This window comes from Peromyscus leucopus, chromosome 17 (assembly GCF_004664715.2).
Source record: "Peromyscus leucopus breed LL Stock chromosome 17, UCI_PerLeu_2.1, whole genome shotgun sequence".
In the NCBI taxonomy this organism is placed as follows: Eukaryota; Metazoa; Chordata; class Mammalia; order Rodentia; family Cricetidae; genus Peromyscus; species Peromyscus leucopus.
In genome coordinates this window covers 54,785,274-54,924,615 of record NC_051077.1, presented here as the reverse complement: position 1 = coordinate 54,924,615, position 139,342 = coordinate 54,785,274, and the positions used below count along the sequence as shown (strand labels likewise).

The window sequence follows — 139,342 nt, the reverse complement described above, 5'->3', positions numbered from 1 at the left end:
AAGGGCTCAGAGTGCTTGCAGTATTAAATATTAGAATACTTTGGTACATAATTTGTGTTTCAACCAAATGCAGATTTTCTTAAAATATGCAATCTTAACCAGATAAAGCAGGACATTGCTGTGCTCCTCAGCCCCACTGAGGAGCAGACACAGATGGACTAGGGGATGGACTGCAAAGGATGCCTTTCTTAGTGACTCTTCTACTGATACGAAGGGACACCTGTGTGTGTGGGGGGGGGGGGGCTCAAAACGGCTTGACCACACAGCTGCCATGACAGGCTTACTGGCAGGCAGCATCCAGATCCAGGAAAAGCCATAAGCTGACAGCACCCGGGCACCATCCAGGGATGGTCCAGCATCTAAGGGGAAGTACCTGACATTCCAAACTTTCCAACTGTTAGGTAAGATTAGATAAGACCACCAGATGTCCCTGAGCCTAGCACACACCTATTGATCTTTTATCAAGATACCCCTAGACAAATGTCAGCTATTCAGAGTCCTGAACCCTGGGAATCCCCTCACCCCAACCTCTGCTATGATTAAAAAACAAAACAAAACAAAAACCCTACCCTGCCTGGGCTCGGGGCTCTCTGCTCTCACCATTGCATTCAACAGCTTGGAATAAAGGTCTTTTGCTTTTGCATATCGATTCAGTGTCTCTGTGGTGGTCTTGATGGGTCCCTGAGGCCTGGGCATGACAACACCGTGATGAAAGTGTTTAAATGGGAACTCCCTTACTGTTTTACACACCCCTGTGTGTTGGTTTTAATAAGTGTTGCTGTTACCATTCGAGAAAGGTCACGAGGCACAACAAAGCCCAGCATCGGAGCTTTATTAGGAGGAAGGCGGGGGACAGAAGAGAGCATGGCTAGGCCTGTTGGAAAAACACATGAGAAGGGAGCAGGGGTGAGGAGGAGAGAGCAGGAGAGAGGGGAGGAGTCTGTGACCGGTTTTTTGAGGATTCCCCTGCACATGCGCATGTGGCTTAAGGAGCTACGCCACACAAGAGCAGATTGTAATGCACAATCACGCAGCGCACGGATTATGTAGGACGTAAGGCCACTTGCTTGGCTACTGAACTGCACATGTGCGGTCATGTAGCTGGAGGAGTGGCCAGAATTCTAACACCATGACCATCGTGATAGGGAGACCCAGGGCAGACATGGTGCTGGAGAAACAGTTGAGAGCTCCATCCTGATCCCTAGGCTGAGAGAGAGAACTGTTCCAGGCAGGGACATTTGAAACTAGAACGCCCACAACCAGTGACACAGTTCCTCCGACGATGCGACGATGCCATACCATCTAATCCACCTGCAACGGTGCCGTGTGCCTCCCGGACCCCCACCTACCTGTCCATACAACCTCTGTCTTTGGTTCAGTGATTCAGTCCAACCGATACAGCACATACAGCTAGAAGGACAAGAGCCAAGTGCAGGGCTGAACAGATGTCTCATAGGATAAGAGCATTTGTTGTTCCCTCAGACCCACACGGCACCTAACAACCATCTATAACCCTAGTTACAGACAATCTGGTGCCCTCTTCTGGCCTCCGTGGAAACTGCATGCATGTGTGACCTACAACAGACAAAACACCCATACAACTAAAATAAAGATAAATACATCTAAAAACCCCACCAAATGCATGGTCGAGGCCAACAGTGTAAAAAAAGCTATTTCCCAACATGTTTGGAAGGTCATTATCTCTGTTGTGAGGTTATCACTGAAACTGTACTCAGCACCAACAGAGGAAGACTGCTCTGAGTTTCTGGGTTTTTTATGCGCTTTAATGAATGCTTTTATTTCCCAGGAGTCTAAAGAGTAACATAGGTGTGTTTCTCCTGTGGGGGGCCCCATAAAAACTTGACCACACAGCTGCCATGACAGGTTTGGAGGCCCAGACACAGCTTCTGACAGGCAACACCTGGACCCAGGAGAAGTCATGAGCTGACTCCACCCAGTGGGGCCTGCATCTAAGAGGAAACACCTGACATTCCAAACATCCTCTATACCCCAAGACAAATGTCAGCCAACCAGGGTCCTGAACTCCCCCCCTCATCCCAACCTCTGCTATGATTAAAAACTCCACCCTGCCTGAGCTCTGGGCTGATCGCTGCTCTCACTGATGACAGGCAGAGAAACCAAGCCTTGGAGCTTGAAACTAAAGGCTCTTTGCTTTTACGTATGGAATTCGGTCTCTGTTGTTGTCTATTGGGGGTCCTCATGATCTGGGCATAACATTTGGGAGCTCATCCAGGATCCCCCAAGCCCACCAGGACCACTGCCCATAGAGCCTGAAGCTGGCCAGTAAGTGTCTGTCTGTCCTGTTTGTCTGTGTTCAGTTTCGTTTCTGAGGCTTGCCTAAGTTGGTCAGGAATGGTCCTAGTGGATACAACCCAGGACTGAGATCACAAGGGGCTGAAAGAAATTTTAGACTCAGTTAGTGAGGGCAGAGAACCCCATGTCTGTAGTGGACCCCACATCTGTTTGTCTGTACTGGGGCAGAGACCCACCCAAATCTGTTTGACTGAGGATCTGTAGTGGGGTGGGGAACCCCACATCTGTGTGTGGTCAGCTGACACTGTTTCCCCAGGAAAATTGTTTGTCGTTTAGTTGGAATGTCCTGCCTACGTGAATGTGTGAGAAGTGGGGGCACAGTGTGTGTGTTTTACGCCTGGGTTTATGTGTGCCTTGTGACTCCTGGGACAGATGGCCAGGGGAAGGGATGGGGGGTCCCTTTGGCTGAACTGGGGCAGACTAACAGTGCTCCCCATTGCTTCCTGGCTGTCTGACTAGAGTGTGGACAGCCAGCAGGGGAATGCACTGCAAGGACCACTGTGGGGACCCAAGGCACCTCTGAGCGGCTGGGCACTAGGTGAGCTGTGAGCACCATGGCCCGTAGCAGGTTCAGGGCCAGGTTCCACTTGCTCAGGGAACCATGGAGTGGAGACTTTGTAACCTGACATGAGTGGTGGCCCGGGGTTGGGGGTGGGAGGGTGTCCAGAGACTGCCATGGGGACTAGGCATGGCTGAGCACCAGGGCAAGCCATGGCACCTCAGCCCGAGGCAGGTTTGGGGCCAGGCCCCCAAGCACAGGGAGCCTCCGGGTGGAGCAGCACAGAGCAGGTGGGACCTCATGCAGCTCGGTGCCTGACACTGCCCCCTGGGGTCACAGTCTGGGAAGGGTCCAGCCATGACATGGAGCCCCTTCCATGGCCTCTCTTGTGCACCTGAGGATCTGGGGTTGGCAGACATCTTCTGCCCCCATGCTGCCCTTAGGCTCCCATGCTGATGGGTGGGGCACCCAAGACCTTCCCTGGGACTAAACCTGACCAAGGTTTAGCTCCAAGAATGGAATGGAATGTCACTGCCTATGATTGATAAACTATGGAGGCTATGATATAATGCTATAGACAGAGCTGCCTCGATCACTCCAATACAACAATTTTTTATGTTCGTACAGTGCTCATGAAAATTTAGAGTTATTCTTGTTATGGTATATGCATGTATTTCTCTTCTTATTTAAAATATTGTAGCTTTACAATATACTCTAGACTACTGAGGGAAATCACAAGAAAGACTTCGGTAAGAGTTTCTGTGTTTAAAAAAATGAGAGACTAAGTGGGAGTCTAAAATAATAAAGAGAAGGAAAAAACGGAATTTGTCTGAAGTAAATGTCTGAGGAATCAAGGGTAAATAGAAGGTAATAGAAAGTCAGAGGGGATATAATGTGACTACATTGTGGTTTCTTACACCTGAAAATACTGAAGCTGAAAGTTAATTCTGGTTGGTTTTCATTTTAAAATTAGCTGATGATTCTTCATTGTGACAAGTCACAAGAATATATTATAAAGATTCAGCTGTGTATTAAAGCTATACCTTGACCAGACCAAGGGTTAGTCAAGAGGCAAGCCATCTAGCATGGACTATTTGGTGTTACACAGCTTAATATTCAGCTGTGCCTTGTTATGAACTTCTTGTGCTCACAATTCCCATAGAATGTGTATGTGAACTGCACTGTTCAAACCAGTACCTGGTTAAGGTCACGTAGGCAAAGACAAGCTGGCAGAGATGCATAGCTTTGTTTCTTGTGCAACTGAAGCTCAGACCATCCCCTTGCCTTGAGGCCTAGTGGCTCTCCAGAGCAACTGACGAGAACAAGGGAGGTTTTTACATATCAAGGTGGAAGGTAGGGTGGAGCAACATTCCTGAGGAGGTAGAGAACCACATGGCCAGGGGAAGAACAAACAGGCATTTTCTGGAGAGGCAGAACAGCATGACCAGGGAGAGGGGAAGAACACAGAAGTAATGTAGATGGTAAGGCAGAACTCTTATAGAGTTCATCAGAGCCAGGAGTAGAGAGCAAGTAGAGATGGAGAGAGAAGAAACAGAGGACGAAGATGAGGCTGGAAACATAAGAGCTTAGGCATTAGCAGGACTATGAGAGGCAGTAAAAGAGAGGACAAAGAGGAACTGAGTGTCAGGACGGAACTGAAGCTATGGAGACAGGATTTCATCCCAGAGAAATAAAGTAGACAGACAAAGAGCTTGGTGTATCTACATTTATTCCTGCCCTGAATGCCTGACGGAGCTGTAGCTGTATAGATAGACTTTTGTCTTAGAGGAATAAAGTTAACAGACACATAAGAGCATAGTGTGCGTAGATTTTTTCCTCTCAGATATCCCATGCTGGAGGTAGCATCTGACCCAGACCCTGGGTAATCCATACTTCACTGCAAACTGTTTATGTTAAAAATGGAGATATATATGTGTGTGTGTATGTGGAAACATATGTGACTTGGATTTAACTCTATGTGTAAATGTAAGCAAGCTTTAACTGTACATGTGTGTATGTAACTTGGATCAAACTGCATATGTGTGCAAGTAATTATTGTTTAGAAAAACATGTTTTAAACAGCAACCACGTGGCTTTCCTCCATCTTGGCTGGTGACCTCATAGGCAGTCACGTGACTGGCAGCCATCTTTTACTAAGGTTATAAAAATCCATTCAGGTTAACAAAAACTAACTTAGAGATTTAACCTAAGTACATATGTCTTTGCCAAGTGTTCAGCAGCAAGCTTCTAGAGAATTTAAATAGATGGCTACATGTGTTTAATAAAGTATTTGATAAATATTAAAGCCGCACCTCTATGCTTTTATACACAAGAATATACCTTTCTCTGGCAGCTAACCTTTATAATTTAAGAGTCACCCAGGTGATAGTCACCAGAAGCACCAGCCACATTAAAATGGAGCAGCCTGAGATCTAGAAGGCAGGCTATGTATATGCTGCCAAGGGTAGGGCCAGAGAAATCACCCAAGCCTCTAAATAAAAGAACTAAAAGGGCATCTTAGCAATCTCCTCTGTGCTGGCAAATGAAGATCTTCACACTCAAAATTCTTTTAAGAAAGAGATTTATTTGGGAAGAGGAGTCCAGGAGAGTGGCTACTTTTACCTGGGTGGAGAGAACAGCCCATAACTGACCAGGCAGGGTAGATTATTGCTGGGATCCATTCCCGGCAGTGGGTGGGTCCTGAGGAGGGTGTAAGGAGTTGGTGGGAGAAGGAAGTGAGCCAGGCCATGGAGGTCGGGAGAATCTTGCAGCCTGACTGACTAGCAGCCAGAGTGTTTCTTATTTATACAGAATTTAGTCAGCAGGGATACATTCATGATGTTCCAAAACATAGATCATATTATTTTTGGTTTTGGACATGTGTTAGTTTCACTTCCTCTTGCTCATCCTTTAGTCTTCCTTAATAAACTATGACATAACAGTCATCATTTCCAATCATTTCCCCTCAAGTTTTGACATCATTAATAAACAGAGTTATCATTCTTACTCATTAACCCCATAACCCAGTTTTTGAGAATCTAGAGGCATATGACAGTCTGTTCTCAGGCTGGTTGTTTTGGTTGCTTCAAGGACACTAGACCAAAACAAAATTTTCAACCACCCTGGGCATTTTGCCATGTCCCAAGCAGTGTATTATTAACTCTTAGTGGTCAGAGTGCCCAGGAAATATCCTCAGGCTAAAGCTGCTGCAGTTATTACTCAAATTCTGGCATAATACAATCAATGTCCACATTTATATCTTTATGGAATTTGTCTATGTGTCTAATCCTGGCATTCTGTTGTTCCTTGGTCATGTGACATCACAGTGGCTCCACATGAGCTGTCTTCTAAGAGAGGGAGGTCCTAACACCTCACACTTTTGTCATCTTTCCACTCCATACTTTGCTCACCAATATGTCTCTGTAGGGCAGAGTTGTATGGCATGTAATTGTCTGAGTACGGTGGGAAGAAGCTTGTAAGATGAACTGTGGACAATCCCTCTAGTCCACCAAATCTCGTTGATCTTTTTGAATTTTACTTTGTTTTGAATATCTTGTTCCAGTGTAAGTACAGGGACAGATGTTTCAAGAATGTCTCACAGCCTCATAAAGAGACCTCTGGCTTCTTTATGTGTCACAACCTCCAAGGCGTAAGGAAGACCTTCAAGTAGATAAGGATATCTCCCTAAAAGTGGGAGGGGGAATAGTATGTTCAGAACTGTCCTGGGTAAGCTTAGAAGCAGCATTCCTGGGAGAAGGCATAAACGATTCATAAGGAATTTTCCATCAATCCAACATCCCCAAATTGTACAAATATTAAAAGTGCCCCAAGTATGTAACAGGTGGAGATGAAAACTAAAGGTGACATGGCAGCCCTCATGGGGCTCAGCTTTGCTGGGTCTTTGTCAAACAGCTGTGCTGGCTTTATGACTTCTGCCATTCCATTCAGATATGGCTGTGCCAGATTGTATAGGATCTCTTGGGGGCAGTGTTAACCAGGGATTGGTTAGGTTTTTTTCTGCTTAGGGATTGGTTACTTTTGTGGGTTAGCGGCAGAGATGGCCCTGATTTCAGAGCCAAGCTGTGTTTCTTTCACTGGCCTTTCTTGGCTTTTTTACTCCAATTCTAAGGCCAGGCATATTTCATTCACTGGCTCTGATTCTAGGTACCAAAAGTGTTTCTTTGGTACTGGTCTAAGAGTCAGGGCATGTTTCTTTGGTTCTGGGTTTGGAGACAAAGTGTTTCCCTGGCTTAGGTCCCAGATCCAGACTGTGTTTCTTTCCTTGGTTGTGTGCTCCAGGGTCAGGGTGGATATTTTTAGCCAGCCCCCTTTCCATACAGTTATGCCATGTTTTATTGCTCTTAAAGTAGAAGAAGGTACTTTACTGTTGATATTGCAGAAAGACATTTGAGAGATCTTAACTTTTTTCAGAACAATTTTTTAAACATTTAAATTTATAAGGCTATGGAACATTTTAACTTTATAAAATCTTCTTTATTGTTAACATTTGTACTTAAAATAAAAGGCTAAAAATTAGGGTCACAGCCATAAGCACCAAATACTAACCAGGAACTGGGATGTTCATTTCTTGTGATGCAGCAAGACACTGACCTAGGCAAAGGGCTTGGACCAGCTTCTGACTCCATGAGTCTCGACCCTTTGGGGTTGAAAAACCTTTCTACAGGGTTAGCCTAGGACCACCTGTATGTCAGATATTTGCATTGAGATCTATAACAATGGCAAAACTGCAGTTATGAAGTAGCATTGAGAAAGTTGAGAACCAATGCGGCTTAAGAATATATGCCTAGTCTTCTTGTCTTTGCTAAATTTGTTAAGCTTAAGGCTATTTGGATAAACTGAGTCATATAAATATTTTATATCGATATTTTGGTTTGGTTTCTTTACTGAACCTGTATTCGATGCTAGAAGAGATTCAATTTAAAATTGCTGTTTTTAAGGCTACTTATTGTAGACTATTAGAGAATATAAGTAAATAGTCAGTCATAAATAATCAAGTTCTTTAACTGTAGTCATGCTAAGTACTGATGTAATTAATTACAGGGATAAGTGTTACTCAGTCCCTTGCATATGTTTTCAGGGTTGAGCTTAAAAGAAGTGACTAGAAACAAAGTTCGTCTACTCAGATATACCTGGACAGCCCTCATACTTCAGAGATCTGCAGAAAATGACATTTAAAATGTTGATCTAAAAGCTTATTATATCAGACAGACTCCCAGATCCTAACAAGGTCTCCAAAGAAGATTACCTATGGGGCACCACAATGTCTCTGTCTGGATTATGGAAATGCTGGACACAGGGCAAGATGCCCCCAATGCAACACCTGCTGCCAGGACCCGGCCCAGACTGTGGACAAACAGCAGGACACTGGACTTGACTGCACCCCTTTTGCCTAGAGAAAGTAAGGTGAGTCTTCCCGTGTCCCTCTTCTACAGGAAAAACTCTGCCTTATGGGTCTGATGGCCAAAGAAGATGCTGTTCTGATGCTTGTGCCTCCAGTGCTATGGAGACCTGGGTATGGACTGGTCCCTGCCATTTATGGAATCAGAAGCTGCTTGGCCTGCACTCAGATATAATTTATCCTTCTCAGATCTCCGATAGTACTAATGGCTAGGCTGGCTCTGTGTCAGCTTGACAGCATCAGACAACCAGATCCTTCAACAAGGCTATAGCCAGCTTGTTAGCTTATTTTTAAGAAAATATTCTAAGATATAAAAATTTAAATAAGTCATATAGATCTAAATATGGGTCTAAGGAAGGTCAGAGGATATGGAACCTTGTAAGCTTTGAGGATCTCAGAAAACAATTTAAGATATAAATGCCCCTACCCCTCTCACCAAACCAACCATCCCTTGAGACACCAGTGACCACTGGAGCCATAAGCCCACCCTGCACAACTGGGAACAGGTGAGGCACCCATCTCTGGACTGGGCAGACCAGGTCTCTAGCCCCTAGGCCCAGGGGCACATTCTGCGCCCATCCCCCATCCATTGGAACCCCAGGGACCAGGCAGCTGCCCCTTCCCCCAGCCCCTCACCAAGCCAACAATCCCCTGCAGCATCAGTGACTACCAGAGCCATATGCCCACCCTGCACTGATTGGAGCGGTGACCACCAGAGACACAAGGCCATTCCTGGACCAATTGGGAAGAAGAAGAACCACAGGAGCCAGAGGCCCTGCCTGAGCAATTGGAGGAAGAGTGACCTGGAGCCCCACCTGCTCAAATTAAAGGAGAAATCTTTAATACATAAAGAGCAACACGGCACCACCAGAACCTGGTGATCCTACAACAGCAAGACCTGAACATCCCAAAGCAGATGACCCAGAAGAAAATGACCTTAAAAACAACTTTATGAAGATGATAGAAGCCGTAAAAGAGGAAATGAAAAATTCCCTTGAAATGGAGGAAAAGACAAACAAAAATTTGGAGGAAATCAAGAAATCTCTTAAAGAAAGTCAAGAAATCCAAGGGAAAAAAAAAACAATCAAACAGGTGAAGGAAACAGTTCAAGACTTGAAAATTGAAATATAGGCAATAAAGAAAACACAAACTGAGAGAATTCAGGAAAAGGAAAATCTGAGTAAACAGAAACTACAGAGGCAAGCATAACCATCAGAATACAAGAGATAGAAGAGAGAATCTCAGGGGTTGAGGATACAATAGAGGAAATAGATTCATCAGTCAGAGAAAATGATAAATTCAGCAAATTTTAAACACAAAAAATCTTGGAAACTTAAGAATAATAGGGATAGAAAACGGTGAAGAATTCCAGGTCAAAGGCATAGAAAATATATTAAACAAAATTATAGAAAACTTTCCCAACCCAAAGAAAGACATGCGTATGGAGGTACAAGAAGCTTACAGAATGCCAAATAGTCTGGATTACAAAAAAATCCTCTCATCAAATAGTCAAAACACTAAACATACAGAATAAAGAAAGAATATTAAGAGCAGCAAAGGAAAAAGGTCAAGTGACCTATAAAGGCAGACCTATCAGAATTATACCCGACTTCTCAATGGAAACTCTGAAAGCCAGGAGGTCCTGAACAGATGTTCTGCAGATACTAAGAAACTATGGATGCCAGCCCAGACTACTATACCCAGCAAAGCTTTCAATCATTGTAGGTGGAGAAAACAAGATATCTCATGACAAAACTGTTGGGTCTGGAGTCACGCAATAATGGGGGACAGACCACCAAAGTTTGTTAAACCAGAAGCAAACTTTATTCCAGAAAAATAAAAAATAAAAATTTTTTAAAAATAAAAACACCATGGGGTACAAAAGCTTATCAGCTAGCTGAGACCACAGCCGATGTTGGAATTCTGGGGCTGTGGCAATGGAGGCGGGTACTGGCCCCCTTTCATAGTGTCAGGCATGGGGTGCATGCTAGGAGTTGAGTATAACAACTATTAAAAGTTAACTTTGGCCCAGGCATTTGCTGACTATAAGGGGCAAGGGGGTTAAAAGTTAACCCCTGGCTGTTGACAGAGGAGCTGGCTGTGAAGCAGACAGCCATGGTTAGCAGTTAACCTTTAGAGCTGATGACTGTCAGTTTTTATCTCTTAAGCTTATAATTTTATATTTCTATATTCCTGGACCCTTCAAAACCAGATTTAAACACTACATATCCACCAATCCAGCCCTGCCAAAAGTACTAGAAGGAAAACTCCAACCCAAGGGAGCTAGCTGCAACCACTGAAACACAGGTAACAGATAACTCACATCAACAAATCCCAAAGAAGGGAAACACACACACACACTACCACCAAAAATTAACAGGTATTAACAAACACTGGTCATTAATATCCCTTAATATCAATGGACTCAAAAAGACAGCTATGCCGGGCGTTGGTGGCGCACGCCTTTAATCCCAGCACTCGGGAGGCAGAGCCAGGCGGATCTCTGTGAGTTCGAGGCCAGCCTGGCTACCAAGTGAGCTCCAGGAAAGGCGCAAAGCTACACAGAGAAACCCTGTCTCGAAAAACCAAAACAAAAAACAAAACAAACAAACAAAAATGACAGCTATGCTCAGCCAGAACCCCAGTTCAAGCCTCCCTGTAATTATCATCATTGGCAGCATCCGGCCAGGTCCATCCCCAGATGGAGGAAAGTATCTTATTAGAGATACCTCTGTACTCTCTAAGAACAGACTTAAGCATCCAGGCTACCTGTTTGAGAAGGCCTGGCAGATGTGCCAATTAAGCTTTACTTCCTCCTTTCCCAAATCTTACCTCCAGTTCCAGATCTCCCTTTAACTATCACCAGAGGCATCTAGCTGTACAGGTTGCCTAGCGACTGAGCACACTTTCCCCCACCCTGCATAAAAAACGGCAGATAGCTTGGACAGATAGGAGCCACAGGAAAAAAGAAGGCAGTTTTATTTTCTCCCATTTGTTGTGGAATGGTCTGTATGTCAAATTGCTCTGATTGGTCAATAAATAAAACACTGATTGGCCAGTGGCTAGGCAGGAAGTATAGGCAGGACTAACAGAGGAGAAGAGAAAGAACAGGAAGGCAGAAGGAGTCACTGCCAGCCACCGCCATGACAAGCAGCATGTGAAGATGCCGGTAAGCCACGACCATGTGGCAAGGTATAGATTTATGGAAATGGATTAATTTAAGATATAAGAACAGTTAGCAAGAAGCCTGCCATGACCATACAGTTTGTAACCAATATAAGTCTCTGTGTTTACTTGGTTGGGTCTGAGCGGCTGTGGGACTGGCGGGTGACAAAGATTTGTCCTGACTGTGGGCAAGGCAGGAAAACTCTAGCTACACCCATTGACCTAGCAACTTATAGAGCCTTAACATTTTCTAACAATCACGTTTAAGACTATAGTGGAGCACATAAGATCCCTCTTCTTAGATATTACCCGAATTTAGCCTTTAGTTAATTCATTTTCCCCATTAGTCACTTCCCTTTGGGGTTGCAAATGATAATTAACAGTTATTGCCTCTCTATGTGATTCTTATCACCCATCCATTTGACCCTGGAAGCCTGGCTTTACACTCCTAAGGGAATGTACTGCTTGTAAGTGTATATATACCAGGACTTCCAGGGCACAGGAGAATGGAGAACAGAAAAGAGAATGGAAGAACTAGGTGGGTAAGAACTTGAGAGGAACAAACTGAGATGGGGAAGAACTAAATTGAAGGACTAGAAGAGAGGACTAGAGGAATGAGATGGAAGATGAGGAAGAGTCAGATGGGGAAGTACTAGCTGGGTAAGAACAAGCTGAAAAGGACCTAGATGAGGCAGAGTTAAGACGAGAGCATTAAGATAGAACTTAGATAAGTGTAGAGAGAAATCAGGCAAGAAAGGAGCTAGACACAAGAACAGAACTGAAGCTGTGTATAAAGGATGTTATGCCAGAGGAATTAAAGCAGGTGGACTATAGAGCTCGGTGTGCTGAGATTCTATTTCCCAAAAACAGTCCTCACCATTTGTAGTCTCTCTCCTGAGCCCCTGGGAAGTGTAATATTAAGGCTGGTTCCGCTAATATTATACAAGAAAAAGTCATAAGCTGACCCTACCCAGTGGGGGCCTGCATCTAAGGGGAAATACCTGAGGCCCAGATACAGCTTCTGGCAGGCAACACCTGGACCCAGGAGAAGCCATGAGCTGACTCCACCCAGTGGGACCTGCATCTAAGAGGAAATAACTGACATTCCAAACATCCTCTATACCCCGAGACAAATGTCAGCCAACTAGGGTCCTGAACCCTGGAAAGCTCCTCACACCAACCTCTGCTATGATAAAAAAAAAAAAATACCACCCTGCCTGGGCTCTGGGCTCTTGGCTCTCACTGCGCATTGACAGACAGAAAGTCCAAGCCTTGAAGCTTGAAAATAAAGGCTCTTGGCTTTTACATATGGGATTTGGTCTCCATGGCTGTCTTTTGGGGGTCCCTGAAATCTGGGCATGACACTCCATAATTTGGTCTGCACAATCACTTCATGAAAGTGTATATAGAGAGTTCCATATTCTAGGGGTAGCTAAATATGTGACTGCATGAATACAGTGTGGATACTGATTCCATCATAAAGTGTGTATCTATGGAATAAGCTATGCTATCCACACTCAAGGCACCATCCCTACGTGTAGCCCTGGCTAGCTGGGAACTCACTAGGTAGCCCAGGTTGCCTGGAACATGCAAAGATCCATCTTTGCCTATGAGATCTGAGGTTACAGGAGTGTGATACTTCACATTACCAAAGAAGCTGGTCTGAAAAGAGAAGAGATTGAAATAGCTTTTTTTATTCTATCACTTTTCTCAAAAAGGGCTTGAAAAGTATAGTCAATATAGACAGTGAATAATAGCCTTAGCAAAATGTCAAAAATAATAACAAAGATACAATAACAACAAAATAGTGAAACTAAACCCAAAACAATCAAAAGCAAAAACACAAAACAAAAAATAAAACAAAAAATGTGTCATGTGTTGGGTTCATGGGGGTCCATGGAAGAAATAGGGTCACTCTAGGATGAATTTTAGCCTTTGAAGCAGAGTCAGCCTCTGGTGAACTGACTGACTACCCTTGCAAAAAGCTTTTTTTATTGTTATAAAATTACATCTTTAATTAGTCAATTTCCACATACCAAAACTTCTTATCTGAAGCACCCTGAAGAGACAAATGCCAAAGCAATTGCCAATCCTGGGACATCTCAGAAAATGAGTTCTCTGGAGACCAAGTTTTGCATAGGCTTTGAAACTCTCAGATGGGATTTACATACTTGAAACAGAAGGTAGTGGACACAAAAGGCATCAGTCACAAAAGGCAGATCAAAGCCAGGTGCTAACATCCTAGAGTCACACCAGCTGCAGAGCTCTGCAGGATCTCCCATAACATCTCCTCTTTTTTGTTTATGCGACAATTAACTATATTGAAGATTATGCAGCTTTACAGCAAATGCAGCCTTTTCTCTATCTTTCTGTTTTACAATCTTATGTAAGTAAGCCAAAATACATTTTAAAGCAAATAAAGGTTACTATTGTGTTGGGTCCCATAAGGCCCAGGTGTGAGGCACAGTGTAACTTCCTGAGCCTAACTCGAGTTTGATGACCTGTCCTCCCATGGGGAGTCAGCAGAGCCTGGTACATTCAGTAGAGGCAGGTCCAGGCCCCTCCCCCTGCCTCAAGGCTGTGAGAGGTGCCCCATCATAGGTAGTGCTCCAAAAAGCCAGCTAGCCAGTGTGTTGGATGCAGACCAAGCCCGGGCTTGCTTGTTTTAAACCCCTGTGTGTTTTGCATCAGATATTGGCTCTGTGATGGTCTTGCTTGGGGGTCTTGTAAAGTGGGCACAACAAAGCATACATTTGACCCAACCTTAACTCTTTCCCTGGAATCCATTTGATGTTAACATCTTGATAATATACTGGCTGACCCAATTCAGCAGTTTTTTTCCACAATGCAATGTCTTTCATCAGCTGTTGTCCCTATTTTATTAGAGTTAAAAAAATTAAAGTATTATGCAGTCTAACTCTGGGGATTCTCATATCCCCCTTTTGTTTTATAAGCATCTTTTTTTAATCATGTGGTTAGGTCTTTTGACAACTACTTGTCCTATAGGATTATATGGTATTTTTGTAATATGTTTTATGTTGTAACATGTAAAAAAAATGTTTCATTTTACTGGAAACATAAGCTGTGGCATTATCAGTTTTCATTTGTATCAGTATGCCCATTACAGCCATTGTTTCTAATAAATGTGTGGTTATAGAATCAGCTCTTTCAGAACTTAAGGCAGATACCTATTAAAATCCAGGGTATGTGCCAGGCGATGATGGTGCACACCTTTAATCTCAGCACTCAGGAGGCAGAGCCAGGCAGATCTCTGTGAGTTTGAGGCCAGCCTGGTCTACAGAGCGAGATCAGGACAGGCACCAAAACTACACAGAGAAACCCTGTCTTGAAAAAAAAAAAATCCAGAGTATGTATCAATGGTATGGTGAATAAATTTTTTCTTTCCAAATTTTGTTAGGAAACACATCTATTAGTCAAATTTTATTTTTCTGTGTACCTTTAGGATTAGTTCCTGCAGATAAAGGAACTTTGTTATACAAAGAACAATTAGGACAGTTTTGGGGTTGTTTTATTTTTATAATTTTCTTAGCTTGTTGCCAGGTAATGGTGAAAGGTTTAAATTCCTATATACTGGGATCCCTGGTGTTTATTAAACTTGATATTCTGGCCACAGTCCAGCAGAGACAGGGATTCCAGAAGGGGGCAGAGATGCATAAGCTCCCTCAATAGGCCTGGAGAGGCAGGAGTTCCCAGGAGTCTATGCCACAGGTCTGTGCCCATCAGAAATATGTGGTGATGTTTCTCCTGTCTTCAGAATAGGGATTCTTGATCTTGGGTGCCTATTAGTTCACGGTTAGACAGAACACACAATCTGCATTTCTGCAGATGAGACTCAGTGTCAGGGAAGCTTTATAAACTACCCAGGAGGTTTCAGTGTTCCTCCAAGGTGAGCACATAGGTCTAGAGCACTGGCATCACCTGGAAAGTGTGAGGTCTCCCCAAGTGCATGCTGGGAACCCATGCACTGCTGCCTCAGTCCCTGGGTTCTGTGACTCAGGCCACAGGTTCTGGACTTCAAATGGAGGAAGCAGAATGGTGTGAGTCCCCATCTCTCTCCTGCCCAGGCATCAGGCTTTGCCCCTGGGGAGCACTGAGAGACATGCCATTGGAAACAGGGACAACCTGTAGGTACAGTCTCCTAGATGCCAAGATCTTAGAGGGACGAAGCTGTGGGTGGCATTATGGACCCAAGACAGTCATCATGGAGTTTGAAACAATGAATACCTGCTGTCCCAGGCTCCTCCTTCAGTGGTGAAGATCAGGTGATCCCACAGCTCATTTCACTGGTCATCAACTGCAGCTGCGTGCCCAGCTTCTCCACTTTCTTCTTCACCTGCTTCTTGCTGACTGGGGTGGATGGTGGCTTCCCAGAAGTCCCTGTAGGAAAATGAACACAGATGAACTTGCATAGTGACAAGGCATAGAGCATGGACAGAGCACCCTTAGTCCTAAACAGATGTTTGAGAAACCATCCATACCTGTGACCAGTGACATCCCAAAGGATTTATCCTGTTGTGTGATATTTTGTTTGTGTTCTGACAAACAAAGCTTCCTTGGAGTCAGAGGGTGGAGTTGGCCACTATTAACCATAGAAGTCTGGAGGACTGTGCAGAGAGGTGACAGGAAGTGATAAGGCAGGGTGGAGACAGTATCTCAGACCTTTAGGTCAGAGAAACCAGAGAGGTAGGGGCAACTGTCGCTGCTCCCCTGCTTCTCTGAGCTTCCAGGCTTTTCCCCAATCTCTGACTCCTGTTTTTATTGATAAGATTAATTAGATCCATGCTTCGTCTGGTGTCCAGCTTTGGGGCAGGAATCCACAAAAAGGCCACTTGGCAATAGCTTTGCAGCCACCGGTACATGCCAGAGATGCACACGGGAACTGCACCTGATGGAGAGCACACCGGGCCACCAGCTGGCTTTTCCTTTACTTCCCCAAGCCCCCTGAACAAGTCTGGGATTTTCCTGCTGCAGCCTCTCTACAGCAAACTCCACAGGTGCTTGGGCTCCAAATGCTGCCGGAGTTGACCCCTCAGCCCTGGCCAGCTCTGCCTCTGGTCAGCACCGACCAGCTCTGCCTCTAGCAGTTCTGTGCTTTCACTCCCCACTGGTCACGCACGCTGCTTTAGCACATTCCCCCGTGCAGACGGCTGGCTCTTTGGCTCCTCTTCCCACATGGGTTATGGGCTTTCCCTGGACCCCTCCTCAGGCTGCTGATATGCAATCAATGGCAGTGTCCTCAGCCAGGCTGTGACTGCCTGTGTCATCCACTCAGATGTGCCACACAGCAGCAGTCAGCCTCAGCTTCACCATCATTGTCAGTAGATTTGGTGAGACAACTGGGAATTCTTAAAGGGTGGAATTAATTTTTTTAAAAAAAGAGAGAGGGAGTTTTTTCCCCACATTAAAAAAAAAAATTGGGCCAGGAGGCAGTGGCACACGCCTTTAGTCCCAGAACTGGGAGGCAGAGTCAGGTGGATCTCTGTGAGTTCAAGGCCAGCCTGGTCTACAGAGCGAGATCCAGGACAGGCACTAAAAATTACATAGAGAAACCCTGTCTCAAAAAACAAAACAAAAAGAAAGAAAGAAAGAAGAAAGGAAGGAAGGAAGGAAGGAAGGAAGGAAGGAAAGAAAGAAAGAAAGAAAGAAAGAAAGAAAGAAAGAAAGAAAGAAAGAAAGAAAGAAAGAAAGAAAGAAAGAAAGAAAGAAAGAAAGAAAGAAAAAGAGAGAGAAAGGGGCTGGAGAGATGACTCAGGGGTTAAGAGCACTGACTGCTCTTCCAGAGGACCTGAGTTCAATTCCCAGCAACCACATAGTGACTCACAATCATCTGTAATGAGATCTGGTGCCCTCGTGTGGCCTGCAGGGGTACATGCAGTCAGAACACTGTATATGAAATAAATGTTTTTTAAAAATGGAAACACTATTACAATGGAGGGAGTTAGGTCTCTGAATGATTATACAATGGATGGTTTAAAAATAGAACAATTAAATGAGGGGGATAATCAACTTATCTGGGATTGACATGTTAATTATCATCTTGATAATTCTTGTTTTATCCCTAAAGAAGTTGATTGATATGAATGCCATGATATAGGCCTTAGAAAAAGTTGCTAGAGAGAATATTGCCATTTTTGACTGATAAGTTATAAGCCTTAGAAAAATGTACTAACACAGATAATAGATATATTCAGATAAAGACAGAGGAATTTGAAGGAGAACCAACTTCACCATTACATTATAAAATAAGATAGGAACAGCCCAAGGTTATCAAACAACTAACCTTAATTTATCCAGTCATCTTACAGGAACAACTGCCAAATGACAGGCGTCCCCAAGGCTGGGTAAGAGCTGACTGGATTCCTGTGGAAATGTTAGATTTGAGGAGATCTAAGGAAGCAATAGTCTCATATGGCATGCATTCATCTTTTGTGAAGCAGATGTTAAATTCATGTTCAACTAGTAAAAGAATTGTTCCACAAGACTGGAAAGACTTGTTTACAGCAGTATTGGAACCTAGTCAATTACAGTGGAGGACCTAGTAGAACGATGAAGCTAGGACCATTGAACCATGAAGTAGAGCCAGAGGTATTGAAATTTCCCAAGACCAACTTCTTGGAGAGGGCAATTACGCTGATATACGAAGACAGTCTCTATATGATGACCACACCCTGGCCTTATGCTGTGTAGTAGCTTTCAATGCATGGGACAGAATTAAAGAAGTCACAAAAAGAACTGGATCTTTAACTAAAGTTATACAGGGCCCAAAAGAAATCTTCAATGATTTTTCTCACAAAGATTGACTTCAGCTGTAAATAGGATGGTACCAAATTTAGAAGCTATACAAATAATAATTGAATCTCTGGCTTTTGAAAACACTAATTCACAATGCAAAAGGGTATTTTGGCCTTTAAAGGGTATTTCAGCACCCATAGAGGAATGGATCTGAGATACAGGCAATATTGAATCTCATAACTATGATGATGCTTGGATGGAAGAGGTGATTTCCAGAGGCTTGAGGAAAAATCAAAATGTCAAGTGTTTTAATTGTGGCAAGCAAGGTCACCTAAAAAGGAATTGTAGACAGAGCATTCCTAAAAACAATGTTTTTTTTTTCTAGGCATAATATAAACAGAAGCCCCTGCCTTCTGGAGTAGGCAGAAGGTGCTGCAAAGGACACCACTGGACCAATGAATACAGATCAGCAGGGGATGGACAGGGTGGCCCTTTGCCATCTGGAAATGCCTTGTGGGGGTTCTTACAAGCCTCCATGTCAAATTTGGTTCACAGATTCCCTATCACCATGGGGGAAACTCCTCTCCAGAGCAATTAAAGTACCTAATGCCTATTGTAAAAAGCCATGCTGCTCTGGATGATATATTATTTGAAAAAAATAAACCAAAAATTTCAGAAGAAACCACAAAGCAAATATTTTGGTAAACTTCTATAAACTATCAAAAACCAAAGCTAAAAATATGAATAAATGACATTGTAATCGAAGGTTTTGTAGACACAGGGGCAGATATAACAATAATTGCATCAGAATCTTGGCATCCAAATTGGCCTCTTCAGGAGATAAATATTCAGCTTTTAGGGATTGGAAATTTATCTCAGGTCAAACAAAGCATGTGTTGGGTCCAATGCATAGGGCCAGAAGTACAGAGAGGACATTTAAAGCCATATATGGCTAATATAGCAATGAATTTATGGGGACATAATTTGTTACAGCAATGGAATACCCAGTTTAACATTCCTCCAATCTCAGAAACAAACCATGAACTAATGTATGTTTCTGCAAAAAATATTTAAAAGTATTATAAAGAACAGTCACCAACCATTCAGATTGTATAAAAACAGGACACAATAGCTGTTAATCTTTAGAAGATACTGACAGCTCTACCATTAAAATGGTTAAATGACAAACCAGTCTGGGCAGAAAAATGGCCTTGGACATCAGAAAAATTACAGTCACTAGAACAGCTGGTACAGGAGCAGATAAATGCTCAACATATTGAGGAATTTACCAGTCCTTGAAATTCTCCTATATTTGTTATTAAAAAGAAAACTGGAAAACTGAGAATGGAAACAGACCTAAGGGCAATTAATAAGGTGATTCAGCCAATAGGGTCTTTACAGCCTGGAATTCCCCTGCCTTCTCTGATACCTAAAGGATGATCTATTATAGTTATTGATTTAAAAGTTTGTTTCTTCATTATACCTTTACAAGAAAAGGATAGAGAAAAATTTACCTTCACAGTGCCTACTTATAATAATTCTCAGCCTGTTAAGAGTTATCAATGGAAGGTTCTCCCACATGGGATGTTAAAAAACTCTACCCTATCCTATAATATTTTGTACAACAGCCATTGAAAATTATTTGTGTACAGTTAGCTTGATCTATAATTTACCATTATATGGATAATATATTATTAACTGATTCAAATGTAGATACTTTAGATAAATTGTTTGAAGAAGTAAAGAAATTTTTGCCTTGTTAGGGATTACAAATTGCTCCTGAAATAATACGAAGTGGAGATTCTATTAATTTCCTAGAGTATTAAATATGTTTACAAAAAATCAGGAGAAATCAATTGCAGATTCTAAATGACTTTCAAAATTTGTTGGGTGACATTAACTGGCAATGGCCCACAATTGGATTAACAATTCAAGAACTGAATAATTTATTTCAAAACTTACAAGGTTTGAAAGACTTAAATAGTCCAAAAAAATTATCAGCTGAAGCTGAGAGAGAATTGGCTTTGGTAGAAAAGAAATTACAGGATGCACATGTAGATCATTTGAATTCAGAGCCTGATTGCTTTCTGGTTATTGTACATTCTGTGTATTCCCCTACAGGGTTTTTTTTTTTTTTTTTTTTTATTTTTTTATTTTTTTTTATTTTAAGTAAATTTATTTTACAACATTATTTAGTTCAACATAATAGCCACAGATTCCCCTGTTCTCCTACTCTCGCCCCCCTCCCCCTCCCCCCATCCCACCCCCATTCCCACCTCCTCCAGATCAAGGTCTCCCCTGAGGACCGGGATCGACCTGGTAGACTCAGTCCAGCCAGGACCAGTCCCCCCTCCCAGACCGAGCCAAGTGTCCCTGCATATGTCCCAGGATTCAAACAGCCAACTCATGCAACAAGCCCAGGACCCGGCACCAACACACGGCTGCCTCCCAAACAGATCAAGCCAAATGACTGTCTCACCCGTTCAGGGGCCTGATGCAGTTGGGGCCCCTCAGCCTTTGGTTCATAGATCCTGTGCTTCCATTCGTTTGGCTATTTGTCCCTGTGCTTTATCCAACCCTGGCTTCAACAATTCTCGCTCATATAAGATCAAGAAAAGAGAGGGAGAACAACGAATAGGAGACCATGGTAAATGAAGACCACATGAGAAGGGGAGGAAGCAGAGAGCTAGGGAGGCCCACGGAGATCCACAAAGATACCGCCAGAAAAGACTGCTGGCAATGGACGAGAGACGGCAGGAACTGACCTACCCCGGTGATGGGATGGCCAGACACCCTGTTAGTTGTGCCATAAACCCCATCCAAGGAAGGTCTGAGGAATCTGGATGCAGACATCCATGGCTGGGCCCCTGGTGGAGCACTGGGAGTCTAATTAGTGAGAAAGAAGAGGGTTTATATGAGCGAGAATTGTTGAACCCCTACAGGGTTTTTAATGCATAGAGAAGATAATATCTTAAAATGGATATTATTACCCCATAAAGAGAGTAAAAATTAAAGATCTATGTAGAAATGTTTTCTGAAAATTGAGACTTCATCAATTAGCAGGAATAGACCCAGCAGAAATTGTAGGGTCTTTTACTAATTCTTAAATTTCCTCTTTAAGGTCAGAAAATGAACATTAGCAAAGAGCTAGCAATAATTTCTTGGAGAGATTAACAACAAATATTTCAAAAGCAAGAGATTTCAGAATATAAAGAGAAATAACTGGATCCTTCTTCACATTATATCGGGAACACTAACTTCTGAAGCACCTATATTGTATACTGATGCAAATAAATCAGGAAAGGCAAGTTACAAATCAGGAAATTTTAATAAAGTGGATCAAAGCCCTTATGATTCTGTTCAAAAGTCAGAATTACATGATATTTTATATTTTCCAGAACCTCTTTTTTTTTAAAGATTTATTTATTTATTATGTATACAGAAGAGTGTAGCTGGAGGGCTTCTCTCCAGGTTCCCCAAGCCCCGCAGTCCCACAATCCACTTATAAAATAATCACTCAGACGCTTATATCACTTATAAACTGTATGGCCGTGGCAGGCTTCTTGCTAACTGTTCTTTTATCTTAAATTAACCCATTTCTATAAATCTATACCTTGCCACGTGGCTGGTGGCTTACCAGAGTCTCTACATGCTGCTTCTCCTGGCGGTGGCTGCAGTGTCTCTCCCCCAGCCTTCTGCTTCCCAGAATTCTCCTCTCTCCTTGTCCCACCTACCTCCTGCCTGGTCATTGGCCATCAGTGTTTTATTTATATAGAGTGATATCCACAGCACTTCCCCTTTCTTCTTTTTTTTAAAAAGGAAGGTTTTAACTTTAACATGGTAAAATTACATATAACAAAACAATTACCGAGCAAGAATTATAGTTACAATATTAAAGAAGATGTCTTATCTATCTTATATTTGTGAGTTTAAGGTTTTATAGCTAACTTATCTTTTATCATAACTGAGGAAATTACGACTATCTAGTCTTCAACCACATCAAAGACCTGAGAAGGAACATAATGGTACCTGAGAAATGGTAGATGGATGCAAGCAACTTTCGGGAATCTTGCAAGAGTAGACCAAGACAGCTGGCAGCCTGGACAGTCACCTAATGTTTCTCAGCATTGTTGGTGCATTCAAATTGGCTACAGGCCTAGAGTATCTGACAGACCATTTTTAGAAGCAGGAATTTTAAGAGACCATCTTACCCTGTCTTGGCAGAGTACAGTAGTCGCTTTCCTTGTGTCCCGCTTGTCCAGAAAGGAGAGCATTGCATTTGTACTGTCAGCCATCAAGGCAAGGGCAGTTCTTTGCCCAGTAGGCCATTTTGTGCCAAAAGACAAACTTCCAAATGGAAATGTCTTAGAAGCCCAACATTCTCTCAGGATCAATTGGTGCAGCCAGGAGCAATTGTGTCTCACGTCAACAGAATTCTAAGTTATTTAAATGCCATATTCTCCAGGTCTATGAAGTGTTTGAAGATTACCTGCCCATCTAACCTATGTATCTGTAAATCTGGATAACCTAACTAACGTAACTATAGAGATGACATAGGCGACTATAAATCTATAAATCTTATCTATCAAAATAACCTAAGGACTAAGGCTTCACGTAAATAAGGTAAACAGTCTATAAGCAAATGTATGGTGAAGAACGATGACTTCAAAATTGTGACAATACACAAGATATTTATAACAGAGGTAGGAATATATAGTGCGATATGCAATATGACAATAATATTAAATATATATCAATATACCGAATATCCTAAACAGAAGTAGAACATATATAAAGTATGACAGATATAAATTTACATTTAGCAGTTATAGTTACAACTTAGTATATATAATATCTTAGATAGAACTTATTAAGTATTAGGTTCAGGTTCTTTAGGATAGGACACCTTTGAATGATCTTTATAATATGCTGTTTACCTATGCTCTATACTTCTCTGGATTTTAGTATGTGTTTCTTGCTTGATATTGTTTGCATTGGTTGTAGTTACATCTTATCTAGGTCATTATCTCTCATTATTTCTGGACAATATTTGATAACCATTCCTTTGTATATAGTCTTGTATTAGTTTAGAACCTTCTTATTTAGACAAAAAGGGGGAGATGTAGTGGGTAGCCATTCCAACTTGGTTCTGGAAGTTCCAACCCCCATTGAGACTCTGGCAACTGTCACGCCTACGAGGCGGGGCGAGGGGAGGCGCCTGGGTACCCGAGAGCTGGATGGGCCAGCGCTCGCTCTGGGCGCTCTCTCGTGCCGGGACGCTGACCAGTGCAGATTGACTGTGTAGAGCTCCGGAGAACACCGTTGGACTGCATTACACCTTCCCCAGACCCTGCGACCTACCCATTACTTAATTTGTGAGTTTCGCCATTAAATAAATATCCTTTTAACTACGTGGAGTGGCCAAAATAATTTCTCCAATAGAAGAGGGTGCCTGATCTCATTACAGGTAGTTGTGAGCCACCATGTGGGTGCTGGGAATTGAACTCAGGACCTCTGGAAGAGCAGTTGGTGCTCTTAACTTCTGAGCCATCTCTCCAGCCCCCAGAACCTCTTAATATAGTTATGGACTCTCAATACGTGGAAAGAGTCTATATGACCATTAATATCATGACAAAAGTTTAAATATATATATATTTAAATTTTATAAATTTTGAAATAAAATTCATACCGTAAGAAGAATTTTTAAAGATTCAAAATAAAACCACCATATTATGAGATTAGTGGCAATAGAATAGTCCCTTAATTTTGGTTTTCTTCTGTCCCATATCAGAAGATGGCTCTTTCTTCTGACATGATACAGAGATTTTGCATTTTCCTTTTAACAAACATACTTAGGTTTAGAGAAGGAGAGAGCCAATCTCCAACTCCAAAGCCAGCTTTAATTTTTAATAGAACTGGGACTACATAAAGACCATTTGTGTTATGTGTCTGTAGAGAAGAGCAGAACAAACATTAGGTTGGGACATTTTTTTCTGGATGATTTGTCCCATTTCTTCAGATGTCTCATTTGTCTGGCCTTCTTCAGATTCCTTAGCCTTCATTCTCCTGAAAGACAGAAAAACACTTCCCCATGCCTAACTTTGGGGAGGTTCCCTTTTGGCAAGTTATATCTGATTAAATGAAAAGCATTTGTTAGTGGTATACGTTAGTTTAAATTGAATGGTCATGCTGGTTGATGAACCTCTTCTAATTAAGAAGTCTCTCTTGTTCAAATCAAACCTTTATCCATTTTGATGGTATCCATAGCTTATCTTCTCCTGTAGAAAAAAAAACAAAATCTCACCCCCAATGTAACACATATTCTGGTTTCCATTCTGAGGTCAGCACATCTTTAATGTATATAGGCTGATTTAATTCTGTAGGTTTTTTTTTCTCTATTATCCAATGTCTCTCTGCAGCTGTTGTTCCTTTTTCATTAGCACTGAGAAAATTCAAAGTTAATAGAGCATTATGCAGTCTATTTCTGGGGGTTTTTGTTACCCCTTTCTGTTTATTTAGCATATCATTTAGAGTTCAAGTTGATCTTTCTATGACTGCTTGACCTGTAGGATTATGTGGTATACCTGTAATATGCTTCATATTGTAATAAGCAAAAACTGCTTCATTTTACCAGAGACATATGCTGGAGCATTGTCAGTTTTAATTTGTGCCGGTATACCCATGATGGCCATAACTTCTAGCAAATATGTGATTACAGAATCACCTTTTTCAGAACCCAAAACAGTTGCCCATTGAAATCCTGAATAAGTATCAATGGTGTGGTGTACATATTTCAGTTTTCCAAATTCTGCAAAGTGAAATACATCCATCTGCCAGATTTCATTCCTCTGAGTACCTTTTGGGTTACATCCTGCTAGTAATAAATTCTGATTGTAAAAAGAACAAGTAGGACATTTTCTTACAATTTCCTTGGCTTGTTGCCAGATTATGGAAAAATCCCTTTTTAAATCTTTACTATTGGCATGATGTTTTTTCTGAAATTCTGAGGTCTCCAGCATATTTCCTATCAATAATTTATCAATCTCAACATTACCTTGTGCTAGAGGGCCTGGAAGACCCATATGGGATCAGATGTCAGTTATATATAAGTGATGCTTCCTATTCCTGATTATATCTTGTGAAGTTATAAATAGTGAAGTTAATTCTGACTCATCAGGTATAAACTTTGCAGTCTCAATGTGTAAGATCACTCAGCATACTGAGAGTCAGTAACTATGTTGAAAGGTTCAAAAAAAATCCATTAATACCAACAGAATAGCATACAATTCCGATTTTTGAACTGAATCATAAGGAATTTGAACCACCTTACTTAAATTTTCTGACTTGTAACCTGCCTTTCCTTATTTGTTTGCATATGTATAAAATGTATGAGCTCCAGATATTGGTGTTTTCTATACAATATGAGGCAAAATCCAATCAGCTCTCTTTATAAGTTCAATTCTATTGCTTTTGGGATATTTGCTCTTAATCTCTCCCAAAAAAAATTACTGCAAGCTCTTTGCCATGGTTCACTTTCTGCCCATAATTTGTCAATGTCCTCCTTTGTTAAAGGTAGGACAATTTCTGCTGGGTCTATTCCTGCTAATTAACGAAGTCTCAATTTTCCTTTTAAAATAAACTCAGGGATCTTTTCCACAAAAGTTTTTAATTTTTACCCAGGCAGTGGTAGTGTATGCCTTTAATCCCAGCACTTGGGAGGCAGAGGCAGGTGGATCTCTGTGAGTTTGAGGCCAGCCTGGACTACAGAGTGAGTTCTAGGAAAGGCACAAAGCTACACAGAGAAATCCTGTCTCGAAAAAAAAGGTTTTTAATTTTTTACTTTGTTTATTTGGTAGAAATATCCATTCCAATATAATATCTTCCCTCTGCATTAAAATTCCTGTAGGAGAATGCTTAGAGGATAAAATAACCAAAATGCAACAAGCTTTGGATCCACACGATCCACATGTCGTTCCTGTACATTCTTTTCCACCAAGGCCAATTCTCTCTCAGGTTCACCTGAAAATTCTCTTGGACTATTTAAGTCCTTGTCACTCTCTAAGGTTTTAAACAAATCACTCCATTCATCATTTCTTACCCCAACAACAGTTGATAGATAAGAAATGGCTGAATTTCTTTGTTAATTGTTCTTAGGTCTGTTACCATTCTCCACTTACCAGATTTCTTTTTAATAACAAATACAAGAGAATTCCAAGGGCTGATTGATTCTTCAATATGCTGAGCATTTAACTGCTCTTGTACCAGCTGTTCCAAGGCCTGCAGTTTCTCTGTTGTTAAAGCCATTGCTGAACCCATACAGGCTTTTCTGTTAACTATTTTAAAGATAAAGCTGCTGGTGTCTTTGAAAGATCAGCAGTTATTATGTGCTGTTCTTGTACAATCTGGATGGTTGGTGACTGCTCTTTATAATACTACCCCCTAATAGTTCTCTCAAAAACATGTGTTAGTTTATGATTTGTTTCTGAGGTTGGAGGGATGTTAATCTGAGTATTTCATTGTTGTAATAGATCATGGCCCCATAAATTCATAGCTATATTAGCCACATATGGCTTTAATTTTCCTCTCTGTCCTTCTGGACCTATACATTTGAGCAATCTTGCACTCTGTTTCACTTGAGATAATGTTCCAGTCCCTAACAGCTGACCATTTACCTCCTAAAGAGACCAATTTAGATGCCACTAACTAAACAAGTGAAGGACTTTTTTGATAAGAATTTTAAATCTCTAAAAAAAGAAATTGAAGAAGATATCAGAAAATGGAAAGATCTCCCATGCTCATGGATAGGTAGGATTAACATAGTAAAAATGGCAATCTTACCAAAAGCAGTCTACAGATTCAGTGCAATCCCCATCAAAATCCCAACACAATTCTTCACAGACTTGGAAAGAACAATACTCAACTTCATATGGAAAAACAAAAGACCCAGGATAGCTAAAAAAAAATCCTATATGATAAAGCAACTTTTGGAGGCATCACCATCTCTGACCTCAAGCTCTACTATAGAGCTATAGTAATAAAAACAGCTTGGTACTGGTATAAAAACCGACATACGGACCAATGGAATCGAAGGGGGCACTGGGGGGAAGAGGAGGGGGACAGGAGGGGGGAGAACAAGGGAATCCGTGGCTGATATGTAGAACTGAATGCTATTGTAAAACAAAATAAAAGGGAAAAAACACCAATGACAGTCTATGTTGGAGAGGATGTGGAGCAAAGGGAACACTCCTCCACTGTTGGTGGGAATGCAAACTTGTACAACCACTGTGGAAATCAGTATGGTGGTTTCTCAGAAAATTAGGAATCGAACTACCTCAAGACCCAGCCATCCCACTCTTGGGCATATACCCAAGGAATGCTGATTCATGCCACAAAGATACATGCTCAGCTATGTTCATAGCAGCACTATTTGTAATAGCCAGAACCTGGAAACAACCTAGATGCCCGTAAACTGAAGAATGGATTAAGAAAATGTGGTACGTATACACAATGGAATACTACTCAGCAGAGAAAAACAATGAAAGCATGAAATTTGCAGGCAAATGGATGGAACTAGAAAAAATCATCCTGAGTGAGGTAACCCAAACCCAGAAGGACAAACATGGTATGTACTCACTCATAAGTGGATTCTAGATATAAAATAAAGAACAATCAGACTATAACCCACAGAACCATGGAGGCTATATATATAGCATGGGGGACCCTAGGATGACTGTGGCTTATAATAAATTTTGGTTTTACTCAATTACTGAGCAAGCCTCAATGAAACATTTCACTATTAAGATAAGAATACATACTGTATCAAGCTGATAAAAGAAAAATAAATAAATTAATTAATTTTTAAAAAGAAAAAGAAAAAATATGAACTATTAAACAAAGAAACAAATATTTTACTAAAGTAAAAAAAAGGGGGAACTAGGGACTCATCATTCCTCTCCACATTCTATTTTTTCTCTTGTTTTAATTTTTTTATCTGTTGATTCTGTTGGAGTATCTGCTGCAGATAAGCACTGGAGGGCTCTTGTAGCAAATCACCCTCTGGAGCGATGGAAGGATCTTTCTATTAGCACTTGAAGGAGACCCAATCTAGTGTTGGTGTGGGCCCCGGGGGTTTGTTTATATCTTTCCTCAGGACAATGAGGTTCCTCTTTGGATTCCTGAGCACTGAATGCGCCCTGTGGCTGCTGCTGAAGCCCAACATGACAGAGACCTAATGGGTCTTCATGAAAAACTCTACCCTTTTGATGCCAATGGGGATTGAGAGCCCAATATGGCCAGCTTTGACAAGCATTAATGTAAGCCTAGGAACTGTAGCCATGAGATTGGATTCTCCAGAAGAGCTGCCAGCTAAAGTCGTGCTGGGATCATGAAAAATGGGCCTTGGTGATTCGTGTTACTGGAGTTGTATCCATGCCAGGGGATGTCCATACACTTCAGAAGAGAATTTGACATTGCTGCTGCCATTGTTGCTGTTATAGCAATGGAGGCCACTGCTGCTACTGTTTCTGGGATTACCATTTCATAATTGCTTACTACAGCTAGCACAGTGGAGACCCTGGCAGCAAAAGTAGCTACCACAGTTAGTTAATCTTTCATTCTATTGTGCATGATAAATTTAATTCAGTAGTTATATACATCTTGATTGGCTTTGAAAATTATAAATTTATAAACTCAAGTTCCAGTTGCTTTTGGGATACCATCTTACAAGGACTCCAATGTACAGTAAGGCTCGTTAAGGAAGGGAATGGCTCAGTTGCCTTTAGCCTACTGGCTATGGGTGAGATAGGACCTCTGTTGGTTTTTTCTGTGTCGAACACACAGATTGCAAGCCCAGTGCCACTTTGAGATCTTTGGCAGCAGTTAACTCTGCAGCTCACACACGATTGAGCCTGTATGATAATGAGTATTCAGAGACAGGTAATTCCTGGGGGGAAACTCACCAACCTAAGACAGAGTGCCTGTGTGGTCTGGGCAGGCGTCTCCATGATGGGTAAGGTGACCTGCTGACGTCCCACGCAACCTAAGTCAGAAGCTCATTTTTTAGTAAAAGGGGGACCTATAGGGCCCTGGTCCCGTTTTGGGTAACTGTTGCTTTCTTGCTGACCTTGACCTTGATATCCTCCCTATGCTAATTCCCTGCCAGGTTCCACCCTCCTGAATGCTTAAGGGAAGTTCCTTGTCTGTGTATCCTGCATAATGGGCATTAACAGCTTAGATGCAAGATTGTAAAACATCAGTAGCGAACTTCTGCCCTCCAGGGTTCTCCCATTGTGCTGTAAGCCTGTATTTAAGACCTCTTCCCTCCTTCAATAAACAGCATTTGGCATTTTAAAAAAAATCTTATTTTCTCCATCTAATGAAATTCTTGCTAAGAATATTTGTCTGGGCTGGCATCTTTTGTCTCTTAAGATCTGCAGGACATCTGTCCAGGCCCTTTTGGCTTTTAGAGACTCCATTGAGAATTCAGGTACAATTCTAATAAGTCTTCCCTTATATAGTACTTGGTTTCTTCCCTTGTAACTTGTAATATTCTTTGTTTGGTATATTTAGAGTTTTGATTATTGTATAGCAATCTATATGGTGTTCTATATGCTGTTTGTACCCTTATAAGCATCTCCTTCTTTACATTAGGAAATTTTTCTTCTATGATTTTTTAAAAAAAAAAAATATTTTCTAGGCCTTTGACCTGGGATTCTTCTCTATCCTCTATTCCTATTGTTCTTTGGTTTGGTCTTTTCATAGTGTTCCATATTTCCTGGGTGTTTTGTGTCAGGAATATGTTAGGTTTAACATTTTCTTTGACTGGTCTATTTATTTCTTATATTGTATCTTCAATGCTTGAGATACCCTCTTCCATCTCTTGTATTCTGTTGGTAGTTCCTGTTAAAATTCCTAAAAATTTCATTTCTAGAATTCTCTCAGTTTGTGTTTTCTTTATTGCTTCTATTTTCATTTTCAGGTCTTGAACAGTTTTATTTTTTTTTCCTTTAACTGATTTTTTTGTATTTTTCCCCTGGTTTTCTTTAGGGGATTTATTCTTGTCTTCTAATTGTTTGCATTTTCCTAGATTTCTTTAAAGGCTTCATTCATTTACTCTTTCAGGACCTCTGTCATCTTCATATGGTTGCTTGCAAGGTCTTTATCTTGTGCTTCAGTTACGTTGGAATATTCAGTGCCCACTGTGGTGGGACAGCTGAGCTCTAGTGGGGATATTGCCCTGACTGTTATTGAACATGTTCTAATGCTAACATCCAGGCATCTGGGTTTGGGATGATTAGAGGTCTAGGTGTTGATTTCTGGGTTTGTCAATCGGGTAGGTGTTATGTTGTTTGGTTTTGTTTGTTTGTTTGTTTCTTTTCTGGATTTTCAGAGTGTGATAGCTGTGTATTTCCCGTTATACTGGCCTGCTCAGCTGGTGTGTTCACAGGGAATGGCTGCTGGTGCTGGAGGCTGGAGTGCAATGATGAGTTGTGGGGAGTGAGGTTGGGAGGAGATTGTCTGTGGTTCTACAGGAGAGGTGGGCTGGGAGGAAAGGAGGCGAGAGAGAGAGAGAGAGAGAGAGAGAGAGAGAGAGAGAGAGAGAGCTGAGAAGGCCTGTGGGCAGCCTATCTAGTTTTCTGGCAGGTGTGGCCTGTATCTGAACAGGAGGTACCTGCTTAAGTTGAGGGCTGGGGTACAATGAATGGGGGAGGGACGTTAGGAGTGGATAGTCTATGGGACCCACAGAAGATGTAGATGGGTGGGGTGGGAGGATGAGAGACTGGAGCTGTTTCTCTTGTATCAATCACTAAATATGAGACTAAAGGATTTGGTCTGGGGGAACAAAGAGAGCAGAAAAGGTCTGCAGGTAGCCTACCCTGTCATTATAAAATGTAGTTTTCTTTTATATTTAAAAGTGGATAGGGATAACAATATTGAACAGAAGTCTTTATCCAGGTAAGACTATATAAATTAGAAATACATGGAGTACTTGGTGAGTCCAAAGATACGGAAGTATTATTTTTGAGTGTACCTTGAGATAGACACAATACTATGTGTTCAATGCTTGCTGTGTCTTATAGTAACCACAGGCAGTTTGCAAAGTATCTATGTTACTAAAATCTCTTTAGAACTACTTAGACATCTGCTGCCCTGATTATTTGGCCTATGGTCCTGGCTCTGCAATGCATCTCTTGCCCTTCTGTACAGATCAAAGTGCAGAACTACCTCATATCAATTCAGAAAGTTAAGTTGTATGACGTGGCTGTGGTCTATCCTCAGAAGCTGGGTTATATAGGCTGACAGCCTGTGTGAATAATTTTGACAACTGAGTTGGATCTCACACCTCATGATTTATCACTGAAGTTTTAAAGGCAGATCTCAGATGTGGCAGACATCCATAGCTTTTACATGGGAAGAATCAGGTGACCTTTATTGCTGCAAACCACAGGAAAACAATGGAATTCAGCTACTATCACAAAAACTACTACTTGGAAAAGTCAAGGACTTTTCCGAAGGTCAAGCCATGGCTCAAAGAGTCTCAGTGATATTTTAGCTTTTGTATGTATATTAGCTGGTTCCTGCAGTGATTTTCTTGTAATGATATGTGTGCTTCCAAGAACTCCTAACTGTATTTATCTAAAATACCTATAAGCATCCAAGACCAAACAAAACAACACCTGTCTCCTAGGTCAGGCAGATAGCTTTATTTCTTGTGCAATTTAGGGTGAGACCCACCTTTCTTATACAACCTTACTAATAGACCCCTAACTCCTTACCTAACCACTTCTAGGAATGTAGACTGAGCACATAAATTACCTTCTTGATATACTAAAGATCATTGGCTCTCTGTTGACCTCCTCCTTTACCACTCCCCTTTTGGGTTGTAAAAGAAAGCCTGGTGGTCGCTGCTTAAGGAAAATTCTTACCTGCCTTTATGACCCCATAAGAATTCAAGCCTGGTGACCTTGCTCTGCCAGAGGATTAGACCCAAAGTTTAGGGTCTCAAGTGGGCGCCCCAAGAACCTAGACTCCAGTCCAGTTGATGCAACAGCACGAGGTTTTTATTGAAGCAGCTGTACAGACGGACAAATTCTGCTCCTAAGAGCAAGAGTCGCGTCTTACTGCAGCCGCATGGGGTTTTTAAAGGAAAAACCCACAAAAGCCATAAGATTACAATTCCCATACAATTTCATTTCACAAGATCATGGTCTGGTCACAGAGTGGGTACAGTCACATCCACATGTACATCCTTCCTGAAACCTCAAGGGGGGTGTCAGGGTGGGAGTGGAGTTTATACAAAGGTCACAGTGGTCCTTCCTGGAACATTTGCAACTATCCCAGTCACAGTTGAGCACATCTCTTAACAGAAATCTCTTTACATTGTTACATTGTGGCAGGGGTGGTTGAACAATGGCTGAGTCAGGTTGCCCTTGGAACTAGTTTTCTTTTTAGTTCCTTATTTCCTGGGGCTTGGGGGGTGTAAGCCTGAAGGGTTAGGGCTTTCATATACTACTGGCTTCACAGGAATTGGGAAGAGTTTCTTCTGTTTCTGTTTTTTTTATTAATAATTTAAGAAGGGTTGACTGTAAATCTTTGAAAGTGTGGTGGGATTCTGATGTGAATCCATCTGGGCCTGGGTTTTTTGTTTTTTTTTTTTTTTTTTTTTAGTCAGAAGGATTTGTATTCCTTCTTTTAATTTTCTCATTTTTTATGGGTCTGTTTAGGTTGTTGGTCTCACTTTGAATTAATATTTTTGGTGGTTTGGATGAACCTGAAAATTGGTGCATTTTTTATAGAATTTCCATTTTTATAGAGGACAGGTTTTTAAAATAATTTTTACCACCTCATTTCTTAGTGTTTTTATGTGCATGGGTCTTTTGCCTGTATGTCTGTGCACTATGTCCTTACAGTACCCATGGAGGCCAGAAGAGGGCACTAAAGCCCCTGGGACTGGAGTCATGGACTGCTGTGAGCCACCATGCAGGTGCTAGGAATTGAACTCCAGAACTTCTGGAATAGCAACAGGTGCTCTTAACTTCTGCGCCACCCCTCTATTCTCAGAACAAAGGCTGTGAAAGTATTCCTTTATTACGTTCTGAATTTCTTGGTGTCTGTTGTAATGACTCCCTGCTCACCTCTTTCCTTCTTTCAGTTTGTTGGGCAAAGGTCTGTTGATTTCTCTTCTTAAAGAACCAGCTCTTAGATTCATTGCTTCTTTCTATGGTTTTATTTGCTTCTATTCTATTAATCTATGGCCAGATAGACTTCCTTCTTTGGTTGTGTGTCTGATGTCAGATTTTAGCCTGCCTTAGATAAGGCCAATGCCAGAGCTGTGTGGCCAGAGTTAGGCCAGACAAAGCTGGTGCATGAGCTACTTGACTGGACCTTCATCAGGCAAAGCTAATGTGAGCCATGGTCTGGAGCTATGCCTATGAGTGTGGATATGGTAGAGGTGGGAGGTGGGAGTAAGGGAGGTACTCACCAGCTAAAGTCAGAGTCTGAGAGTCCAGAGTAGGTATTTGGGTACTGAGATGGTAGCTGTGGGTGTGCCTATGGCAGAGGAGGAGGTGGATTTACCAAATTAAATCAGAGCCTGAGGGTCCAGGGTAGGTCTTTGGGTGCTGAGATGGCAGCTGTGTGGGTGGATGTGACTATTTTCACTTCTTAATGATAGGCCAGTAATTGTGAGTAGCTAAGCATTTATAAGGACATACAATTATTAAATGATTAGTAGTGTCTATTTTTTCTGTGTCAATATCTGATGACTACTAAGAGAAAAAGAGTTGTTTGAAGACATACATCTCAAAACAAAAAATATGAGCAAATGTATATTCCATCTTTCCTATATGCAGAAAGTAACTCAAGACCAAGAAAAAAACTAAATGTGACAGTGAATATAAAAGTGTCCATCTTCAGCCTCCCTCTGAGGACCGAAATGAAGAAAAATGGGTGTGGCTAGTTGCAACACAGTATTCATTTCTTAACTAGTACCTCAGGGAAAGATTAAAGGAGAAGATGAAAGAAGGTATTGAAAACTCTGAATCTGTAATCTCTTTCTTTGTTGCATCTTTGTGTGGTTTGGGTATCAGGGTAATTGTAGCCTCATAAAAGGAATTTGGTAATGTTCCTTCTGTTCTATTATGTGGAACAATTTGAAGAGTATTGGTATTAGCTCTACTTTGAAAATCTGGTAGAATTCTGCACTAAAATCATCTGGTCCTGGGCTTTTTTTTTTTTTTTTTTTTTTTTTTTTTTGGTTGGGAGACTTTTAATGACCTTTTCTATTTCCTTGGGGGTTATTGGTCTATTTAAACATTTTATCTGGTCTTGATATAACTTTGGTATGTGGTATCCATCCAGAAAATCGTCCATTTCTTTCAGATTTTCCAATTTTGTGGAGTTCAGGTTTTTGAAGTATGACCTGATGATTCTCTGGATTTCCTCATTGCTTGTTGTTATGTCTCCCTTTTCATTTCTGATTTTGTTAATTTGGATGCTCTCTATGACCTTTGTTATTCTGGATAAGGGCTTGTCTATCTTGTTGATTTTCTCAAAGAACCAACTCTTTGTTTCATTGATTCTTTGTATTGTTTTCTTTGTTTCTATTTTATTGATTTCAATCCTCAATTTGATTATTTCCTGGCATCTGTTTCTCCTGGGTGAGTTTGCTTCTTCTTGTTCTAGAGCTTTCAGTTGTGCTGTTAAGTCACTAGTATGAGATTTCTCCATCTTCTTTATGTGTGCATTTAGTGCTATGAATTTTCCTCTTAGCACTGCTTTCATAGTGTCCCATAAGTTTGGGTATGTGGTGTCTTCATTTTCATTAAATTCTAGGAATCTTTAATTTCTTTCTTTAATTCTTCCTTGACCCATTGATGTTTCAGGTGGGCATTATTCAGTTTCCATGAGATTGTAGACTTTCTGTAATTTTTGTTGTTGTTGAAATCTAACTTTAAGCCATGGTGGTCCAATAAGATACAGGAGGTTATTTCACTTTTTTTTTTTTTATCTGTTGAGATTTGCTTTGTGGCCAAGCATGTGGTCAATTTTGGAGAAGGTTCCATAGGGTGCTGAAAAGAAGGTATATTCTTTTGTGTTAGGGTGGAATATTCTGTAGATATCTATTAAGTCCATTTGAGTCATAATGTCTGTTAGTTCCCGTATTTCTCTGTTAAGTTTCTGTCTGGCAGACCTGTCCATTGGTGAGAGTAGGATGTTGAAGTCTCCCACTACTAGTGTGTGAGGTTTGGTGTGCAATTTAAGCTTTAGTAATGTTTCTTTTATGAATGTGGGTGCCCTTGTATTTTGGGGAATGAATATCCAGAGCTAAAACTTCTTCTTGTCAGATTTTCCCTGTGATAAATATGTAGTGTCCTTCCCGATCTCTTTCAGTTGATTTTAGTTTGAAGTCTACTTTGTTGGATATTAGGATAGCTACACCAGCTTGCTTCTTAAATCCATTTGCTTGGAAAGCCTTTTCTCAGCCTTTTACTCTGAGGTAGTGTCTGTCTTTGAAGTTGAGGTGTGTTTCTTATATGCAGCAAATGGATGGATCTTGTTTTTGTATCCATTCTGTTAGCCTGTGTCTTTTTATAGGTGAATTGAGACCGTTGATATCAATGGATATTAATGACCAGTGATTGTTAATTCCTGTTATTTTTTGGTGGTAGTGTTGTATGTTTCCCTTCTTTGGTATTTCTTGGTGTGGGACTATCTCTTGCCTGTGTTTTCATGGGTGTATCTAACTTCCTTAGGCTGGATTTTTCCTTCAAGTGCTTTCTGTAGGGCTGGATTTGTGGAGAGATATTGTTTAAATCTGGTTTTATCATGGAATGTTTTGCTTACTCCATCTATGTTGATTGAGAGTTTTGCTAGGTATAATAATCTGAGTTGGCATCCATGGTCTCTTAGTGTCTGCATAAGATCTGACCAGGACCTTCTGGCTTTTAGATTCTCCATTGAGAAGTCAGGTGTTATTCTTATGGGTCTGCCTTTATATGTAACTTGGCCTTTTTCTTTGCAGCTCTTAATATTTTTTCTTTATTCTGTATATTTAGTGGTTTGATTATTATGTGGTGAGGGGTGGTGTTTTTTTGGGGGGGATCCAGTCTATTTGGTGTTCTGTAATCTTCTTGTATAGGCATTTCCTATAAAGTCAAACTTTCACTATTTGCAGACAATATGATAGTATATATTAGTGACCCCAAAAATTCTACCAGAGAACTCCTACAGCTGATAAACTCCTTCAGTAATGTGGCAGGATACAAGATTAACTCAAAAAAATCAGTAGTCCTCCTATATACAAATGATAAATGGGCTGAGAAAGAAATCAGAGAAACACCCTTTATAATAGCCACAAATAATATAAAATACTTTGGGGTAACTCTAACTAAGCAAGTAAAAGACCTGTATGATAAGAACTTTAAGTCTCTGAAGAAAGAAATTGAAGAAGATATCACAAAATGGAAAGATCTCCCATGCTCATGGATAGGTAGAATTAACATAGTAAAAATGGCAATCTTACCAAAAGCAATCTACAGATTCAATGCAATCCCCATCAAAATCCCAACACAAATCTTCACAGACTTGGAAAGAACAATACTTAATTATATATGGAAAAACAAAAAACCCAGGATAGCTAAAAGAATCCTGTATAATAAAGCAACCTCTGGAGGCATCACCATCTCTGACCTGAAGCTCTACTATAGAGCTATAGTAATAAAAACAGCTTGGTACTGGCCTAAAAACTGACATGTGGATCAATGGAATCAAATTGAAGACCCTGACATTAATCCACACACCTATGATCATGTGATTTTTGACAAAACCAAAACTGTACCATGGAAAAAAAGAAAGCATCTTCAACAAATGGTGCTGGCATAACTGGATGTCAACATGTAGAAGATTGCAAATAGATCCATATCTATCACCATGCACTAAACTTAAGTCCAAGTGGATCAAAGACCTCAATATAAATCCAGTTACACTGAACTTGATAGAAGAGAAAGTAGGAAGTAGTCTTGAACACATTAGCACAGGAGATCACTTCCTAAACACAACACCAGTAGCACAGACACTGAGAACAACAATTAATAAATGGGCCCTCCTGAAACTGAGAAGCTTTTGTAGGTCAAAGGACAGGTCAACAAGACAAAATGACAGCCTACAGAATGGGAAAAGATCTTCACCAACCCCACATCTGACAGAGGGCTGATCTCCAAAATATATAAAGAACTCAAAAAGCTAAACATCAAAACACTGAACAATCCAATTTAAAAATGGGCTACAGAGCTAAACAGAGAATTCTCAACAGAAGAATCTCAAATGGCTGAAAGACATTTAAGGAATTGCTCAACATCCTTAGTGTCAGGGAGATGCAAATCAAAACAACTCTGAGATACAATCTTACACCTGTCAGAATGGCTAAGATCAAAAACACTGAAGACAGCTTATGTTGGAGAGGATGTGGAGCAACAGGAACACTCCTCCACTGTTGGTAGGAATGCAAACTTGTACAGCCAATCTGGAAATCAGTATGGAGGTTTCTCAGAAAATTGGGATCAATCTACCTCAGGACCTAGCTTTATCACTCTTGGGCATATACCCAAGGAATGCTCAATCTTACCACAAGGACACTTGCTCAAGTATGTTCACAGCAGCATTATTTGTAATAGCCAGAGCATGGAAACAACCTAGATGCCCCTCAACTGAAGAATGGATAAAGAAAGTGTGGTACATATACACAATGGTACTACTCAGCAGTAAAAACAATGACAGCATGAAATTTGCAGGCAAATGGATGGAACTAGAAAATATCCTGAGTGAGGTAACCCAGACTCAGGACAAACATGGAATGTACTCACTTATAAGTAGATACTAGATATAAGGCAAAGGATAACCAGACTACAACTCACAGCTCCAGAGAAGCTAGCTAACAAGAAGGACCCTAAGAGGGACACATAGATAGCCCAGCGAAAGAAAAATAGATGAGATCTAGATGAGCAAACTGGGAGTGGAAGGGTAATGGAGGGCAAAGAATGGGGGATGAGAACATGAGGAAATGGGAGGTTCGAACTGGAACAGGGACAGAGTGGGAGAGCAAGGAAAGACATACCATGATAAATGAAGACATCATAGGAATAGGAAGAGGCAGGGTGCCAGGGAAGTTCCCAGGAATCCACAAGGAAGACCCCACCTTGGACTACTGGCAATGGTCGAGAAGGTGCCTGAACTGGTCTACTCTGGTGACCAGGCTAGTGAATACTCTAACTGTCATTATAGAGCCTTCATCCAGTGACTGATGGAAGTGGATGCAGAGATCCATGGCTGGGCATCCGTCCGAGCTCTCGGAATCCAATCAATGAGAGGAAGGAGGGATCATAACGGGAAATGTGCAGAGGTGACCGGCCACACTAGTGGAAACCCATGAACTGTGGACTAATAGCTGTGGAGCCCCCATAGGACTAGACTTGGCCCTCTGGATAAGGGAGACAGGTGTTTAGCTTAAACTGTTTGGGGGTCCCCAGACAAGGGGATTGGGATCTGTCCCTGGGGCATGTGCAGGCTTTTTGGAGCCAGTGTCTAGGGTGTGACACCTTGCACAGCCTTGGTGCAGTGGGGAGGGGCTTGGACCTGCCTCACCTGAGTGTGCCAGGCTCTGCTGACTCCCTATGGGAGACTTGGACTTGGAAAATGTGGGGATGGGGGGGCTTGGTTGGGGGGAAGCTGGGGGGTGGGAAGAAGGAAGAAGTGGGGATCTGTGGTTGGTATGTAAAGTGAATAGAAAATTTCTTTTTTTTTTTTTAAAGTAATTCTTTTTTTTTCTTTTTTCTTTTTTTTTTTTTTTTTTTTTTTTTTTTTTTTTTTTTTTTTTTTGGTTTTTCGAGACAGGGTTTCTCTGTGTAGCTTTGCGCCTTTCCTGGAGCTCACTTGGTAGCCCAGGCTGGCCTCGAACTCACAGAGATCCGCCTGCCTCTGCCTCCCGAGTGCTGGGATTAAAGGCGTGCGCCACCAACGCCCGGCTCTTTTTTTTTTCTAAGATTTATTTATTTATTATGTATACAGTGTTCTGCTTGCATGTATGCCTACAGACCAGAAGAGGGCACCAGATCTCGTTACAGATGGTTGTGAGCCACCATGTGGTTGCTGGGAATTGAACTCAGGACCTCTGGAAGAGCAGTCAGTGTTCTTAACCTCTGAGCCATCTCTCCAGCCCCAGAAAATTTCTTAATAATTAAAAGATATAAAGAAATCCATCACCAGTCAGTCAGCAGAGCAGAACACTGAGCTAACTCCTGATATCTGAGTTCCCACTGGAAATAATTTATCCTAAGTGAATTAATAGGCCCCTGTGGTGGAGAAGACTCATGTGAGCCTCCCTCACACAGAATGTCACCAGGAACAGCCTTTTTTTTTATCTATAGACGTCTATCTTCTTTCACTGTGGTAAGTCAAGCCTGAGAGCAAAGGGCACAAAGCCAAGCTCACTGCAGGTCTCAGAGTAGAAGATTAACACAGGAGGTCCAATGATACATCAGCTAGATAAAACTAAAAAGGATGACACAACCAGGTTAGTCTGTATGTCTAGCTGCTTGCTTTTTCACATGGTAGTTGCAGTATTCATTCACATAAAGTGTGCTGCAGCCTAGCCCACTGCCTGTAAGACAAATTGTTAAACAGTCTTATTAACAAAAAACAAAACAAAACCTGGAGCCAGATATTGGGGTAAAAAACTGAGAGATCAGGGAAGCAGAAAGAAGCCAGCCATGTTCTTACCACTAGAAATCATCAGCCAAAAAGAGAGAAAAGAAAGAAAGGACTGCCAAACCTTGCCAAGACAAGTAGGACAGCCTTTTAGAAAATCCTGCTTCACAGCTGAGTCTGTCAGATATGCTAAGCCTCTAGGTTGAAGAATGGATGCCCCAATTTTGTAGAGAAACCTTGGGTGACTGTCCAGGAAGCTGGCTGTTTCTGTCATAACTCACATTTGTTGGAAGTCGCTTGTTTGCACTTCCTGTTTTACTAGGTAATATTATTTCTTTCTCAGGTCTCTGAGGGAGTTGAAGATTAGATATAGTTTTCCTTGGTAACAATTTCAGAAAAGAAACTCACTAAATAGGTGCAAAGTGTTTAAGTTTGAAAGACATCAAAAGGTAGTTTTCAGTTGGTAATACAAGTTAGGCTAGAAAGTGAATTAGGTACATTTTGTACTTACTAAAATAGGGTAGATAATGGAATGTTTTTGCTGAATTTGTCAAATGAAAATGAACTAGACATTGTTGATGTATTTATTGCCTGTATATATTGTATATAGTTATTGTACTTATTGTATATAGTTTTTCTTATAACTTTTTTATTTTAGACAAAAAGGGGGAAATGTGGTGCACCACATTTTATTTGTGCACCACAATAAAGTTTAGCTAAAGATCAAAGGGAAAAGCCAGCCACTGTATAAACACAGAAGTCATGCAATGGTAGCATACACCTTTTTTTTTTTTTTTTTTTTTTTTTTTTTTGGTTTTTTCGAGACAGGGTTTCTCTGTGTAGCTTTGCGCCTTTCCTGGAGCTCACTTGGTAGCCCAGGCTGGCCTCGAACTCACAGAGATCCGCCTGGCTCTGCCTCCAGAGTGCTGGGATTAAAGGCGTGCGCCACCAACGCCCGGCGGTAGCATACACCTTTAATCCTAGCATTTGGGAGGTAGATATCCATCCGGATCTCTGTGAATTCAAGGCCACACTGGGAACAGAGGCAGGTATGGTGGCACATGCCTTTAATCCCAGCACTAACCATGGAAGTCTGGATGTCTGTACAGACAGACAGAAGTGATGTAGCTGGGTGGAGAGAGGAAGTAAAGGGCAGGGACAGAAAGGCATACAGGCACGAGTGCAGGAAAATTGAAAGCTCTAGCCCTTCAGGCTTACACCGCCCCAAGCCCCAGGAGAATAAGGAACTAAAAAGAAAACTAGTTCCAAGGGCAACCTGACTCAGCCATTATTCAACCACCCCTGCCACAATGTATCAATGTAAAGAGATCTCTGGGATAATTGCAAGTGTTCCAGGAAGGACCACTGTGACCTTTGTGTAAACTTTACTCCCGCCCTGATACCCCCCTTGAGGTTTCAGGAAGAATGTGCATGCGGACATGACTGTACCCACCCTGTGATCAGGCCATGATCTTATAAAATTAGCCTCTAGACATAAGTCAATCGAAACGAAATTGTATGGGAATTGTAGTCTTATGGCTTTTGTGGGTTTTTCCTTTAAAAGCACCCATGTGAATGCAATAGGCGCAACTCTTGCTCTTTGGAGCTGAGTTTGCCCGACTGTACAGCCGCATTAATAAACACCTCTTGCTGTTGCAGCAACTGGGTCGGAGTCTGGGTTCTTGGGGCGCCCACTCGAGACCCTAAACTTTGGGGGTCTAACATTGGAGGTTCCACTGAGATTTTTTTGGGGTGCCCCCGGACCCCCACCTTGCCAGTTGGAGGTAAAAACAAGCTGGATCTATGTTTTATGTTATTGTGTCCTTGTCCTTTGGTTGATTTGGCATCTGTATTCTGTGCCTGTGCAGGAGGTGCGTGCACGACCTGTATGTGAGACCTGTGAGGGGAGCAGATGTGCTCAGACGTCCCCGGGTACCCCCTCTAGAGGTTTCCTCCGGAGTGGTCTGGAGGAAGGAGGCAGACACAGTATCTCTCCTTCCTGGAGGGAGTGAGGCTGCAGGCTGTTCCTGGCCACTCCCACATGAATCTGTACTTTCGGTTTTGTAGCCGAATCAACCACCACGCAGACTGTGTCTGTCCATTTTATGTTTTATCTGTCTTTGTCTGTCTCTACCTCTTAATTCCCTCTCCATGGGGCCCCGACCCTACTTCCCCTTTATCCGCACACTCCCCCTCCCCACCTTGCTGGCCACGTCCCCCAGCAGCTGTTGCCACCTGAGTGCCGCGCTCCTGGAGCTGCTGTTCCTCTGTGCACCACCGCTGCCACCATCCTGGCCGCATGGCGCCAGCTGTGACAGGATTCACACTCCCACTGGTGGGCGGGATTTGCGCTCCCACTGGCGCTTCTCAGGGTGCCCTTGACCCGCCCTGTCAGATTCTCCTGGCTGGTCTCAAGGGGGCAGGTAGACGCCCCACCAATTTGGCTAAGGTAAAAAGATTTTCACATCACAGGTCTTTCCCCTCCGCTCGGGGGGCGGCCACTAACCGAACTCCCCCATTGCTTCCTTGCTCCCTCTCTGACCAGAGCGCAGGCAGCAGGCAACAGAAAGCTCTGCAATGGGTCCTGCAGGCAGCTGCTGCACAGCTGCTGCTTCGGGGACCCAGGGCGCCGCTGAGAGGGCTGGGCGGCCTGTGAGCATCAGGGCAGAGCTGGCAGGACCCAGCTGGAGCCTAGAGGAGCTCAGAATGTGGGGGCTGGTGGAGAACTAACTGCCCCTCCAGGATCACAGCTGAGGAGTGGCCTACAGGTCTGTGGGCCCAGCCAGGGTGTGGAGTCACGTTCAGTCTGCCGCTCTCGTGTACTTGAAAATCTGAGGTTAACAGCAATCTTTTGTCTCCATGGTGCATGCCTTACCCTCCTCTTCAGCTCCCATGCTGTTGGGTGGGGCTCCCTAGACCTGTCCTGGAGCTAAAACCTGATCAGGGTCTGGCTCCCAGAATGGAATGTCACTGCCTATGTGAGGCTAACCAACAGTTTCTTGTCTGTGGTACAGCGCTGATGCAAATTTAGATTTATTCTTGTTATGGTATATGCATGTATTTCCGTTCTTGTTTAAAATATTGTAACTTTACAGTATATTCTAGATTACTGAGGGGAATCACAAGAAAGACTTTGGTATGAAAGGTTGTAAAAGGTCAGTAAACTGTTTGTTATGGTTTCTTATACCTGCAAATACTGAATTTGAAAGTTAATTCTGGTTGGTTTTCATCTTAAAAATGGCTAATGATTCTGCAAACTACTTATGTGTGTATGTGTACAGGTATGTGACTTGGAAGTGTAAGCAAGCTTTAACTTTATGTATGTATGTAACTTGGATCCAACTGTGTGTATGTGTGTAAGTAATTATTGTTTTTAAATATATATATATGTAACACCTAAGTACTTAAAATTTAAATAGATAACAACATATGTTTAATAAATAAGATATTTGATAAATATTAAAGCTATACATCAATGCTTTTATACACAGGAATATACCTTGCTCTGGCAGCTAAACTTTGTAATTTAAGATTTACCCATGTAAAATGATACATATGTGCTGCCAAAGGTAGGGTCAAAGAAATCATCCAAGCCTCTAAATAAAAAAACCAGAAAGATTATAAATGAATCCCAGATATTGAACTTTGGGATTGTTTATACTCTGGAGCTTGGTTTTACTTTATACAGATTATGATGATGCCATGTTTTTCCCCCTTAAAAATAAAAAAGGGCACTTTATTGTTATTACAGAAGACATTTGAGAGATCTTAATCCCTTAAGAATAGTTTTTATAGTTAAAAACCAATGACTTAAAAAATGTTTCTCCTTACCTGAGGTACACTCAGGCTTAAGAATGTTGTCTAGCCTCCTGGTGTTCCCTAAGTTTGTTAAACTTAAGTTATTTGGATAAACTGATACATATATATGTCTTATATTGATATTTTGTTTTGGCTTCTTTACTGAACCTGTATTTGATGCTAGAAGAGCTTCAACTTAAAACATTGTTTTTAATAGTCAGTCTAGAGTAATCAAGTTGCTTTTTAATTGTAGTCAGCGTAAATAAGTACTGATATAATGTTACAAGGATAAGTTTACTCATTTACTCAGTTCCTTGCATATGTTTTCAGGGTTGAGCTTGAAACAAGTAGTTAGAAACAAAGTTTGTCTATTCAGACACCTGGACACCTTTCATACTTCAGAGATCTGCAGAATAATTATAGCATTTAAATGTTGATCTAAAAGTTTATTATATCAGACAGGCTTCCAGATCCTAGCAGTGACCCAAGGTCTCCGAAGAAGATTCTGTACGAGACACCACAACATCTATGCTGGGATTATGACAACACTGACCACAGGGCAAGATGCCCCAGTGCCAGGACCCGGCCCAGACTATGAACAAGCAGTAGGACACTGAAATTGATTGCACCCTTTTGCCTGGTCAAGGTCAGTCTTCCGTGTCCCTATTCCACAGGAAAAATACTCTGCCTTATGGGCCTGATGGCGGAAGAAGATTAATGCTGTTCTGACTGGTGCCTCCAACGCTATTGAGACCTGGGTAGGGATAAATCCCTGTAATTTATAGGATTGGATGCTTCTTGGTCTGCACTCAGATATAATTTATCCTTCTCAGATCTCTGACAGTACTGATGGCTAGGCTAGCTCTAACTTTGTCAGCATGGCAGCATCAGACAACCAGATCCTTCTGCAAGGCCATAGCTAGTATGTTAGCTTTTTAGCTTGATAGCTCGCTTTAAAAAAAAAAATGTTCTAAGATATAAAAGTTTAAAGAAGTCATAAAGGTTCAGATATGAGTCTAAAATGAGATATGTTTCAGATTACTCTCCTGTTCTATGGTTCAGAGCTTAACATTTAGGAGCCCTGATGAGCTGGTAGAGCAATGACTACTTACTGTTCAGTCACAAGCTCAATATTTTAGATTTGTTTTAGATGTCATCTAAATACGTCTATATATAAACCTAAAAGTGCTTTTCACCAGGCCAAAAATCTCTGTCCAACTTGTACCTGGCTTTCTGGACAGAAAAAAACGTGCCCAAATCTGTAGTTCTTGTTGGGACTCAAAGGTATGAGTCCACTTCTGCTGTTTTACCTGTTTTGTCTACAATATGGATTTCAATACAGATTGGTAATACTAATGTATCTAAAACTTTTATGTCATTTTGTAAGTAGGCCTCAAAGGATCAAAAGAGTCATAAAAACCTAGACCCACTTCACAGAGGTCGAAGGACCCCAGATAAGTATTCCTAAAGATGGTGTTTTTCCTGTCTGCTAGTCTTGGGACCACTGCTTTTCCCATTACTAAGAGTATGGACCTTAGTAAGGGTTCCAAATAAGTTCATAAATTTTAACTTCTGTTCCTAGTTTTAATTTGTCTCAACAGATTTCTACTTGGCTGGCAGACACCTTTAAGTTTCAGATGCTGACTCCACTGCTGCAGATGACTGCGGGCTCTGGACTTGCTAAAGGCTAACATGGACCAGCCCAGCTAACATGATTCTTCTCTGTCCCTAGGGGGTCAGGCAGCTACATGCTACTGACAAATGCCCCCTGCACAGTCTTTGACCAGCTTTTCAGCCTTCTGGGGGGGAGGGGCCCTGACAACGGCGCCCCAATGCCAGCTCTAAGAGGTTCCAGAAGAGAATACGTTGTCCCATGTTCCCTATTCAGAAAAGGCTGAAATGCTGGGTCAAAAAAAAAGAAAACTCCCTGGCATAGAGACAAGATGGCTAACTATACATGGACTATGCATGGCCATTACAGGCCATGAGTTACTAGAATAGGCCATGAGTTACTAAATTCCAGAAACAAGAAAATGTAATACCATAATTTTAAGATTAAAATTTGCAAAAAGAAAATGGGGGAATGAAAGACCCTAACCCTTCAGGCTTACACCCCCAAGCCCCAGGAGAATAAGGAACTAAAAAGAAAACTAGTTCCAAGGGCAACCTGACTCAGTCATTACTCAATCACCCCTGCAACAATGTAACAATGTAAAAAGATTTCTGTTAAGAGATGTGCTCAACTGTGACTGGGATAGTTGCAAGTGTTCCAGGAAGGACCACTGTGACCTTTGTGTAAACTCCACTCCCGCCCTGACACCCCCCTTGAGGTTTCAGGAAGAATGTACATGTGGACGTGACTGTACCCACTCTGTGATCAGACCATGATCTTGTGAAATGAAATTGTATGGGAATTGTAACCTTATGGCTTTTTGTGGGTTTTTCCTTTAAAAGCACCCATGTAAATGCAATAGGCACAACTCTTGCTCTCTGGAACAGAGTTTGCCCTTCTGTACAGAGGCTTAAATAATAAATAATAATAATAATAATTAAATAATAAACCTCGTGCTGTTGCATCAACTGGACTGGAGTCTGGGTTCTTGGGGCACCCACTCGAGACCCTAAACTTTGGGGTCTAACACCCACCACCTTCTCTGAAGTAGATTGGTGCTGCCAGGAGTAGACATGTCTCATAGTCATAAAAAAAAGAATCTATGTTATTAAAACATCTTAAATGTCATATTCTACAGATCTCTGAAGTGTTTGAAGATGATCTATCTAAAATATATCTGTTTGACCTTAGAAACATACCTAATATGACTACAAGTTCAATTGTAATGACTACTTTCATTTCTTTATATTCTAATTAGTTGGTAATAATAACTTTCAAGGGCTGACAAATTGCATTACATTGTTAAATGAACTGTATAGGTACAATACCTTGAACAAGATTAGAAATATATGTACAGTATTTTCAAATAAAACCAATCTCAAATTTGTATTAATATGCAAAATTTGTATACAATATACAAAAATCCAATCCAATGTAAGACATTTAAAACTAGTAGTTGCCTTCTAAAAGTAAATTCAATAATCTAGCTTTATATCTTATCATATCCATATTCTTTTTTCTTTTCAGAATAGATTCAATAATCTACCCTTTATTCTATCATTTCTATGTCTTTTTTTTTCAGAGTAAGATTCAATAATCTACCTCTTATCTATATCCTCCTCTTTTTTCAAACAAGAACCCTAAATCTAATTTCTTTTGTTTAAATTTTTCCTGACCATTAACAATTAACAACTTAAACCATCTTAAACAATGACAATTATCTGAAACCCAGTGAAAGACCAAGAACCACCCACCCCACCTCTTGGGAATATGGGCATTGTGTTCTTAAAATTACTTCCTGCTGTCTGGGGGTGAAGACATCTTTAAGGGATCCTGAAAAGAAAACTTTTTTGATTAATTGTCAAGTTCTGGGAGAGGTAGCTGTATCATTTGTCCAGTCTCTGCATAATATGAAAGTGCAGAGCTTGTCTCAAGTTCTTGCCGGAGTAGTCTGTGAGGCTGGGTCATCTCAGCTATCCATCTCTAAATTGTCCTGAGCAGTTTGTAGTCCAAAGCCAGTCTTTGGGTGGTGTTTGTCAGCTCAGTGGTTTTATCATTGTCCTGATGGAATCGTCCTTGTGGGGCCCCCTCATCTTTCTGGAGACTTCATTTGCTGTTAGGCGTAGTCATGATTCCCTGCAGAAAAGTGATAGAGACTCAAACACAAAAACATGTAGAGGCAGCTAGATGAAGCCTTTTTTCTAGAATAAGTTAGTACTCTATATGACCATTAATATTATGACAAAAGTTTAAAAATATATACATACAAATCTTATAAATTTTGATATAAAATTCATACCTTAAAAGTTTTAAAGAATCAAAATAGAACCAAAGAATTGAGGTTAATGGCAATAGAATGGTCTCTTAATTTTTTGGTTTTCTTTTGTCCCATATCAGAAGATGGCTCTTTTTTCTGACATGATACAGAGATTTTGCATTTTCCTTTTAACAAACATGCTTGCGTTTAGAGAAGGAGAGAGCCATTCTCCAACTCCAAAGCCAGCTTTAATTTTTAATACATAAAGACCATTTGTGTTGTGTCTGTAGAGAACAGCAGAAGCAAACATTTAGGAAAACTTATGAAATTTTATATGTGATATACCAATAGGCCAATTTACTCTTTTTCTTGGGACAAATATTTCTGTATGATTTGTCCTTTTTCTTCAGATGTCTCATTTGTCCAGTATTCTTCAGATTCCTTAGCTGGATGCCTTCATTTTCCTGAAAGACAAAAACAAAAACCCTTCCCCAACCCTAACTTTGGGGAGGTTCCCTTTTGGTAAGTTATATCTGATTAAATGAAAAGCATTTGTTAGTGGTATAAGTTAGTTTAAATTGGATGTCATGCCAGGCAATGAACTCTCACCTCTTCTAATTAAGAAGTCTCTCAGAGGCAGGTGGATCTCTGTGAGTTCGAGGCCAGCCTGGGCTACAAAGTGAGTTCCAGGAAAAGCGCAAAGCTACACAGACAAACCCTGTCTTGAAAAAACAACAACAACAAAAAAAGTCTCTCTTGTTCAAATCGAACCTTTATCCATTTTGATGGTATCCACAGCTTTTCTTCTCCTGTAGAAACAAAAGCAAAACCTTGTCCCCAACATAACACATATCCTGGTTTCCATTCTGAGGTCAGCACATCTTTACAGTATACAGGCTGATTTAATTTGGTAGTTTTATCTATTATCCAATGTCTCTCTGCAGCTGTTGTCCCTTTCTCATTAGCACTAAGAAAATTCAAATTTAATAGAACATTATGTAACCTATTTCGGGGGCGGGGAGTGGGGGGGTGGGGGGTTGGGGGGGTTACCCTTTTCTGTTTTTTTAGCATATCCTTTAGAGTTCTGTTTCATCCTTCTATAACTGCTTGACCTGTAGGATTATGTGGTATACCTGTAATATGCTTTATTTTGTAATAAGCAAAAAACTGTTTCATTTTAACAGAGACATATGCTGGAGCATTGTCAGTTTTAATTTGTGCAGGTATACCCATGATGGCCATAACTTCTAGCAAATGAGTGATTACAGAATCAGCCTTTTCCAAACTCAGGACAGTTGCCCACTGAAATCCTGAATAGTTATCAATGGTGTAGTGTACATATTTTAATTTTCCAAATTCTGCACAATGAAACACATCCATCTGCCAGATTTCATTCCTCTGAGTACCTTTTGGGTTACATCCTGCTGGTAGTGGGGCTTGGTTATAAAAGGGACCAGCAGGACATTTCCTTACAATTTCCTTGGCTTGTTGTCAGGTTATAGAAAATCCTTTTTTATATAATAGAAAAACCGTTTTATATTTTTCTCATATATTACATACAGACCACAGTTTCACCTCCCTTCTCCCAAACACTTCTCCCACCTCTCCAAACTGAGAGATCAGGGAAGCAAAAAGAAGGCAGCCATGTTCTTACTGCTAGAAATTCTCAGGCAAAAAGTGATGGGTGAGTGAGTGATGTGTGAGTGAGTGATGGTGAGTGAGTGATGGTGAGTGAGTGATGGTGAGTGAGTGATGGTGAGTGAGTGATGGGTGAGTGAGTGAATGAACGATGGGCTGGCAGAAGCCAGGACCTCCATATCCTCATCTGTTGACTCATGTGGACACTTCCCGTTCTGGAAAACTCCAGATGCTTTGAGAACCCACAGTCCAAAGCCCTGACTGGCTGGAATCAGAGCCAAACAGACAGCCCAGGCCTGTGGATGCGAGGCTATAGTGAGGGGATAAGGACACTGGCTGTTGAAGGATGAATAGGAGTTGGTTGGATTCAGAGAACAGAAGCTGAAAGCAGGGGAACCATTAGGCAGTCAGGGACCACAGAGGCCCTCCCTCGGGCCCTCCCTCGGGCCCCCCCTCGGGCCCTCCCCGGGCCCTCCCCAGGCCCTCCCCCGGCCCCCCCCCCGGCCCTCCCCCGGGCCCTCCCCCGGCCCTCCCCCGGCCCTCCCCCGGCCCTCCCCCGGCCCCCCCCCCCGGGCCCCCCCCCGGCCCTCCCCCGGGCCCTCCCTTGGGCCCTCCCCCCGGCCCCCCTCGGGCCCTCCCCGGGCCCTCCCTCAGGCCCCCCCGCCCCCCCCAGCCCTCCCCGGGCCCTCCCCCGGGCCCCCCCCGGGCCCTCCCCCGGGCCCCCCCCCGGGCCCTCCCCGGGCCCCCCCTCAGGCCCCCCTCGGGCCCTCCCCCGGGCCCCCCCGGGCCCTCCCTCGGGCCCCCCCCTCAGGCCCCCTCGGGCCCTCCCCGGGCCCTCCCCCGGCCCCCCCCGGGCCTCCCCCAGGCCCTCCCCCAGGCCCTCCCCAGGCCCTCCCCCAGGCTCAGACACACTCAGCTCCATCCAGCGCCCGAGGCAGAGCTCCCACTTCAGGAGGGTTCTGAATGGGGTTTGCAGCTTCTGCTAGAGGCTCTTGCTTCAGGGGTAGGACCCAACATCCATCTTCACCCAGTGTTTCCCAGGGCAGAACGGCCCAGATGGCTTCATTCAGTTTCTCGGAGTGGGTGAGCCTAACCAGGGTCCCCAGCACAAGAGCTTTGGAGGTAGATTGTGAGCCGTGTGGACTTGCTCCCAAGGTAAAAGGCTCCTTGGTCTTGTTGGAGGAGGTGTGGTCTTGTTGGAGGAGGTGTGGTCTTGTTGGAGGAGGTGTGGTCTTGTTGGAGGAGGTGTGGTCTTGGAGGAGGTGTGGTCTTGTTGTTGGAGGAGGTGTGGTCTTGTTGGGGAGGTGTGGTCTTGTTGGAGGAGGTGTGGTCTTGTTGGAGGAGGTGTGGTCTTGTTGGAGGAGGTGTGGTCTTGGAGGAGGTGTGGTCTTGTTGGAGGAGGTGTGGTCTTGTTGGAGGAGGTGTGGTCTTGTTGGAGGAGGTGTGGTCTTGTTGGAGGAGGTTTGGTCTTGTTGGAGGAGGTGTGGTCTTGTTGGAGGAGATGTCCCTGTGGGCTTTAAGGTCCCATTTATGCTCAAGCCATGCCCAGTGACACAGACCACTTCCAGTTGCCTTTGGGATCAAGATGAAGGACACTCAGCTACTTCTCCAACACCGTATCTGCCTCCAGGCCACCATGTCCTTCCATGATGATAATGGACTGAACCTCTGAAACTATAAGTCACCCAATGAAATGTTTTCCTTTATAAAAGTTTCTGTTGGGCAATGGTGGCACATGCTATAATCCCAGCACTCGGGAGGCAAAGGCAAGCAGATCTCTGTGAGTTCGAGGCCAGCCTGGTCTACAGAATGAGTTCCAGGACAGGCTCCAAAGCTACACAAGAGAAACCCTGTCTCATAGTTAGTTGGAGGCCAGCCTGGGCTACATGAAACCCTGACCAAAAAAGGAAATGATAATATTCTGATACCCCAGCCATGTCGGGGATGGACCCTGGATGGATACCATCCTTTCTGCACCTTGGCTGTACCTCCTCACCCAGGTTTTCAGTGTTTGATTTGAAACACAAAAACCAGGGCTGGCCCGGCTGGCAGAGCGCTGTGCTCGCACACTAGGCCCTGGGTTCCATCTCACCTGGAGCAAACCTCCTCAGCGTGACCCAGGGAGCATTTCCCAGGGATATCTCAGTGGGTCTGGGTGTGTACAGGGAGAGGTAAGGACCCAGTCCAAGGTCACTGGGTCCCAGGTGGTGCCCAGTTGATCTGGAACACAGTCCTCCCCCCTCCTATATCACACAGCCAATATTTGTTAACACAAAAATACAACTCTCACTTCAAAGGGGATAAGGAAGTTTGTTCTGGAGCCAAATGTGTGACCATGACCCAGGAACACAGATACGGGCCACCTTGAATTCCATGTCCAACGTGAGGACAGCAGCGAGGTTTTTATAGTAACAGGACAGAGACAATCATTAATCAAGACACTTTTCAAACACACCGGTGGAAGCACCCGGCAGGTGGGTCACAGCGGTGAGCGATCTGAGATGCAGGTCTGATGCTCTCACCGCATGGGTGGGAATTGGTGGTCTGCTGAGTTAGTTCACTCCAAAGGGTTCGTCTGATACTTAACGGCTCAAACTGGGCTGCGATTAGGCGCTAACAGTTCCAGTCAGGTCCGCAGTCTTGCAGAAGGTTCACTGGCAGGCGGAGCCTCTTTCCAGAACCTTCCTCCACAGATGCCAGCCCACGTCTTCCCGACTCAGCCCACGTGGTCAGGACTCCGCTGGCCTCCACGGGTCCTCAGTACCCTCAAGGCTGGCTGAGGGACTTTGCTTAGTCAGCAAAACTGAGCTGGCTGCCCCTCCTTCCTGCAGCTCTGACCCAGCCTTCAGGGCCACCTTGGCACTGTGACAGGGGCACAAGCACCTTGCCCAGCTGGAACGTACCGGAGAGAGGAGTCAGCTGGGCTGTGGAGTACGGCCAAGTTCCCAGGCTAACTGCTCCCACCCCCAAATCTCCCAGATCAGTGCTCAGAAAATCCAGGTCTCCCTAAACTCCTCCCTCAGCCTCTAGAACATTCTTCCACTTGACCAGCCTCCCATGCCCGCCGCCCCATGAGCCAGCTCACCCTTGGCACCCCTGACAGCACCCACTATGGTACCTGTGGCAGGTGCGAGGAACATTCCAGAATTTTCAAGCCTGTCTGACTTAGTTACTGTTCTATCGCTGTGAAGAGACACCATGACCAAAGCAACTCTTATAAAAGATGTCGTCGTCGTGAGCCGGCTTACGGTCCTGGTGAGGTAGCAGGCACCGGCTGGAGCGGCAGCCGAGAGCTCACACCCAATTCTCTTACAAGTTGGAGGCAGGGGTTGGGGACACCTCAAAGCCCACCCCAGTGACACACTTCCTCCAACACGGTCACACCTCCTGATTCTTCCCAAACAGAGAACAAGCATCAAGCATGAACCTGTGAGGCAGTTCTCATTCACACCGCCACACCCTCCAAACTCATCCGTGGCTTCCAGAATAGAGCTGGCAGTCTCCTTCAGGCAGCAACCCCAGGACCCTCATCTGGGCTCCAACTCCATCTCCTCAATATTCTTGAGCACACAAAGCGACTTCCTGCATCAGGACCTTTGCACATGCCCTGACCTCCACCTGGAGAGTGCTTGGTTGCTGTGTACCTGGCTTTTCGTCTGCCAGCTCTCAGCTCAAATGTCACTCCAGTGCCCGTGCCCATGCCAGACACAGTAGCTCCGCACCGGAGCTCTTCCGGCCAGCTACACTCACTTCCTGTTTGAATTCCTTCTCTAACAGACCATGCGAACTCTCCTATTTTATTTTAATTCACATGGGTGTGCAAGTGTGTAGGTGTGTGCAGAGGTCAGAAGCACATCAGCTGTCTTCATCAATCAATCACTTTCCACCTTGTTTTTGTTTATTTTTTCCCTTTATTTTTATTTTATGTCTGTAGATGTTTTTACCTGCATGTGTATCTGTACAGCACATGCATGCAGTGCCCACAGCAGCCAGAAGAGGGCGTCAGGTCTCCCTGCGACTGGAGTTCTGATGGTTGGAAGCTGCTGCGTGGCTGAGAACGGAGCTTGGCGTCTCTGCAGGGGCAGCCAGTGCTCCTAACCACTGACCTGTCTCTCTAGCCCTGAAATCTTAATTTCTGGAGTCTTCAGGGGATGACAGGAAGCCTGAGTTTTAACAGCTTCCATCCCAACTCTACCCTCTATCAGTCCACGACCTGGAGATTCCCATCAGTCCCTCTGCTGTGGGCAGACCTATACCTCATAGCCAGCCTCAGTTTCCCCAGCTGTAAGAGGCATCCCATCTCATGACAGGATTTTGAACTTACTCTTAGTTTTTCTTTCTTTCTTTTTTCTTTTTGGAGCTGAGGACTCTGAACCCAGGGCCTTGCGCTTACTAGGCAATCGCTCTACCACTGAGCTAAATCCCCAACTCTTAGTTTTTAGTATTTGGATGGCAATTTACTCTGTCTTGGTTTCGTTTCGTTTGGGTTTTGTTTTGTTTTGGGTTGATTTTTGGGTTTTGTTTGTTTGTTTGTTTTGTTTTTGAGACGGGGTTTCTCTGTGTAGCCCTGGCTGTCCTGAAGAGGTAACCTGTGAGCAGTGGCTTCCAGGCACGCTCTCTCAGTTCAGTTATGTCTAACCCAACCACTGGGCCAGAGCAAAACTGTCTCTTCTGGGGGTTCAGTCCGGCCTCCAGCACATTTCATGTGTGCCTTGGTCACCGTTCCCTCTTACCAGGCTTGTCCCAGCACCTAGAACAAGCCCAACCAGGCACAGATCCCTTCCCAGAAAACAGGTCTCCTGACCCCAGGCTTGCTCTGTAGACCAGGCTGGCCTCGAACTCAGAGACCCACCTACCTCTGCTTCCTAAGTGCTGGGATTATAGGCATCACCATCCAGCTGGCAATTTACCCTTTTCTGTTTGGTGTTGGGAGGGAACCTAGGCCCACACATGCTCAGCAAGTGCTACGACTCTGAGTCACACCTCGGGTCAATATTCATTCATTCATTTATTGAGACAGGGTCTCATTATGTAGCTCTGGAGGGCCTGAAATTCACTGTACCTCAAACTAGTACAGACCTGTTGTTCGAATCCAGATGGTCTTATAATAAAAACCCAGAGCCAGATATCAGGTGAAAGCTGAAAGATCCGAGAAGTAGAACAGCCAGCCACTAGTTCAACCTTTACGAAATCCTCAGCCTGAGGAGAGAGAGTTCCTGTTTCCTCACGCCTTATGGACCTTTCTCTGCCCTGCCACATTACTTCCTGGGATTAAAGGTGTGTGTGCTTCCCAAGCAAAGACATGAGATCTCAAGTGCTGGGATTAAAGGTGTGTGCCACCTCTGCCTGCCCTCTGTGTCTAATCTAGAGGCTGGCTCTGCCTCTGATCCTCAGGCAAGTTTATTAGGGTACACAGTGTATCACCACATAGACCCGCCCTCCACTGTGTCCCAAGTGCTGGGATTAAAGGGCCTAGTTATTTAATTTAAGACAAAGTTTCATGTACTCCAGGCTGACCTCAAACTTGGTAAGTACCCAAGGCTGGCCCTTGAACTCCCGACCCTCGTGCACAGTCTCCTGGGTGCTAGAATGGCAGATGTGTGCCTCTGCACCCGCACCCTGCTTCTAAAGCAGCCATTTGAGTGTCTACCTGTCACCAAACCCAAGGCCCCTGGAGCCCCCTCCCAGGAAGCTCTCAGGCTGGGAGGACATACGCTCCCCAGCCCCCACCCCACCAAGCACCTCGCCAGATCGCAGAGAATGAGTCAAACCCAGGCCCCTGGCGATGATGGTGTCTCCTTGTGCAAACAGTAGGCACCTAATGTGGGAATCCCTTCAGTAGCCCCGCTGCCGCCATGCAGGAACTGGCACCCTCAGGCTGGCGTGCCCTTCTGCTCCCGGAAACAGGTGTTCTTCCTGCTACCGTGGCTGGGACTGAGTGATAAGACCCAAGGGTCTCGCGGAGAGAGAAGACAGGGGACAGGAAGAGGGCTCCGGGATGGGCTTCCTTCCCCGGGTGGGAGGGAAGTGAGCTCAGGGCTCGTCCCTGAAGGAGAAGGCACAGAGGGTCAGCCCTCGTCTTCTGCCTCTGGCCGTGGGCTGCTCCATCCCCAGCTGTGGGAAAAAAAAAGAAAGGAAGCAGGGTGTGGTGGGCGCTGTCACCCCACTCAGGGACGGTGGAGGCCGGAGGACCAGTCCTCAGCCAGCCTGGGCTACATGAGACACTGTCTCCAAACAATCTCCAAAGAAAGGGGCTTGAAGCATCTTCCTTGGGCATGTGCTGTGCCTGAGGATTCTGGGCTGAACATGGAAAGGTAGATAGATGGGCCTCCTCTTCTTCAGGGGCCTTCAAGGGCTCCCCCAGGGCCTCCTAGACCATATGGTTCTTACTCTGGTGTGGCCGAACAATGTCCTCAGCCCCTGTATCTGAGCACTTCCCACCTCAGGACTGTGGCCCTTGCACTGGCCTGCACACACACACACACACACACACACACACACACACACACACACACCATACAGACACACACATAATACAGACACCTACACACACACACTATACAGATGTACACACACACACACACACACACACACACACACACATACACATACCATACAGTCTTCCCACACACACTCCACACACATGCTCCTCCGCCTTCTTTCTTTTCCTCCTCTCCATTTTCCTTCTTCCTCCTTCTGCCTTGGTGGCCAACTTCAGCCATGCCGGGTGGCACACACTGTCATCCCGTGTGCCTGAGACAGGAGGCTGAGACAGGAGGATCACAAGTTGCAGGCGGCCTGGGCTGCAGACTGAGACTTCACAAACACCAACCAGGGGAGCCGGGGGTGTCCAGCGGTAAAGGTGCTTGCTGCCCAGCCCGACAACCTAAGACCCTTGAGAGACCTGCCCCGCGCCCATTGTCCTTTGCCCTCCACAGACCCTGTGCCTATCAACAGTGCACACCCCACCCTCAAATCCAATTAATATTTTTAAATCTTTTTAAAAAGCAAACAACGAAAACCAACCACAACAACAAATGGTCAGGAGAGGTGGCTGAGGGCCGCTCTGGGGAGCTGGGGACGCCCCGTGGGGGACGTGGCTTAGGGCGGCCTTCTAGTCTTGCTTGGACCACAAACATCTTAGTCACCTCTTTGAGGCCCGGGAAGCCTTGGAAAGTTCTGGAGGAGGAGAACTGGAAGAGGGGTCCCCTTGGACGGGCTGGCCTGAGGAAGCCTGTGCAGACTGCCGGGTCACCAGCCCTGCTTGGGGGCAAGGAGGAGCTGCCCCCCCCGCCCCCCCCCCGGCAGACTGGAGCAGGAGGCTGCCGCTGAGTCACCAGGCTGCGGGGGAACATTCCGCGCCCAGAGGCCCCGCGTGGGCTGCCACGCAAAGGAACGCAGCCCGGAGCCCCTCCAAGCTGCCTCCCCCACTCGCCGTTCCCACAGCTGCTCTGCAGAAGGATCGTGGGAGGTGGGGGGCAGGCGAGAGCAGAGGCAAGGCCAGCAGCCCCGGGTTTCCAGCAAGGTGCAGCCTCTGTATCTGCGGACTCTGTCCAGAATGGAGAAACTGAGGCTCTGGGAAAAGCAGGGTCTGTTCTCATTCTCCACATCCAGAGGTGAAATCCTGCCTCCCTCCTTCTCTGCTCTAAAGTCTCCCATGGCTCCCCAGCACCCTCAGAACAAACCCACACACCTCCCCCTCCCCGTGTTCCCCAAGACCCTGCTCAGCTCCTGCAACTTCACATGAGGGTTCACCCCCACCTCGTGGTTCTCTGGCTTATTCACCTCGGGCCACCCCAGCTTCCACGTTGGTCTTTTAGTAAAACCAGTCCGCCCCTTCCCCAGGACCTTTGCACGTGCTGCGTTCCCTCTGCTCCTGGTCCACCTCTCCAAGTGACAATTTTAGAAATCACAGATGGTCGTGCAGAGAACTACCTGGGAGTCAGGGTTTGAACGGAGGTCCATCTGAGACTCCTACCTTTCCAAAGTACCCTGCAAGGTGATGTCATAGTTTGGGTTTGGTTTAATTATTTTATTTTTATTTTTTTATTTTTGGGGTGGGTTTCAAGACAGGGTTTCTCTGTGTAGCTTTGGAGCCTGTGCTGGATCTCACTCTGTAGCCCAGGCTGGCCTGGAACTCAGAGATCTGCTGCCTCTGCCTCCTGAGTCCTGGGATTAAAGACGTGTGCCTCCACTGCCCGGCTATTTATTTTCAGGGTATCTCTATGAAGCTCAGGCTGGCCCTGAATTCACAGAAATCCCCCTGCCTCAGCCTCATGAGTGCTAGGAAGAGGGTTGTGAACAAAGCCACGTTTGACGTTCTCTTTCAGGTCCACTGCTCAATGAAGCTGGCTGACCCCCAAACTCTGAAGTTGCCTTGCCTTAGGTGCCAAAGACCCTTGGGGTGCCTCCTTCCCAAGCTCCTCCTCCCATTCCTGCTCCCTAGAGTCCCTCCCAACGTGGCCACGATTCCTCGGCCCACTTTCTGCCCTTCACAGGCCTGGATACTGAAGCCTACAAGGAGTATTAGCCAAAAATAATCCTTCGACCTACCTCCTGAAAATGGGCCGGCCCCACCCGGCCACCTGGCACCCAGGAGGCAACTAGCGCACGTGGTAAATGAGGGTAATTAGATCTGTGGGAACTCACTGCCGTCCAGCCCCCAGCCCCAGCTCGGCTCCGCGGCACAGCAGGGCAGCCCCCTGTGCCAGCACGTGAGTGAGCGAGCGAGCGACCTGAGCTCCACTGCTTCCAGGATTCTCTCACCAACCAAAATTTTCCTGGGAGAGAAACCCAGGTCTGCAAAGTCACCAACACGCTCCACCTTCCCCGTGCCCCACGGCCCCACCCTGTGCTACTGGGCACCCTCAGACCGAGGGAGTCAAGAACTGGACACAGACGCGTTCAGTCTCCTGGGGTCAGACCCGAGACAGATGAGAAAGGACTCCTGGGAAAAGAGGGTGTTGGAGGTAGGCTTCTGAGGGATGGATGGGGGCCCCTGAGGACGGCTAGAGGTATGGGGCTGCCCGAGGGGAGGGGAGCTTGTGAGGATCACACCACGTTGGACCCTTTTTTTTTTAAATGTGATACAGAGTCTCACTATGCAGTTTTGACTATTCTGGAACCATGTAGTCCAGGCTGGCCTCAAACTCACAGAGATCCCCCTGCCTCTGCCTCCCGAGTGCTGAGATTAAAGGTATACGCCACTGCCACCCAGCTAAGAAATTATTTTTATTTAAAAAATTAATTAAGACCAGGCAGTGGTGCCTTTAATCTCAGCACTAGGGAGCAGAGGCAGGTGGCCAGCTCGAGGCCAGCCTGGTCTACAGAGCAAGCCTGGGGTCAGGAGACCTGTTTTCTGGGAAGGGATCTGTGCCTGGTTGGGCTTGTTCTAGGTGCTGGGACAAGCCTGGTAAGAGGGAACGGTGACCAAGGCACACATTAAATGTGCTGGAGACCGGACAGGAGCTGGGGAAAGGGACTGAACCCCCAGAAGAGACAGTTTTGCTCTGGCCCAGTGGTTGGGTTAGACATAACTGAACTGAGAGAGCGTGCCTGGAAGCCACTGCTCACAGGTTACCTCAGTGCCCAGTGAGCTGACCTGGCGCCTGCTTGGTTTCTGCTGTGGACAGGAGGCTCATTCCTTCACTGTTCCTCAGCCACAAGGACAGGAGCCACACTCAGGCAAGTAAGGACATCTGAGATCCTTCAAAGAGAGTCCTTAGGGGTCCCTGCAGCCACTCACCTGTCACTCAGGGGACAGAAGGCTGTGGGTGCTGCCTGGGTTCTCCATCCCCTCGCCTTGCCTCAGTCCATTGTCCAGGTGAAAAAGAAAACCCTGCCACATGGAGGAAGCCACACCCCTGGGCTTGCTCCAGGCTAGCCCTGTTCTAGCTCCAGCAAAGAGGCCAATACCAGATTCAGGTGAGGAACCCTTGTTTGTTTTTGAGACAGGGTCTCTTTGCAGACCTGGAACTTGCTGTGTAGACCACGCTGGCCTTGAACAAACAGAGATCCACCTGCCTCTGCTTCCTGATTGTCCATCTCTGTTTTTGAGAAATATCTTATGTAGCCCAGGCTGGCTTTGAACTCACATTGTAGCTGAGGATGATCTTGATCTCCTCCCATCTCCACATTCCTCTGGGGAAGACAGACACCTACCATGCCTGGTTTCGGGAGAACTCTCAACTCTCAAATTCTTTCTTGTACCCACACATAGTACAAAGCCTGCCTGGGCCCTCAGCCACTGCACCCCACCCCCTCTGCTGAATAACCACATGTCTCGGTTCTGCAACCAGTCAGCCAGTGCCTGACAGACCAGAAGGGACTTGCAGCCTGTTGCCCCAAACTCAGATCCTTAAAAAAAAAAAAAAAAAGGCGTTGGTAATAAGGAAAAAGTCACTCTGAACACAGCAGACGGTATTTTCTTTGTTCCCAGTGTTCACACGTTCTGTGGCTCCAGGCCTGAGAATGGAGCCAAATCCTTTGCCTATACATACGCCTCTCGATGTGAGCAGTCGGAGGGCCCTGTTTCCTCCAGCTGGGAGTAAGAGTTGTGTGTCAAGGAGTCTGGGGGCTCAGGGAGGGGTCACCACATCTGCCTGTGACTCAGAAAAAATGGAAATATATCCACATATACTAAATATATCCAGAGCATCAGTGGCCAGCAGGCCAGGGAGAGGCCAGAAGCCCCATACGCTCCCAGTTTGGGCTGTTGAGGCTTTGGGGAGGGCCAAGAATGACAGAGACCCCTGAAGAGGGCATTCCTGGGAGGACAGAGAAGGAAACTCACCTGCTGGCCAGAGAATGTCTCCACTGAGAGTTAGCAACTTGCTCAGATGCCCGTAGCAGGGAGCAGACACAGAGGGCTTGAGACAAGGAAGAATGTGTGACAGGAATCTCAAAGCTGAGAGCCCCAGGGAAGCACAAGCTGTCTGTCCGCTGTCTGTCCACTTGTCCCCAGAGCACTGAAGCCCTTGCAGAACTCTCTAGAAAAGGGCAGAAGGTGATTTGCAAGGGGGACCTTCACAGGGCTGGGGACCTACAGGCAAATAGGGTTCCCTAAAGGATCCTTGGCTGGCCGCTGTGGGCAGCCAGGCTCCCAGGACCAAGTGGCAGGACACTGCAGGGGGCTGGCCCATTCCACGGGAAGAGGACATTAACATCCCCAACACTTGGATACTGAGACCCTAAAACGATTAAAAACGATTAAATTTTTTTTTTTTTTTTTTTTTTTTTTTTTTTTTTTTTTTTTTTTTTGGGGAAAGTCAAGGTCTCACTATGCAGCCCTGGGTGGCCTAGAACTCACTATATAGACCAGGTGAGCCTGGAATTCTCAGAGATCTGCCTGCCTGTCCCTCTCAAATGCTGGGATCAAAGGTGTGCGCCACTCTGACCAACCGGTGGTGCTGGGATGGAGGCCAGGGCTCCATGCAAGCTTGGCAAGGGATCTGCTCCCTGAATCGCAGCCCCACCACCCACCTGCACTTGGGGAGCTGGGTGCAGGTTGTTTTCCTGCCTCAGCTGCTAAGGGTCCGGGAAATTTTTATCTTTCCGTTTTGAGGGACAAGGTCTCACTGTGTGACGCAGCCTGGTCTCAGTAAGGCAGTCCTGCCCCAGGCCCCGGGTGCTGGAATGTCACAAGGAGACATCCAGCTGTGCCTAGACCCTGCTTCCAGACTCTGGCAATTGAGCCCCTACTGTATGCAGCCCACGAGCATCCACACGCTCTCCTCCTCAGCCTCACCTCCCAGCCCCACAGCGGCAGTGGCCAGACTCTAGTCAGCCAGGAAGCCACCTGAAGGCTCAGGGCCACCCTTGGCACGAGGCAGGGAGGCGAGGGGTCACTGTCCACCCATTTTCTGTGTCTCTGGCTCATCCAGGATGTCTGCTTCTGTCCCCGCCCCCTGGCCCACTACCTGGGCTCGGGTCCACGGCCCTTCCGGACAGACTCTCCGGTGCCCCTGCCTCCACCCCTTCCCCACCCTGCGGTCTTGACCCCTGATACCATCCCAGAAGCTCCGCCTTATCTTCGGCCCCTGCCTCTAATCCCTTCGGTTCCAACCCCCTGACTCCACGGGTCCCTCCCCCTCGTTCAAAGGCCCAGCCCTCCCACAGGGCTTCCCCGCTTCTGTCCACCCTTCCCCGGCTCCTTCCCAACCCCGCCCTCCCTCCCCTGACCATCTCACCCGCCTACTTCTTCCTTCTTTCCTCCCTCTGCGCCCCCAGGAGTCCCTCCTCCTGACCTCCTGGTGCCCTCCCCTTCCTCTGCCCCTTCACCCCGCCCCACTCCCCCTCTTTCCCCAGCTGTCCTCGTCCCCTCCCCAGCCCCTCCGCAGACTCCCGCTGGAGCTCCCCCTCCCCCAAGTCTGCCCTCCCCTTCTTCCTTCTCCGGGTCGCCTCCCTCCTCCCCGCCCTCACTCGCTAGCCGGCAGGGGGCGCTGGGCAGAGGCGGGGCGGCGCGGGGACTGGCCGCGATGGGACCGGAGGCGGCGCAGACAAAGGCGCGGGCGGCGCGGGGCGCGCGGAGGGCGCGGGCCGAAGGCGGCGGCGGCGGCGGCGGCGGCGACGCGGGGTGAGCCGGGCGGGGGGGACCCCAGCTCCCGAGACGCGATCGGGGCGCTGGGGGCTTAGGAGGGCACAGACGGTTTCCAAAGTTGCAGACTGTGCGGCCGGGGCGGGGTGCTGTGGGTTGCAGGCTGAGGGGCTGGGGTCCTGGGGTGAGGGCTGGGGTCCTGGGGCGCAGAGCGCAGCCGCACTGGGTCCCCCAGCCCCGGGTCCGGGTGTTGGAGGTGCCGAATCGCGAGGCTCCGCTGCTTGGAAAGTTGCTGATCGGCGGCTCCCGGAGTTGGGGCGCACGGACTGTCCCGGCGCGGGTGGGGACCTGTCCCAAGTGGGATTCGGGTGCGGGGCTTCTGGAAGGAGCCCCGCCGCGCGCGATCGTGAGCCCCTGCCCTGCGCCGCCGCTCCGAGGCGCGTGACTACTTGGTGAGTAACTTTTCCCGATCTCAGCAAGTCCGGGCAGGAGAGGCCGGACCGGAAGGGCCTGGGTTAGGGGACCCCTTTTCCCCAATCTCCGCCAGTCCTAATCGCGTCCCCGACTCGAGTGGAGTCGCCCCTCCCCCGCGTGGGGGCTCCGGTTTCAGACCCGATGACCGCGACAGCAGCTGCCCAGGACAGCATGGGGGGGGCTGACCTCAGGAGCCTGGTCCTGTTCTCCCGCATCCGCAGTTCCTTCCTCCAGTCCCTCCGGATGCAGATGTGGGGATTCAGGAGGGTACCCAAAACTCCCGGGTGATGGGTACAGGCACCCACAGGAGGCTGGGGAGTCCCCTTCTCCAAGTCTTGTTCTCTGCTCACATGGTGGGAACTGGGAACTGGGATGAGCCGCTTGTCAACTGTGGGGGTGCGCGTGCGTGTGCGTGCTTGTGTGTGTGTGTGTGTGTGTGTGTGTGTGTGCGCGCGCGTGCACACTCGTGTGCGTGTTAAGGTCCCATTCTGTAGCCCAGGTTGGCCTCAAAGTCTCAACAATCTGGCCTCACCCTCCCCAGTGCTGGGATGACAGGCATGTGCCACCATGCCATACTTTCGTTTTGTCCTTTTTATAAAACATAGTTTATTTAACATATATGAGTGACCTGTCTTCAGGGACACCAGAAGAGGGAATCAGGTCCCATTATAGATGGTTGTGAGCATGTAGTTGCTGGGAATTGAACTCAGGTCCTCTGGAAGAACAGCCAGTGCTCTTAACCGCTGAGCCTTCTCTCCAGCTCCTGGTTTTGTCCTTTTAAATAGGCGAGGGCTCCCTGGAGACTCGACTTGGACTCCAAGGTGTAGCCTTGCCCTCGGGGTGTGTGCTCAGCTGTCCTTTTGTGGGAGCAGAGAGGTCCTGAGTTCCCTGCCCTCGGGGTGTGTGCTCAGCGGTCCTTTCCCAGGAGCAGAGTCCTGAGTTCCCTGTTAGGCCCAGGAAGCATTCCACTTTTATTCTCTGACATGGGGATCTGGCGAAGACACCCCAGGTGGCCTTGAACTCCTGGGATGCACGATCTCCTGGGATGCACGATCTAACGGCCTTGGCCTTCTGAGTAGATGGGGCCCCCGGCTCTCACCACTGACCCAGCTTTGTCCCACTTTTTGATGCATGGCCTTCTGCGGGGCTGCTGGGTGGGAGGGTGAATGAGGTGTCCCACTCCCGTGATGTTGGCCTCTTGCCCAGTTCGTGTGGGAGGACACTTTCCCGGTGGCTGGTAACCTGGAGTGTGAGTGTGACTTTGGCATGCCAAGGACCACTTGGCTGTTGTGGAGCTGTCTCCTACCCAGGCAGTTTGTTAGCGCTCTGTCACCTCTCTGATGACACTAGAGTCCTAGAGACCCCAGGTGTGGGGGCTTCTCCTCAAATGGAGAAGAGCAGAGTCTGTGGGCTGGGGTCCAGCTCCGTTGGTAGAGGGCTCGCCTGGCACACAGGGCTCTCCTGGCACACAGGGAGCTCTGAGCTCCACCCCAGCACCATGTGAACTGAGTGTGATGGTGCCAGCCTGTCACCCCAGCACTTGGGAAGCAGCGGCCAGAGGATCAGGAGTTCAAGTTCATTCTTGGCTACGTAGTGATTTCAAGGCCAGCCTGGGCGGGGACGGGTGTGGCTGCAGGACCTGCTGTCCCTTCCCTCCTTGCTGCTCTTGTGGAGGAAGTCGCCTGGATGACCCACTTGGCTTCAGCACCCCTGGATCCTTGCTCTCAAGCCCTTTCTCTCCCCAGAGACCAAACAAGTGGTTCCTGTCACCTCTCTGGGTACCCCTTAGACACCACCCCGCCCAGCCTGACCAATGTCCACAGCCAGGTGAGCGAGCGCCCGCCCACTCCGGTCAGGTCTAGCCCTCTGGGTGGCCGGCCCCCTGTAGAGCTTCTGTCCGCCCTGCAGGGAACAGCCCATCTTCAGCACCCGCGCGCACGTGTTCCAGATAGACCCCACCACCAAGAGGAACTGGATCCCAGCCGGCAAGCACGCGCTCACTGTGTCCTACTTCTACGATGCCACCCGAAATGTGTACCGCATCATCAGCATCGGGGGTGCCAAGGTCTGGGCGGGGACCTGGGGGCAGAGGTTGGCACCAGGATGTGAAGCCACAGGCCATGCTGGGTGACTTGTGAAATGGGGGGGTCTCTCTGGGACCTAGCTTCTTCCAGAAATAGCTTAGGCTGGGATCTCAGAGAGGAGCTAATCTGTTCAAACTTTCATCATTATTGTCAAGATGGGGGTACGGGACCTCAGTGGGCCAAGAATGCTACACTAGCCTCTCACTGGGATACCCTAGGCAGGGGCTCCACTCGTAAGCCGTGCCTCGGGGGGTTCTGGGTAGGGGTCCACTACTAGACAGGTGCCTAGGATTATTTTTTAATCCACTGTGTAGTTTAAGGCTGGCCCTAAACTTTAATACTCCTCCTCAGGCTGGCACGCTGGCACCCTGGCGGGCTGCTGGGCTCATGATGATCATTGTCATTCCTACCGATCTTAAATCTTGCTCTCCCCACCCCCAGGCTATCATCAACAGCACAGTCACCCCCAACATGACCTTCACCAAGACCTCTCAGAAGTTTGGTCAGTGGGCAGACAGTCGCGCCAACACTGTGTATGGCCTCGGCTTTGCCTCGGAACAGCAGCTGACCCAGGTGGGCAGGGGCACGGGCAGTGATTGGCATCTGCGGTCCTTGGGGTGGGTTCACAGACAGTAAGACCCCTTGAGTGCCCTGGGTAGTGTGGTCCTTTGCCACCTCACTCCAACTTTGCACACTCCTTGTGCCCCTTAGGGGCAATCAAATGGAAGCCTGGACTGGGCACACCCCCGCCCAGCAGCGCCTCTCTCCAGTTCTGCCATGGGTTCATTGTTTTTTCCAGACTTATTTTTGTTTATGTGTCTGTGTGTATTTGTGTGTGCCGGTGCCTGCAAGAGGTAAGAAGATGGCATTAGATTCCCTGGAGCTGGAGTTACAGGAAGTTGTTGAGGCGCCCGATACCGGTGATGGGGACTGAACTCATCTTTTGGAAGCACTCTTAATTGCTGAGCCATCTTTAACCCCCTCAATTTTTGTTTGGTTTTTTGTTGTTGTTCTCTTGGTTTTTTTGTTTTGTTTTCCGAGACAGGGTTTCTCTGTGTAGTTTTGGTACCTGTCCTGGAACTCACTCTGTAGACCAGGCTGGCCTCGAACTCACAGAGATCGGCCTGGCTCTGCCTCCCGAGTGCTGGGATTAAAGGCGAGTGCCACCACCACCCAGCCCCACCTCAATTTTTTTAAGAAAAAAAAATTATTTCTTTCTTTTTTTTTTTTTTTTTTAAGATTTATTTATTATGTATACCGTGTTCTGCCTGCAGGCCAGAAGAGGGCATCAGATCTCATTACAGATGGTTGGGAGCCACCATGTGGGTGCTGGGAATTGAACTCAGGACCTTTGGAAGAGCAGCCAGTGCTCTTAACCGTTGAGCCATCTCTCCAGCCCAAATTATTGCTTTTTTACTTGCTTTGAGTGTGAATGTGTGGGCACACCTACAGTTGGGTGTGAATGTGTGTGGGCACACCTACAGTTGGGTGTGAATGTGTGTGGGCACACCTACAGTTGGGTGTGAATGTGTGGGCACACCTACAGTTGGGTGTGAATGTGTGTGGGCACACCTACAGTTGGGTGTGAATGTGTGTGGGCACACCTACAATTGGGTGTGAATGTGTGTGGGCACACCTACAGTTGGGTGTGAATGTGTGGGCACACCTACAGAGGGCAGAGGGAAATTACCAGGTATCAGTTCCCTTTGTCCACTGTGCGGGTTCTGGAACCATCTTCAGACTTGGCAGCAAGCACCTTTGCAGTCATTGAACCATATTGATTTTTTTGTTTGTGCTTTGGTTTTTTTTTTTTTTTTTTTTTGAGACACAACAGCCCTGGCTGTCCTGGAACTCGCTCTGTAGCCCAGGCTGGCCTTGAACTCAGAGATCCACCTGCCTCTGCCTCGCGAGCTGAGATTAAAGGCGTGCGCCACCACTGCCTAGACTTTTTTTTTTTTTTTTTAAGTTTTAAGCCAAGGTCTCACGTTGTAGCCCAAGCTGTCTTTAAACTCTCAGCCATCTTTCTGCCTCTAGAGTGCTGGGATCTTGGGTGTGTACCACCACACCGGGCTGTGTACCACCACACCGGGCTTGTTTGTTTAGCGGCTCTCTGGTCTCCAGCAATCCTTCCTCAGCCTTCCTAGTGGTGAGGATTAGTCCTGGAGCCTGGTTTAAAACAAAAAAAATTCTGGGCATGGAGAGATGGCTTTGTGTTTCAAACCACTGGCTGCCCTTGCAGAGGACCCTGGTTCAGTTTGCAGCAGCCACATGGCAGCCCACAGCCATCTGTAGCTCCAGTTCCAGAGAATCTGATAGTTGGCCTTCGGGGCACCAGGCACACATGTGGTGCCCAGATATACATGCAGGAAAAACACTGATACACGTAAAATAAAATAAATATGTTTTTAAAAACTTATTTTCTTTCTTTATTTTTATTTTTTGTGGGTAGTAGGGTCTCACTATATGTATGTAACCCTGGCTGGTCTGGAACTTGCTAAGTAGACAAAGCTGGTCTCAAACTCACATTATCGCTAAGGCTAACCTTGAACTCCTAATCTGCCTGCTGGCACCTCTCACATGCTTAGACGACAGAAATGCACCACAGAGTGCAGTTTAAACATTATTGGGGGTGGGAGATGCCTCAGTGGTTAAGAGCATGAGCTGCTCTTGCTCAGCACCCATATGGCCGCTCACAACCTTCTGTAACTCCATGAAAGGTAATTTGAGGCCTCTAGTTTTGGGGGGCCTTTACACATATGTACATATAATTAAAAGTAATAAAAATAAATTAAAAACAAAGTTTTCTTTTAAAGGTTTTTTTTTATTACATGTATTTATTATTTCTGTGTTGTGTGACTGTATGTGTGTGCATGTGTGCTGTGGAAATCAAGGGCAGCCGGTGGGGGTCAGTTCCCTCCTGCTGTGCATGGCCCTCAGACCAAACTTAGGTCATCAGGCTTGACAACAAGCTTAGGGAGCCAGATCACTAGCCTCGAATTTTTTATAATTGCCAGGTGGTGGTGGCAGTGCATGTCTTTAATCCCAGTACTCAGGAGGCAGAGTCAGGCAGCGCTCTGTGAGTTCAAAGTCAGCCTGGTCTATAGAGTGAGATCCAGGACAGCCAGAACTACACAGAGAAACTCTGTCTCAAAAAAAAAAAACCAAACTTTTTATAATTAATTAATTAATTAATTATCTTTTCTTTTTGAGACAGATTTCTCGGTCTCTGTGTAGCCCTGGCTGTCCTAGAACTTACTCTGTAGACCAGGCTGGCCTGGAGCTCACAGAGATCCGCCTGCTTCTGCCTCTGAGTGCTGGGACTAAAGGCGTGCGCCACCACAGCCTGGCTTTTTATTTTTTAAGAAATGTATGTGTATTTGTGTTTATGCATGTGTGTGGATGCCCCCAAGAGGCCAGCAGGGGGCACTGGGTCCCCTGGAGTTAGCAGTTGTGAGTTCCTTGCCTGAGGCAGTGTGGAGCCTGTAGCGGTTTCTCTGTGACAGGCGCCTTCCCTCCTAGACACCGAGTCATTGCTCAGGTCTGCACAGATTATTTCTGATACATGAAAATTAATTTAATTTTATGTGCATTGGTGTTTTATTTGCATTCATGTCTGTGTGAGGGTGTCAGATCTCCTGCAACTGGAGTCACAGACACTTGTGAGCTGCCATGTGTTTGCTGGGAATTGAACCCTGTGTCCTCTTGAAGAATAGCCAGTGATCTTAACCATTGAGCCATCTCTCCAGCCCCTATGGAAAGTATTTTAAAGTGAAGAGAAAATGCATCATCACAGCCACAGAACCAGTGTCAGTTGTCAGGTGACCCACTTAGGAGGAGTGACAGGAGGCCCCCCCTCTCCCTGAGCTGTCGATACTGGCAAGTGTGAAGGACAGATGGGCGCCAGCCTCCGGCTGTCCATTCCAAGCCAGCCTGACAGGAACAGGGAGTCCCTTTCCATGTGGCTCACAACCTTAATGTCACCTCTGTGGTACACCACACCCCCTCCATGTGTGGTCACAGGGTTAACCTTTTACCACCTCCCCGAGGGCTCCAGGCTGACAGGACAGGTGATGAGGGAATGCCTCCTGACTGTCCCCCTGCCTCACCCCCAGTTTGCTGAGAAGTTTCAGGAGGTGAAGGAAGCTGCCAGGCTGGCTCGGGAGAAATCTCAAGATGGTGGAGAATTCACTAGTTCTGCCCTGGCCCTTGCCTCCCACCAGGTAAGACTGCACTCCCTGGCTACTGGACCCCATGCCTGCCACACTCCCGAGGCAGCTGTAATAAGCTTCTCATGTCAGGGGTCATGGCATTGTGCTGGTGTCTAAGGCTAGCTGATGGCTTTACTACATTTATGCATGTGTGTGCACACATGTGCATGTGCCTGGATGCACATGTGGGGGTCCAAGGACAATTTGTGGGAGTCAGTGGTGTCCTTTCAGCAGGGCATCAGGCTTGGTGACCAGCTCCTTCACCTACTGAGCCATCTCCACAGCCCATGCCTGTTTTGAGTGTGATGTTTTACGCCTCTGTACCCAGGGGAAAGCCGTTAGTGGAGAACAGTTGAAGTGTTCAGATCCGTTTCTGTAGGTTGTCCGGGTCTTGAGGGTTTAGTGAAGACTGGGGGGAGGGGGGCTTCCCATCCAGGAGCCTGGGGAACTATGGAGGGTGAGGAGGGAGCCCACACTGGGCTTCACGGGTCAGTTCAGACTCCCTGATCTAACACCCAGTGACCCCAGCCCTCCACTCAGTCAACCTTAGCTCCCACTGCGCCCTTGACTGAGGCAGGCGCCCACCGTGACCCAGTCCTGGCTCCCACACACAGGTCCCCCCGAGCCCCTTGGTCAGCACCAACGGCCCGGGCGAGGAGAAGCTGTTCCGAAGCCAGAGTGCAGACGCCCCCGGCCCCACCGAGCGGGAGCGGCTGAAGAAGATGCTGTCGGAAGGGTGAGGGTGGGGCTTCCGCGGAGGGGTGATGGGCGTGGCCGGGGCCTAAGGGGTGCATTGTAACCGACTGAGCCTTAGGGTGGCAGGCTCGGTGTTGCGGGGGCAGGGCCTTGACTGGCACTGAGGGGCACGGCTGGCAGCAGGGGTGTGCCAGGGAACCCCAGGACGGACCTTTGGGATGCAGGGGTCAGGGTCGTGGCTGGGGTCAGGGTCGTGACTGGGGTTAAGGGCTCGGGTGGTGGGATGAGGCCTGGGATGGCAATCTGGGGGAGGCAGGAATGGGTTTCCAAACATTTTGGGAAGTAGGCTCTTGCTGTGTATCCCATTCTGGCCTGGAACTCATTATGTAGCCTAGACGGACATCGAACTTAAGGGGATCCTCCTGTCTCAGCTCATGAGCCACACCTCCCTACTCCACGTACCATGGGCTCCCCTCCCCAGCTTAGTGTTGTTTTGACCCTGCTCCTAGCCCAGGAGGCCCCGCACCAAATGCCACCCGCTCTGACCACCACACCCCTGGCCCCGCGTCTTCCCCGCAGCTCCGTGGGTGAGGTCCAGTGGGAGGCCGAGTTCTTCGCACTCCAGGACAGCAACCAGAGGCTGGCGGGGGCCCTTCGCGAGGCCAACGCGGCCGCCGCGCAGTGGAGGCAGCAGCTGGAGGCCCAGCGTGCAGAGGCTGAGCGCCTGCGGCAGCGGGTGAGGACCCCCACACCCCGTCTGCCCCGTGTCGGTCTCCAGAGAGTCGTCTCTTACTGTAAAAACGTGAGACCATAAGAGCCTCCCAGGGGTCATCAGGCCCTCCATGTCCCAGGACCGCTGAGCTGTGTGTGTGCAGGTGGCGGAGCTGGAGGCCCAGGCGGCTGCAGAGCCGGTCCCGGCGGCCCCCGCGGCGGCGGCGGCGGCGGCGGGCGAGAAGGAGGCAACCGGCCAGTCCGTGGAGCAACTTGAGGCTCAGGTGCAGACCAAGGACCAGGTGAGCCAGGGGCAAGCTCCAGGGTCTTGCCCTTGCCCATGCCTTCCTGGGACTCCAGGGCCCTCTGAGCAGACCCAGGTCCCTCTCTCTAGGAGATCCAGACTTTGAAGAATCAGAACTTGGGGACACGAGAAGCTCCTGACACCACTGAGCGGGAGGAGACACAGCAGAAGGTTCAGGTTGGCTGTGGGATGTGACCGGGCCCCTGAGGTCCAATGGGTTCCATCTGCCTGTGAGCAGGATGGTAATGCCTACCCAAAGTTGTAAGGCCTTAGCACATACTAGCCTCATACCTAGTCCCCCCGCACCTGAGCAGTCTGAGGCCCAAGGGAGCTCTCAGAGACCTCACCCAAGAAAGTACCTGGAGTGAGTGTCCCCAAGATTCCTGAGGAGGAAGTTGGGGAAATGACTGCTGTCCTTGGGGATGGGTGCAGCTTGTGCAAAGGTCTAGAGGTCAGGACCCCCCAGAATTGGTGTCCTGCCCGGGGGACAGTGAGAGGATCTGCAGGAAGGTGGTTCTGTGTCCACCGTGGGTTTATGGTGTGTGCGCACACAGGTGCTCCCATGTGGATGCGGGCTCATGTACGTGAGGCAGCCAGAGGCTGGGGCGTCTTCCATTTTGCCCCACCCCATCCTGAGACAATCCGTCACTGAGGGTGAAGCTCAGATCGTCTAGGCTGGGTGCCGAGGCTGAGCAGCAGGGATTTGCTCTCCCACCCTTGAGGTTACAGCAGCTAGCAGTATGTGGGACACCGGGTCTTACATGGGTGGAGGGATTGGAATTCAGGCCCCTCAGGTTAGCGCCAGGCGCTTTACAATCCCTTTAGCTATGGACTACTCACCTGTTAAAAACGTTTCTATGTCTTTGGTGGTTTTCCTGAGTTGGCAACTTTAGGAGTCAGGTCTCTTTTACCATGTGGGCACTGGTGATTAAACTTTCACCTGGGTATGTTTGTGATGCTGTGTCTTTAGCTGCAGCTGGTCAGTAACTCACAGAGATCCACCTGCCTCTACCTCCCAGTGCTGGGATCAAAGCTGTGCGCCACCACACTCGGCCTAGGTTTTAACATTTAATTGTGTGTGAGTTAGCTACACTCGTGCAGATTCCCTCCGAGGTGTTGGATCCCCAAGGAGTCACATATGGTTGAGTCGCCCCTTGTGGGTGCTTGGAAGCGAACCCAGGTCCTCTGGAGAAGTTCATGCTCTTAAGCACTGAATCATCTCCCCAGCCCTTCATCTTGCTCTTAGAAACAGCTGGGAAAGGCTTCGGCGGGCCAGTGTGCTCCAGGGAATCCTGTCTCCCAAGCACTGGGATGCTTAGCTGCTGCTTCTGTGGCTGCTGGGCTCTGAACTCACACTGGGCACCTCAGACTTTTAGGACACTTTACTGCTGTTGTGTCCCAGCCTGTGGGAGCCATGGACCACACCCAGCAGGAAGGGCAACCAGAAGCCTCCTAGTTTGCCCCACCCCACGCTCCTTCCTCCCCTGTAGGATCTGGAAACACGGAACGCCGAACTGGAGCAGCAGCTGCGGGCAATGGAGTGCAGCCTGGAGGAGGCGCGGGCGGAACGCGAGCGCGCGCGGGCAGAGGTGGGCCGGGCCGCACAACTGCTGGACGTGCGGCTGTTCGAGCTGAGCGAGCTGCGCGAGGGCCTGGCGCGCCTGGCAGAGGCGGCACCCTAGTTGGCCCCGTGGGTCTGTGACCCCAAGGTGCCCTGGCAGGGGCCCAGGGCTGCCGCTGAGCTTTGCACTGTGTAGAGTTTTCTAGAATCCATGGGTGGCGCTGATACCCAGATTGCATTTCTACGTGGCTGTACAAGTGCGTGGCGCTGCGGGCACCTGCTGCCGCTGGCTGCTGCCACCCTCGTCCCAGGGATGTGGAGGAGGGCCTCAGTGGTCATCCCCGTGGGGCAACAGAGGCTTTGGGGACCAGAGACCCGCAGCCTGCACCCATCCCGCCTCATTCTCAAGTCAGACTGCCAGGTTCGGAGTGTTTACTGAGGTCCTCTGGGGCCCGCCCCGCGGCGGGCGCTCCCTGCTTTCTGTCGCTGCCGAAGCGTCTGCCCCACCTTCTCCTTGAAGCGGCGGTTCTGCTGCTTGATCTTGGCCAGCTCCGCCTTGCGCTTAGCCTCCAGGTCCGGGTCCTGAGGAAGGGAGCGGCTGAGAAAGGCAGGCGCAGGGAAGCTTCCCAGGGTAGCTCTCCCCAAGCCCAGCCCACCCTTACTGGCCACACCCCCACGCCTGGCCCTGCCCACCGGGCCCTCCCCACCCCGGTCCACCTTCCCCTCCAGAATCAGCTGCTTCCGCTTGTTGATCTCCTTCTTTTCATCGAAATGCGAGGCCTCCAGTTTCTAGCAGGAGAGAGCACAGGTCAGGACAGGCCCGCGGGGAGCCCCGCCCCACACCCCGACAGCCGAGGCCACTCACGATCTCACATTCTCTGCGCACCACGTTGACCTGCGTGAGGATGTTCAGGACCTCGGCCTCCTCCACCGCCAGCTCCTCCAGCTGCTTCTCTGCGGAGCGGGAGGGAGACCCAGACAGCAGCACTGAGTGGGGCTGAGTGCCATTGGCCCTCTGCACCCCCACTTCTGGATGTCTGCATCCAGCCATATGTGGACTGATGACATTCAAAAAATGCAAAATTGTGCCTGTTATCACAACACTGGGAAGGCAGAGGCAGGGGGATCACTGTGAGTTCCAGGCAAGCTCTGTAGAGCAAGGATCTCTCTCAAATAAATGAATGAATAAATGAAGGAGTGAATGAGGTGAGATCCAGGACTTTTGGACCACTGTGGCTAGGCTGAGAAAGCTCAGGAAAGAGCTGCAGGGTCCAGATGTGTGTCAGGGGCTGTTTAAGATGGGGCGGGCTACAAGCCATGCCGCAGCTCAAGTCCTGCCCCCCCCCCCAGACGCCCCTCCGGGCTGGCGGCCCTGTGCACGGCAGGCTTCTCTGTAGTGGTGGCTGGGCACCAGGGACGCAGCACTCTGCAGTCCTAGGATGACCCAGGCAGGGAAAGCGACCTCCCAGCCTTGGGCAGGTCCCACCCATGGACCCTACCCACTTACTGATCTGCTCCTCGATGGCATGCAGCAGGTGGATGTCATACTGCGTCACCAGTGTGATGGCCCGTCCCTGCCGCCCTGTGGGGACACAACTGTTAGAGGACCCGGGCCCACCAAGTGGCTCATCTCAGCTGGTCAGCTCAGAGGAGCAGGCTCTACCCAGGGTAGGGCTGGATGTGGGAGCTGGAGGGTAATGGGGGGCAGCTCTGCTAAGCCGGCCTTCTGTGAGGGCGGGCAGCACGCTGCTTTCCCTCTTCAGCTGGGCTGCCAGGAAGCCAGGGCTCAGCCCTGCTCTGCTGCCCTTGACAGTGAGTGAACAAGCTGAAGCACCATGGGCTGACGGGGCCTATGACCCACGGGACCCACGGCGGCTGCAGACAGGCTTCTCGCTCGGTGCTTATTATTTAGGGCAGGGCCCCTCAGAATTCCCTAAAGCCACAGGATCGGACTGCCAGCCCCGTCCATCCCAGCAACCCTGTCTCTCCTGCTTATAGGCATGAGGGAGCATCAAAGCACATGTCCCCCTGGTTCCTGGGTCAGCATCCCAGGCCAAGAGTGCACTGGGAAGGTGTCTCCACTGAATCTTTGATTCTGAAGACCTGAGCTCCCCAGGGTCTCTCACTGCAGCTGGAACCTCCTACACCTGGCTCGGCTCACCTGCACGGGCTGTTCGACCAACTCGGTGGATGTAGATCTTGGGGAGCCCAGGGGTGTTGTGGTTGATGACCACCTGCACAGTAGGGATGTCCAGGCCCCTGGAGGAACAGAGCACTCAACTGGGGAGTCCATGCTGGGAGACCAAAGCTGACACTCAGCCATCCGCATGCCCAAGTCCAGCTTCCTGGTCTCATGGTGGCTCAGGCCACCGCAGGAAAAGCATGCTGCCCTGGGCCTACTCACCTCGAGGCCACATCAGTGGCAATAAGAATCCGGTAGACGCTGGACTTGAACTTGGCCAGGGCTGCAAAGCGCTCTTTCTGTACCACAGGTGGGGAAAAGTTGGTGAGCAGACGGAGGGGGATGGGGATGGGGACGGGGCAGAGACCAGGGAGGAGGCAGTTGCAGAACCAGGAGGATCTCTGAGAGTTCGAGGCCAGCCTAGTCTAAACAGAGTTCCAAGACAGGGCTACATAGAGAGACCCTGTCTCAAAATACCAAAAAAAAAAAAGACAGAGTAGGCTGGCTTTGACCTCCAGATCTTCCTGCCCCACCTCTCGATTGCTGTGTCTAGGGGTGTATACACACACACAACACACACACACACACACACACACACACAGAACAGGCATATAAACTATGCATCCAGGTAGACATATACAGAACAGGCATACAAACTACCCAGTTTATATGGCTGAGGATGGAACCCAGGGCCCCATACATGCCGGGCAAGCACTCTACCAAGTGCGCCCCGTGCCCAGCCTGAGTGGCGGCATGTGAGGTTGGAGGCTGTGGCCACGGCCCATCACCTGCTTCATCATGGAGTGCAGCGACACTGTGGGGAAGTTGAACTTCCGAAGCATCATGCAAAGGATTTGGCAGGTCCTGGTGGGAAAAGGGTGGTTGTGGGTGTCCTGCCCAAGCCACCAGGATGTCACACAAGTGACCTAGAGCCGTAGAAAGGCTGATGCTGCTGTGTGCTTCTCAAAGCCTGAACCAACAAGGACCGGCCCTGACCTGGTACTGACTTCCAGATTAGTCTCTCCAGTCCTGGGCACTGCCATGCCTGATGGCCATGCCTCTCCACAGCCAACACCTCCTCTTCTGCGGACAGACCCCCACCCTCCTGTCTCTGCCCTCGGACACAGTCAACAGCTATTATGAGACTCTGGTTTGGTTTGAGTCAGGGTCTCACTATGTAGCTCTGGCTGGCCTGGAGCTTCCTATATAGACCAGGCTAGCCTCAAATTCACAGATCTGCCTGCCTCCTGGGTGCACCAGCAGGCCAGGCCTGGCAGCTCACCTTCCCATGGGTGGGGGAAGCTGGCCTGTGGGAATTCTAGCCCAGGTGGCGGGGCCTCTCACTCACCTGCAGGTGCTGGTGAAGATGATAATGGAGCAGTCCTCCAGCTGGTCTTGGAAGGTCTGGACCAAGTGCACCAGGTAGGCGTCCTTCACCTTCTCCGGCACCAGCAGGTAGTGCTGGTCAAGCTGCTCCACCGTGCGCACCCTGGCGGTGGAGGGCAGAGCGGCACAGCCTCAGTTTCTCATTCTGCCTGAACCCTCTGGTCCGACCCTCACCCACAGCTTTGGAACTCACGGGGCCTGCGCCTCCCAGAAGAAGGGCTGGTTGGTGGCCAGGCCCTGCAGCTCCTTGAGGGTGTCGGTCAGCGTGGCACTGAACAGCAACGTTTGCCTGCGTGCCGGAACGGAGGCCAGGATTGTCTCCAGGTCTGCGGTGAAGTCGGTGCACCCCTGCTCCAGTAGCCGGTCCGCCTCGTCCATCACCTGCATCAGAGGGGTGGGACGGGGGGCTGGGCCAGCGCAAGAACAGAAAACACAACGCAGGGCCAGCCCGAGCTCCGCACACCCGCTTTTCAGGGACGATGCAATGGGCTCCCCAACACCGTCCCCAGCCTCAGCAGTGTCACCTGCTCTGCAGGCCCTCTAGGGAGCCCCCTCTATTTGCTGTGTCTCTACTGGGCTTTTTGTTTGTATGAGGCAGGGTCCTGACTGTCCCAGAACTCACAATGTAGACCAGGCTAGCCTCAAACTCAGAGACCCTTCTGACTCCACCTCCCAAGTGCTGGGATGGAAGGTGAGTGCCACCACGCCCAGGTGGCACTTGTCTTTATCTCTAGCCCTTTGCCCAGGGATCTATGAGACCAATGTCAAGAATGGATGTCAGGCCGGGCGGTGGCTCACATCAACACAGAGTTCCAGAACAGCAGGGCTGCATGGAAAGACCCTGCCTCAGACAGGACAGGAAAGAAGGAAAGGAAAGGGGAAAGAGGGGAAAGAGGAAAGAGGGGAAAGAGGAGGAAGAGGGGAAAGAGGGAAAGGGGAAAGGGGGAAAGGGGAAAAGGGGAAAGAGGAGGAAGAGGGGAAAGAGGGAAAGGGGAAGGGAAGGAAAGGAAAGGGATCCTGGTGTCTGGCTCCAGGCCCTAGGGAGAGCACAGGCGGCTGGCTTACCAGGAATCGGATCTTCTTCATGTTGAAAGTGTTGGAGCTGCGCAGGTGGTCGGCCAGACGCCCAGGGGTGGCAATCACCACATGCGGCTTCCGAGAGAGCTCTAGCGCCTGCGCCACCATGTCTGGAGTGGAGGGAGAGGTGAGGCCGGGTGGGTGGGATCGGCAGGGACCCCATGGCCCACCTCAGCCTCTCAGCCCTCATACCCATGCCGCCAACGATAATGCAGTCCTTCAGGCCCAGGGGCTTTCCCAGCACCCGGAACTGCTCAGCAATCTGGTAGGCCAGCTCCCTGTGGGTGAGAAGGGCCAGCTGGGTCAGTGAGCACCTGTGCCTGTCTCCTGTCCTTTCTCCTTCCCCGGGCTCCTTGTGGCCTCCACCTCCCTAATGTTGATGGCCTCCTCAAAATCAATTCTAACAGGACTGGCAACGTGGCTCAGGAGGGAAGGTACAAGCTGCCACCCTGAGTTCCACCCTCAGGACCCGCATGGTGGAAGGAAGAGCTGACTCGTGCAGGTGGTCCTCTGACCTCCACATGAGGTCATGGCAGGCACACACAAACAGTAAATCAACACATAAGGAGAACTGATTCCTGCAGGTGGTCCTCTGACCTCCACATGTGCACATGCCATGCACATACAAACAGTAAATCAACACATAAGGAGAACTGATTCCCGCAGGTGGACCTCTGACCTCCACATGAGGTCATGGTATGCACACACAAACAGTAAATCAACATAAGAGCAAAGTGTTCACTGCTCAAGTGTGAGGACCTAAGTTCAGATCTGCAGCCTCCTTGCAAAGGCTCCGTGCCGCTGTTATCTCTCACCTCAGTGGGGGGTGAGGGAGGGCAATGAGGCAGCAGGGTGGCGGGGCTCACTGGCCACCCAACCTCACCAATTAATGCGCCCTCGTTTCAGTGAGGAACCCTGTCTGGATTTTGATGCCCTCTTCTAGTGTGCAGACAAGGCACATGAAACAATAAATCTAGCCAGGAGGTGGCGGCGCATGCCTTTAGTCCTAGCACTCGGGAGGCAGAGACAGTGGATCTCTGTGAGTTCAAGGCCAGCCTGGTCTACAGAGTGAGTTCCAGGAAAGGTTCCAAAGCTATACAGAGAAATGCTGTCTCAAAAAACCAACAAACAAACGAACAAAAAAAAAAAAAAAAAAAAAAAAACCTGGCCTATACAGTGAGTTCCAGGACAGCCAGGGCTACAAAGTGAGACCCTGTGGTGTGGGGGTGGAAAGGAGTTCAGAAGAGGACCCAATGGGTCAGAGACCTGAGTTCAGTTCCCAGTACCCACAGTAGACAGCATGTAATTCCAGGAGACCTGACACCCTCTCCTGGCCACTGTGGGTACTGCACTCACATGCATATAACCACACACAAACATATGTATCATTAACATAAATCTTTTTTTAAAAAAGCAAATAAGATGGAGGGCAATTAAGGAACATGCCTGACATTACCCTCTGGCCTCTATACAATCTAACCTTCAGTGTGACACTTGAGACCCACATTCAAGGTACACTAATAGTGCTCCAGCATCCCTTCTGTTTTCGGTCCTCTCAACCTCTGTACACAGGAAGCTATAGGCCTACAATATCCTTGAGCAGTGTGTATGTGTAAGCCATGGCACTTCTGTGGTGGTCAGAGGCCAATTCGCCGGAGTCAGTTCTCTCCTACCATGTGTGTCCCTGGGGTTGAACTCAGGTCATCAGGATTGTAGACACCCTTTCCCTGCTAGGCAATCTTGCTGACCCAAGAATATCTTTTTGTTTCCCTAGCTGTGAGATCGCTTGTAGCTCCCTCCTGGCCAGCCTTTCCTGAGTCCTAGGAACTTATCACACATACCATGAGTCCTGCTTGATTCTGCATTCCTACAAAAAGGAGTGATTCTTATCCTATTTTATACAAGAGGAAATGTTGTGGGAGACTGTACACTGTGTGAAGATATATCACTGTAATAAAAAGCAGAACGGACAATAGCTGGGCAGGGGGTATAGGTGGGATTTCAGGGAGAGAAAGGAAGAGGAGGAGAATCTAGGCATGCAAGAGATGCCAGGAGACACAGAGAAGAAACAGGAGGCGAGGCGCAAGACAGAGAAGAGAGGTAATGTCACATGATAAAACAGATTAATATAAATCAGTTAATTTAAGTTATAAGAGCTAGTTGGGAACAAGCCTAAGCTATAGGCTGGGCTTTCATAAATGAGTAATAAGTCTCCATGTCATTATTTGGGAGCAGGCTGGTGGGAGAGAGAAAGACTTGGGGTCAAGGCGCTCGCTTCGAAAGCACAGCCTGATTAGTCACATGCAAGGGGTGTGTGGAGGCTCACCTGGTGGGTGTCAGGACCAGGCAGAAGATGCCGTAAGGGTCCTCACACAGCTTCTGCAAGACGGGAAGCACAAAGGCGGCTGTCTTGCCACTTCCTGTCTTTGCACAGCCCAAGCAATCTCGACCTGGGTAGATGGCAAAGCAGTACATGAAGCAGGGGCCACAGCCGCTCCGTTGGGCATTCACTCATTATTGTAAGAAACAGATGTTTATAAAAGTCTGTTTTCAGTATGAAGTGCACTTAGAGTTCATCAAGGTTACAGATGAGCTGGGCCCCTTTCCCCTAGTTGGTGGCTACTTGTCTTAGAATTCTAAGGCTTGGCTGGGCAGTGGTGGCGCACGCCTTTAGTCCCAGCACTCGGGAGGCAGAGACAAGTGGATCTCTGTGAGTTCGAGGCCAGCCTGGTCTACAGAGTGAGTTCCAGGACAGGCTCCAAAAGCTACACAGAGAAATCCTGTCTCAAAAAACAGAACAAACAAAACAAAAAAGAATTCCAAGGGTTGGAGAATTACAGGTGTCTGCTATGTGACTGAGCCCATGATCAGAAAAGGAGGGCAGCCTCAAGCTCCAAATTATTCATTAGATAAGGCTTGGGGGTCCTAAACCAATGGGATGGGGAGTCTGGGAAGGGGACAAGCCCTGCTGGTCTACGGAAGAAAAGGTTATGAACTTTTCTAGATTTGGGAAAAGGCTTCCAAGCTTGCTGGAAATCGGCACACCAGACATTTTTGCCTTTTCTCTGTGCTGGCACCTTTTCCACAGAACGGAATATTAAAAACTGTTTCATTTTTCACTAGTTCCTTGAGTTTGTTATTACTATCTAATCTCCCCAATCATTATGATTGCTTCTTTGAAACAAAGTTTCAAGTAGCCCAGGCTGGTCTGGAACTTGCTACATAGCTGAGGACTATCCTGAACCCTTGACTCTCCTGCTTCCACCTGCTGTATATTGGGATGACTGAGAGTCACCACGCCTGGCTCCGAGGATGTCTCTTTTTTGTTTTGTTTTTTTTCGAGACAGGTTTTTCTGTGTAGCTTTGGAGCCTGTCCTGGAACTCGCCTCTGCCTCCCGAGTGCTGGGATTAAAGGCGTGTGCCGCCACCGCCGCGACCGCCCGGCCCAGGGACGGCAAAGGTGAACTGGAACGAAGAGCACTGGCACAAACCCGGAGCCCTGATTTTCACCTGTAGTTTGACGGCTCCTGTTTCTGTTTGCTAAGTCAAAATGACCGCCAGCTCTACCCTATTTTTGCTGTGCCACGGATTCATTCACCAAACTCTCCCTATGCTCGGCACTACGAAAATTTCGGAGGTGCCGTTGCCTATGTGACGACGCACACGAGTCCGTCGCGGCCCGAAAGTCAACACTGCGGGTCAGGGTCCCGGAAGCAGCCAAAGCCGACCCTGACGCGTGGGACCCAAGTTAGACTCACGATGAGGGGACAAAGAACGGCACGGGAAGAGCGGAGAGGACTCACCCTCCAGGATTGCCGGGATGCAGCCGAGTTGCACCGGCGTGGGCTGCTTCAACCCCAGCTGCCGACATTGTTCCACGAGCCACGAGGACAGCCCGAGCTCAGCGAACCCCGCCATGCTCCGGAGTGGCGCGGAGAGCAACTGATGGACACGTCCGGCGCGCTAATATTGCGTCACGTGCACCTATCCTGGTTCCTCAGCCAATCCCAGCCTCGACAGCTTTTCTGGCGTTTTCTGCCTGAAACCGTCGTGTTCGTTGACTAGATACGAACTACAATTCCCAGGAGGCTTTGCATCACGCGGCTTCAGTTTCAATGCCGCCGATTGGTCCGGTAGGACTATGTTTCCCACAGTTCCTGGCGGCGGAGTCCTGCTTCCGGCCTACGTGTCTCCCCGGAAGCGGGCTGGGTGTAGGTGCGGCGACATGGCTCCCCCGGCGCCCGGCGCGGCTTCTGGCGGCTCCGGAGAGGTAGACGAGCTGTTCGACGTGAAGAACGCTTTCTACATCGGCAGCTACCAGCAGTGCATCAACGAGGCGCAGCGAGTGAAGGTGGGCGGCGGACAAGGCTGCTTCCGGCGCCGCTGCGCTCGTCTGGGCGGCGCTGCGCTCTGGGCGGACGCGGTTTCTCTAGTAGCAAAGGCTTGTTTTGAACATTCTGTGTAGCGGAGGCTGACCTTGAAGTCCTGCTCCTTCAGCCTCACCTCTCCAGTGCTGGGACGACAGGCGTGCACCCCTGCTTCCAGTTCCCAAAACTGTATCGGTTGCTTGACAGGGGCTCACTCCGTAGCCTAGGCCGACCTAAGTCAGGTGGCCGTGCGCACCACTGCTTCCATCTGAAAACTTGTACTGTTTCGTTCCCCCTTTTTTTTTCCGAGACAGGGTTTCTTTTTGTTTATGTCTGGCTGTCCTGGAACTCACTGTAGACCAGGCTGGCCTCGAACACAGAGATCCGCCTCCCTCTGCTTCCCGAGTGCTGGGATTAAAGGCGTGCGCCACCACTGCCCCGCTTTTTTATGTCTAAAGCCAGGCACATCTTCTCTCCCAGCACTTGTGAGTCCAGGGCCAGCCTGATCTACATAGGGAGTTCTAGGCCAGTCATGGGTACTATTGCAACCCTATCTTAAGCAATAATAGGCCAGGTGTGGTGGCACACACCTTTAATCCCAACCCTTAGGACACAGAGGCAGGCTGATCTCTACATAGTGAGTTCCAGGACAGCCTGGGGTACACAGAGAAACCTGTCTTGAAGTGCCCCTCCCCACCCCCACCCCCGTCGTCAAAAAGAAAAAAAAAGCCATGGAGTTATAAAAGGAAGACAGGATCTCCTTTAGCCCAGGGCTGTCCTCAAACTCCCCATGTTGCTGAAGAACACTGAATTCCTGATGCTCCTGCCTCCACTCCAGAGCGCTGGTATCAGAGTTGTACCCAGCTGTGCCCAGTTACGCGGTACTGGGCGTGGAAACCACAGCACTGAGGCAAGTGCTCTATCAGCTGAGTCCCAGCCCTGATTGTATTTGTAAAACAGCAGTCTTGCTTCGGCCGCCCAGATGCAGGGATGACCGGCCTTTTTCACCGTGCCCGGCTTGTCTTTTGTTCATGAAAGAGGAGCACAGCTGGGCTGTTCTTGACACGGCCACTCTGTCACTCATTCCTTCACAGCCCGCTCCACTGGGCTCTGGGAGGCGGAGTTGACAGAATGCCTTGGTGACGGGCAGAGCAGGCAGTCAGGAAATGACAGGAGGGTGTGTTATGGACAGTGGTGGTCTTAGGCTTGGCTGTTCTGAGTGTGAAAACAGCCTGGCATTCCAGGTTCGGGGCATTGAGGGCTGGGGCCTGGCTCCGGTAGAGTGCTTGCAGCATTATTCTTACCAGGCTAACGTCTCAGACTTGGTGGGCTCCGCCGTGTTCGGTTCTCTGCTTCCTAGCTTTCCCAGTGATTATGCATTGGCTGACTTCCTAAGCTTCTAGAACGTTCTCTCCAGTCCCTGGCTTTCTTCCATCTCAGAACAGCAGATGTGGGGTCCTCTCATCCTTAGAACCCCTTTGTTTCCTCTCCTGTCACTTCCCTCTTTGTTGCTGCCCTTGAGGACTTGTGTGGTTACGTTCCTGATTCTGGACTCTGAACTCTAGGAATTTGGGACAATAAATGTTTAGTGTGTTAAGTCACCAGTCACTGGCCAGCAAGCTACCTCAGTGACACTCTGAATACTGAACTCCTTCCTTCCTGTCCTTATCTCTTTGGGTTTTTGGATGACACCCAGCTCTCATGGACCTGTCCGATGCTCTTTTCTTCTGTGTGTGTCCTTGTCCCATACTGCTGTAGCTCATGTTAACCACTGTCACCTCTTCCTTCTTCATACCTACCACCGTCCTCTCCACAGCCCTGCCTTAGACACCAGCCATCCCAGGTCCCACCTGGGACCTCAGGGTGTCTCGTGGTTCAGCCACATCCTTTACTAAGTTCTCAGGACACCTTCAGCAGCCCTTCCAGAACCTCAGACCACAGGCGGCCCGTCACACATCTGCTCCTTCCCAGCAGGAGGCACTAGGATCGGAGGTGGCTCGAGGCAGGCCCTCCCTGCGTCAGCTTTAGGCCCCATGAGAGCTGCTAGTTGCTCGAGTGCTGGGCACTGTGGTGATCAGGACCGCTCAGGGTATGTGGACCCAGCTACTCCAGAGGCTGAGGCAGGAGGATCAGTAGAAGCCATCCTGGGCTTTGTCTAAAATAAATGTATGTATCCACTCACCATGGAATGGCCTGGCCTGTGTGCCAAAATCGTAGGTGGGTCTAGTCTCCCTGCCTGTGTCTTTGTTTCTGTCTGTCTTCCTCCATCTCTTGAAGTGCTGGGGATAGAATCCAAGGTCTGCACACACTCAACATCTCTGTCATTTCGAGGCTCCTCATTCCTCTGGGGTTCATTCAGCCACCCCCTTGCTGTAGAACACACAGGCCTTGAGCTTCAGATGAGCAGCAGCTCTCAGCTGCCTCACCCCTTCAAAGCCTCTGTCTCCTTCACAGTCGGCTCTACAGGCTTTGAGGGATGCTGGGAAGGCCTGAACTCTTTTTAAAAAAAAAAAAAATTTACTCTTATTTCATTTGAATTGGTATGTCTGTGTTAGGGTGTTAGATCTTGGAGTTAGAGACAGTTGTTAACTGCCAAGTGGGTGCTGGGAGTTGAACCCCAGTCCTCTGGAAGAGCGGCCAGTGCTCTTAACTGCTGAGCCATCTCCAGCCCAGGCCTGAACTCTATTCCCAGCAACGTTTCACTGTGTTCAGAGTCCAGGCTGATCTTGAGATAATGGAAATCCTCCCGCTTGGCATCTCCTCCCAGCCAGGTCTGCAGGCCATCCTGTCCTCACACTTCCTGCTTCAGGGTCCTGGGGCCTTGTCCCTGAAAGGCAGTGAAGCTGCTTCTCGTAAGGCCTGGGCAGCAGACACGGGAGGGTGGCCACAGGTCCCCCACCTTGAAGACACCAAGAGCCAGCATTGGTGTCTTACCTCGGATGACTCAGGGCCCCAGGCTGGCCATCTTTGACGGTGCCCTTCTCTGAGGGTCCTTTGAGAGTCGTTCATTTAACAGGCATGGTGACGTACACCTGTCGTCCCGGCATGCAGGAGGCAGAAGCAGGAAGAGCCAACATTCAAGGTTGTTCTCAGCTACATTTGATACCAAAAACCTCCCCCCAATGGTAAAATCAAAGCCCGTCTGAGCTGTGAGCAGGGCTTGTCAGTACCCAGAGGGGCTGGAGCACACAGTGCTGATGCCGCTGTGGGGTACTGCGCTCCGTGACACTTGGTATGGTGGTCCAGCCTCCAGCTCACAGTTTTTGAGACAGCGGGTTTTTCATACTGTGAGCCCTCTGGAGGCTTCCAGCTGAGGCCCAGAGCTATTGAGACTAGGTGCACCCTGAAGCTGCCCAGCAGCCCATCCACCTCACTCTGCCCATCTCCCCACAGCTGTCCAGTCCCGAGAGAGAAGTCGAGAGGGATGTCTTCCTGTACAGAGCGTACATTGCACAGGTCAGTGTGGGCCCAGCCTGGGGAGGGGCACAAAGCACTCTGCAGGAAAGCTGCTGTGGGCAGCCAGGCCAGGGGCCTGTGTCAGGGTTCTCAGTCATGGGGAGGGATGGTGTGTGTGTGGTTGCGGACGGTCTGATGCACTCCATTCTCTCCTTCCATTGTGTGGGTCCCAAGAATTGAACTCAGGTCACAGGCTTGGCGGTCATCTCACATAGCCCAGGCTGTCCTTGAACTCACTCTGTAGCCCAGGATGACCTTGCTCCTCCTCCCTCCACCTCCCATGTGCCACTATGCTTGGCTTCATCATTACCCCATAAAACAGTGAGGTGTAGGCCAGGCGGTGGTGGCGCACATCTTTAATCCCAGTACTCGGGAGGCAGAGGCAGGAGGATCTCTGTGAGTTCGAGGCCAGCCTGGTCTACAGAGCGAGATCCAGGAAAGGCACCAAAACTACATAGAGAAACCCTGTCTTGGAAAAAAAAACAAACAAACAAACAAAAAACCCAGTGAGGTATGTTTTCACATTCTAAAAGCAACCCCGAGCTATGTAGGGTGACACAGACCTATCACCCCAGCACTTTGGAGGCAGAGGCAGGAGCTCAGGTTTGGGGGTAGCCTGGGCTACACAGCAAGACCCTGCTCAAAATACATATTTCTACTCATCTCTGAAAAGCTCTTCTTCACTCTGGCCCAGGGCGGGGCTCAGGTGCCCAAGAGTGGAACTTGGCAGACAGAAATCCCCCTGCCTCAGCACATGATCTGTGCCACCAGCCCCATCCTATCTCACACTCCTGTGTGTGTCAAGGAAAAGCTGGGTGTGACTCTCCAGCAGGGTGTGACTGTGACATATCCCTAGTACTTGGAAGGCTGAGGCAGGGGGATTTCTGCAAGTCTGAGAGCAGCCTGGGTGAGAAATACCACAGCAAGGGGCAGGGTGGCTCCAGAAGGCCTAGGCGTCAGGAGGAATCCAGGAGGTGAGGGAGACAGGGCACTGCTGTCCCCACACTGCCAGCATCATCACCCAGCTGCAGCAGTGGACGTGGTGTGACAGGGAAAGCACACCTGGCAACCTTGCTGCCTGCTGTTGGAGCAGGTGACCGTGTCCCGGTGTGGGCAGTGGGTTGGCAGTGCTGGGGGCGGGTGACTGATGTGCACTTGTGACCGTGTCCCGGTGTGGGCAGTGGGTTGGCCATGCTGGGGGCGGGTGACTGATGTGCACTTGTGACCGTGTCCCGGTGTGGGCAGTGGGTTGGCAGTGCTGGGGGCGGGTGACTGATGTGCACTTGTGACCGTGTCCTGGTGTGGGCAGTGGGTTGGCCATGCTGGGGGCGGGTGGGAGGGACTGATGTGCACATGTGACTGTGTCCCGGTGTGGGCAGTGGGTTGGCCGTGCTGGGGGCGGGTGGAAGGGACTGATGTGCACTTGTGACCGTGTCCTGGTGTGGGCAGTGGGTTGGCCATGCTGGGGGCGGGTGGGAGGGACTGATGTGCACTTGTGACCGTGTCCTGGTGTGGGCAGTGGGTTGGCCGTGCTGGGGGCGGTGGGAGGGACTGATGTGCACTTGTGACCGTGTCCTGGTGTGGGCAGTGGGTTGGCCGTGCTGGGGGCGGGTGGGAGGGACTGATGTGCACTTGTGACCGTGTCCTGGTGTGGGCAGTGGGTTGGCCATGCTGGGGGCGGGTGGGAGGGACTGATGTGCACTTGTGACCGTGTCCTGGTGTGGGCAGTGGGTTGGCCATGCTGGGGGCGGGTGGGAGGGACTGATGTGCACTTGTGACCGTGTCCTGGTGTGGGCAGTGGGTTGGCAGTGCTGGGGGCGGGTGGGAGGGACTGATGTGCACTTGTGACTGTAGAGGAAGTATGGCGTGGTCCTGGACGAGATCAAGCCCTCCTCGGCCCCAGAGCTCCAGGCTGTGCGCATGTTTGCTGACTACCTTGCCACTGAGAACCGGAGGTGAGCCTGGCTGGGGCAGGTGCAGGGTCTGCTCCAGCCACAGAGGGAGGACCCCTTCTCCCCACCCTTCACTTCCTGGCGTCTCCACTCCCCTCACCTGCTGTAGAGCCCTTTGCAGGGCGGGGGCCTGGCTGCACGTGGAGTGCTGAGCTGCCCGGGCCTTGGCTTGCATTCCTAGCGTGGAGAAGGGCATGGGGACCTGAGAACAGTTCACTAAGCCCTGTCAGGGCCTCAGATGCCCCACGAACACTGTCCCTTCCTAGCAGCCATGCTGACCACACCCAAGGCAGAGTCTGTCCTGCCTGCTTCACCAGCACCCAGGCCTACCCATGTGGGCAAGTTCCTGGCACAGAGGCCTTTGGGATTCCTAGTCCCCAGAGGTTGACAACAGTGATTCAGTTTCTCAGCTGTCCTACGCAGCCTCCCCAGCGGGCCTGGAGTGCCCACGCCCACTTCTCTTAACCAGTTTTGCCATCTACATGAGAATGCATGACTCAGACATCAAAAGCTAGACACCGGTGTGGCAGGCTAGGGTGGCCTGGCACTCTGCTGCTCGTTGGCATGCACCCCTGGGCTGACACACCTCCTCTGTGCTCCTGAAGAATGGGATCCCTCACAGTCACAGGGCTAAGGCCGACTCCTGCCTTAGCCTCACTGAGCAGCCACATCTCACAGGGATGCCATCGTGGTGGAGCTGGACCGTGAGATGAGCAGGAGTGTGGATGTGACTAATACCACCTTCCTGCTAATGGCTGCCTCTGTCTACTTCCATGACCAGAACCCGGATGCAGCCCTGCGCACCCTGCACCAGGGTGACAGCCTCGAGTGGTGAGTGCCTGGATCCTGCTCCCTTCTAGCTTTTCTGAGCAGGGTCTCACTGGAGCCCAGGCTAGCCTTGACTCCATGAGTTGTTTTCTGATCTCTACATGCGCGCGCGCGCGCTCACACGCACGCGCGCGCACACACACACACACACACACACACACACACAGATAAAATACAGAGAAAAGAGTGAGGCAGGGCTGAGCTGAAGGAGCCCACAGGGAGGGTAGGGAGAACAGTCAAAACATGTTATATACAGGTATGATTGTGAAAACAAAAACAAGAAATAAAGACAAGCAGGCCAGGTATAGACCTAAAATCCCAGCTCCTAGAAAGCTGAGGGAGCTGGATCAAGGCTTTTTGTCTCTACATATATTTATTTGGGGACAAGTTACATGTACCACAGTGCATGTGTGTTGTAGACCAGTGGACAGTTTGTGGGAGTTGGTTTTTTCACCGTATGGGTCCTGGGGACCAAACTCAGGTCACTGGGCTCAGTAACAAGTGCTTAGCCTCTGAACCATCTCTCGGATGCATCAAGGTTTTGAGGCTAGCCTGGGCAACAGTGAGAGAGCTTGTCCCTAGCGGGGTGGGGAGGCGAGGGCGTTTGCCTGTCCTCCCCACACTGGGAGGTAGAAGGAGGAGGATCTGAAGTTCAAGGGCATCCCCAGCTCTTCTCAAATTCGAGTCTAGCTTAGGCTCCATGGAGTCCTGTCGGAAAGACAAGGGCAAAGACGAAGGGTCCATCCTGGAAAGGGAGGAAAAGGAAACAGGAGAAAAGGACGGAGCTGGCAACTGCTGGGCCTGGAGCTGACTCCTGGCTAGAGGGAAAACAAGGGGCCAAGTGGCCACAGGTCACCTGTCTCCCCGGGGACTGGGAGGGAGGCTGATGAGGGGCTGGGGAAGGTGTCCTAGGGCTGGCGTCAGCGGTGCCGCATGCAGTCACCCCACACAGACGCAGGGGCAGGTCCAGACCCTCTGCTCACCCTGGAAGTGCAGCTAGCAGGTTTTCTACCCACAAGTCTGGCCCCTACAGAGCCCCAGGGAGACCCCAGGTCCCTGCGAGCTCACTGGCAAAGTGGGGGTGTTTCTTTTGGCAAGCCCAGACGCCAGCTGACCACTCTGTCTCTGCCCTGTCCGCAGCACGGCCATGACAATTCAGATCCTCCTCAAGCTGGACAGGCTGGACCTAGCCCGGTGAGTCACAGCTGGGACCACAGTGCCCGGACCTCAGCCTCGGCTTCCCTGAGGCGGCTCCTTATTTCTGTTCCATACAAGTGACACACTGCCCTTTACCTAGCCTCTCCTGAGTCCTGTGCTGGGGACGAGGGAATGGGTGCTCTGCCTGTTCCTCCGTAAAGCTGAGCTGTGGGTGGAGGCTGCCCTGTCACAGCTCTTGATGGTGTCTGGGCGTGGGGAGGGATTTGTGGCTGGGGGTGGAGGAACAGCTCTCCAGCATGCAGGAAATGTGGAGCTTACCCTGGCGCTGCACAGCTGAGCATCTCTCTAGATTCCTCACCATGTGGGCAGCAGGTGGGCCAGCCAGGTCTACTCCATGTCAGCTGGATACAGAGGAGGAGTGTGGAGAGTCTGTCCCCAGGCCACTCAGCACCTTGTCTCCTGTGCCCTAGGAAGGAGCTGAAGAGAATGCAGGACCAAGATGAGGATGCCACCCTCACCCAGCTAGCCACGGCCTGGGTCAACCTGGCTCTGGTAAGCTCCACAGGTGTTGGGGGCTGGGGACTGAAGTGTCACTCGTGGGGCTGCGTCTCTGTCTGCCCTGCCTCACCCGCAGCCTGATGGCCGAGCCTGTGGACACTGGAGGAAGTGGTCCAGGCTGGGCAGCTGGCCTGCCCTCCAGGCCTCCTGAGTTTGGGGCAGCCTTGCTCTGCTCTCAGGGCTCCTTTAACTGAACGGTGACAGGCTGGGCATCCTCAGCCCACACTGCCCACCTCCTGGCAACTGCCCTGTTCCGGTTCCTGGGTTTGACCTCCTTTCCTGAGCTCTTTTGTCCATAAGCCTTTACAAGGAGACCCAGGCCTCTGGCCCCACACAGCCCTCCTCCAGGGTGGAGAAGACCCCAGTCTAGCTTTCTGGAAGTTGGCTTATTTATTTTCAGTTTGGAGGTTTTGTTTTGTTGGTTTGTTTGTTTGTTTGTCTTTTTCTTTTTTTCTGGAACTGGCATGAAACCCGGGGCCTTACTCAGGCTTGGCGAGTACTCTGCCACTGGGCTCCACCCCAGCTGTATTTTATTTATTTTTAATTAAATTTAGCTTTGAGGGATTTTGTGTTTTTGCTGTGTTTTAAACACAAGTTTCACATAGCCCAGCCCAGGCTAGCATCAAATTGGCTTTGTGGTTGGGGGTGGTTTTGAACTGAGATACAGGCGCACTTCCCATGCCTGATCCATCTCATTCATTTATTTATTTGTTTGTTTGTTTGTTTGTTTAGGTTTTTCAAGGCAGGGTTTTGTTGTATAGCTTTAGAGCCTGTCCTGGAACTTGTTCTCTAGATTAGGCTGGCTGGCCTCAAACTCACAGAGATCCGGAGTGGCTGGGATTAAAGGCGTGCACCTGGCCAAAAATTTATTTATTTGTATACAATGTTCTGTCTGCATGTATGCTTGCAGGCCAGAAGAGGGCACCATGTGATTGCTGGGAATTGAACTCAGGACCTCTGGAAGAGCAGCCAGTACTTTTAACCTCTGAGCCACCTCTCCAGCCTCCCTGTCCCTTTTAAAAAGTGGATTTGTTCTTAGCTATGTCCATGTGTGTACATACATTTGCAGTGCCCGAAGAGGCCACATGAGGGTGTCAGCTCCCTCACAGTTAAGAGTTACAGGTAGTAGTAGTAAGGCACCCAGTGGGTGCTGGGTTGGGTCCTTTTAAAGAGTAGCAAGGCTAGGAGGTGGTGACGCACGCCTTTAATCCCAGCACTTGGGAGGCAGAGGCAGGTGGATCTCTGTGAGTTCCAGGCCAGCCTGGGCTACAGAGTGAGATCTAGGACAGGCACCAAAACCACACAGACAAACCGTGTCTCAAAAAAACTTAAAAAAAAAAAGAGTAGCAAGCACCTCTGTGAGTTCGAGGCCACCCTGGTCTACAAAGCGAGTTCCAGGACAGCCAGAGCTACACAGAGAAACCCTGTCTTGAGAAAACAACAAACAAACAAAGAGCGGCAAGTGCTGGTAGCTGCTCACCCATCTTCAGCCCCTGACCTTTTTCAAAATTAATTTTCGAGGCCAGCCTGGTCTACAGAGTGAGTTCAGGACAGCTAGAACCACAGAGAGAAACCCTGTCTTGAAAAAAGAACAAAAATTTGCACTTTTGCTTTAAGACACGGCTTCATAAGGGTGGGTTGCTCATGATGGCCCTGAGTTTACCCTGTAGGCAGGCAGGGCTTGGGCTGTGTTCACTTACGTGTGTTTGGGGTGGCGCATGTGCACAGGGAGATGAAATCCTGGTCTTTAGGTGTGGCAGCAGCACCTTCACCTGCTGAACCGTCTCACCCGCCCCGGGCTGGAAGTCTGGCCTGCGACTGGCCTCGGGAGCTGGAGTGACAGACCGGCAGTGACAGGCCCGTGTCCCTGCATCCTCGGTCACCCTTGAACCCTCACTTCAGCTTCCTGAGGATCTGTCTGCACACCCGGCCGAGTTCCATTTTCACAGCCCCCTCCCCTACTGTTAGACTGTGACGAGCAGGGACAGCTCTGGCCTGATAGTCACAGGTCTTGTGTCCCTGTGGTCCCAGCACGTACACCACACCCCTGGAAACCCTTGGCACAGCCTCCAGCACTGGTTGGAGCTGGGCAGCGTGTAAGCGTGTTCACTCCCCTCTCTACAGGGAGGGAGCATGCGGGGGAAGCAGGTGACCAGCAGTGACACAGTTGTCCCCACAGGGTGGTGAGAAGCTGCAGGAAGCGTACTACATCTTCCAGGAGCTGGCCGACAAGTGCTCGCCCACGCTGCTGCTGCTCAACGGCCAGGCCGCCTGCCACTCGGCCCAGGGCCGCTGGGAGACCGCGGAGGGGGTGCTGCAGGAGGCCCTGGACAAGGTGGGTGGGGCGTGCCAGGACTGCCCTGGTCATCCCACACCGTCACTCCTGCACCCAGACAGTCACAGCTGCTCATGAGACTCAATCAGCCCTGGGTTCCACAACGCGCTCTCCAGACCCACTGCCCTCTGCTGCCCGCTGGGGGCCTCCAGGGTGATCCTTCACCTAGCTCACTTGAGAGCTTTTCAAACCCTGGCAATCCTTGTTCCTTGGCGTCCAGGTGCTGGGGTGACTCGCCTTACTTGAAATTAAAGAGGCATAGCTGGGCGGTGGTGGTGCACGCCTTTAATTCTAGCACTCAGAAAGTAGAGGCAGGCACATCTCTGAGTTTGAGGCTAGTGTGGTCTACAAAGTGAGTTCCAGGACAGCCAGGACTGCACACAGAAACCCGTCTTGGAAAACAAACAAAACAAAATTAAAAGAGACCTCACAGTAGATTGAGGGCCCAGGGGTTTGGGCTCAGGCACCGCTGGGCCGTCCTCGGTAGGACACGGCTGTCAGAGCCTCTTAGGCACGAGGTTCTGAAATGGGAGAGGAAGGGCTGGGTGTGGAGGACGTCCTGTCAGCACCGCACTCAGCAGTCTGCAACAGGAGGATTGCCAGTTGGAGGCCAGCCTGGGCTACTTACTAAGATTCTGTTTCACATGGCTAGAAACTAAAACCAAGAAGGTCCTGTGTGGAGTGAGCACCCACAGGGGGTCTGCTCACAGCCTGGCTGTACCAGATCCAGATCTCCCGTTAGGACAGTGTGGGTGCTGGGCTCCTGCCTCCCTGAGGTCAGCAGGTGCCTTTGTGGCCACAGGCTTTGGGGAGCTTTTTTTTTTTGTGTGTGTGTGGGGGGGGGTGGTTTCAAGACAGGGTTTCTCTGTAGCTTTGGAGCCTGTCCTGGATCTTGCTCTGTAGACCAGGCTGGGTTTGGTTGGTTTGGTTTGGTTGAGACAAGATTTCACTGAGCAGTCCTGGCTGTCCGGGACCTCACTAACGGCAGCTGTTAGAAGTGGTCAATCAGGACACAGCGTTTTTATTCTCGGGCTGCTTTCTCTCCTGTCACAGAGTTGGGGGGCTGGCCCATGCTCAGACGAGAGTTCTCAGAGGACACATCACAAACATCTGTGGGTCTAAAGTGGAGGTAAAGGACAGCCCCACTCCTGGAGCCAGCTTCTCAGTGAGCCCAGACAGTGTGTGACTGTTACTGTAACACTCCTTACAGTGTCTCCATAGTCAGTGAGTCCAGACAGTGTGTGACTGTTACTATAACACTCCTTACAGTGTCTCCATAGTCAGTGACCCAGACAGTGTGTGACTCTGTTACTATAACACTCCTTACACGGCAGTGTCTCCATAGTCAGTGAGTCCAGACAGTGTGACTGTTACTGTAACACTCCTTACACGGCAGTGTCTCCATAGTCAGTGAGTCCAGACAGTGTGACTGTTACTGTAACACTCCTTACACGGCAGTGTCTCCATAGTCAGCCCTCGGGGCACTCCATCTCCTGCCTAGAGTACAGAACAGTAGCGCGTCTGCTTTTGTCCTGTTTTGTGGTCCTGGCCCACGCTAGGGAAGCCTCTGCCACTGTGTCCAGAGCAGTAGTGTTCCTAGTTCTCCTCTAGCTGATTGCATTTTGCAAACTCAGCTTCTTGGGGACCCAGACTCGTGTGCCCCTGGCTCTGGAGACAGAACTGGGTTTCTAGCCATGGGTGTGTGTCCTGAGGGATTGTTTGTCTTTGGTTTTTTCCACACATTGTTTAAGTTGGACTCCAGGGCCTTGTGCACACAAGGATGGCTGGTCTCAAGCTCACAGAGATCCACCTGCCTCTGCCTTCCGAGTGCTGGGATTGAAGACATGTGCCACAGGTGCACTGTTGTAGAACTTGGCAGCTGGTTAGATCCTGTCTGTTTCCCCCCACCCCAGCCCCTCCCCTGAGCTGGCCTCCCATCCCTGCCCAGATGGAGAAGGCTGGTGATGTAACTGTTGGGGGAGGGGCCATGACAATTAACCAGCAGCTTCATGGGGTGCAAGTAGACTTGGCGCCCCCAAAGCTGGGAGAGTAGACTCAGGCTAGGCTGAGCCGGAGTGCGTGGGAAGGACTCTGGGACAGCTTGGCCCCACCCCGTCTTCCCCATAGTGGCTTGGGCTGACTGCTCTCTGGCGCCAGACAGATGTTGGTCTATGGATTCAGGGCTGGGTTTGCTGACTGCCTGTCCCCCATCTGTTTACAGGACAGCGGCCACCCCGAGACCCTCATCAACCTCATTGCACTGTCCCAGCACCTAGGCAAGCCTCCTGAGGTAGGCTGTAGCACGACAGGCCTCAGCCCCTTCAGGGTGGCGGTGGGGACAGCAGCAGGACAGGAGAGACCAGGGAGGCACCGTCCAGCGGCCTCCTCTGAGGGGAAAGAGGAAGTTGCGGCAGCTTTCTGCATGAAGCCATCTGCATCTGTTTGCTGTCCCAGCTGAGGATAGACAGCTGTCCTGTCTCAGGACTGAGTGGTCAGGGCTGGACTGGAGCCATCTTGGGTCTATAGCCTAGAGTGTTGGTTCTCGCCCTATGGGTCGTGACCCCTTAGTGGCTAAACAACCCTTTTTTTCTTTAAAAAAATTATTATTCATGTATGCATGCTCTATCTGCACGTACAACTTTATGCCTGAAGAGGGCATCAGAGCCCACTAGAGATGGTTGGGAGCCACCATGTGGTTGCTGGGAGTTGAACTCAGGGCCTCTGGAAGAGCAGGCGGTGCTCTCAACCTCTGAGCCATCTACCCAGCCCCCTGAACAACCCTTTCACAGGTCACATAGCAGATATTTTCATTACGATTTATAACAGTAACAAGATTACAGTTACGAAGTAGCAGTGGAATGGGGTCTCCATAGCAGGAGGAACACAGTAAGGGGTGGCGGCATTAGGAGGGTTGAGAACCACTGCTCTAGAATGTAGGACACGTTAGCTCAGTGCCTCGTGAGCCCGTCTCCTCGGTGGGGCCCACCCCATCGAGGTCACCCCCTCCCTGGGCTCTGCTCCACTCCTGAGGCTAGCCCAGCTCTAGGCTGGGGTGGTGGGGGTCAGAGCCCTCCCTTGCCCCTACCCTGCTCTACAGGGCAGAGTGGCTTTGGGCTCTGCGTGTCTGGCTAACTCCTCCCACTCGACCCTGCTCAGGTGACAAACCGATACCTGTCGCAGCTGAAGGATGCGCACAGGACCCACCCCTTCATCAAGGAGTACCAGGCCAAGGTGAGCAGAGCGGCTCTCCTGGGGTGGGGAGCGTCCCGACGGGAGAAGGCTGTGCCGTCTCATGAGGCATCTGATCTCCCACTGCAGGAGAACGACTTCGATCGCCTTGCACGGCAGTATGCGCCCAGCGCCTGAGGTGGAGGTGCCCCTGTGACCCCAGCTGTTCTGATGTCATCCTCACCTCCTTGTCTGCCAGTAAAGTCTGTCCATCTTCTCTCTGCCTGATACCTACCCAGCACTCACTCCGGCCACTCTTGATAGGGGTGTGGGACCAGGACTTTGGAGGGAGGGGTCCCAGGGTCCCACTTCCCTCCAGGCTGCAGTTACCCCACCATGGTCCCTAGCCTTCCCCTGGCCCATCAGGCACCCATCATGACAGATGTTGAGGATCAAACTGAGGCTCTTAGGGCCTATCGGGGCTGCCACTGTGCACAGCATGACGGGCACAGGGTCACTGGTAGGGTTGTCACCAAGATTGAGACCAACCATGCTGGGCCCTGCTTACCAGAGTCTTACCTATAGTGAGGAGCCCCTGGACAGGTAGGATCCAGCTGGACAAGAAGGAGGAGGGCTAATTAGGGCTGGGGGTCAGGCAGGTCTCTTGGGCTGTGTGCCATCATACTAGACTCTAGAGGATACACATTCCAGTGGCAAAAAACGACCCCTGAGCTGGCCCTGGGCTCCTTGTGACCTCAGCTTACCTGCTGGAGAGGAGGTAAGATACTTGGTTTTCAGTCTGGTGTCTCATCTGCCTTGGTGGTAGGTAGCCACCTGACACACCACCTCAGATGCCACTGAAAAGCATCCACAGATACCTGGCCTTTGACAGGAGGGGACCGGGCATCATTATTGACTCAGCATGGGCTCCATTAGGGTCCAGCCGCCTTAGCACTGAGCCTGGGTACACTTGTCTGTGCCCAGGAACCCTGGTCCCAGGCCAAGAAGAAACTTAGTCTGAGCAGGCTTCTTCCCTTACAGATGGGCGCCGGGTGTGCCATATGGCCCAGAGGTTGCCAGGAGGGACTGGGAAGGCCCAGCCCTCGCCTGTCACCTGACAACTCCGTGACAAGTGAAGGAACCCCTGTCCCACATGGGTCTGGTCAAGAACAGAGTGGTGTGGTCCCCTGTCATTTGGGCGCTCCTAGGGGGACGGGGAGCAGGAGTTCAGGGCCAGCCTCAGCTGTATCACGACACTGTCTCAACCGGCTGTGAGATGGCTCAGTCAAGTGCCTTCCCCAAAGCATGGGAGCCTGAGTTTGGATCCCAGCACCCTGTGTAGCAGAGGTGTCTGTAGTGGGAGAAGGCTCCCTCCTTAGGGCTCGTTGGCCACCTGGTCTAGCTAGATCAATGAGCCCTACGTCAGTGAGAGACCCTGCTTCCAAAAACAGCAGGGCTGGAAAGGTGGGTCAGTGGTTAAGAGCACCGGCTGCTCTTGCTGAGGACCCAGGTTCAGTTCCCAACATGTTCCAGGGGATCTGATGCCCTCTTCTGGCCTCTGGGCACCAGGCAGGCAGAACACACAAAAGGACTAGATCTTGCTCTGTAGACCAGGCTGGCCTTGAACTCACAGAGATCTGCCTCCCAAGTGCTGGGATTAAGGGCATGCATCACCACTGCCCAGCCCTAGGACCAAATCTTTTGAAACAATAATAGTGGGGGCTGGAGAAATGGGTTGGTGGTTAAGAGCACGCATTGCTCTTGCAGAGGACTGGAGTTCGGATCCCAACAACTATGTCCATCCAGCCCACAACAGCCGGGAACTTCACCCCCAGGGTACTCCACACCTTCTAGACCCCGTGGGCACCTAGACGCGTGACAGATGCGCGCACACACATACCCATCCACGTTTCTAAGTAGAGGTGGAGGAGATAGTGGACATCTACCTCTGGCCTCCATACTCAGGCACTTGGCACGCATGCCAAGTGCACACACATGGTATGCACATGTATGAGGCTGGGGTTCCGACTCCTTTGGAGGAGTAAGGCTTACCTGGCATGCACAGAGCCCGAGCTCAGACACCACCAGTGGATGGACTATACATGGTGGTGCATAACTGCCTTCCCGGTACTCAGTAGGCAGAAGCAGGAGTTCGAGACCATCGTCAGCTGCACAGAGACCCTGTCTCAAAAACCAAAAAGGGCCTGACGCCGTGGCCAGACTGAATATCAGTGCAGGAGGCTTTGTGGCTGGAGGAATCAGTAGAGTAGAGGAAACCGACCAGGCTAGGCTTGGTGGCTTTCCCTCCAGGCTGTGTCCAGCCCTCCTCCAGGTAACTCCCTCCCTAACGGCTGCACCCTCCCAGTCCATCAGTGATCCTCCAAGTGGCACACACAGGCTCCGGAGCTGGCTGGAACCACAGGAGCAGGCGCTGTGTATCCCCGGAGCCCAGTGGACAGAGGGTGTGGGTCCAGACCCAAGCATGGGCAGAATCTCTTTTTTTGGGCTCATTGCATTTATTTATTTGAATGGGGCCATAGGTAGTTGTGAGAGGATAATTTCCTAGGGTCAGTCTGTCCTCACCTTCAGGACGTTAATTTGATGTCAAGGCCCCTCACACCTGCTGAGCTATCGACTGCAGAAGAGCCCCAGGGTAGTCGCAGACTGAGCAAAGGACCACCCAGAGCTCAGGGACCACTTAGTCTCACAGCAGCACCAGAGGAGGCCTGGAAGGGTGGAGCCCGGCATTCTGGGGGCGGGGCCTGGGCCGACCACGCCTCCGGTTTTGCTCTGGCGGGGGCCTGCGCGCCCCCGGCCTGGCTGCAGCGCGTGACGCGGGGGCGCGCAGCGGCTCGGAAGCGTGCGGGCAGCAGCGGGACAGCGGGCGAGCGGGTGGCATGGCGGCTGCGGCGACGACCACTGAGCTCGAGGCGCCAGAGCCCATGCCGAGCTATGCGCAGATGTTGCAGCGAAGCTGGGCCTCGGCGCTGGCGGCGGCGCGGGGCTGCGGGGACTGCGGCTGGGGATTGGCACGCCGCGGCCTGGCGGAGCACGCGCACCTGGCTGCGCCCGAGCTGCTGCTGGCCGCGCTGTGCGCTCTGGGCTGGACCGCGCTGCGCTCGGCGGCCACCGCGCGCCTCTTTCGGGTCAGTGCGACCTGGGGGCCCCTATGAACTGCATGCGGGAGAGTGAGTAGGGTCACTGCTCACGTATCGCTATGTCCGTGGTGGCCGATGGAAAGGGGGGAGGGGGGCCGGGGCTGGAGATGCCCAGGATGTTGGGACCTCAGAGACTATCCCGAGTCTTTGCAACAAGACCAGGGTGGGTGCGGGGGTGTGGCTGAAGTGGGGTGACGCTATGACAGATTGGGGGTCCCATGTGGCGTGGGGTGTTGTAGGTGCAAGAAAACTAGATCCACACCCTATCCTGGGTAGTTTCAATAGAATCTAGGGCGATCCGCTCGGTACGGCCTCTAGGCTGTTGCGGACCAGAGGGCCGACCGGGGCACCCTTCTGGGGACCAGGGAGTCCAGGTCCTGCACCAGGAGGCCTCGAGGTGCACAGAGGTCATCTGCGCCATGCGTCACCAGGAGCTGCTGTGTCTACACCAAGTCTGTGCAGTCGAGGTCCTGTCCCTCGTCTGGGGTCCCCACCACCCCTGAACCAGGGATGGCACAGACCTGCGTGTCAAGGGCCACACCGAGGGGCTCAACCTTGGGAATGACCCTATCTGTGTCTTCAGGGTTGGATTCTGCCGCCCCCAAGGGGCGATGGTCAAAATGCTCTGCTTCTGGAGACTGAGGAGGCCACCGCCCAGGTCTGAAGAGTGACCCTGGTAGTGATGACATTGGCACCTGACCCTATTCTTCACCTCTCCTGGGGGGACGGGTCTAGTACCATGGTGGATACTCCCTAGGGGACTAGCTAGGGACATCCCGCCCCCATCTGACTGGAAGTAGCAGAGGGTGTGGGGACAGAGAGCCTTGTGCCAACAAAGGGGCCTTTCTCTGCTGATGGGAAGAGGCTGCTCCTTGTTAGGTCAAGATAGGGTGTTGTCCAGCTCCAGAGCCCACCCAGTCTGCTGTCACCCACGGGAGGGAGCGACAGCCCCCAACTGCTGGAGAGAGGGGGAGGCAAGAGTGAGGAGGGCAGCCCTGGTCCCCATCTGCCTTGGCCAGCACGCCCTCCCGGTGCCCAGCTGGGATGCTGGAGGCCCTTGAGGCAGCCTGACGCCACCCCACTTCCACCCCTCCCCTCCCCTGGAAACAGGCGGAGGGGCTGCCCCATTCTTCAAGCTCAACTTGGCAGCAGCCTGGTTGCTAGGGGTTACGGGAGCTGGGCTCTGGCTGTCTCCATGACAACTGCTGGGGTGCTCTGGGCTCCTCTGGCCCCCTCAGCCTTGGTAGGAAGGGGGCTGGGCTTGGCCCACAGCTCTGGAGCTCCGCCCCAGGGTGCTGGAGCCTTCCCGGACTCTAGTCTGCCCATTCCAACCCATTTTTTGTAATTTTTGAGATAGTGTCTCACTCTGAAGCCCAGGCTGGTCAAATTTATGGCAATCCACCTGCCTCCGCTTCCCAAGCGCTGGGATGATAGGCACACACTGATCTAACTCAGGGCACACTATACTGTGATGTCACCAGATCGGCTTGCCTCCGCCATCACATGACTCCCTTCCACGTTTGCCCCCCTTCTCCCTCTAACACCCCCTTCTCTCAGTAGCCTCCATCATCACAGCCTTTGGTCCCAGCTCTCCCTCCCAGTGTGGGGGAGTCACTGTTTTCGAGTTCCCTCCCCCCAAGGTGTTTTCCTTCAGTAGTCATCCCCCTTCCTCCCTTCCCGAGACACCCTCACTTCCTGCTGGAACCTGAGCCGCCCCCCCACCCGGCTTCCCTGGGCTCCGTTGCTCTAAACCTGCATGTGTCATGACACTCCCCCCCCATTCCCTTCCCCAGGCCACACAGGACAGCTGGGTGCTAAGTTTAGCCCTTCATGGCCACACACATGGGCTCTGGTTACCCCAGATGATGCCACCCAGCCTGGCCAGTCCCTGGGCCTTGCTTTCCCCCCAGAGGAGCACTGGGCTCCCCAATGATAACCATTCCCCACTGTATCCCCACAGCCCCTGGCCAAGCGGTGTCGTCTGCAGCCCAGGGATGCTGCCAGGTTACCCGAGAGCGCCTGGAAGCTTCTCTTCTACCTGGGCTGTTGGAGCTATTGTGCCTACCTGCTCCTGGGTACCCGCTACCCCTTCTTCCACGACCCGCCCTCCGTCTTCCATGGTAGGAATCCTGCGGGGCCAGCATAAAGAACTCTGCTAAAAGTAACGGGAAGGGGGCCGGGAAGGGGGCTCAGCAGGTAAAGGAGCTTGCAGCCAAGCCTGACCACCTGAGTTCTGTCCTTGGGGCCCACATGATGGAAAGCGAGAACTGACTCTTAAAAGTTGTCCTTTAAGCCGGGCGGTGGTGGCGCATGCCTTTAATCCCAGCACTCGGGAGGCAGAGCCAGGCGGATTTCTGTGAGTTTGAGGCCAACCTGGGCTACCAAGTGAGCTCCAGGAAAGGCGCAAAGCTACACAGAGAAACCCTGTCTCGAAAAACCAAAAAAAAAGTTGTCCTTTGTCCGGGCGGTGGTGGTGCACACTTTTAATCCCAGCACTCGGGAGGCTGAGGCAGGTGGATCTCTGTGAGTTTGAGGCCAGCCTGGGCTACAGAGGGAGATCCAGGACAGGCACCAAAACTACACAGAGAAACCCTGTCTCAAAAAACAAACAAAAAAGTTGTACACTGTGGCATGTACAATGTTGTGTGCGCGCGCACACACACTCACGCACGAGTTCTGGAATGAGCCTAATGAGATGCTGCTATGGAAGTCTTGATATCAAGCCAGCCCCAACAAAGGGTAGCCATGGAACCCTGGGAGTGGGGTGGTCAGAAGAGGGTTCCTACTAGACGTGGTGCTGCAGGGACATGCGCAAAGGACCTGGGGCATCACAAGATAGTGCCATGAAGACTCAACTCTTTCATAGGAGATGGATCGGATGAGGATTCATGGGGGCAGAAATGTGCAGAGTGGGGAGATCATCAGAGCCCTGGGAGCTGCAGAGATGTATGCTTCCCTAGGGGACAGGGAAAGGGAGAGAGGACCCGGGAGGGACACAGCTGAGAGCTTTCTTTCCTCACGTGGAAAGCACCACACATGTTTTCCAATGTAGCCCAGGCTGGCCTAAAATTGGGGATGCCACTGCTCAGCTTCCCGAGTGCTAGGACCCAGGTGTGTATCACCACTCCCATGAGCCACACCGGTTTTGAATTTCAAAAGGAGTGATGTCAGCTGTCGTTCATGTAGATAACTCAATGGTTTCCTTTTGTTTGTTTGTTTTGTTTTGTTTTTTGAGACAAGATTTCTGGGATCAAAGGCGTGCACTGCCATGCGCAGCTGACAGCCCAGGACTGAATTAGATTCAGGTTTGGGCCAGAGCGCTGCGCATTATTGAGCACCCACAGGGTTTCTTGTGTTTTTTTTCCTGGAGACGGAAGCAAAGCAGTTCCTGGGTGTGAGACAGTGTGCAGCAGATGAGCACACCCTCCACTCACCAGGGGGCTCTAGGCTGGCGATATATGTTTTTTGAGGGGGAGGGGTTCGAGACAGGGTTTCTCTGTGTAGCTTTGGAACCTCTCCTGGAACTCACTCTGTACACCAGGCTGGCCTCAAACTCACAGAGATCTGCCTGCCTCTGCCTCCCCAGTGCTGGGATTAAAGGTGTGTGCCACTACTGCCCCATTTTGGCACTATACTCTTTACTCCTGAGCCACGCCCACCGCCATTCATTGGGCGGTTCTCGGCAGGGGCTCCATCCCTGGTTCACGCCCACCGCCATTCATTGGGCGTTTCTAGGCAGGGGCTCCACCCGAGCTACGCCCACCGCCATTCATTGGGCGGTTCTAGGCAGGGGCTCCACCCCTGAGCCACGCCCACCGCCATTCATTGGGCGGTTCTCGGCAGGGGCTCCACCCCTGGGTCACGCCCACCGCCATTCATTGGGCGGTTCTCGGCAGGGGCTCCTGCCTAGGACAAGGACCTTCCTGGAGGTGACTGGCTGACGTGTGCCCAAGTGGGGCAGTGCAGATAGGCACACTGTTAGGATTAGGAGCTTGCTAGAGGATGAGGAGAAATGTGTGAATGGGGAGGGGTTCTTCTGTCTGTTTTCTCTCCTTGTGGGAGGGGACACCCGCGTGCCACAGTTTGCACATCTGTGGAGGTCAGAGAACAACTTCTGGGAGTCAGTCCTCTCCTCCTCACGTGGGGCCTGGGGATCAAACTCAGGTCGTCAGGCTTGGTGGCAAGGCCCTCTACCCACCAAGCCTTCCTGCTGGGTCTTTGGGATTTTGTACGGGGTCTCATGTAGCCTGGAGTGGTCTCAAACTAAGATCCCCCTGCCTCAGCCTCCAGAATGCTGGGTGGAGGTCGGGGGACAACACTGGGGTTACTTCTGCCCACCTTTATGTGGGTTCTGGGGGTGGAGATCGGGTGGCCAGGCATTCGTGGCCAGCATCCATCTCACCGGCCCACAAGTTCCTCGACAGCTTTCCGTTGAGTGGCTGCTTCTAAGCTGGGGCTGATGCAGCTGGGAAAACGGCGTCACTGAGGCTTAGACAGAGTCAGACTTGGGAGAAAGAGCATCGAGGAGCCTTGAACTCAGCATAGGGAGGCAGGGGAGTGTAAGAAGCACAAGTGAGGGGCAGTGGGGGCTCACCTGGGGGGACAGACAGCTGTCTGAGTGAGGACAGACATGCCTGGAGGCATGGGAAGGCTGGAGGGCGAACACAGGCGTCGGGCAGAGTCCTCCACGGGAGACCCACCTGTGCAAATGTCCGGGGCCATCTCCGTCTGGAGGGTGGGCCCAGGCATGATGGTACATACTTGTTATTTCAGCACTGAGGAGGTGAGGCAGGAGCATTGCTGTGAGTTCTCAGGCAGGCCAGCCTGGGTAACATAAGAAAGAGACTCTCAAAAACAAAACAAGCAAACAAAAACCAAGCAAGCAGAATGGGGCTGGGGAGTTGGTGGAGAGCTTGCCCAGAAGCAGGCGACCCTCAGTTCCGTCCGTTTTAACCAGGCATGGCATCTCCATGCTGGGCCTCCCAGCACTCAGGGAGTGGGATGGGGGCAGATGGTGAGTTCAAGGTCGTCATTTGCTACAGAGAGATTTTGAGGTGAGCCTGGCCTACACGAGACCCTGACTCAATAAAGGTGCTTGCGGCCAAGCCTGGTGACCTGGGTTGATCCTTGAGACCACAGAGTGGGAGGAGCAGACTGACTTCTAGAAGTTGTCCTCTGACCTCCGCAGGGACCCGAGACGGGCAGGTGCCCACATCCATTCACACATAAATAAACAAATAATCTTAAAAACCAAGACAGACTTATGGCCACCCCACATTCGGAGGACACATGCTGTGAGGCTGTGTTGGGAGGTGTCGGGGGACAGGCCCTGACCGTGACCGTGACCGTGGTTCTTCCCAGACTGGAGGTCGGGCATGGCGGTGCCCTGGGACATAGCCACCGCCTACCTGCTGCAGGGCAGCTTCTACTGCCACGCCATCTACGCCACCGTGTACATGGACACCTGGCGCAAGGACTCTGTGGTCATGCTGGTGCACCACGTGGTCACTCTGCTCCTCATCGCCTCTTCCTACGCCTTCCGGTGAGGTCCTCGGGAGAGTGGGCAGGCGATATGTGCAAAGGCCTGGGGCTGGGTGGGGCCAGAGCAAGGACGGGTCACGGAGCAGGGGTGTGTGAGGCCTGGAGAAGGACCCAGAGACCCTCCCCTCACCCACTGTCCCCTGCCTTGGGCCTATGGCTGCATGACACCCCTCCCCCCCTTTTTTTAACCTTTATTGATTTCAAAGGCTGGCATGGGTGTCCCACCTTGTGTGGGGTCGGAGGACAACTTCCAGGAATTGGTTCTCCTCCTACCATGTGGGTTCTGGGAGGTGGACTCAGGTTATTGGGCTTGATGACAGGTGCCTCTACCCACTGAGCCATCCTGCTGACCCTGTTTGACACCCTTGACCCAGACACAGCAGGAGACGCAGAAACAGAGATCTGGTGTTCGAAAGCCCACATGTGTTCCCACCTTCTCAGGGGGCTGAGACAGGGGGATCGTTTGAGCCAGAGTTCCAGGCCTGGGCTACAGCAGGACCCTATCTCTAACAGAATAGAAACTAAGCTAGGCTCCAGAGGCTGAGGCAGGAGGATTCCTGTGAGCTGCAGGCCAGCAAGAGCTATAAGCATGAGACCCGACTCAATGAAATAAAGGGGAGCAGAGAAAGGGTGCGCAGCTGCCCTCCTCCCCCAGGACACAAGTCTCCCTCAGGGCACCCGGTCACCGACCTCCACCGCGTAGAGACAGGTCACACGGTAACCAGCAGCCGAAGCCACGGCTCAGGGTTAACAGCATGTGAACTGTTCTTGTCGGGTTTCGAGGTTTTTACGTGTATGGGCACTTTGCACAGAATGGCATGCTCTGGAGCTGGAGTGACAGGTGGTTGTGAGCCACCATGCGGGCGCTGAGACCCGAACTCGAGTCTCCTTGCAAGAGCAGCCAGGGCTCTCGCAGCCGACCCGGGTTCAGTTCCTGGCCCTGCGTCAGGCTGCCATGCTTCCAGGGGATCCGACGCCCCCGCCTGGGGTCCGCAGGCTCTGCACACAGGCACACACTCACACACAGTTCAACAGGCTCCGCGGTCCCGTGTGATTGTCCCCACCCCACAGGTACCACAACGTAGGCCTCCTCGTGTTCTTCCTGCACGATGTTAGCGATGTGCAGCTGGAGTTCACCAAGCTCAACATCTACTTCAAGGCCAGGGGCGGCGCCTACCACCGTTTGCACGGGCTGGTGGCCAACCTGGGCTGCCTCAGCTTCTGCTTCTGCTGGTGAGAGGGGTGGGTGGGGCAGCTGTGGTGGGTGGGGCCGGACAGGGGTGTGGCTCAGCGGGTGGGTGGGGCCGGACAGAGGGGTGTGGCTCAGCGGGTGGGTGGGGCCGGACAGAGGGGTGTGGCTCAGCGGGTGGGTGGGGCCAGGCAGGAGGGGGTGTGGCTCAGCGGGTGGGTGGGGCCAGGCAGGAGGAGGGTGTGGCTCGGCGGGTGGGTGGGGCCAGGCAGGAGGAGGGGCGTAGGTTGTTGGGTTGTGGGCAGGGCCAGGAAGGGGTGTGGCTGACTGGGGTGGAGACATGCATGGGTGAGGCCTGTGGTTGGGCCCGGTTAGCAGGATGGTAGATTGGGGCCTCGAGTTGCGTCCAGCCCAGGGCCAGGCCAGGCTGGAGAGGGGCTGATGCTTGGTGGGGTGGGTGGGACCAGGAGGGTGTGGCCTAGTCCAGGATTGCGGGGCCTGGGAAGAAATGGAAGGGTGCCAGCAGGGAAGGGGCGGGGCTGTCAGACCGAGTGGATCCTGGAGGATGAGTGACAGGTAGATAAACCAGGGAGCGAGGGAGGGGTTGGCGGACGGGGAAGGAGAGCGCAGGAGGGAGCCTGACCTTCCTTCCCGGGTCTCCTCCAGGTTCTGGTTCCGCCTCTACTGGTTCCCGCTGAAGGTTCTGTACGCCACCTGCCACACCAGCCTGCGGTCGGTGCCCGACATTCCGTACTACTTCTTCTTCAACATACTCCTGCTGCTCCTCGCTGTCATGAACATCTACTGGTTCCTGGTGAGTCAGCCCCACGGGTCCTGCCGCGTGCAGGCAGGAAGGGACCGGCAGCCTCGGGGTCTCACCGGGGCCTTCTCCTCCCACAGTACATCGTGGCTTTCGCTGCCAAGGTGCTAACTGGCCAGATGCGTGAACTGGAGGACCTGAGGGAATACGACACTTTGGAAGCTCAGACCACCAAGCCCTGCAAAGCTGAGTGAGTGAGGCTGGGTCTCGGGCCCCAGCTCCTTCCTTTAGGAACAGATGTGGGCCCAGAGAAGGCAGGGACCCACAGAGAAACTGCCTGAGGCAGAGGCTGGATATGTAGCTGGTGATGCAACATCTGGGGGTCAAAGTGGTAATAGGGTGGTAATAGGCCTTTCAGGCCTGGGAGCTGCTAGCTGGGCGGCAGGAATGACCAAGAGCTTGCGTTGGGCCGGACTGTGACCCGCAGCCCTGGGGGAGCTAGGCCTCCTCCACCTGCCCTGTTGGCCTGGGAGACCAGGGTCGGCTCAGCAGCCAGGCAGAGGCTGGAATGATGCTGGAGTCTCGGTGGTCCTCTGGGGCCCTCACCAGCCCCTCGGCTGGGTAGACAAGCAGGGTTCAGAACATGTGGCACCCCTGAGACAATGTGGAGGACATTGAGCGAGAGCGGGAGGCTGTAGAAGGTTCCAGAAGGGGTAAACCAGCCAGGCCCTGGGATATGGTGGAGGTGTCAGCTCAGACCCCATGAGGCAGGAGGTGAGTGAGGAAGAAATATGATTTAATAATTTTTGTTTTTTAAGGAATGGAGGAGGAGGACATCTTTTTTTAATAATTTATTCTTATGGTGGGGTCGGGGCATGTGCCACAGTGGGAGTGTGGAGGTCAGAGGACAACTTTGTGATGTCGAGTCTATCTTTCCACATGTGGGTCCCAGGGATCGACCTCAGGTCATCAGGATTGGCTACAAGCGCCTTTCCCCACCAAGCCATGTGTTGGCCCTAAGTTCTTTTGGTTTTTTTTTTAACTTTTTAAATTATTGTTATTTTACATGTGTGGGTGTTTTGCCTGCATATATATATGTGTGCACCATGTGTGTGCAGTGCCCAAGAAGGCCAGAAGAGGGTGCTAGATCCCCTGGAAGGCGGTAAAGATAGATGTGACCCTTAATGTGGTTGTTGGGAACTGAACCCAGGTCCTTTGAAAGGGCAATCAATGCTCTTAACTAATCACTAAGCTATCCCTCTCCAGTGGTTCTCAACCTTCCTAATGCTGTGAATCTTTAATACAGTTCCTCATGTTGTGGTGACCCCCCCCCCAACCATAAAATTATTTTCTTTCTTTTTTTTTTTCTAAGAGACAAGGTTTCTTTATATAACAGTCTTGGCTGTCCTGGATCTTGCTCTGTAGACCATGCTGACCTCGAACTCACAAATATCTGCCTGCCTCTGCCTCCTGAGTGCTGGGATCAAAAGGCGTGTGTCACCACTGCCCGGCTCACAAAATTATTTTCGTTGCTACTTCATAACTGTAATTTTGCTACTGTTATGAATCATAAAGTAAATATCTGATATATGGCCCCTGTTAAAGGGTCTTTTAACCCAAAGGAGTCATGACCCACAGATTGAGAACTGCTTCTCTAGACCCTGGCCCTAAGTTGTTCTTTTTAAAAATTATCTGTGCATTTATTTTGTTTGGATGGATAGTTCTCTGCCTGTGTATCGGTTCACTACCTGCGCACCTGACTCCCACAGAGGTGCGAAGAGGGGGCCCAATCCCCTGGAGTTGGAGTTACAGACAGTTGTGAGCTGCCATGTGGGTGCTGGGACTCAAACCGGGGTCCTCTGGAAGAGCAGCCAGTGCTCTTAACCATGGCGTGAACCTAAATTCTTGGAGTTGGGCCAGTTGCTACTGATGCTAGCACTCAGGAGGCTGAGGCAGGAGGATCCCCTTGAGTCCCAGGACAGCTTCAACTACAGAGACTGGGTGTCTCTTCTGTCACCGTGATGACCGCTCCCCCTGAGCACAGAGAGGTCAGGCAGGAAGTGCGGCAGGTCTCCGAGCTGGCCTGCTCCCCATTGCTCACTCAGGCTGCTTTCCTACAGCACCAGGACCGCTCGTTAGGGGTGGAACCACTCACAGTGGGCCGAGAGCTCTCCCATCAATCATTAATCAAGAAAATGCCCACAGACTGGCCCTCAGGTTAATCCACTGGAGGCCTGTTCTCAGTTGAAGCTCTCTCTCTTCCCAATGACCCTAGTTTGTGTTAACGATAAAAAACTAGTACAATTGACCCCTTGTCAACCTGACGCACAAACACATTAGTATTAAACCATAACCTCTCCTTTATTTTTCTTCTCAAGATCCCATGTTAATGTTACACTATAAAACACAGTCCAACTTTTAGAAGTCCCACAGTCTTTAGAAATCCCGTCACTTGCTAAGCATGGTGGCACACGCTTTAATCCTAGCACTTGAGAGGCAGAGGCAGGCAGATCTTTGTGAGTCTGAATCCAGCCTGACCTACACATTGAGTTCCAGGTCTGATAAGTCTATATAGTGAGACCCTGTCTCAGAAGACAAACAAAAATTCCATCACTTAAAAGTTCAACCACTCTGGGGTTGGAGACTTCCAGAAGACTCGGGTTCAATTCCCAGCACCCACATATCAGCTCACAACTGTCTGTGACTCCAGTTCCAGGGGATCTGGTGCCTTCACACCAATGCACATAAAATAAAATTAAATAAATTATCCAAAGTTTCTTAATCGTGACTCCTGTAAAACTAAAAATAAATTAAACATTCCCTACTCTAGACATGATCAGAGTGTCAATTAAATCTGTACCTCAGTGTCTCAAATCTGGGGTTCACTCAAGATCTTCTGGGATTGGCTCAGCTCACGATGGCTGCTCTCCGCTGCTGCGCTCCCATGGCCCTCTATCTCAAACATGACGGCCTCTCCGCCTTCATGTGTGGCCTCTCACAGTGCCAAGCCTCAGCTGCTCTCCATGACCCCTTCATGCCTTGAAACTGGTCCCACACAGGAGTCTTACACCTCCCAAGGAAGGTGGCTCCTCTGGCCCACAGCTTGTGTCTGCCCTGAGGAAACACTTGCAGGAAGACTTCACAGCATGATGCCGGGCTCAGTCACAGCTGGCCAAACACCGCTAATCCCACTGAGCAAGAATAAGACCACTATCACAACTTTGGGGCCAAATTTTAAGCAAATTTTATTCAGTACTGGCCAAGATGATGGACACTGGCCAGGTCCATACTGGTGGTTCCCAGAGAATGGCCACAAATTACTTTAATCAGATGCTTATGAAGGCGAAACCCACAAGGCTACATATTTGTACTTCCTGCCCTTGTCCAATGGGAGCAAGATTACATCCTGACGTACTTCCTGCCCCTGTATGATCAAGCACATCCTGTGCAGTTGGGGCAACCAGTCTTGTTTGCTGAGGTGAAAACACATGGCTTGTTGTCTTCCATGAGCAGCCCCAGCATTCCAGGAAGTTACCTGTCCTTGGACAAGTGGGGCTCACAGACTAGAGGCGTTTGTTTTATTTATCTCTTGAGCACAGTAATTACAACTTAAGACATAACTTCAGCCCTCACAGAGCCACATAGCCATAGTTCAAAAGATTTCATTTACAGCCCTGACAGACTCGTTGCTTCCTACGTGTCCGTCATGGCGGGAGTGATGTCAGCAAGCGCCACGGCAGCCAGAGCAGAAAGCTGGGGGTTCACATCCTAACCCGCAAGCAGTATGCAGAGAGAACATACTTCACATCGGATGAGGCCTAAAGACCCCAAAGACCACTCCCAGGAACATACTTCCTCCTAAAGTGCGTGTTCAAATGAGCCTATGGGGCACACTCTCATTCCAAGCACCACATGGAGGGGCCTGGGACTGGTGTGTGAAGCCTCTCCCAGGGCTATGAGCTCAGACAGAGGAGGAGGTCTGACTGAGCCCACAGGACGACAGCAGTCTGTCTTGTTCTGATGTAGGCAAAACTTCTAAAATCAAAGTTGGAACATCCACTTTGTGTTAGACCGAGAACCAATCAACTTCAGGCTTATGGCTGAAACTGCCGATTGTGTAGTTGGGGTTCAGGGTAGGGTTGCATGTGCTGAGACATCGGGGCCCAGTGGGAGTCTCATTTGGGATGTGTTGGATTGAAGTGGTACCTTTAATGTGGGCCGTGAGATCTATGAAGACATGGAGGGCATATTGAGGAAGCTTCTAGAACATTCCAGAGGCTTCTACAAGGCTTAAGAGGACAGGGTAGGGAGACTCAGACAAATCTGAAACCAAGAAGGGCCCCCTTGCTGCAGAACTCCATATAGAGAAATGTTTGGAGATGCCGCACCAGGGCTCCAAAAGCTGGATCCCTGAGGACCTGCTCCGCCTCGTTTGAGGAAGTCCGTGGTATGCCCCAAGAACACCAACTGCAGAGAGGGGACACTAGCAACACCCCGCCAGCCACAACTCGCGTGCCCTCCCTCAGGGGCTGACTGCTGAAGGCCGGAGGGGAGGGGCAGAAACCGCTGGGCTGTCCCTTCTTGAGGAAACCTCAGTGTGCCATCAGGGGGTCAGAGTCAGAGAGAATGAAATTTACCGTATGAATTAGAAACTCTAGCGCCTGGCTTGGTGGGCCGCCTTCAATCACCCCAGCACGGGGTGGGGGGAGGGGGGCAGAGGCAGAGGCAGGTGGATCTCTGTGAGTCTGCGGCCAACCTGCTCTACAAAGGGAGTTCCAGGCTAGGGGACCACAGAGAGGGACCCTATGTCAAAAGAGAAAGTCTAAAACTCCCTCTAAGTGGGGAGTTTTGGGGTACAGCTCGGCTGTAGAGCACTGCCCAGCGTCGCCGAAGTCTGCCTTCCATTCCCAGCACTGGTGGACCCGCCAAACTTCCCCAGAGACTCTGAATGTTCTGGAGGGAGCTTGGGGGGAGGGCAGGCCCAGGAGCCACAGCAGGCGTGGTCTGGGTGGGAGTCAGGGAGGGAGCCTGACAAATTCTACCTGCCTGGTCCCTGCCAAGGTGGAAGTAGGGAAGGGAGAGATTCAGCAGGGAGAGGGGAGCGTGTGGTTCCCAAACTGATCTGCCCCGACTTCTGGTCCCCAGGAAGCCGCTGAGGAATGGCCTGGTGAAGGACAAGCTCTTCTGAGTCCCTGTCCTCAGCTCGGCCCTCCAGGACTCCCCCTATCCTACCTGGGAGACTGGCCCCGCCCCCGGAGACTCGACCCAGTTCCTGGAGGTCGGCTCCCACCCCTGGGGACCTGGCCCCGCCTTTGGAGGCATGGCCTCGCCCCCAGGACGCCGGGGCCGCCACTCTTCTCCAGGGACCCCGGCTGCCAGCAGCTCCGCCTTCCAGGTCAACTCGAGACCACCCACCTTGGGACCGCCGCCCAGTCCTGCCCTCCAGATCAGTGGGGCCCGGACACGCCCCCTCTAGGACCTCAAAGCCCCCCGGACCTGTGGCCTCCAGCCTACTGGTCCCGGACACAGTGGATCCCGCTGACTCTTGGACACCGCCCGGGAGGAAAATGCTCCCTGTCCGCCACCATTCTGGTGGCCACCTCCTCTTTCTGCTCCTGCTCCTGCTCCCCTCAACGCCCCCCGCCCGCGCACCAGCACCCTCGGACCCCGCCTCCGCCCTGCTCCAGGCTCTAGGGCTGCACGAAGCGCCCCGGGGCGTCCCTACGCTCCGGCCTGTGCCTCCTGTCATGTGGCGCCTGTTCCGTCGCCGCGACCCCCAAGAGGCCAGAGCGGGGTACCCTCTGCGACCGTGCCACGTGGAGGAACTTGGGGTCGCCGGAAACATCGTGCGCCACATCCCGGACAGCGGTGAGTAGGGGTTTGTGGTGGGACCAGGGCCCATGAGGCCGAGGGTCCTCCGCGCGCCTAGTCCAGCCGGCTAGCAAGTTGGGACACTGTGTTTAGTCCTCGGAACTCAAGAACACATTCCGGGGCTCCCCAAGACCAGACCCAACCTCAGCCCTGCCTCCAACCCCGCCACCTCACACCCACCCTTTGATGCCTTCCGTCGGTCATTTTCCGGGGCCCCAGGTGCCGGCTGGCCCATCTCCGTCTGCCCAGGTCTCCCGGGGTAGCACGGCGCCCCACGGTGTCTCTTCCTTGCCTCTCGCGCCCTGCCCCCACCCGGCCGGCCGCAGCGCCCCGCAGATGCGCTCCTGCCTCTGCACCCCCTCCTCCGTGTGCCGGGACGCCGCGCCATGTCCGCTCTCTCCTCACCCTTCCAGGTGTGTTGTCCAGGCCCCCAGAGCCCGCCAGGACCTCGGGATCGTGCCCCAAGTGGACCGTCGCCTTCGACCTGTCTGGCGTGGAGCCTGCGGAGCGCCCGACACGCGCGCGTCTGGAGCTGCGGCTGGAGGCTGCGAACGAGGACACGCGCGGGTGGGAGCTAAGCGTGGCACTGTCGGCAGAGGCCGGGCATCCCGGGCCTGAGCTGCTGCGAGTGCCCGTGCCACCCGGGCTGCCACTGCGCGCCGACCTCCTGGGGGCCGCGGTGGCCGCCAACGCGTCGGTGCCGCGCACGCTGCGCCTGGCGCTGGCGCTGCACGGTGGAGCCGCCCCCGCCTGCCCGCGTCTGGCCGAGGCCTCGCTGCTGCTGGTGACGCTGGACCCGCGCCTGTGTCCCCCGCCTCGGTCGCGGCGCCACACCGAGCCCGGGGTGGGCGGTGGTCCGGGGGGCACGTGTCGCACGCGACGGCTGCACGTGAGCTTCCGCGAGGTGGGCTGGCATCGCTGGGTGATCGCTCCGCGTGGCTTCCTGGCCAACTTCTGCCAGGGCGCGTGCACGCTGCCCGAGGCGCTGCCCGGACCCGGCGGGCCCCCTGCCCTCAACCACGCCGTCCTGCGGGCGCTCATGCACGCGGCCGCCCCGACGGCGGGCGCAGGGCCGCCCTGCTGCGTGCCCGCGCGCCTGTCCCCCATCTCCGTGCTCTTCTTCGACAACAGTGACAATGTGGTGCTGCGACACTACGAGGACATGGTGGTGGATGAGTGTGGCTGCCGCTGACCACCCGGGACACCCTTGCAGGGACAGCCCCACGCGAAAGCAAGGACCATTTGTTCATGTTTTATTGGTGACAAAAAGCTTAAAACAAATTTGACCAAAAATTAAGTTCCATTGCGTTGGCGCAGGTGTGCCTGGGTAGGGGTCGGGTGGCCGCCGCGGGGTAGAGGTTGGGGGGCCGGGGCAGGGCGCCCAGCAATGAGGCCTCCACCCACGCTGGGGAAGAACCTGTGGGCTGTCACGCATTGGTCAGGCTCAGGAGGCTCAGGATTGGCCTGGGGCCTCTGAAGCTCAAATTCAAACAAATCCTCTGGCCGCGCGCGGTGCAGGCGATGATCCCAGGCTGCGGGGCTCAGGCTTCTCAGCGTTGCCTCTCTGGAAGCTTCTCGCATCTCCCAGGTCCACCGCTAAGGTCTTAGAGACAAACTGATCAAAGTACTTGCCATACTCCTTTGAAAGAATCTTTGAAAAAAAAAAACAAAAACAAAAAACAAAAAGCAACAACAAAAAAAAACCAAAACCCTAAACACCGTATTTTCTTTAACTGAAACCCCTTAGCGCTGGGACCGCGCGATGACGCTCCTGGCCGCCCGCTCGGGCACAGAAACGCGAAGTTCGTCCTGCTAAAACGTAGCCCCTCAATCACGAGAAACAAAGAAAAACAGCAGCGGGCCGGTGCTGGCGAGGCCTCTCCCTCTGGCGGGCGCGGCGCCGGGCCGGCCTTGCAGCGCTGCGGGCCTCTCTCCTCTCGCCGCCCGCAGGGGGCGCCCGCTCCTCGGCGCTCCGTTCCGTCGTCCTCCCTGGCCGCTTCCGCTCGCTCTCGCTCCTCTCTCCTCTCCTCGGCTGCTCACACAGTGGTGCTTCAGTTTTAGCAGTGGAAAACAGGTATCCATTTATTTTTATTTTTTATTACCCAGAATAAGATGCTGATAGACTAAGCCACATAGCTTAGCGCTTCCGCCGCCACCTGTGACAGGGACAGGGTGAGGGTCAGGGCCGAGCGCAAGCAGAGCCTCCCCGCACCCCGCCTCCAGCTGCCCCCGGGTGGGCGGTGCGGAGCCCACTGGGCACTTGCCTTCTAGTACTGGGACAGCCCGGTGACCCCGCCCACTGGGCACTTGCCTTCTAGTACTGGGACAGCCCGGTGACCCCGCCGTGCTGGTACGCCCGCTCCCCCTGGTACGTGGAGTCTTGCGAGAGGGCCACGTCGATCTGTGACTTAAACTCATCACCGAGGTAGCTGTCCTGGAGGGCAGAGGCAGAGTAAGCGAGCCGGGACACCACCCAGTCCCCGATCCGCAAGGACCGGACGAAACCCACACTGGACACAGCCTTGGTGGCAGAGTGACAGTCCAGACAGGGTCCCTCACCCGCAATGGCCTCCTGTGCCCCCCACCCCCTCTGCCAGGGTGAGGGCCCACCTGGGACAGTTCCGGCTGGGAGAGGCCGGGCTGGCTCATCTGGGAGGGCTGGCTCATGGACACGTAGCCCTGCGTGAGGGCCCCCTGCGAGAAGGGCTGTGAGGCCACGTCCTGGCTGGCCTGGCTGTTGGGAAGGGTGGTCTGGCTGGGCCCAGGAAGCCCGAAGCGGTTCTTCTGGCGGCCTCCACGGCCAGTCTTGCTTTTTGGGGTGCCCCGGCCTGGAAGACAGCAGTGACAGACTGCAGGCTCCGCTCCGCCTGGAGCTCAGATGAGGGCCAGGACGGTGAAGACAAAGCCACTCACCAGCAGCCGGCCCGTTGGCCTGTCCAAAGTAGCCAGGTGGCGGCATGGGAGGCATGACCAGGTTGAAGGGAATGGGGATGTTCATGGCGGCCACGTGGCTGGGACCTGCGCTGATCATGCCAATCTGGTCGTGGGTCTGGAAGTACATGTTTGAGGGCCGGCCTGCAAGACACCTGGAGTCAGAGGCAGGGCCCCAGCGGACAGTGTTGCAGGGAACTAGCTGCTGGGCCAGCCAGGCCGACCAACAGGAGGAGGCCGAGTGTGTCTGCCATGCAGGATGTGTTTAGAGGGTAAGGATTGACAGAGGAGGAGGGTAGGGGAGGCTCTGGCCATGATGGAGCTTTCTGGGCAACTCAGAAGCTTCCAGAAAGCAGAGGCCAGCCCGGCTGAGGTGGACACTGGCCTGCCTCAGGGTACACAGGGGCAGCAGTCGACAGGAGCCCATGGCAGACCGGAGGGACCATGGTACAAACCACTAGCAAAGGCCACAGCAGCCCTGGATGCCTAGAAGGGGGCCCAGGGCCTGGCTGGGGAAGCCACCAAGACCCACTGGGCAAGCTCCAGATGGAGGCCAAGAACTGAGCCTGGGAGGCCACCCATGGGGTGACAGGACCAGACTGAGACGTGGGAAGGTCAACACACTGGTGGTTGCCAGGAAGACTCACCCTGGCTGCTGCGGTCATAGACAGATCCAGGGATGATGGCCTCACGGGCATCATACATGGCCGTAGTCATGAAGCGGGCCCCCTGCAGGGTGGCACAAGAGCGAGGAATGTGTCAGTCAACAGCAGGAGGGGTCTGGGGCTCCCAGCTTCCCCAGCCCCCGGCCCGCCCGCCGCTGCCCACCGGGTTGACGGTGTTGACGAGCTTGCGGGGCTTGCTGAACTGCATCAGGCTCTCCCGCAGGTTGTTCAGGGGCCCCTCCACCAGCGCCTTCTGCTCCTTGTAGTAGCTCAGCAGGTGGTTCCAGAGCGGCTGCTTCGACAGCGCCTTCGGGTTTCCCACGATGATCACGCCGTATCTGCGGGGCGACAGACAGATATGCTGAGCTCAGGGCCACACCCAAGGCTCCAGTGTCCAGGATCAGCGCCCTGAATGTCGCCAAGAACCAGACAACACTGGTCAACAAGTGAGGTGGCACCTTAAAAAGCCGAGCCACCGAAACCAATTAGAGGAGGCGGCCAGTCTCCAAATGTCTGCAGTTGTGTCCGTACTCCTGACCCAGCAAGGCAGGCCGTAGTGACCAGCTCTTGGACAGGGGCAGACACAGGGACATGTCAGGTCTGAGTGCACTTCTAGGACAGACATGGGGAGCTTCTAGTCACTGACTGGAGGGTGGAAGGTGGGAATGGGCAGATGCCTACCTCGCTCTGGTGAGGGCCACGTTGAGACGCCGAGGGTCATTCAGGAACCCGATGCCCTGGTGCTCGTTGGCACGCACACAGGACAGGATAATGAAGTCCTTCTCCCGGCCCTGGAAGGCGTCCACACTGGCAATCTCCACTTCCTGAAGGAGACAGTGTCCCATAAGCCACAGCCCCTCCTTCATCTGCATCCCTGGGGCCAGCACAGCCAGATGCTACAAGTGCCCAGTGCCGGGGACACCACACGTGTGCCCATCACAGGGAAGCTCAGACTGTGTGGGCCGCATGATGCCAACTCTTGGCGCTGGTACACCCCAACACAAAACCACCAGAGCTCCACATCTGCCACATGCCCAGGACACTGTGCTGAGCTTCCATTAGGGGGCAAGTACCATGTCCCCCAGGTGGCACCGTCCTGCCCGTTTGATCCTGGACCGCTCTGTGTGGCCCTGGCTGTCCTGACACCGCTCGTGCCTCCAGAGTGCTGACACTCAAGGCACGACTCCCCACCACATGCTTTCCACTTTTGCCTTCAGCCTAGTCCAGAAGCTCCTCGGATGCACTTCCTGTGGCTCAGGGAGCTAACCTGCAGCCAGCCTATCAGGCGGCCTTGAACACGATGCTGGCTAGCAATGTGTGGTCAGGTACTCTCTCCTCACTGCGCAACACTTCAAGGCACATTTAAAATGCATTATTTGTGTGTGCCCTTGCACATACCCCACAGCATGCACGTGGCACCCGAGGCCTTACAGCAGTCCTCTTCTCCCACTGTGTGGGTCCCGAGGAGTGAACTCTGGTCACCAGGGAGGCTGCCCTCAGCCCTGGCCCTGGGGCACTTCTGACAGGCTCAAGTCAGGAGCAGGGCCTGGGGAGTACCTGGTAGAGCTTGGTGTGCAGGGAGCCGCTGAACTGCATGTACTGCACCAGGTAAGAGCGCTGGCCCTCGTAGGGTGTGATGATGCCAATCTGGTCAGGCTTGGCGCCCGCCTTCAGCAGCTTTGTAGTTATCTTCTCCACGTTGGCTGCCTCCGTCCTGACAACATCTGGCTGTCAGTGACAGGACCCGCACAGCCTGTCCCCAGCCCGATACATCTCCAGCGACCCAGGCGGCACTGGAGGCCGCCTGACAGTCCCCCACCCTGCCCTTTCCCGAGGCCCCTCACACGCTGCGACATGCACCGCAGCCCAGGGATGAGATGGATGCCGTGGCGGCTCCACTCATGGGCCGCTGCCGCGCACCTGTTGAGGTAGGACGTGCCCGAGCTGGCAATCTCCTCCTGGCCCTGTGTCACGTAGAAGAACATGGGCTTGTCAGGCTGTGGCCACTGGAAGTCAAAGCCCTTCTTGACACGATCCGCTGTGTCAGGGAAGACAGAAGCGTCGCTGCTGAGAAGCCCCAGCTGCTCCAAGTGCACACACACAGTGCAGTGAGGTCACTGAGCCAGCGACAGTCTCAGGGCTCCTGAGCCGACAGGCCCGGGACAGAGCAGGGCCGCCAAGGGGCCGGGCCAGCACTGCTGAAGGCATGCCCAGAGGACATGAGACGACACTCTCAGTCCCCCTAGAGGCTGCCCACGGCACCTCAGTGGACCCAGAGCCCCAGGACTGTGGGGCAGGGAGCTGCATTGTCACAATCGAGTGTCTGTGGACAGGAACCTCTGCTCATCCGCAGACCGGGGCCTGTCGGTACCCGCCGCTGGCCGAGTACCAACCACACTGCACCCCTCCTGCGTGGCTGCCACCATTCTAGTTTTTTCCAGGCTGCTCACTGTGCGAATCCTCACACCCTAGATGCTAAATCCACTCACACCAGCTTATCCCATTCTGGGAAGCTTCCTCCCGAGGGTCACACGTGTCACAGCCTATCACTAGTGAAGGAAGCTGGCCCTGGAGGGCCCCTTGCCCTAGGCCTCCAGTGTGGTCAGTGGGGTTTGGGGCGAACAGCCACCCATGGGGGCACACGTAGCCTAGTGGGGGCAGGCCACGGGACCCCAGGAGCTCTGGTGTGGATCCACCAGGCAGGGTCTGTCCTGGCACAGCTTAGCGAGGGATGTGCAGGCCTGTCCCGGCATTTCACCTGTGGTCCCCGAGTGGTTAAGAGCAGCAGGCAACAGCAAACACCCGGGACCCTCCCACACTGGGCAGCCACACAGGCCAGACAGAGCAGGTCCAGCCTGGCCAGCAGAGCAGGGGCATCCATCCCCGCCTCTGGCTGCTGGAATCCACATGCCAGGCCACACAGCACAGCTCTGAGCAGCTCCTTCCCTGTCCAGAGTTCATCAAACACAGGCATTCAAATCCACACTGCCTCACTGAGAAATAAACCCACTGCTGAAGGGGTGTGTGTGTGTGTGTGTGTGTGTGTGTGTGTGTGTGTGTGTGTGTGTGTTTGAGATGGGATCTCACTATGTAGCCCTGGCTGGCCTTGACCTCACAGAGGTCCTGTCTTTGTCTGCTTCCTGAGTGCTGGGATTAAAGCTGTGAACCACCATGCCAAGATGTTAGAATGTGTTTGTTTGTTTTCGAGACAGGGTTTCTCTGTGTAGCTTTGCGCCTTTCCTGGATCTCGCTCTGTAGACCAGGCTGGCCTCGAACTCACAGAGATCCGCCTGCCTCTGCCTCCTGAGTGATGGGATTAAAGGTGTGCGCCACCACCACCGGCTGATGTTACAAATTTTTATGAAAAATAACTTTTATGCTGCAAAAAATGAGAGAGCGGCCTTTTCTTCCTTGTGGCCAAACTGCTCCACTTTACTGTCTGTCAGACTTAGTGGAGGAGGGCTGGGTCCAGGGTGCTCTCTGCACCAGCCTCCTGTAACAGGTTCCAGTCATGAGGGAAGTCAGCTTGGGGGTGGGCAGGACAGGGCAGACACAGTGGCCAAGCCTTTCTGGGTCACTACAGCTCATCTGCTACCCAGCACCCCGGGCCCGTCCACTGCAAAGACCCTGAAGGGGTCACCATCACGGAGAGTATCAGGGCAGGGCCAGACCCACACTCCAGGTGACAGGTGACCAGCTTCTGACCTCAGGAGACAGGCTCACACAGCTCACCTGCCCTGTCATGCTGTGATGACCCTTGAGGGCTTTGCCACCTGCCAGGTCTCCTCATACTGTGGATCAAACTAAACCCTGCCCTCCTCTGGGCACCTGAGCACGCGATTCGTTGACACTTCAGCCACTACCCCAAAGGAAAGGGCTGGGCAGCTGTTGTCTGGGCGGTTCAGTTCTAACCACAGGGATGCCACAGCTGGGGCTGACTGTCCCGGGCCTCTGTGAAGCAAAGGCCGCGGGGGAACCCGTTTACAGACCAGCATGGCCACTGTGGAGCCACCACATACTCAGAGCACATGGCCCAGCAACACTGTGCCCAAGGTGCTGGGGTGAACAGTCGGCCTGAGGGAGGGGCCGACAAGCCGCAGCCCAACTGTTACCTGCAGTGACGCCATTCTGCAGTGAGCCCTCGTAGAAGATGTTGGACGGGAAGGCGCTGAGGGCGGGGTGCATGCGGTACTGCACCTGCAGGCGGATGGGCCGGATGCCCAGCACCACCAGGCGCTCAAAGAGCGACTGTGACAGTCCGGCCTTGGCTGCCTTCTTGCACATCACCACTGGTCCCAGCTGACAGTGGTCACCCACGAGGATCAGCTGTAGCAAGAAGTCCCTCAAGTCAACACCTCAGGCTCCAGGCAGCCTAAGTGCCCCCCACAAGGGACAGAGGTTCACCTCCACCATCTAAAAGCAAGACTATGAGCGAGCGCCCCTGGGCGGGGGACAAACTGCCCAATGCTCGCTGTGCCCGCACACCAGGAGGCGTGGGCGGCAGTGGACCACACGGGGCTGAGCCCCCTTCAAAGACCTCTTCCAGGTCCTGATTCACCCAGCACCACTACAGGGCATGCATACGGGGCCCCCCGAGTGGCAGGTACCCACCTGCTTGGCCCCCAGGACTACGGGCACCATGCACTCAGGCTCGGTGGCCTGTGTGCTCTCATCGATGAGGATGGAACGGAACTGCATCTTGGCCAGTCTTGGGTCACCAGCACCCACACAAGTGCAGCAGATGACATCTGCGTTCTGGGGAAGGCACGGGCATCAGGGCACAGACACAGTCTACCTCACCATGCCAGTTGGCTTAGGACGAGACCTGGAGTGCCCTGCTCTACACCCGCTCAGCCAGGGCACGTGTGTAGGCACACCTGTGTGCACGCTTCCTGCCAGGGTCTGTGCTGCGCGGCCCCAGGCTGGCTTTCTATGCACAGTTCCCCAACAACTGGACAAGCCGCTCCTTCTGCCACCCAAGCATCAGCACCACAGGCTACGAAGAGCACCAGGGTTCAAGGTGGCACAGCCTTCTGGGCACAATCCCCAGCTCTGTGTCTGCCAACAGTCTCCAGGACAGTGCCGAGCTGGTAGAACCCCAAGGCTGACTCCCATTTTGGAAGCCAGGTTTGCCAGAACTGGGAGGCTGACAAGTGGCAGCTGTGTGTCCCTAACTGTGGGCCTCCAAATGCTCCCAGGCTCCTGACTCGGACAAGTCTCTCGACCCCCCCCTCTGCCCACAGAAAAGGCCCCACGTCCCTGGGCTGGCACCACACTCACCATGAGCAGCTCTCTCTCCGCTGTGCGCTTGAGCGCCCGGTACCGCTTCTCATCTGCAGACGACAGCTCACCCGTCTCGTCCTTTAGCTGCTGCAGCTTCTGCAGCTCGGGCATGCTACAGAACACATGGCAGAGTCAGCGCCAGTGGCAGAGTGCAGCCTGTACTGAGGCCCTAGAAGCAGACACTCACCTGTCCATGTTCCTGATCTGGTTGTGGAGAGCCAGGAAGGACACTGGGGAGTCAATGGCCTCGCGGCTCTTGGCACAGAGACGGACGACCTTCAGCCCTGTCTGGTGGATCTTCTCTGTGAGCTGGTCCACAGCGATGTTACTTGGGGCGCAGACCAGCACAGGCCTGCGGGGAGCGGGGTGGACCGTCAGCGTTGCCCAGGGAGGCTCAGCAGGGGCCCTCAGCAGAGCGGCACAGCTCTGATGCCAGCATGCACAGCCATGCCAAGGCACAACAAGGCGCCAGCCCCTCTCCTGCATGTGAGGCAGGCCTGTGGGCTGTAGGACACACAGGGCACCTGTACACTGCATGTATTTTCTTAGTGGCCCTGGAAGAGCTGCCACAGCCCACCGGGCCACACAGGACGACACTGCCGCTTCCCACTCACACGGCTGTTGCTGCTGAGCACCTACCCGTTGCCCTGCCGAGCAAGGTGGTAGACAATAGTGGCCGACGTCACCGTCTTGCCTGTGCCTGGAGGGCCCTGGATGAGGCTGAGTGGTCTCTGCAGCACGGTCTTCACAGCATACACCTACAAGGAGGCTGCGTCAGCAAAGCTGGGATCACTGCAGCTCCCCAGACAGGCCCTGCCCCTGGGGTCCCCGCGGCACCTGAGAGTGGTTGAGGTCGGGGAGCCCCTGAGCTGTGAAGCGCTTTGGCAGCTGGCACTTGATGACCACATCCTCCACCTCGTGGCCCAGCAGCTTATGGTAGATGTATCCTGACACAGAAGTCTCGTCCACAGCGAAGGTCTTCAGCGCACTTTGCATCCTGTAAGGAGAGCCGGTGTAGGACCCATGTGGGCCACAGGAACTGGAGGTGGAGGGGTCCCCATGGCCCTAGCACCCTGGGGCATAGGCAGACGAACCTATCAAAAGAGGTCGACTTCCACACGAAATCCACCTGGAAGTTGTGGGTCACCTCCACGGGTGCGCCCACGCTGCTGCGGAGCTCGATAGCAATCTCATCACCGTAATCTGGCCGCTGAGTTAAGTCTGCTTCCTGCTCAAAGCCGCTACCCCCTACAGGGCCACGGGCTTCCTGACTGACACATCACTAGACCCCGTTCCCCTTGGTGTCCACCAAGGGGACCGCTGTAGTCTGACCCCAGGCCGCTACACACAGACGTGTGCACGTCCCCACAGGGAAGACAGGAGGGGACATAACAGCCAGGGTCCTGTTATGGCACCCATCCTCCCAACTGATGTGGCAAAGGATACTATCAGGGACCTTGATGACGTGGCCAATCCCCTTCCACAGGGGTGCTAGGTCCCCTTTGTACCGCAGACAGATCTCGTCACCCTGCATGAGCCGCATGTCTTGCAGGAAGGAGCAGCAGAGTTAGCATTTCCAGAGGGCCATGGCCTCCACCATACAGAGTTCACATAAGGACATGATACGGGGACTAGGAATTTTATGCTACTTATGGTCACAAATATTTTAAAACTTAAAATCACCTCTTAACCAAATTATGACTAAATCCTCATTACCAGAGTCAGTCTTGGGCAAAGTGAAGAAGGCGATTCTCTTCTTGTTAAGGCCCAGGTCCCACCTGACCGTGATGTTATCTTGAGTCTGAACACACGAGAAACAGGGGCCTGGTTAGCCCTCCACCCACTCACAGGCTGGGCTCCCCACAGGCAGGGGCCTCTAGGAAGGCCATGCATGCCTGTGCTGTGCAGCCTTTGGAGGGCAGTGCACAGCACCCACAGCCAGGAACGCCAACATCTGGGAAAGAAGCAACAAGGATCCCCCGACACCCGCTGCCTAGGCCAGTCCCCGCAGCAGGTTTTGCAGAGTCTCAGCAGACCCGAGAAGGTGCTTGGGGGGCCGGGGGCATGGGGCCCACCTCCCAGAAATGTTGTTGGAGCTGCAGACAAAGCTGTTAACCAGACACAAGGGGTTCTCTCTGATTTTAAAACCAAGAAACACTTTAGGCCTTCTTTCAAAATGCCCAGAGCCCCGGCCTAACGCCGTTTACGTGCCTGGTTCCATCCAGGTTCGAACCCTCAGGAGAGGCTTTGCTAGAGACCCAGCCCACATGCCGCTCCACGTCACCTGTGACTCCTTCAGCTTCTTGTCGTAGTCAGCCTCTAGCTTGACCAAGGGCCCGAAGATGTTCTGGTACTGGTAAGCATCCTCATACCGCAGGAGCACGTGCTGTGGCTCCTCATCCACACCTGGCTTCTCCAGGTCCTCCAGGGTAGCCGAAGGGTTTTCCTATGGCCGAGAATAGCACTGTGCTCACCCCGCTTAACCCACAGCCAGCGATCAAGAGCTCGCAAGGAACCCGAGGCTTGCATGGCCTCTTGGCACAAACCCTCGTGGGTGGAGCGTGGCCACTGTGCTGTGAGCCTGCGCTTAAACCTACTGTCCCGATGGCTGTGGGCATGCCTGACAGCTTCTGACCCCAGGAAACCTGGAGAGAGCACCCCGGGCCCAGCACAACACTCAGGCCCACAACCAAGGGATCGCAGAGTCCTGGACTTCCTCCGCTGAGCTGGGTCCATCTCCTGTATCCTGCACCCTCCTGCCTCCCCTGGGAGCCACTGCCTTCAATAAGCCCCACTGTTGAGACAGGACACCATCTGGGCACACCAAGATAGCTGGGACCTGGCCGCCAGGTGCAGAGACTAAGCTGGACAGGGCTTACAACATTGTTGTCCCACACTACTTAGGATTCCTGGTCAGAGGGTGCTCAACTGACATCCCTAACAAGATGTGAACAAGGTCAGAGCCTGAAGCCAGACCCCCTTCCCAGCAGGGCCTAGGGAAGGCAGGGGCCAGAGCCCCATACCTGACCTGGAGGCCTGACTCGTCCTGAGACAGGGACAGGTGCTCTCTGAAACAGGAATCTCATGGCAACCTAAACCAACTCCTCAGACCATCTGCTCTGTCCCCTTCAGCCAGCATACAAAGACCCCCGCGTCCCCAAAGCCCCCGCGTCCCCAAGGCCCCCGCGTCCGGCTGGCTGTGTGCTTCTGTCTCTGGACGGCTCACCTTCCACAGCTCCTCCAGCTTGTTGATCTGCTGCGCCGTGATCTGCCGTGCCCGCAGCTGCTCCTGCTCCGAGGGAATCTTGACCAGCCATGACAGGAAGCACCGGTCCTGGATCAGGGGCTGCCACTGGGAGCTGTCCCAGTTGATGTCCTTCAGGCTGCTCTGGCTGGCACAGGGCTGCCTGCGCAGGGGTGGGGCAGGAGAGCGGGTTGGGACCGGCCCAGGAACATCTGACTAGCCCGCAGCCAGCAGCATCTGCACACTACGGCTCTGGCCCCAGCTCACAGCAGACTTGCTTGCTTCCTTCCTTTTTTCCGTGTTTGGAGACAGTGTCTCATCTACGTAGCCCTGGCTGTCCTCTATGTAGCCCAGGCTGGCCTTGAATTCAAGATCCTCCTGCCTCTGCCTCCCCAGTGCTGGAATTTTTCCAGTTTGACCAGAATACACACAAGGCCCCGCCCACCCGTCAGCAGGCCCCGCCCCCCGCCCCACCCTGCCCGCCCGGCCCCGCCCCCGCCCCCCGCCCCGCCCGGCCGGTGGGCGGCTCACCTGCACAGCAGCACCACCACCGAGTCGGCCTTGGCGGGGATGAAGCCCAGCAGGAAGACGTTGCGGCAGCCGCAGTTGTAGCACTCCAGCACCGTCTCGCCCAGCGGCCCGTCCTTGTGCAGCGTCACCTCCTTGCACTTGGCCCTCACCAGGTGATTCACAATGTGGCTGGGACCAGGAAACCACTGGCAGTCAACACCCAAGCCTGGCTCTCTGCGCGTCCAGGCCTACAGGCCTGCAGCCCCGTGGAAGGCCCTGGGTCCTTAGCACGGGCAGTCTTACCTCAGGCCTACGCACCCGGGAGCTCAGCCTTGCCTCACCCCACGGCCTGCAGAACCCGTTCGCTGTCTCTCACAGCCCCGCCACGTCCCCCACTCCCATTTTCTTTGGCCCCATTCACGGTCCTAACTACCCCTCTACCAGCAGGCAGGCGGGCAGCGCATGCCCCCCCCCCAGGCCCTCCTCTCCCGTGCAGTCCCTGCAGCAAGAGGCTGCTCTGCGGAGGACAGCTTCCATGCTGCCGCGTCGGAGGACGGGGCCTCCCTCAAGGGTGGCCATGTCAGCCTGGCCACCTCACCCCCGAGGCCCATGGGCTCTGCCAGCTCTTCCTGACGGTCACAGGAGACACTAGCTTGACCCCATGACAGCCTTCACCAGAGTCCCCTGGTGGCCATCCAGCTTTGCAGGCCTGAGTCCTCCTAAAGTGGTCACCGATGCCTTGCCTCGAGTGGCCAATTCCCATCCCAACCCAGGACAGGCCTTCCTCCCGCCCACGGTGAGATCTACTCTATCGCTTCTTCTGCATGGAAGGAGCTGATGCCTACGGAACAGCACTTCGGCTGTCTAGAACCTTCTGACAATGGGACCTGCTGATCCCTGAAGGTGACTGAGACCGTTTAAACCGCTGGCCCCTGCCTCACTGCCCCTGACCCTACTGCAGACCGGGCAGCTACAGGCTCCTGTGGCATCCTTTCTAAAAGCGTCCTGAGATACAGACCACTGCTGGCAGTGGGGGACCCTGACACCATCGCGGAAAGCCAGCACGAAGTGGGCTTCAGCAGCAGCACCAGGATGTAACGATATGACCTGGGGTCTGGAGCCATTCGCCCAAGACAATCAAGTGAGGCGGGCCAGCTGGATGCCCGTGGCCTCCCAGGAACGAGGACAAGCAGGCCGTGCCAGCCTCATCTCACGAGAGACAGGCGCAGACCGAGAACGAAATTAAGCCAAACTCCTCGCATAATGAGCAAGCCAGAGAATCAATCAAGGGTAAACATGCCGAGGCGTTCACACGCCACCATCTGTTTCAAGTTACACCAGGCAGAGGGGAGCCCAGGTTCACCAGCGCCATTCCCCTCCACGCCTCACTCCAACGTCACATCCTAGCTCCCAGCACCCAAGCACCACTGATTAAACACACATGCATGGCTGTCAGCTACCTGCCAGAAGTATTTCCTCGGCCGTTGCAGAACCACTTCTTGCTGGTATTGCAGTAAACCACGCAGGCAGGATCATGGATTCCACAGTAACTGGAAAGTCCAAACCCCACAGTCAGTGCTGGCCCACAGCCTCTGGGATAAATCCTGCCTCTTACAGAGCTTCTGGTTTCCATTAAACACAAAGTCAACCCAGCAAGTCAAGTAACAAAGTCACCTCCACTAACAGGGCAGAGCGAGGGCAACGCAGACGCCAGGCAGCGCAGGCCAAGGTGGCCCCGGCCCCCTCCTCGGCCTGCAGGTTAGGAGCAAGGCTGTGGTCAGGGGACACCTGACTTTGGCAGAAGGCACTGTGGGCCCAGCGAACCCCCAGACCCAGCTCAGAGGCTGGTGGTGCTGAGGTACCCTATGCACCCTAAATCACCGGTTTTCCATAACTCTCCACAGCTCTGCTGTGTGCTGGGCAGGTAGGGGCAGGAACCGTCAAACCAGAACATGCTATCACGGGTCCTAGTCTAATGTGGTAGCAAGGAGGACGAGGGCGCCCAGCTCAGCCTGCCTGTGGCTCTGGAAAGCACTTGTCAATCAGGAAAGCCATGAGTAATGAAGGTGCTAGGTCTGTGGAGCAGAGAGGCCAAACTTGTCCTGCAGAGGGCAGCAGGTGGCTGCAGAAGCCCCAGTGGAGACACCAGCTCTGGCCTTGGGGGACGGACAAGCTGAGCTGGGTGTATGCAGCAAAGACATTCCGACTCTTTAAGCCTTAATTCCTTTGTGTGCCTCTGAGGAGGCTGACAACCGTAGTTGACCCACAACTGACAAACGTAGTTGTCCATGCCCCACCTTTCAGAGTGGCTCTTCAGGTTCCCTGTGGCTCCTCTCTAGCTCCTAACAACCAAGGAGTAGGGGTAGTGCAGGGGAACCCACAGAGCTAAATGAATTCAGGGTGTCAGGTACTGTGAGCCCAGGGTCCTGACAAGCAACAGAGACTTTGGAGCCACCTCTTGGCCTACCTGCAGGCGTGGACTGGGAGGTCCTTGGTGTAGTATGTGTCTTCTTCATCTTCTTCAAAGTTCAGCTCAGCCAGCAGTTGGCTGGTCTTGGCCACACTGTCATCCACAGCCCCATTCTGCAAGATGCCCTCTGGTCCAACCTACAGCAGAACACAGGGGTCACCAAGGCAGCCCCAGGGTGCCAGAGCTGGTGACAGCGCGGTGTCCCACTGAGTCTGACCCCACCTGACCATGGAGGGCACAGCTGAAGTGCGCAGGAGTAAGACAACGAACCTTTCCAACCCATGACACACACCCTGGGAATTGCTGTGTAGCATGAAGGCAGAAGCCAGACTTCCATGCCCAGTTTGTGCCTTATGGAGAGGGACACACCACCAGGGAGGGCCTCCAGGTCACGGCACAGGATGTCTGCACTAAAATCCCACCACTGAGGCCGCGCTGCCTTGGCTGGCCTGAGGGGGGCAGAGCTCCATCATCACCCCAGAAACCTCAGCCCCAGAGCACCCTTTCCCCAGCAATTGGCCACCAGGCAGCCAGGCAGCTGGGTGTCTGTCTCTCTCTCTCTCTCTCTCTCTCTCTCCAAAGGCCCAGAAGTAGCAAAGCCACCAGGCCAAGCACCAGGACTCAGACCCAAGAGGTAGAAACAGATACCTCCTGATCAACCCATCAGTCACGTGGTTCAGCACCAGGTTCCCACCTTCAGACACCTCCCAGCTGATGCTTATGGATGAAGCCACATGCAGATATTTACGAGTCACTTCTCAGACCCTAAAGACAGGTGCCCATGAGAGGCCAGGATCCCGGGGGCATTCCCAACACCGGCAAGATGCACTTATATGGCTGGAGCATGTGTCCACTGATTCCAGGGGTAGGCGTGCGAGTGTGCTCTGCAGTCTACACGCATTCTTAGACAAGGAGGACCCAGAGTAACCTCTAGACTCATCTTCCTCAGCTCTCCTAGCGCTCTCTCCAGCCCCAGGCCCTTTATAATGTACATCATTACAAAGAAACCCTTTAAAACCATGACAAAAACCCAGAGCAGGCCAGGTGTGGAGGCGGGATTACCACAGGTTCCAGGATCAGGGCTGCTTTTGTTTGTTTGTTTGTTTTTGAGACAGGATTTCTCTGTGTAGCCCTGGCTGTCCTGAATCTCGCTCTGTAGCCCAGGCTGGCCTTGAACTCACAGAGATCCACCTGCCTCTGCCTCCCTAGTGCTGGGATTAAAGGCGTGCGCCACCACCGCCGGCCGTCAGGGTTGCTTTTAAGTGAGCATGTCAGTAGCATTCTCACCCTGGGACGTGCCTGTCCCACGATGGCCACTCAGCACTCCCTTCCCCAGAGCCACAGCCAGTAAGAACTTTGTGTGCTAGAATACTAGGGAGCGCCTGTAAGTGGGGGCTCTTACAGAACCTGCCTGGCTCACTTCCCTGAGCCACTTCCTGTGAGTCACCAGCTTGGGACCCTCACCTTACTCAAAATCCAGCCATGCTAGACAAAACCTCCTATGAAGTTCATTGTCACCTGTCTCTGAGCTCCAGGCTGGCAAAACTGAAGAGCAGAGTGACCCAGTGCCACATCAGCTTCCGGGAGGCTGGCCGTGCTGAAGCATAGGCAGGCGACAGATCTGCTCACACTCTTTGGCAGGGGCTTGCATCAACACAGAAGAGGGCTCAGAGCCTCCCTGGGACCTGAGCTCTAATGGGGCAGGCCCTGGGTGACTCTGGTGGTGGCACAGGCCTGAAAAGCAGTGAAGCAAGACTAGGAGTCTGTCCTGACCGCTGTGACTGTGGCTACTACAGGGTCCAAGGCTATGTCTCAATTCTCCTGCCCACACACCATCATACCTGCTGCTCTGAGGAGCCACCAATTCTCCCCAGGTCACATCATTTTCCATTCCCCCGCCCCCCACGAGCACAAGAGCTCCAATTTCTGCCTGTCTCTGCCATGAACGGTGTCCTCTAGCCATGCAAACGGAGCTGAGAAGGAATTCTAGGGTGGTCTTGAGCCACCATCCCTGTGACCATGCAGCTGATGCCTATTGTGACCATGCATGAGCTGTTGCCAATCTGTCCCCTTTCCCATGTGTCTCAGCCCCCCCCCCATGTGGTGCCTGGCCTGGAATTTTGACAGATGGTCCCCACTGTGCACAGAGCCTGGGCTGTATCACAGGGATGGGAAGGAGGGTGGTGTCTCCGTGGTCCTGACTCAGCTTTTTCGATATTTTTTTTTTGCTTGTCTATGGGGGGGTGTCAGGTCCTGGAGGCACAGACAGGTGTGAGCTGCCACATGAGTGCCGGGAGAGCAGCCGGTGCCCTCAGCTGCAGAGCCCTCTCCCCAGCCCCACATGGCCTCTGTCTAATGACATCTGCAGCCCCAGGGGTGCTGGGTCTTACTTGCTCCAGTGGTGCTGGGATGGATGGAGCACTGAGACTTCTGGGTGGGCACACACTGCTGAGCTGTGTGGCAGCCACAGATTCACGTCAAAAAAAAAAAAAAAAAAAAAAAAACCCAGCTTTCCCAGGCCAGCTGTAGTGGTATAGGCGGCAGAGAGAAGCAGATCTCTTCAAGGCCAAGGCCAGCCTCATCTACAGAGTTCCAGGCTAGTCAGAGGTCCTATCTCAAAAATAGTGTTCAAAAGGAAAGGAGGAACTATCTTCTCTGCATGTGGAACACCAGTTGTGGGACACCACTAGGGCACCGAGGTCCTAACAGCACTGTGCTCAGGTCCCCATGCAAGCTACGGACAGGAAGCCCTGGTCATCCCGAGAGGCAATACAAGACAAATACAAGGAACATTCTCCAGCACTCCCACAAAGGCCAGGCTGAAAAGATTCCAGACTCGCTGCACAGCCTAGCAACGGACTGGCCACCTCTACACATTCTGTGATTGTTGAGGACAAGCATCTCACACTCTCAGAGGTGCATCTGGTCCCAGACAGCAACAGAATGAGCTAAGAGCAGGGATGGCACCTGGCACAGAGAGGGCCAGACCCCACAGCAGGCAGCGCAATAAGGCTTGGCCAGCACAGGGCTGCAAGCCCTTGCCCCATGAGGAGGTCCAGGGCACATTGCCACCTCACCAGACCCAAAGGCATGCCGCAGGCTCCCCAGCCAACTCAAGGCCCCAGGCAGGACCGCTGGGTGTCTCAGGCCGCGCTCCAGGGGAAAGTCTGCTCTAACACAACACTTAGGCTCACCCTGAAGCTGTCAAGTGAATTAAACCACAAGGGTCACCTTCCTGAAGACTGATTCCTACAAGACACACAGAACTCAGACCTTGGATCAGAGAGCAGTGCAGAAAGGGAACTCTGCTTCCAGAAGAAACTTGTAGAAAGTCTCCACTGTGTGGTGCTGTGACCTCAGACTAGAGGTGTACTGCAGGTCTCACGGGCATCACCCCACTTAAGTCTGCTGGCTGGTGCCCCAGGACCTTGGTTGGCATATACTGCCCTCAGCCTCAGTTAACCCGGCTAAATGCCTCGAGGTGCACAGCACCTGCCAGGGCAGCCTTGAATCCATCTCTGGCCCCAGGGCTGCTGTTTGGCCTGCTCCTTGCAGAGGTCCCACCCCTGAAGAGAGCCTGCCCTCCAGGAGGCCCCAAGAGTCTTAGCCAAATCCATGCCCGCCCTCCAAAACACAAACGCTGGGATGTAAAGTGAGTCATCTCTTGTTCTTCCAGGCCCTAAGCGGGGGATGAGTGGGAGCTACATAGGCAGGGTACCCTCCCCCAAACCTCCAGAACAGCCACATCCCTCCAGCTGGCCTTTCCAGCCTCAGGACAGGGCCTGCTCCTGACCTGTGAAGCTCTCTCAACTTCCTTAACCTTAGTTTGGACCCAAGCTGAGTCGTAGCTATTTTGACCTACAAAGAGGGTGACCTGGCTGGGTCCAGCTCAGCAAGAAGCCCCCCTTCTCCATCCTGTGGCCTTTGACCTTTATTCTGTGTGGTATGAGCTCACCTGTCCCTCACAGGCACACAAGGATGGGACCACACAGGTAGCAAAAATGCACATGGACAGGGCCACCACAGCCAGAAGAGCCCGTCCTGGTGACAGGCGCGGCTGGCACCCCGGGGAGCCGCACACCTCTCTCAAAGCACCCTGAGTCCTGAGGAAGCAGCAGTGCTGCGGGCATGCTGCCCACCAGGACGAGGCTGGGCAGAGCTGGAGCAGACTGTCCCAGACCATAACACATCCACCTCAGTTACCAAACTTCACACCGCGGGCCACCAATCAACACCGAGACTCTAGGGGCCTCTCTCTCACTCGACCAAAGGACAGGGTTCCTCGGTCATTCACAGACCACGTCCACAGGTCCAGAGGCATGCACACAGCACGGCCATGGCATCCCCTGCCTCACCTTCTGCCAAGGGCAGATCAGAGTGCCCACAGCCCCTACCACCTCTAGGCCATGCTCTCTCTCACCCAACTTAGAGGCCAGTGCCCCCAAAGGCTTCCACAAGCACTCAGGTCACCCTGACTGCCACCATCCTCACAGTGCTGAGTGGGCACAATGAGCAGCTGGCCGGGCCATCCTCCACCAGTCAGTCCTCCACACAGGAGGACAGGAAGGCGCCGTGGGGCTGAGGGCAGAAGCCAGGCCACGGGCTGTCACGAGGTCACGTGGTGCACAAAAGAACACCTGAAGTGCAGAGGGGGTGCCAGCCCCAGGCAGGAGCATGGCGAGGGCCTCAGGGCTCCCATCGGCCTCACGTGTGACTACTGGCTAGTGGGCATTGTGGTGCAGGTGTTTTCTAGAGGAGAACTACAGCACAGAGAGCCACGGTGGCTGCAGACTCTTAAGACTGCTGCCCCAGCAGCAGGCCCCAGCATCCAAGGGCCTCTCAGAGGCAGCAAGAGGCTGTCTGGATTTGCTCACATCCCCCGACAGACAAAGCTAGGTAAAGAAGCTAAGCATGACAGATTTCCACCCCACAGTGGGACACTGCGGAGGCTGGACTCAAGTCTAGCTGTGGCAGTAGCAGGTGTGGTGTGGCCCACTAGGATAAAGAGCCACCCGTGGACGGTGAAGCTGGGCAGGACATAAGTTCCCTGAGAAGAGGACAAGCAGGCTGGCCCTGTGTCCTGTGACCAGGCCTGGATGAAGTGCAAGAGTCCCAGAGCTGGAGCAGCACTGTCCCCAGACAGTGATGTCCCTCCCTGAACAGATCCCACTTCAAGGACAGCTGAGGACATGGAGCCAGCGGCCTGGAGGCCACTTTTCTCTGCACGTTGTCATCACTCAGACCCGTGCAGACAAGACACCTGCACCCTGCTGGTTCACCAGGAGGTGGTAGGCACTGGAGGGGCCACAGCAGCACACCAGAGCCCCAGGTGGCACCCGGAGCCACTAACCCCAGGTCACCCCCAGGGAACACAGTGGCATCTGTCTCCTAGCATTTCCACGTTCACCCTTTCACTTAGGACGGAAGGTCTGTGTGCTAATGCGACAGTGGGGACAGGTCCCCAAAGACCCACCACATCACAACAACAGCAGCGCAGCCCACTCACCCTCCTCCGGCAGCTCCTCCATGCTAGTCCTTATGCTGACAGGTGCCCACACCCGACCCTCCACTGGTCCTGTTCCCACAGATTCCACTGTGACAAAGAAAGGCGATCGATAGTGCTGCTCAGGAGGTGAGCAGCCCAGGAGTCTTCCCCAGAAGCCAGCAGACAAACCATAGATACCTGAAATTACCTTGGGTCCTCACAGAGGAAATAGGGACCTGGATGGGTCAAGAACCAGAAAATAAGAAGCCTGGCCTATCTCAGAGACTCTGCAGGACAGTGCCAGCCCATTCCATCTGGACCTGCAGGGTTCTGTCCAACACTAGGGCCTTTCACACAGAAAATGGGGGTTCTCTAACATTGGCCCAACAGTCCTCTACCTCTAGACTTCAGTCAAACCCACCGGGCCAGCATCCAGAGCCATACACTGGGCAGCAGCCCTGCAGCCCCTCCAGCAGTGGGGACATGGCCCTCCAGGACAAGCTCCTCCCCCAGAACACCTCCCACAGGTGCTAAGCCTCAGCAGAAGTCAGCAGGGATGGGTCTGTGCAGCGAAGTCACTCAGTCACAAAAAGGACACAGCACATGCCAGCACATGGATGCACTCTGAGGTCAGGATAGCAGGTGAAGAGCCAGGCACAGAGCTGGTGAACAACAGTTGGGTGTCTGCCCAGCACAGACAGGGCCCGGGTTCAGTCTGCACTCCAAAGGAATAAGCCACAAAAATGAGACACGGGACAACCACACCATGCCATCTATACAGCAACAGAAAGGGTCCATGACCCTGCTTCAGTAAAGCCGGGGAGAACCACCAATGGACCAACAGGAAAAGCTCAACCTACTGGGTGGGCGGCCCAGCCTCCTAGAAGCCCCTGACCAAAGCCCCAAATCCACCCTGAAAGATGAGTAAGGGAAAATAAAGCAATGTTTCTGGTGGCTAAGGCCACTGGGTGTGCAAGGGAGGACTTTTTCCACTTTCCAATTCTGTTCACTTTCTGTCCACAGATGCAGGGCCTCCTAAACCAGAGGAAAGGCGCTCGCTCCCTTCCCAGACAGCGATTTGATGTTAGAGAGGCCACAGGTGGGTGGAAGCTCATGGCTCAATCTACAGTTTCAACGGGCAGAGCAGGGCACATCCATGCGAGCACAGGCACAAGTCTGCTGCTGTACTTCAGCGGCCGCTCAAAGACCTGGAGATGAGGCAGGCCTCCCACTCCTGGTCTTCCAGCTGCGCCATCACGGCCTGCGGCATGGTGGGTGACCCCACACATCTCTCCCCTCTCCAGACAGATGAGGCTGAAAGGAAGGTCGATCTACCCTGCCACCCAGCGGGGGGATGACAGAAGGCCTGGCTTCAGGGACCTCTCACTCCTCTAGGCAACCTGTTCTCTCCCCACCTCCCCACACCAAAGGTAAACAGTGAGAAACAACGTACACCTGTTCCAATGCACATGCGGCTGTGGGGCTGAGTCAACCCTCTCCTTCTATTAGGGCTGAAAATGAGCCCAAGTGGGTGGTCTACCCACAGGCATGACTCAACCAGCCAGCTCAAAGGCCCTCCCCCAACAACAAGGTCTGAGATCACTGATGAGGACTCCTGGTGTCTCCCTAGGCCCAAGCACAGGGACACCTGTGGCTCCAGCCTGTAGCTCCTCCCTGAGAATACAGGAAAACAAAGCTGAGAGGTGCCCAACACCAAGCCAGCCATAGTGAGAGCCATCTGATGAGGTGGTGGCCAGTTCCCAGCCCAAGCTGAAATGCCTATGCCTCCTGTCATTCAAAACAAAAGTCCCTCCCAGAGGCACAGTCACCCATGTGATACCCACTGTCGATGCCTCTGAGGAGCAAAACTCAAACCCAACTTTTCCAAGCAGAGCCTGGGAGTTACATAACACTGGTTTCAGCAACAGGCAAACCGAAGAGGAAAAACAAACCAGCAACCGCCTCTCTAGCCACCCCAACCAGCCACCGAGTGCGCTGCTTCCACCAGAGGCGCCAAAACCCTGGCTCTGCTCTGCTCCAGGGACCCCCAAACTTGAACTGGAGTAGCCTGACTGGAGGGGTGGTGGGTGGAAATGGCCAGAGGGTGGGATGGGGTGGTTGGACTGGCTAAAGAGGTGACCCCGGAGGGCACTTTGGGCCCAAAGGATAGCAACTGTGGACAGGTCACCTCAGACCTGAGAGACAGGTAGGTTACCACAGACACACCCAAAAGCGGAGTGAGGGCAGCTCTGGCTTGAGGCTTGGGCCAGAGCAGATCCTGCGCTATAGGAAGAAGGACATTTACGCAGGTCACTGCTCAGCCGGGATGGGTGGAGGAAACAGGGCAGGTGGCTGGGACAGAGGTAGGGAATCAGAGGAGATGGCAGGTAGCTGGGCCAGAGCACCAAGAAACTAGAGCGGGTGGCAGGGACTGGCAGGTAGACGGGACCTGGGATGGGTAGTTAGGACAAGTAGCTGAGGGTGGAAGCAGAGATCTAGGGAAGGAGAAGCAAACAGGAACCAGGGTATGGCACCAAAGATCTAGGGCAGGTTCCAAGGACTCGAGGCAGGTGGAGGGTACCTGGGGCAGTTAAACAGGTATCCAGAGTGGGGATCTAGGGCCAGTTAGCAGGGACTTGAAGGAGCCGGAGTGTGAAGCAGACACCCGGGGCTTGTTAACTGGCCCTGGGGCAGGTTCACGGGCCAGTGCTGGCTAACTGAGACCTGGCACCGCAGCTCCCGAGCCCGCCCGCCTGCCCGCCCGCCCGCCCGGCTTCCGGCGCCGCCATGCGCCGCTCCGCTCACTTGCGCGTCGAGCTGGCCCGCCGCGCCGCCTGCGCCCGCTCCGCCCGGGCCTCCCGCGCCTCCGGGACCGCCGGGGGGCGTCTGCGTCTGGCTGGGGAGGGTGAAGTCGGTGAACTCGAACTCGGAACCCTGGGTGTCGGCTCCGAGCAGCTCGGCTTCCTCGGTGTCCAAGAAGGTGAGCGTCTGCGAGCTGGGGCCGTACGCCTCCACGCTCATCCTGCCGCCCGGGCCGCGCCCTTCGTCGGCGCCTCGCCGCACTCGAGCCCGAGGCTTCGTCTAGGCCTAGGCCGTAACCCGGAGCAGCCGCCGCCGCCGCTCCTCGAGCCGGGCAGACTCCGAGCCGGCCTCCGAGAGCAGAGCCGAGCCGCCGGCTCCAAGCGCTGAGTCGCCGCCGCCGCCGCCGTGCCCCTCCGCGCAGCCTCTCGCCTCAAAGCCCACCGCCGCTCTCAGGCCCCTGGACAGGAACCGCCGCCGCTGCCGCCGCTGCCGCGGTGCGCGTGCGCGAGCCCGACGCCGGCACAGGTGCGCGTGCGCGAGCCCGACGCCGGCGCAGTCGCGCGCGCTCCCCCCGGAAAGCAGCCAACCGCGCCCGGGCACTAGAAGCCGAGCGGGAGGCCAGAACTCGCCGTGCGCCTGCGCGTATGGGCGGGACTTCAACCGCCTTGAGGGCCGGGGCTCGCGAACTTGGCCCCGCCCCAACCGCTGCCTGGCGGTGCGCATGCGCGGCGCCGACGTCCCAGCCGCCCGGCCTCAGGGCTGGCTGTGCCCGAGGTGCTGACGGGGGCGTCTCAGGGCGCAGGCTGGTGCCCGGGGACCGTGCCCCTCCGCTCCTTGAGCCCCGTGGCCCCGTCTGGCTTTCGTCTCGTGGCCGTCCTCGGTGCTCATCGGTCCCTGCCGGTGGCGGCCACTGCTTCTCCTGCGCTCCGGAAGCCTGTGAAGATAACTGCTGCTGTCCTCGGTCTGGAGACCGGGCTAGCCTGGGAATCGCTGCGAAGAAGGGGTCAGATCCCCTAGAACTAGAGATGGCTGTGAGCTACCCGGTGGGCGCTGCAGCTCGACCCCGGCCCTCTGCAGGTGCACTATAATACTGGGAACTCTGGTCGATCCTCCTGCCTCAGAGTTCCTGGTGCCGGGATGACACGTGTACGTCACCGCTGGCTATGGCAGTGCTGGCCCCAGAACCCAGGGCTTCATGCGTGCTCCCAAAGATGTCCATCCACAGCCATCATGAGCCTTAGGGGAACGCGTTCCTCCTGTGCTTGCTTCCCACTCTGGGCGGGGGAAGCCCTGTGCTCAGAGGGGTGAGTCAACGGCACAGGATGCATCCTGGATCTCCCGGTCCTGGGGCACACTCCTTAAATTCAAACACCAGGAGGCAGAGGTAGAAGGATCTCTGTGACTCTGAGGCCAGCCTGGTCTACATAGCAAGTTCCAGGCCACCCAGAGCTGTCTCAAAAAAAACAAAAGAAAAGATTTTTTTTAAAAAAAATACGTTGAATGTGGTGGCACAGGCCTTTTATTATTTGTTTGTTTTTCGAGACAGGGTTTCTCTGTGTAGTTTTGGTTTCTGTCCTGGATCTCGATCTGTAGACCAGGCTGGCCTTGAACCCACAGAGATCCGCCTGGCTCTGTCTCCCAAGGGCGCTATCACCACCCCCCCACCCCCCAGCCGGCACAGGCCTTTTTTTCTTTTTCTTTCTTTCTTTCTTTTTTTTTTTTTTTTTTTGGTTTTTCGAGACAGGGTTTCTCTGTTTAGCTTTGTGCCTTTCCTGCAACTCGCTTTGGAGACCAGGCTGGCCTCGAACTCACAGAGATCCACCGGCACAGGCCTTTTATCCCAGGACTCCGGAGATGGAGGACTGGGGATTCAAGGTCCTAAGTTACATAGCAAGTTTGAGGCCCGGCTGAGCTACGTGAGAACTTGGCTAAAAAAAAAAAAGGTAAATGTTAATGATAATCTTTAAAAAACAAAAACAAAACAGACCCCCTGGCAATAATGATAATCTTTAAAAAAAACAAAACAAACTGGGCGGTGGTGGTGCACACCTTTAATCCCAGCACTTTTGAGGCAGAAACAGGTGGATCTCTATGAGTCCAAGGCCTGTCTGGTCTACATGGTGAGTTCCAGGACAGCCAGGGCTACACAGAGAAACCTTGTCTCAAAAAACAAAAAACAAACAAACAAAAACGCCCAAACAGTGAATGAACTCCAGGCCTCCTCTCCAGGAGCTCTGGGCTGCCCAGTAGCGAGCACCCTGATGAATGCTGTGGACTCTCAGCCCACTGAAGTGCGTGGAGAGGCGTTTCAAGACCAGCCGCTGACAGACCTGGTTTGTTTGGTTTTTATTTGTTTTATTATAAGGAGTCACATGGTGCTACCACAGACCTGTAGAGGTCAGAGGACAACTTGGGGGCTCCTTCCCCTTCCTGCTGTTTGCTGGGTCATCGGCCTGAGCATCAAGGGCCTTTACCATGCAGCCACTGCCCAGACCATGGAGGCTCTGGTTCTATCTGAGTGGGCATGTAGAAGTCAGAAAGTGGATGTCAGATGTCTTCCTCACCCCCCAGTTTGTGTTTGGAGCCCAGAGCCCACTGCTTGGTATCAGCTGGCTAGCCAGCAGGCGCAGCCCTTCCTGCCTCAGGCTTCCCAGCACTGAACCTGCAGGAACCCCACAGTTTTCAATGTGTTTGGGGCTCACCTTGATCCAGCAGCTCTGAATCAATAGGGTCTTCTTTCTTTTCTACAGATGTATTTCTTTCTTTTCTACAGATGTATTTGTGGAATGACCTGGGGTGTTGGTACTCTAGAATACAATTTAATGCAAAAGTCAGGGGCTGGTGCTGGGTGGTGGTGGCGGCGGCGGCGGCGGCGGCGGCGGCGGCGGCGGCGCACGCCTTTAATCCCAGCACTCAGGAGGCAGAGCCAGGTGGATCTCTTGTGAGTTCGAGGCCAGCCTAGTCTACAGAGCGAGATCCAGGACAGGCTCCAAAGCTACACAGAGAAACCCTGTCTCAAAAAACAAAAAACAAAACAAAACAAAAAGTCAGGGGCTGAAGCAAGAGCTCAGGGATTAAGAAGACGACCTGGGTTCATCTCCCAGCACTCACATGGTAGGTCACCACTGTCTGTGACTCCAGCTCCAGGGGATCTGACACCCTCTTCTTTATTTTTTTTAATATATTTTTTAATTTTATAAATTTTATCGTAAAAATCTTGCAAGTAAATAAACATCACATACCAAATTAAACAGACCCAAAGTCTATACAACATAATGAAATTATATATAGTTAGAATTGACATTTGAAATGGAAGCTTCACATTTTGTTGTATTTAACTGCTTTTTTTAAAAAATGCTGTTACATTTAGAGTGTGTGTGTGTGTGTGTGTGCGTGCGCGTGCGCACATGAACATGTATGTGAATGCATGTGTGTTCAAGCCACAGTTTATATGTGGAGGTCAGAGGACTTCTTGGTGGAGTTGGTTTACTTCTTCCACCATGTGAGTCCTGGGAATCGAACTCACATTGTCAAGCTTGACCATTTCACTGGCCCTTTAAGTGATTTTTTTTTTTTTGAATGCTGAATGCCCTTTATTGAAGGAGGGAAGGAGGGGAAGAGGTCTTAAATACAGGCTTACAGCACAATGGGGAGAACCCGGGGGGCAGAAGTTCCCTACTGATGTTTTACAATCTTGTATCTAAGCTGTTAACGCCCATTATGCAGGATACACAGACAAGGAACTTCCCTTAAGCATTCAGGAGGGTGGAACCTCTGAATTAGGCAGGGAATTAGCATAGGGAGGATATCAAGGTCAAGGTCAGCAAGCAAGGCAACAGTTACCCAATCTGGGGGCCAGGACCCTACAGGTCCCCCTTTTACCAAAAATTGAGCTTCTGACTTGGGTTGCATGGGACGTCAGCAGGTCACCTTACCCGTCATGGAAACGCCTGCCCAGGCCACACAGGCGCTCTGTCTTAGGTTGGTGAGTGCCCCCAGGCATTACCCATCTCTGAATACTCCTTATCATACAGGCTGGATCATGTGTCAGCCTGACACCCTCTTCTGACCTCCACAGGCACACATGTGCACATACCTACACTCAGACGTGCAAATATTAGACATGTTTGTTTTATGTGTATAGTGTTTGCCTGCATGTATGTCTATGCACCATATGCGTGCAGTGCCCTTGGAGGCCAGAAAAGAGCATCAGATCACCTGGAATTAGAGTTATAGATGGTTGTAAGACATCACATGGGTGCTAGGGACTGAACCTGAATCTTCTGGAAGAGTAGACAGTGCTCTTAACCACTGAGCCATCTCTCTAGCCCCAACACATAATTTAAAAGACTAAAATCTTTTTTTCCCCTGAGACAGGGTTTCTCTGTGTAGTTTTGGCACCCTTTCTGGATCTTGCTCTGTAGCCCAGGCTGGCCTTGAACTCACAGAGATCCACCTGCCTCTGCCTCCCGAGTGCTGAGATTAAAGGCGGGCGCTGCTGCCCTAAAATTTTTTTTTTTTTTTTTTTTTTGGTTTTTCGAGACAGGGTTTCTCTGTGTAGCTTTGCTCCTTTCCTGGAACTCGCTTTGTAGACCAGGCTGGCCTCGAGCTCACAGAGATCCACTTGCCTCTGCCTCCCGAGTGCTGGGATTAAAGGCGTGCGCCACCACCACCCGGCTAAAATTGTTTTTCTTTTAAAGGCTAAAACAAGGAACTGCAGACACGGTTCAGTCAGTGGAGAAAAACACCACTGACCTGAGTGAGGACCTGAGTTCAAATCTCCAGACCCTAAAAATTTGGGCATGGTAGTACTTGCCTACAGTCCCAGCTCTCCTTTGGGGAGATGGGTGGCAGAGACAGGAGGGTCCCCCGAGCTTGGGGGCGGGGCTAGCCTGCTGTCTGCAGTGCAGAGGAGAACCCCTGCCCCTCACAAGGTGGAAGGTGAGGAGCCACACCTGGCGCTTTTTCTGATGTCACAGGCGCGCCCTGGTGTGTAAGTGTGCCAAGTGCACACATACAAGCGTGTGCCCATCCTGTGCACGTCGGAGTCCCCTCAGCAATGTTCTCTGAGCAGCACGACGTCACAGCAGTGTGCGCCATGCCAGGCATGCAGAGAAACGCCAGACCTGGCATTAGACACTGATTCATGGACTGAGATTCGGGCCGTGGTTTCCATGGAGGACCAGCACTAGGGAACACGAACCCACTTGAATGGG

At 51.4% G+C, this 139,342-nt stretch overlaps 6 protein-coding genes across 14 annotated transcripts; 4 read left to right on the top strand and 2 right to left on the bottom strand.

The window, feature by feature from the left end:
* Nucleotides 1-61,710: 61,710 nt before the first annotated feature.
* On the top strand, nt 61,711-72,947 carry Homer3 (homer scaffold protein 3). Of its 3 annotated transcripts, none has more exons than XM_028856931.2 (10): nt 61,711-61,751; nt 63,932-64,013; nt 64,095-64,251; nt 64,712-64,843; nt 68,383-68,490; nt 69,093-69,214; nt 69,754-69,910; nt 70,050-70,187; nt 70,280-70,366; nt 71,680-72,947. In XM_028856931.2, the coding sequence occupies exons 2-10, from the start codon at nt 64,000-64,002 to the stop codon at nt 71,869-71,871; spliced, it is 1,107 nt and encodes a 368-aa protein (XP_028712764.1). In that variant the 5' UTR covers nt 61,711-61,751; nt 63,932-63,999; the 3' UTR covers nt 71,872-72,947. The 3 variants fall into 3 exon arrangements, with proteins under 3 accessions (XP_028712764.1, XP_028712765.1, XP_028712763.1); XM_028856932.2 differs by lacking the exon at nt 61,711-61,751 and adding an exon at nt 61,797-62,164; XM_028856930.2 differs by lacking the exon at nt 61,711-61,751 and having other exon boundaries at nt 62,879-64,013.
* Nucleotides 71,245-80,480, bottom strand: Ddx49 (DEAD-box helicase 49). 3 transcript variants are annotated; one of them, XM_028856929.2, is made up of 13 exons: nt 80,199-80,477; nt 78,722-78,845; nt 76,588-76,673; nt 76,384-76,505; nt 75,512-75,699; nt 75,281-75,421; nt 74,721-74,796; nt 74,155-74,231; nt 73,912-74,009; nt 73,258-73,332; nt 72,616-72,704; nt 72,468-72,539; nt 71,245-72,332 (listed from the first exon to the last, which is right to left on the bottom strand). In XM_028856929.2, the coding sequence occupies exons 1-13, from the start codon at nt 80,311-80,313 to the stop codon at nt 72,183-72,185; spliced, it is 1,413 nt and encodes a 470-aa protein (XP_028712762.1). In that variant the 5' UTR covers nt 80,314-80,477; the 3' UTR covers nt 71,245-72,182. The 3 variants fall into 3 exon arrangements, with proteins under 3 accessions (XP_028712762.1, XP_037067756.1, XP_037067757.1); XM_037211861.1 differs by having other exon boundaries at nt 71,245-72,539; nt 80,199-80,480; XM_037211862.1 differs by lacking the exon at nt 78,722-78,845 and having other exon boundaries at nt 71,245-72,539; nt 80,199-80,480.
* Nucleotides 80,481-80,562: 82 nt separating this feature from the next.
* On the top strand, nt 80,563-94,500 carry Cope (COPI coat complex subunit epsilon). The gene is made up of 10 exons (XM_028856958.2): nt 80,563-80,746; nt 84,156-84,218; nt 86,073-86,173; nt 86,849-87,001; nt 88,139-88,192; nt 88,627-88,708; nt 90,894-91,049; nt 93,271-93,339; nt 94,206-94,280; nt 94,368-94,500. The coding sequence occupies exons 1-10, from the start codon at nt 80,621-80,623 to the stop codon at nt 94,413-94,415; spliced, it is 927 nt and encodes a 308-aa protein (XP_028712791.1). The 5' UTR covers nt 80,563-80,620; the 3' UTR covers nt 94,416-94,500.
* A 2,531-nt stretch (nt 94,501-97,031) lies between these two features.
* On the top strand, nt 97,032-112,403 carry Gdf1 (growth differentiation factor 1). Its single transcript, XM_028856920.2, has 8 exons — nt 97,032-97,363; nt 99,336-99,495; nt 102,737-102,917; nt 103,988-104,149; nt 104,772-104,919; nt 105,006-105,115; nt 110,011-110,733; nt 111,150-112,403. The coding sequence occupies exons 7-8, from the start codon at nt 110,433-110,435 to the stop codon at nt 111,926-111,928; spliced, it is 1,080 nt and encodes a 359-aa protein (XP_028712753.1). The 5' UTR covers nt 97,032-97,363; nt 99,336-99,495; nt 102,737-102,917; nt 103,988-104,149; nt 104,772-104,919; nt 105,006-105,115; nt 110,011-110,432; the 3' UTR covers nt 111,929-112,403.
* Cers1 (ceramide synthase 1) lies at nt 97,089-110,099 on the top strand. Its single transcript, XM_028856921.2, has 7 exons — nt 97,089-97,363; nt 99,336-99,495; nt 102,737-102,917; nt 103,988-104,149; nt 104,772-104,919; nt 105,006-105,115; nt 110,011-110,099. The coding sequence occupies exons 1-7, from the start codon at nt 97,115-97,117 to the stop codon at nt 110,051-110,053; spliced, it is 1,053 nt and encodes a 350-aa protein (XP_028712754.1). The 5' UTR covers nt 97,089-97,114; the 3' UTR covers nt 110,054-110,099.
* On the bottom strand, nt 111,975-134,582 carry Upf1 (UPF1 RNA helicase and ATPase). Of its 5 annotated transcripts, none has more exons than XM_037211860.1 (24): nt 134,130-134,582; nt 125,837-125,976; nt 124,830-124,919; nt 123,391-123,558; nt 122,842-123,022; nt 121,900-122,061; nt 121,299-121,416; nt 121,062-121,160; nt 120,710-120,836; nt 120,453-120,612; nt 120,255-120,373; nt 119,803-119,967; nt 119,613-119,727; nt 118,944-119,087; nt 118,445-118,658; nt 116,253-116,370; nt 115,890-116,046; nt 115,014-115,156; nt 114,496-114,670; nt 114,315-114,396; nt 113,650-113,811; nt 113,347-113,564; nt 113,048-113,170; nt 111,975-112,785 (listed from the first exon to the last, which is right to left on the bottom strand). In XM_037211860.1, the coding sequence occupies exons 1-23, from the start codon at nt 134,343-134,345 to the stop codon at nt 113,051-113,053; spliced, it is 3,393 nt and encodes a 1,130-aa protein (XP_037067755.1). In that variant the 5' UTR covers nt 134,346-134,582; the 3' UTR covers nt 111,975-112,785; nt 113,048-113,050. The 5 variants fall into 5 exon arrangements, with proteins under 5 accessions (XP_037067755.1, XP_028712749.1, XP_028712751.1 ...); XM_028856916.2 differs by having other exon boundaries at nt 111,975-112,892; nt 134,130-134,581; XM_028856918.2 differs by having other exon boundaries at nt 111,975-112,892; nt 121,332-121,416; nt 134,130-134,581.
* Between the last annotated feature and the right edge of the window lie 4,760 nt (nt 134,583-139,342).

Bases quoted from the DNA above. Each gene is read 5' to 3' on its own strand.
- Homer3 (XM_028856931.2), top strand. The intron at 69,911-70,049 runs GTGAGGACCCCC...GTGTGTGTGCAG, and splicing joins CTGAGCGCCTGCGGCAGCGG to GTGGCGGAGCTGGAGGCCCA. The intron at 70,367-71,679 runs GTTGGCTGTGGG...CCTCCCCTGTAG, and splicing joins AGACACAGCAGAAGGTTCAG to GATCTGGAAACACGGAACGC.
- Ddx49 (XM_037211861.1), bottom strand. From the start codon at position 80,313: ATGGCGGGGTTCGCTGAGCTCGGGCTGTCCTCGTGGCTCGTGGAACAA. The intron at 75,422-75,511 runs GTGAGTTCCAAA...CTCCACCGCCAG, and splicing joins TTCTGGGAGGCGCAGGCCCC to GGTGCGCACGGTGGAGCAGC. The intron at 73,333-73,911 runs GTGAGCCGAGCC...GTGTCCCCACAG, and splicing joins TGGTCGAACAGCCCGTGCAG to GGCGGCAGGGACGGGCCATC.
- Cope (XM_028856958.2), top strand. From the start codon at position 80,621: ATGGCTCCCCCGGCGCCCGGCGCGGCTTCTGGCGGCTCCGGAGAGGTA. The intron at 88,193-88,626 runs GTGAGTCACAGC...CCTGTGCCCTAG, and splicing joins GACAGGCTGGACCTAGCCCG to GAAGGAGCTGAAGAGAATGC. The intron at 91,050-93,270 runs GTGGGTGGGGCG...ATCTGTTTACAG, and splicing joins TGCAGGAGGCCCTGGACAAG to GACAGCGGCCACCCCGAGAC.
- Cers1 (XM_028856921.2), top strand. From the start codon at position 97,115: ATGGCGGCTGCGGCGACGACCACTGAGCTCGAGGCGCCAGAGCCCATG. The intron at 97,364-99,335 runs GTCAGTGCGACC...GTATCCCCACAG, and splicing joins CCACCGCGCGCCTCTTTCGG to CCCCTGGCCAAGCGGTGTCG. The intron at 99,496-102,736 runs GTAGGAATCCTG...GGTTCTTCCCAG, and splicing joins CCCGCCCTCCGTCTTCCATG to ACTGGAGGTCGGGCATGGCG.
- Gdf1 (XM_028856920.2), top strand. From the start codon at position 110,433: ATGCTCCCTGTCCGCCACCATTCTGGTGGCCACCTCCTCTTTCTGCTC. The intron at 110,734-111,149 runs GTGAGTAGGGGT...TCACCCTTCCAG, and splicing joins GCGCCACATCCCGGACAGCG to GTGTGTTGTCCAGGCCCCCA.
- Upf1 (XM_037211860.1), bottom strand. From the start codon at position 134,345: ATGAGCGTGGAGGCGTACGGCCCCAGCTCGCAGACGCTCACCTTCTTG. The intron at 123,559-124,829 runs GTAGCTGACAGC...TCCTGGTCCCAG, and splicing joins CGAGGAAATACTTCTGGCAG to CCACATTGTGAATCACCTGG. The intron at 121,161-121,298 runs GTGATTTTAAGT...CCTTCCTGCAAG, and splicing joins AGTCATAATTTGGTTAAGAG to ACATGCGGCTCATGCAGGGT.